The 144,179-nt window shown below is 34.9% G+C and overlaps 1 protein-coding gene across 1 annotated transcript; it reads left to right on the forward strand.

Annotated features, from left to right (window-relative positions):
- Positions 1-46,296: 46,296 nt before the first annotated feature.
- On the forward strand, positions 46,297-105,716 carry TNKS2 (tankyrase 2). Its single transcript, XM_051981631.1, has 27 exons — positions 46,297-46,739; positions 65,417-65,641; positions 66,859-66,954; positions 68,648-68,684; positions 68,808-68,883; positions 69,432-69,526; positions 71,304-71,370; positions 73,146-73,332; positions 74,753-74,874; positions 75,906-75,997; positions 76,075-76,153; positions 77,681-77,852; positions 79,291-79,370; positions 81,289-81,434; positions 81,839-82,004; positions 84,629-84,848; positions 85,531-85,640; positions 86,170-86,358; positions 88,395-88,647; positions 92,068-92,150; positions 94,164-94,284; positions 95,541-95,638; positions 96,511-96,585; positions 99,735-99,840; positions 101,376-101,562; positions 102,841-102,997; positions 103,302-105,716. Exons 1-27 carry the CDS (start codon positions 46,535-46,537, stop codon positions 103,362-103,364), a joined length of 3,507 nt encoding a protein of 1,168 aa, XP_051837591.1. The 5' UTR covers positions 46,297-46,534; the 3' UTR covers positions 103,365-105,716.
- Positions 105,717-144,179: the final 38,463 nt, after the last annotated feature.

Below are 144,179 nucleotides of genomic sequence, written 5' to 3' on the forward strand. Positions count from 1 at the left end.
GGCACCTCTAATAACTGTATGATCTGCACCTGTGTCTACCAATCCTTCCAATGGTAGGCCATTTATATAGATCGTGAGCATAGGTCGGTCAGCTGTCACAGCTGCTGTCCAGTATTCCTCAATTTTGTGGTCTGGAGTCAGAATCTGGGAGACTATCACCAGGTTGCTTATTAGGAATCTGTATGAGTAAACCTGATGCTACTACTCCTCCTGGGTGATAAAGTCACACATTGTCTACCTGTATTAGTGACTGGGATATTATCTACACATTCCCCAGTTTCCCACATCAGTGTGTGGATGGACACTGTTTTGTACATACAAAAAGGAGGTGAAATGGTCAAACCTACTGTGCCTGGAGGCAAGGGATCCATAGGCTGGAGAGGAACAGTGTTTTCTCCAGGGGGTATCTCAGTTGTCCCAGCTGCAAACAGCTCTATTCTCCCCAATTGTAATTCTTTTCTCCCATCAGATTGCTTCCTGGCTGGTTGATTGTGTAATCCCCTTCTCCCATCATATGGTTTTCTGGCTGATTGGTTATGTCTGGGTACTGGACTTGTAGGCACTCTCTGGGTGCACCATTGGCTGCCATCATGCCCCAAGTGTTTTTTGCCTTGGGCCCCTCATCCCATTTCCCTGAATCAGTCTACATTCTGAGGCCCAGTAGAAGCTTCTGTTGCATTTTGGACATGGGGTATTGGGTCTTGTTCTCCCACCCTGTTTTTTTCTCATTCTGTCTCTATACCAACATTGAGCTTTCAGATGCCCTATTTTCCACACTGAAAGCATCTACGAGTCTCTCTGAAAGTCCCTTGCCAAAGGGACCCTGTCTCCCCATGTTTGGATTTTGTGAAGTCTGCATCATAGCCTGGCTATAAAAGGCATTTGTGCCCACTGTGGCACAGCGTCTTATGAGCTCCTCTAAAGGAGCATCCTTGTGCAGTCCTAGTATAATTCTTCTGCAAACCTCATTAGCATTTTCCTTAGCAAGTTGCCTTATCAAAATGTCTGTTACTGCATTTTCACCATTAGTTCGTATGACAGCTGTCTGCAGATGTCCCACAAAATCAGCAAAGGGTTCATTTGGCCCTTGTGTTATTTTTGTGAAGGCTTCACCCTTATTGTTTTTATTGGGGAGAGAAGTTCATGCTTTAATAGCAGCAGCTGTAATTTGCCCATATGCTGCTAAGGGGTAATTAATCTGTACTGAAATTTCTGCATAAGAATCTACATCTGTTAGTTGGTCAAAGGTGATTGGAGGATTAACTCCACTTTGACTATTTCATTGGGCTTGTATCCTACAGAGCTCACTATATTCTGAAAGCCATAACAAGTTTTGTCCAGGTTCTAAGCATGTCCTTACTATAGATTTCCAGTGCCTAGGGGTTAAGACTTCATAAGCCAAATTCTGTAATAAAATCTTAACATAAGCTGATGTAGCCCCATAAAGAGTGCAAGCCTTTTTCAGGTCTTTGAGGATTTCTATATCAAAAGGAGTGTATCTTCTACTTTCTTGATCTAAAGCGTTAAACTGTTGAATCACAGGATACATTTCCAGTTGCAAATCACCTAAATCCTGACCCTCTTCTGTGGCTTTAAATACTGCCTTTTGCAATCTAGGAGGGGGTGATTTCTGGCGGGGAGATGCTGGCAGTGTCACTGCTCCTCCCACTACTCCTCCCCGCTCCATCCCAGAAGGTAAAGTTGATGGAGGCGTGTCACAAACCAGTTCCTGTTTAGGCAGGGTTGAAGCTGCCGTGTGAGAGTGAGAATCACCACGCCCTTCACCACCCCCTTCATCCTCACTTAACTCTCAATGCCCTCTGAAGATATCACTTTTAATCCCTACTTTGTCCTCTTTGTTTTCCTGATACTTCCTCGTCTGGACATTCTGAAAACTTTTCAAAAAACTTGCAGGATTTTTTAAGGCTAATTGTATTATGTTGTGTATATATAGTGTTTCTTTGGAAAGTGACTCGGAACCATTATCATTATAATATTCACATAGTTGATGTCCTACAAGTTTCCAATTATTTAGGCTTATCTCTTCTCCTAAGAATCAAGGAGATGTACATTCTAATGTATCCAGGAATCCATCAATCGTCTCCCAAGTCATAAATAAGTCCTGTCTCTTTATCAGTCTGAGTATGCTTCCTGTAGATCTACTTTGGGGAGGGATTGGGGTTGGGGATGAGGGAGAATCTTTTCCTAATATCTGCCCCATTTCAGCTAGAAAAGGTTACTAGTTTAGCCCTTCACAAAGTAAGCTCTCTGTTTGTCTATTAAAATACTTCCCCTATTTCCTGGTCACGGGAGACTTCTTCAGTGAAGTTAGGGTCTTTGAGTCCAACACGCGGGCACCAAATGTGCCAACTGTGCTAGCACCCAGGATACCTTAGAATCACCTGGAGTCAGGATAAGCAAAAATCCTTGGTCTTTATTCTTGGTTTTTAGGGGTAGAAGGGAAGGAGATCTTCCACAACCTCCTTCTTCCTTGTCCATTGCAAAAGTGACTCTGGCTAGTCTTACTCCACCTCCTAGTCCCTCCTACAATCCTCTGTATACACCAATCATCAGCCAGCATAGGATAGTGGGAAGGGCCATTTTCCAAGCATGTGCCCATAGAGTATTGTCCAATCAGGAGTTAGCCTCAAGTGCTTAGCTGTCCTGACCTCAGTGCATCAACTCAAGGGTTTCAGCCCTCTACAATTTACTATGTAAAAAAGTGGAGCAGTAGTCATGATCTCAGACAAAGTTAAAGCTAAAATAGATTCAATCAAAAAAGAAAAAATAGGGAAACTACACTACATGTCTGCCATATTAATTAATATTGTTTTAGACTATTTAAAATAACTAAACAGTATAAGGTTGGAACATTGCTGTGGTATAAGAAATGATGAATTAATGGAGTTAGAAAAATATGAAAAGACTTGAACTTATGAAGGAAGATATTATTCACCTTCAGAGAAATAAAGGACAACAAACATAGTAGAGTCTTACATAGATGTATATATTCATGTGCGTGATCATAGATATCTATATTTTGTGTATGTTTTTGTGTGTATTGTCTGTATATATATGTGTATACATACAGATAAATGTGTGTACATATTGTACATACATGTTTATGTTATACTTAATTGTAATTTGAGGGAGAATGAAGTGGAAGTAAAAGAACAAAGTAAAAAGTACACAGCAGAGAATAAAAGAAGACATACAAGGGAGCAAAGAAAAGATGGACATTTCTGAATACAATGTGATATATTTATTATATAGACTTTCTTGAAATGGAAATTCATTGCCTTATATTTTAAATCCTCTCATGTTCTGCTGTGAACATGGCAAAGTTTGTTTTTTTTTTCCTTTTCCTATCTTCCATTTAAGTTGAAAATAAATGAATCAATAAATCAGTACAAGAAACATTTAGCTCCTGGACACTTAATGATATTCAGTGAGTTCTCATCTAAAAGGTGAAAATTAGCTCCTTCTGAATGGAAAAAGAAAATTATTGAACTTACATGACTGACATTTTGTTCTGTGTGACTTACTTAATTCCAGTGCTGCCAATATATTGTCTCTGTTACTGGGTAAATTTTCTTAATATGTGGCTAAATGAGTTTCAGAACACACTCTATTAAATGTGACCTTTGCCCATCAGGTTTCAACAAGGCTTTTTACTAATTAAAATAATGCTATATGTGGCATAGTAGAAAGAACACTACTCCTTTCTCTACTGCCATTTGACATAGTTCTGCAAGTAACTATAACAAGAAGACAAAAGAGAGTAATTATAGATGAAATTATCATTAAAAAGAAGACAAAATAAATCCTCTGTGCTTATGAAATGATAATTTATTAGAAAAACTTAGTAAATCAATGAAGAAACTAATCCAGACTGTGAATAATCTCAGTAAAGAAGTGAGATTCAAAAATCAAGCCACAAAGTCAATATTTCTATAGAGACTTAGACCTCGGATAGGGATTCAACTTTTTATTTTGTTGGTAGATGGAACTCTGTACATGAGGAAACTCTCTTTTCCAAAGCAGATCAGCACCTTTTCTACAACTTTGCCAAGGGTCACACAGCCAGTGTGGGTCAGAAATAGTACTTGGAGGCAGTTCTTCCTTCTTCCAATAATACTTCTCCATCCACTATATAATATTGCCTCTAATAATAAATTTTACTTAAAATTACTATAAAATAGATAAAATATTTGAAAGTAAATCATAAAGAGTGATAGAAGAAATACAAATATGTGCATGCAGAGCCATAAAATATTCTTTACAGATAATTGGAGAGAAATTACTTATTAACAACTAAGCCAGGACAATGTAATAAAAATTAATTTTTTGATTTAACACTTCCAATCAAACTAGCAGTGGATTATTTATATAGATAAGCAAAATCACATTAAAAAAATTATTTGGAGATAAGTTTTAGAATCTCAAGGGAAATAAGGTTGTAATACTAAGAATTAAGAGATCTAGAAATATATCTCAAACTATTTAAAAAACCCACAATATTCAAAACTTTTTTGTAGCATACTAAAAAAATGGCATGTTTTGAAAGTGACCAGTGGGTTCATACTTATCAGATTAGCTAAAATGACAGAAAAAGATAATGATAAATGTTGAAGGGGATGTGGAAAAATTGGAACACTAATGTATTGTTGGTAGAGTTGTGAAATAATCTAGCCATTCTGGAAAGCAATCTAGAACTATGCCCAAAGAACTATAAAACAGTACATACTCTTTAATCCAACAATGCCACTTCTGAGTCTATATCCCAAAAAGATCATAAAAGAAAGAAAAGAACTCACATGTGCAAAAATATATGTAGTAGCTCTTTTTGTAATAGCAAGGAATTAGAAATTGAGTGGACGCCCATCGATTAGGGAATGGCCAAATAAGTTGTGGTATGTTGAGGTAATAGAATATTATTCTATTTAAAAAATTATAAGCTGATTTTAGAAAGGTCTGGAAAGACTTACCTGAATTGATATTGAGTGAAGTGAGCAAAACCAGGAAAACATTGTACGTAATAACAGCAAGATTGTATGATGATTAACTTTGATAGACTTAGCTTTTCTCAGCACTACAGTGATCCAAGATAATTCCATTAGACTTGGGATGGAAAATGTCATATGCATCCAAAGAGAGAACAATGGAGAAGCATACTATTTTTACTTTTTGTTTAGTTTTTATTCTTTCTCATGCTTTTTTTCTTTTGTTCTTATTTTTCTTTCACATCACAACTAATATGGAAATATGTTTAAAATGATTATACATTTATAACCTATATCAGATTGTTTGCTATCTTGAGGAAGAGGGAAGTGTGGAAGGTAGAGAGGAAAAGAACTCAAAATTTTCAAAAATGAATGTTGAAAACTATCTTTAGACATAATTAGAAAAAAATTAAATACTATTAAGGGGGGAGGGGGGAATTGATCAATGAGATAGACTAGTGAATCAAGACTTGAAAAGAAATGAGAAGCAGCCCACTATCTAACAAATCTTGAAAGGCAAACTTTTGAAATTTCCTAAACAGAACTGGAAAACTAGAAATCAATTTATCAGAAAGTTAATTTACACAGCATTTTACAATAAATACTACAATAAGCTCCAAATTGATGAGCATATTAAATTTTTAAAATTACATCATGATAAATTTGGGGAAATGGAAAAGATATCTTTTTCCCTATTTTTTTATTATAGCTTTTTATTTACAAGATATATGCATGGGTAATTTTTCAGCAAGTTGCAAATCTTTTTATTCCAACTTTTTCCCTCCCCCCAGATGGCAGGTTGACCAATACATGTTAAATACATTAAAGTATAAGTTAATACAATATATGTATACATGTCCAAACAGTTAGAAAAGATTTCTTTTAAATCTATGTTTTGAGGAGAGAATTCCTAACCAAATGGGGATGGAGAAGTTTATAGAATGCAAATAATAATTTAATATTTAAAATAAAATAAAATTTAAAATTTTTCATAAGAAAAATCAATGCAACTAGATTAAAAAGAAAAATGTCCAGTGGGAAAATGTTTGAATCAAATATATTTGATAAAATTTAATATTCAAAATGTATAAGGAAATGACAAATTATAAAACTGAGCCATTCTATTAATTAGTAAGTAATCTAAGTCATTCTATTAATCACATAAGTGATAAAATGAGAAGAATTTTTGTAAGGAGAAATGCAAACCATTAGCAACTAAATAATAAGTGCTTCTGATCAATAATTATATTAAAGAAATCAAAATAAAAACAATTTTGAAGTTTTACCTAACTCCTATCAAATTGGCAAAGATAGCAAAATACAAAAAGAACCAATTTTGGAAAGGTTCCAGGAAGATAGACATAATAATATTTTATTAATGCAGATATGATTTAAAACATTCTGAAAAAAATAATTTGGAATCTTGTAAAAAATTAATTAAAGTATTTATATTAGACTAATGATTTTACAATGGAGCATGTTCTCTACTAAAGGGGCTTAAACATAGAAATAAAGTTCCAATGTATATCAAAATATTTACAGAAGCAAGTTTTTAATAGCAAAACAAACAAACAAACCTGAAAGCAAAGTAGATGTCCATTAGTTAAGGAATAGCTGGAACAAACTGTGTTATATAGATATGAGAAAATTATTGAACCTACGGAAATATGTATATGAGAGATTTAGAGAAACAGGAGAATTTCCATGAACTGATGCAGAAGGAAAAAGTAGAATCAGAAGAACATTTACAACTACATTAATATAAATGAAAACAATATTAAAAGGTTAACCTGACAAACTGATTTCAATGACTAATCTTGATTCTACAGAAAGAGGGAGAAAACACCTTCCCTTCCTCTTGGTAGAAAGGTGGAGAACTATGGAGAGCGACTTTGTCAAGCAAGTGGTCCTTTTGTCAAACAATTTTGGTTTATTATTTGGTGTCACAGGGGAAGAATCAGGATAGGATATTATATCAAGAAATACCCATAGTATTAAAAACAAAAGCTATCAATAAAATTTAAAAAGAAAAAATATAACTCTAGAATCAGAAGACCCACGGTTGAATGTCATTTCCATTATGGACAAAGCACACTCCGACTTCAATTTCTTTATCTATAAAATGGGGTAATGATATTTATACTATCTACCTCCCAGAATTGTTGAGGGGAAACCACTTTGTATACTGTAAAAAAAAATCTAAATAATTGTAAACTATTTTAATTTTTAACAGTAATTACTATATCTGCTGGGTATGAACAAAGCTATGAAATGAAATAAAATTTTTAAAAAACAAACTAAGTACTTTCATTCTTCAGATTTCAAAGACCATTTAATAAAAGTTTAATTTTCTTCTTCTATTCAACTACTAATATTGGTTGTTGGGTTTTTTAATGGAATATATGAACACTAAATAGCTATTTCAGGCCATTGTGCTAAATCTATTGAGTTTTTTTCATATTGATTCATGCATGAATTGGATTTAAGTAATGCACAGTTACATGAAGTTGTCAGCCTCACTCTCTCTTCCAGAGTCATCACTGTCCAGTGGCAGCACAGAGTTAAGACAATTGGTGATGATTCGAGATGCAATGGATGACTTTGGTATCTTCAATGTCCAATCAAGCTCTAAGTGCTCCACAGCACCTGGTTTCACCTGCATTTATGGCCATTGGAACAAATTGTTCTCAAACACCCATTCCACCAGGGAAAGTTTTTACATGTTTGGGGTAGATATCCCACCAACTCATTGTAGGGTTTGAGACCCTTTATTTACCTTCCATCTAATTTAGCCCATCTGTTGAAATGCTATACTGGAGTATGGCCACTGTGCATGCTTCAGTTTCTTGGAGCTGGGATGTAAGGAATATTCAGGGAAGACTAGTACCTCCAATGTGAGGGCTGCAGAGCCTTTTACAGGGATGCTTTCCACTTTTGGTATCCACCTGATCCACCTATTGAGTCTTAGAATTATGAAGCATTTTTAATTAGCTGGTACCACAACTCTTACTAATTGGGTAAGTTAGTTACATTGCTTCCAGGATAGATGGCTAATGTTGATGGATTTTGTTTTGTTTTCCCCAATTAGTTGTTTTAAGGAGCTTGAGTCTTAAAGATGCCCTTGGAGAATCTGGATTGCATTCAGGTGTTGCCCCCAAAGTTTTTTCTGGCCATACATTTTACTGTTCCAAGAATGGGACATGCAAGGACACAAGAGTATTCCTGCATGCCCCATTCTTAGAACAGTATAATTGGCACTGATGGGTATGTTCTATTATTTATGTACCTTAAAAATTAGAGTTATCCCTCAGAATTCTGTTGGTCTATAGATATCTGAAAAAGAAAGAAGGAACTGAGATTTCTTTCTGTGTCATGTTAGGAAAAATTGAAAATTTTAAGAATGTCCAGTCTTAAAAAAAAAGATTTTATAAGGGACAAGATAACTGGCACTTACTACATAAGAGTGATTCAACTTATCCTATAAAATAAGGGGAAAGAATTAGGACTAATGAGTAAAAACTAAAGGGAAGTAGATTCAAATTTTAAAATATTTCTGATGCAGAAATGCACAAATTAGTGAGCTTTCTATAAATCGAGGAGATTAGATAGATGATTATCTTTGAGATCCTGTCATTGGAAAGTTGGACTAAATGGCCTCTAAGGTTCTATTCACTTCAAAGAGGCCATGATTTAAAGAGTTCTCCTAATTCTAAACAAAGACTTAATTAATAAATCCAAGGTCACTCTAATTATAGCCTCTGTGACTTTAAAGATTCTGTTCAATTTGTTTAAAAAAAGAATTCTGTTTAATTCAGCAAGTGTAATTATTAGTACCACTCATCCCTTCTCAATCAACCTTTTAATAATGAAGGTCCTAGTTCTTTTAGGCTGTCCTCTTATGAAAGCTACCACTACCCATTCCATAATTGCATATTTTAAACATTTCTCTCCATTATTCAACAACCAGAATGGCACACAGCATTTCCAGTACTTTTAGGGAATGAAGGGCACAATGATATAGTGCTTCTATTCAGAAAGGCCTGGGGTTGAAGTCCTGCCTCTAACAAATATTAATTTTTACCTTAGGTAATATATATATATGGTCTCTCAATGTTCTAAGCCTCCATTTCTTAAACTGTGTTTCACAACCCCAAATAGGATCTTGCAACTGAATGTGGGAGTTACAAACTATGATTTATTATCAGTAAATATTTGCTGTATATGTGTATTTTATATGCCTATGTATCTGGGTCATGTAAAAATTCCTCAGATGAAAAGGGTGTGAGTAGAAAAAGTAGAAAAAGACTTATTTTACTGGAAATTGATGTCCATCAGTTGTGGAATGGCTGAATAAATTATGACATAAAAATGTAATGGAATATTATTATTATTATTCTATAAGAAATGATGAGCAGGCTGATTTCAGAAAAGCCTGGAAACACTTACATGAACTGATACTTAGTGAAGTGAGTAGAACCAAGAGAACATCATATACAGTAACAAGATTATGTGATGATCAACTATGATGGACTTGGTTCTTTTCAAGAATGAAGGGATTCAAGACAATTATAATAGACTTGGGATGGAAAGTGCCATCCTCTCTAGAGAGAAAATTATGAAGACTGAATATCGATCAAAGGATAGTATTTTTACCTTTTTGTTGTTTGCTTGATTAATTTTTTCTTTTTTGCATTTTCTTGTTCTTTTGATCTGATTTTTCTTGCATAGCATGACAAATAGAGAAATATGTTTATAAAAATTACACGTTTAACCTATATCAGATTGTTTCCTGTCTCAGGGAGAGAAGAAAAGGAAAGGGAGTGAGAAAAATTTGAAACACAAGATTTTACAAAAGAGAATGTTAAAAACTATCTTTGCGTGTATTTTGAAAAATAAAATACTATTGGGAGGGGAAGAAGCCCTGTTCTTAGCAACTCCCTAAGATTATAAATTGCAAAGGAGATTTATTAGCAGAGGGAGTTTCCTCACCTGTGGAGTAAGGTATATCCGTGAAATCTATATTAGTGAAATCACAAGTCCAACCTCTGTCTATTTCCCCTGAAGAAGCAATGTGGCATAGAGGGTAGATAGTGGCCTTAGAGACAGAAAAACTTCTGTTTATTGATACCCTACAATGCAAAATCTAATCTAAGGGATAAAAAGATAAAGAAAACATGCCCTCTTCTCCCACAGAGGTATAATTCCATCAAAATGTATACTACTTCCAGAGGGGCAGATCAAAATTCATCTTCACCTTCCATTCCTGGGTAATTTCATCTCTGTTCACACAGAAGTCCTTCATGGAAGAATCTACCCAATATGCTAGAAGTCTTCCTCTAAAATTCTTAACTTCACATGAATACTAGTGGAGGATGCAGGCCATCCTAATGGGGATTATACTCCAAGTATTGTTTGGGGCCCACTTATCTTTTCTCTGTATTCTTTCACTTTATGAACAGTTCTCACAGTTCAATTTTCACCTCAATTTAGATGAGTCCTACTCTCTATATAGAATCCTAGTCTCTCTCCTGAGTACCAGTTGCATATCACCAATAGCCTATTGGAAATTTCAAACTTGACATCTCACACTCAATATGTCCATAAGAGAACTCATTGTCTTTCCCTAAAATCAAACCTTCTAACCATGCTTTCTCCATCTTGTATGTGTAAAACTGATTTTTTTGTGCCTAGTATAAGATTTACATGGATCACTGTATTGAATTCCATCTCATTATACTTAGCTCAATGAAAATCCTTAAAATTCACACTCCTTAGAACAACATAAACTCTGCTATGCAGAAAGAACTGCAAAGAGGAGAAAATCACCCAGGAAAAACAGAGATGAATACTTCTTTTAAGTGGGGCAGCTGGATGGCACAAAGGATAGAGAATCAGCCCTGAAATCAGGATGCTAGGAAGATCTGAGTTCAAATCCAACTTCAGACACTTAACATTTAACATTTCACACTTTCTAGAAGTGTAATCCTGGGCAAATTACTTAACCCTAATTGCTTCACACACATACCCCCCAAAAAGAGAAAAGATTTAAAATATTTCCTTGAAGATCCTACAGGTATTGTGTGGAACACACCAGCATGAATATGTTCATTGGTATGCTAGTAAATCCTTAACCACTAGCTCTCCATGGGGGAAAATGCATGCACAACACACTCCTATGTTTGATCCGCATTAACATTTTTGTCCATCACTTTCTTAAATCTAGACAATCAACAAAATAATAAATCAAAACCTAATTTATAACATTTGCCACTTTATGAGCTATAAGTGCTGACATTGAAAATTTGACAATCAGTTTTCTTGTGCAGCAAGAAAATTGTATAAATATGTTTACACATGTTGGATTTAACATATATTTTAACATGTATAACATATATTAGATTGCTTGCCCTCTCAGGGAGGGGGTAGGGGGAAGGAGGAAAAAATCTGAAACACAAAGCTATGCAAGGGTCAATGCTGAAAAATTGTCCATGCATATGTTTTGAAAATAAAAAGCTTTAAAAAAAAAAAAAAGCAAGAAAGAAAGAAAGAAAATTTGACCATCAGCTCTCATGCCTGTTCAAGCAAGCTCCAATCTGACTCTTCAGTTCCTCGTCATAATTGTGATAGAAACAAGCTAGTGACATTAGCACCACCAGGTGGTTAAATTTAACTTAGATCATTTCTAAAGAAACTACCAAATACTCATGAGCAGCTTTTATAAGAACCTTTATCTGTTTGTAAATACAGTAACATAAGAAATAATTACTTAAATTTTTGGAATTACATTATTTTCAACAACCCATTTGACATTTTCTTCCAGATCATTAGGGAAGAATCTGCCTAAGGAGAACAAAGAGAATTTGTTAAAATAGGAGCTCAGCAACCGTTACCTTTGACCCATTGGGAAGACCTTTATTTCACTTTATTTCACACGCTGGGCAATCATCTATCTTTCCTTCATCTAAAATGACTTATTTCTCTGACATTAGTATGGCATATTCAAACAGTATATCTAATCAGTGCAGTAGAGACATGAGAAATAAATTGTGCTTGGAGGAAGGATGCTACATTTGATCTTTGCTCAAGAAAAGAGTAATTAATGACGTTTTCATAGTTCTCAAAGAAATATTCTTATTTCAGACTATCTTTCAAATAAAAAATCTTGCTAATTGTGAAGCATATTAATGAGAAGTAGGCAAAGTTCAAAGTTATATATTATTATGCTTTTATTGTATATACCAAAGTTTTATAAAGATTGTCATAAATAAACAGTTATATCTTATTAAGTATAGCTATATGGAAATACACTTATAAGTGTAAGTCTAAATCTTTGAGTTATAATTTGAGTTTAGTTAAAAAAAAAAAAAGTAATGGTTATTTGTTTTCTGGGACAATCCAAGATGACCAAGAATACTTCTTGGAATTGACAAGCATAACTTCTTTTGAGATTTTAATATTCTTTCCACTTCTAATCTTAACCATAATAAGAAATAGTAAGATGTAAAAAAATTAAGTAAATAAAAATCCCAAAATAATTTTATTTATATTTGAGCCTATGTCCCAAATTCATTCATTTTCCATTCCCACACCCACATATCCATTAAATGGCTGTCTTTATAAGGAACTATAAAAAAAAGAGCTAATCAGCTATTGTCAGACAGCTGGTAATAAAGGGATAAAGAATTATAGAGGCACAAGGGGTAGAGGTTTCACCACCCCATCTAATGAAGAAATCAGCAGAATATAATAGGCTTTAAGGAATTTTCTTATAACTTCAATACAGTATATGGAAATGTTACTAATCAATTTGAAAGGACCTTAAAACTTTTGGCTTTTAAAAGAGGAAAGACACAGATGATATCGAGGAAAAAAATTTGTATTTAATTGAAAAATCCTACTTCTTGGACTACATAGAAAAACAACAATTAGTACAGTGATAATCTCATTTCAGTAGTGGGTAGGTCAAGTAGTAAAGGACTCAATACTCAGTAGTACCTTGAGCAAGTAGACCCTTATACTTGTTGCAAAGAGAAGAGGGAGCCCAGAGAGAGTGTTAAACTTTTCCCATCCCCATCCCCATCCCCACTGACCATGGAAACAATAAATCCAACTGAGAACAGAGACTTCAGGAGGAAACAAAGAAAAAAGTATATCAAAATATAGCTACCTGAGAAAGAAAGTTACTAGTAGTGTTACCTGTCATGACAAAACAAATGAAGCTTATTATTAGTAATAGTAGTTAGTGAAGCACTTCACCTAAAGAGTATTTTATGAAGAGAAAGGAAAGAAGGGTTTTTAGCGTCAGGACTTGTTAGATTCCCCCTTTGTAAGTATAATGTATACTTGTGCTTCCCTACTTTTGTAAGTCATATTTAAGCCTACTCTCCTAATGAGGAGTATACACTCCCTGATTTGAGGAAATGTTTTTATGTCAATAATTCTTACTATTTCACTTTAATAAATGCCCTTTGCTTAAAAAAAAACTGGTAAGATGAAGTACAATAGTAGAAGCTCTTGAATGACATTACTAAAAACCTCAGCCCCTTGGGGTTACCCAGTAGAATTCTGAAAAAGTAGTGGTAGCCATCTTCTGGGGACCCAATCTATTACTATTGTCTAATTAAGGAGTGGCCCAAGAAGGAGTACTATGATTTTAGCCTTTGCATCTTTTTTCCCCATGTTGATAATAATAAAGAGAGAAAAGATATTTTCTTTATTCAAAAATGAATATTTCTTTAGAAAACTAAATTTCCTGGGAGGAAGGATAAGAATAAGACTTTCTTTCAAAGGAATATGCAAAACACATTATAACTCTTAGATCAGACTAATTTTTCCTATTCTTTTATTTTCTTTCTTTCTTTTTTTGAAGTCATCTGTCTGTGTGCATATGTCTATAAGTCACATGCCAAGAGAAAAATATATATTGATATCCAAAATGAAATATCCTCAATATATGAGGAAGGCAATTATATTTCCATTGTTATTATACAGTTGTCCTGCATCTTTCATCCAAAGGAGAAAATTATAAATAGCTTGTTAATATCATTTTTAAATCATGAAATCCAAAATTAGGCACAATATTTCAGATGAGCTCTGATAAAGGTAGAATATAATAAGCTTTTCAACTCCTTTTTACTGGAAGCTATGCTTCGTTTAAAGTAGTCTTGTATCACATGTGACCTCCTCAGATATAAAGAATAATGAAGACAGGTCTCATTACAAGAACATGGACTTCAGGAATATAAATGGTGGTATAATACTTTAGACTTTGCTCATATATAACCCTTCTTGATGATAGTTCAGAAAATTGTATTCCTATACAGAAAACTTTCACAGTTTCCCATCATACATAAGACAAATTTCTTTGATTGATTCTGTTCTTTCTTCCTTCCCCAAAAATTTGCATCCTCAAATATCTCTCTTACTTATTCAGTCTCTCCTTCACTGACTCCTGCTTTACTTATGAACATTTAGGATAATGGAGATTTATTTCTCCTGTTCTTAAAAAACAAAAACTTAAATCATCCTACTCTCCCATCTTAACCAACTCTTCTCTTACCTTCATCAACAAACTTAATGAAAAGATTATTTAACACTCAGTTTCTCCACTTTCTAACCATTTACTCACTCCTCAACTACTTTCATCCTGTTTTCCATTCCCTATTCTAAAACCCCTCTCTTGAAGATTGCTAGTAACCTCATTAAAACTATTAATCTTACGTCTTCCTTTTCCTTGCCCTCTCTATCCTATTTTATACAACTGACAGGTCTTTACAAATTCTGTCATACTTTTGTGGCTCCCTTCCACTCCCAAAATGTGATCATCTTACACAGCTTTATGCTTGTTTACCTGTCTTCTCCCATCTTTTATATATGTGTATGTGTTGTGTGTATATTTATATATATTTACATATATATGTGTATGTGTGTACATTTCCTTGTCTGCAAATTCATGCATAGCTTCAATCTATCAACTTAATGAAAAAATTTTAGCTCTGTCCCATCTCCATCCCAAACCCACATCTACATTTCTAACCACCTGCTACAATCTCTAATTGTGTGTTCTGCCATCATTTGAAATTCAAGGTATCCAAAACAAGAAATCCAAAAAAAAAAGATATCCAAAACACCCACCTCCAAAAGTGTTCCTTCTCATTAAACACTCCTGTTTCTATTAATCACATTATCATTCTCTTACTCACTTGGGCTTGAAATACACATTTGGACTCCTTTCCCCCCCACATTCATTCAACTACTAAATCCTATCAGTTCTGCCTCCACTATATTTTTCAAGTTGATCCCCTATTTTCCATTCCTACTCCCACCATGCTAATTCACATTTGTTGTTGTGGATCAGTAACTTTCAGTTGTGTCCAATCCTTTGTGATTCCATTTTGAAGGCTAGAGGTGGCAAAGATATTGAATAGTTTGACATAACCTTCTTCAGCTCATTTTACAGATGAGGAAACTGATGCAAATCATTAAATGACTTATCCAGAGTCATATAGCCAAATGTCTGAGGCCAGATTTGAAATCAAAGATGTCTTCATGACTCCAGGCATGGTATTCTATCCTAGCTGCCAAATTTGTTCATTTCTTTTTAACTGAATTCACAATAGCCTCCTAATAATTCATCCTTTATCCCCTTTCTTCCCTTATCAGTCTTTTCTACAAAGAGACCAAGAGCCATTCCCAAATAAGGCCATCTATTTAGAGCTGGAAGGGACCTTAAAGTCATGTCATCCAACCATCTCATTTTATAGATAAAGAACTAAAGAAAGTATAGTGAGATGAAGTGAGTTTTCTTATGTTGCACAAATATTGACAAGGTCAGGATTCAAATCCTGATCCTTTGAGTACAAATCCAACACTTTTCCCAGTATACCAGATTAGTCTTTCACATTCACAGCTTTTATCACATCATTCTTCTACTCAAAGCCATCTGTGGCTCTCCTATGCCTATACTATAAAATATAAACTCCCTCACCTGCTATTAAATGGCCTCTACAATATAATTTCACAATGTCTTTGTAGCCTTATTTTTGATTGTTCCCTTTTGTATTTCTTAAGCTTCCTTCATTCTAGATTACTCACTATTTGCTCAATATAGTCCATGTTTTCCTGACTCCAAATCTTTGTTCACCCTATTCCTTATTTTCAGAAAGCTGCCCCTCTAATTATTAAAGTCTATTCATCTTCCAAAACTCAGCACTTAACACAGTTCCAGGCACATAGTAGCACTTAATTGACGTTGATAGACTAAAACGCTACCTTCTCCATGAAATCTTTGCAGTTAGAAGTAATAATTACCTCTAAATTCTCTTGAGCTTTTTGTATCATTCTTATAGCATTTAGAACATTATAATTTGAATTATAGTTAGTTGTATGCATTTCATTCCTCTAATGAACTCCTTTTAAGCTCTTAAAAAGTGAGGTTTATTTTTATAAAAATATATCTAATATGCTTCAATTTAATAAACATTTATTGAATATATACTATTTTTCAGGCATCATACTAAATAATAGGGATTTTATAAAAGTCTCTGCCCTTAAGAATCTTATATTCTACTGCAAGAAAACAATATATAATATAATATGTTAATATTATGTACAAAAACATATGCAATACCCTGAATCTCCTTTATGAAATTAATAAATATTGTCTTAATTGATTATAAGACAAAAGAATAGATCATTACCAAAAAAACTTTTCTTTGAATCTGGTATCTTTAGACTTATGATCAGCAACTAAAGTAATGATAAGTACAATTTCCTCATTTTCCTCAAGAGGGAGCCCTTCAATCATATTTGGTGGAGTCACAACAGATTCAAAGCCCTTTTCATCTTATATAATATAACCCATAACTGATTTTTTTTTGAGGCAATTGGAATTAAGTAACTTACCCAGAGTTACACAGTTAGGAAGGGTTAAGTGTCTGAGACCAAATTTGAACTTAGGTCCTCCTGACTTCAAGTCCAGAGCTCTATTCACTGTACTATTTAGCTGTTCTCACCATTTTCTTTTAAATTCACATGTATTCCAAAGACAGAGTTAGTCCGAGAAAATCTGGGTATTAATACCAAAGAATTGAGGGAACTGGTTTTCCCCATAGTTTCATTTTCCAGAATAAACTATAACCACTACACTCCCTGTTGTATTTGGAATGAAACAAAATAAAATAGCACTTATTAAGAATTTCTTTGTGCCAAGTTCTGTGCTAAGCACTGAGAACACCAAGTTTTTTTTAAATGATAGTCCCTACTCTCAAAGAGTTTAAATTCTAATTAAAAGAGAAAATGCACATAGGAAAGATCAGCTGTAAGAGGAATATAAACATCAGTAGGTCCTTAGGATGGTACAATCAGGCTTATGACAATGTTTGAAAGTCTGGAGGCCTGGTTCTGGGACAATTGTAAAGCCTAGTGGTCCTCTATCTTAACCAAAAGGATTGCAATTAGTGACTCATATTAATTGAAAGAGTGTGAGAAAGGGAGGATCCTGGTGGATATAGGAAGGAAAATATCAGGTTGGTGCCCTTAGGGAAAGGAATCAACTAAATATAACTTAAGTAAATCCAACAATTATTTATTTAGGGTGAACAATTTTCCTTATGTTCTTCAAGAATCTTCCCAAAGACAATGTACAATAGTACATCAAAGTACAATAATAGTTGTAGGTGGTTCATTTCTCTAACTTACTTTCTGGAGAATATTAGATACCCCCAAGATGCGTTTCAACATATTTTGAGACTAATTAATCCAGAGGATAGAATAAGGCAGATTTTTCATTATTTTCCTTTGCCATGGGTATCTAGCAATAAGCCCTGCATCAATCCAACACAGAAAACCATCAGCTGCCTAACAGATAATCCAAAGCATCTTGAACTCTTGATATGATATACTGGTTCACTTTGGTTCTTTTGTTTCTTTAGTTCAAGGTCTGATTATCTACCTACACATATACATTTTATTCTTCTACCAACACTATGGGCAATGCATGTGGATTATTGGACTCTGTGATGCTACCATTTACCAATAGGTTCTTGAGATGTCTTCTAAGGTCACCTCTAAGATCTAAAGTTCATAAGTAAACTTTGTTAAAGAAGGAGGGAGAGTCTATCTATATATCTATATCTATCTATAACATGGAAATGTTATTTTTGGAATCTAACTATTCTATAAACCTGGTGAATTCCACTCCTAAAATTTGGTGGATTCCAATTAAAGTCTCCCCATTTAACTGTAATTTGACTAATTCACTGGATTTCAAGCCCTTGAAAGTTTATTCCAACTTGACCTCATACTCATTTTGATGTCCACATAAAATACAGACAGATCTTTCTCAGAGCAGAAATACAGAAGCCACAAGTGTACAATATATCTTCTTTGAGGGAATTTTCTTTTGAGTTTTACCATCCCCCCAAAAAATTTTTTCAGATTCTTTTAACACAAGTTTACCATATCTGCATTAATAAACAGCTTTGCCATTGAGTCTCTATTGGTCTATTCCTTTTTACTGTGTCAAAATTTTTGCAGTTCTGTTATACAGCTGATGACTGTGTAGTCTAGGCTTTTCATGTTCATTATCCAGCAGTCCTTAGCTCCTGAAAAAGTTCCTAATTTTGGCCATGGCATTACTAACCCTATGGTTACCTTAGAAAAGGCATCTATGCCATGTTGAATGTGTTCCTCCCCTTTTTCATGTCCAAGTAAAATTCCTCCATATAAATCAGGGGCACTGGTCCTACTCTCTTTACCATTTCTTTGAGGTGTTAGTAATCTGCTCCCCACTAATCTAATGAACCAAGATTTGCAAAATTTTACTATTGCTACTCTGCTACATGACCGAGGGGAACTATTCCCACATAAATATGATTGCATAGGTAGAACTTTCCCAGAAGAAATCAAGTATAAAAACACTGTATCACTGGTATAGGAATAGCCTAGTTCTACTTATAAAGATCAGTTGAGTTTTCTGCATATGTAACAGCTCAGATATAGTTCCAAATCTATATATCACATTCTATGATATGTCATCATATTCATTTAATAACTCACAAGTTTATTATATAGCTCTTCTACTTGTGATGGAGGATCATAGATCAATATCTGAGTACTGCCCCCTAGCTACACCTTGGGTGGAATATTATAGCATTTAATTGGGTCTGATAGTGTATCCAGCATATCCTTAGTATTTTTGTGTTCAGTCATTTCAGTCATGACCCATGTGGGGCTTTCTCAGCAAAGATACTGGAGTAGTTTGCCATTTCTTTTTTCCTTAGTATGTAATGCTATTAATATCCTTATACTGGCCCTCCTGAAATCTCTGAACTGTTTAATATGTTTGTAATATCATCATTTTCACACTCATATTCTCATATCAGTAATTCTTATTACTTTTTATTTATTTATTACTATGTGTAAGGAGATAGGAAATTCTAAGCATATGTGAATATTTAACCAATGATCAAAAAACAATTCAAAACATGATAAAAAAGACAATTTGGCCAGTTCAGTGACAATATATGAGCATTACCAGACGCAATGAACAACTAGAGTAGGTCAGCAAAATGGAAGTTATCACAGAGAAAGAATTTTGAAAACCAACTATCAAGTTAACAATAAAAGTCACACAAAAATTCTATACTCCAAAATAGATAAAGGCTAAAGATATCTTTCCCCCCCATTGTTTCCCACTTTTGTCTCCAAAGAGAAAAAATTTCAACATAGGCTCATGGTTAAATCTAGAATGATTTTTATAGGAGTTTCTTTTGTTCATTCTTAGCGCCTATTTACAGAAACACTAACTCAAAATGAAATAAAAATCAATTTATCATTTTCTAGAGATAAAATCCATTGTAAAAAAGAAGAAGAAGAAGAAGAAGAAAAAGAAGAAGAAGAAGAAGAAGAAGAAGAGGAAGAAGAAGAAGAAGAAGAAGAAGAAGAAGAAGAAGAAGAAGAAAAAGAAGAAGAAGAAGGAAGAAGAAGAGAAGAGGAAGAAGAAGAGGAAGAAGAAGAAGAAGAAGAAGAGGAAGAAGAAGAGAAGAAGAAGAAGAAGAAGAAGAAGAGGAAGAAGAGGAAGAAGAAGAAGAAGAAGAAGAAGAAGAAGAGGAAGAAGAGGAAGAAGAGGAAGAGGAAGAGGAAGAAGAAGAAGAAGAAGAAGAAGAAGAAGAAGAAGAAGAAGAAGAAGTAGTAGTAGTAGTAAGGATAAACAATGCCAATCCAATGGGCCGTAATAAGATATAAAACAGGAGTAAGTTAAAATGAATGACTTGCCCAAGCAAGTCATTTCACAAGCAAGTCAATGAGCATGATGAAGCGCCAATAGCTCTTGAATATATTCAATTCATGATCCTTTCCTTTTTTTCTATTACTGTGGACTCAAGTCCACAGCCAGGGCTCTTATTGGCTCTCCACTGAGTTGAAAAATTCTAGGACTTCAGCAACTTTCATCTCCTATGGTCCTTTAGTCCTACTGTCCAGCTTAGAAAAACTACCTTTTAGAAAGCAGAAAACTGGGAAAAATCTTTACATCCAAGGGTTCTCCAAAAATATATTCAAAGGCCTCATTTCTAAACTATATAGAGAATTGACTCAAATTTATAAAAATTCAAGCTACTCTGCCAATTGATAAATGGTCAAAGGAACAGACAATTTTCACTGATTCTGTTCAAGTTCAATAGACTTGTGATGGAAAGAATTATCTGCATTCAGAAAGAGGACTATGGAGACTGATGTGGATCATAATATAGCTTTTTTCCACCTTTTTGTTGTTGTTTGCTTGCTTTTTTCTTCTTTTTCATTTTTTTCTTTTTTGATATGATTTTTCTTGTGCAGCATGATATATGTGGAAATACGTATAGAAAAATTGTACATATTTAACATATTTGATTACTTGCTGCCTAGGGGAGAAGGGTGAGAGAAGGGAAGGAGAAAATTTTTGAACACAAGGTTTTACTAGAGTGAAGGTTGAAAACTATCTTTGCGTAACAGGATACAAAATAAATCCCCATAAATCCTCAGCATTTTTATACATCACCAACAAAATCCAACAGCAAGAGATACAAAGAGAAATTCCATTCAAAATAACTGTTGATAGCATAAAATATTTGGGAATCTATCTACCAAAGGAAAGTCAGGAATTATATGAGCAAAATTACAAAAAACTTTCCACACAAATAAAGTCAGACTTAAATAATTGGAAAAAATATTAAGTGCTCTTGGATAGGCCAAGCAAATATAATAAAAATGACAATACTCCCTAAACTAATCTATTTATTTAGTGCTATACCAATCAGACTTCCAAGAAAATATTTTGATGATCTAGAAAAAATAACAACAAAATTCATATGGAACAATAAAAAGTCGAGAATCTCAAGGGAATTAATGAAAAAAAATCAAATGAAGGTGGCCTAGCTGTACCTGATCTAAAATTATATTATAAAGCAGCAGTCACCAAAACCATTTTGGTATTGGCTAAGAAATAGATTAGTGGATCAGTGGAAAAGGTTAGGACAGAATAGTCAACTATAGCCATCTAGTGTTTGACAAACCCAAAGACCCTAACTTCTGGGATAAGAATTCATTATTTGATAAAAACTGCTGGGATAATTGGAAATTAGTATGGCAGAAATTAGGCATGGACCCACACTTAACACCATATACCAAGATAAGATCAAAATGGATCCATGACCTAGGCATAAAGAACGAGATTATAAATAAATTAGAGGAACATAGGATAGTTTATCTCTCAGATTTGTGGAGGAGAAAGAAATTTGTGACCAAAGATGAACTAGAGACCATTACTGATCACAAAATAGAAAATTTTGATTACATCAAATTAAAAAGCCTTTCTACAAATAAAACTAATGCAAACAAGATTAGAAGGGAAGCAACAAACTGGGAAAACATTTTCACAGGTAAAGGTTCTGATAAAGGCCTCATTTCCAAAATATATAGAGAACTGACTCAAATTTATAAGAAATCAAGCCATTCTCCAATTGATAAATGGTCAAAGGATATGAATAATTTTCAGAGGATGAAATTGAAACTATTACCACTCATATGAAAGAGTGTTCCAAATCACTATTGATCAGAGAAATGCAAATTAAGACAACTCTGAGATACCACTACACACCTGTCAGATTGGCTAAGATGACAGGAAAAAATAATGATGAATGTTGGAGGGGATGCGGGAAAACTGGGACACTAATGCATTGTTAGTGGAGTTGTGAACGAATCCAACCATTCTGGAGAGCAATCTGGAATTATGCCCAAAAAGTTATCAAATTGTGCATACCCTTTGATCCAGCAGTGTTTCTATTGGGCTTATATCCCAAAAAGATACTAAAGAAGGGAAAGGGACCTGTATGTGCCAAAATGTTTGTAGCAGCCCTGTTTGTAGTGGCTAGAAACTGGAAAATGAATGGATGCCCATCAATTGGAGAATGGCTGGGTAAATTGTGGTATATGAATGTTATGGAATATTATTGTTCTGTAAGAAATGACCAGCAGGATGAATACAGAGAGGACTGGTGAGACTTACATGAACTGATGCTAACTGAAACGAGCAGAACCAGGAGATCATTATACACTTCGACAACTATATTGTATGAGGACATATTTTGATGGAAGTGGATTTCTTTGACAAAGAGACCTAACTGAGTTTCAATTGATAAATGACGGACAGAAGCAGCCACACCCAAAGAAAGAACACTGGGAAACGATGTGAACTATCTGCATTTTTGTTTTTCTTCCCGGGTTATTTATACCTTCTGAATCCAATTCTCCCTGTGCAACAAGAGAACTGTTCGGTTCTACAAACATATATTGTATCTAGGATATGCTGCAATATATCTAACATATATAGGACTGCTTGCCATCTAGGGGAGGGGGTAGAGGGAGGGAGGGGAAAAATCGGAACAGAAGCGAGTGCAAGGGATAATGTTGTAAAAAAAATTACCCTGGCATGGATTCTGTCAATATAAAGTTATTATAAAATAAAATAAACTATAAAAAACAGTTTGTGTAATGTTTAAATTAATTGATCTTTGAATGTTCGATAGAATTTGTTTATGAATTCATCTGGTCCAGATTAATTTTCTTTTGAAATTCATTTTTTCTGAGGCTGTTGTTTATTATTTATTCCTTTTTGTTAATCTAAGTATTTTTTTAATAAATAAATATGCATCTTTAAAAAAAAAAGAAAACTATCTTTGCATGTATTTTGGGGGTTTTTTGTTTTTTTTTAATACCTTTTTATTGATAGAACCCATGACAGGGTAATTTTTTACAGCATTATCCCTTGCATTCACTTCTGTTCCGATTTTTCCCCTCCTCCCTCCACCCCCTCCCCCAGATGGCAAACAGTCCTTTACATGTTGAATAAGTTACAGTATATCCTAGATACAATATATGTTTGCAGAACCAAACAGTTTTCTTGTTGCACAGGGAGAATTGAATTCAGAAGGTATAAATAACCCGGGAAGAAAAACAAAAATGCAAGCAGTTTATATTCATTTCCCAGTGTTCTTTCTTTGGGTGTAGCTGCTTCTGTCCATCTTTGATCAATTAAAGCTCTCTTTATCGAAGAGATCCACTTCCATCAGAATACATCCTCAAACAGTATCGTTGTTGAGGTATATAATGATCTCCTGGTTCTGCTCGTTTCAGTTAGCATCAGTTCATGTAAGTCTCACCAGTCCTCTCTGTATTCATCCTGCTGGTCATTCCTTACAGAACAATAATATTCCATAACATTCATATACCACAATTTACTCAACCATTCTCCAATTGATGGGCATCCTTCCATTTTCCAGCTTCTAGCCACTACAAACAGGGCTGCCACAAACATTTTGGCACATACAGGTCTCTTTCCTTTTTTTAGTATCTCTTTGGGGTATAAGCCCAGTAGAAACTGCTGGATCAAAGAGTACTTTGCATGTATTTTGAAAATAAAAAGCTATTATTTAAAAAGAAAGAAAGAAAAACTACCCTTCGTGTCAACCCTTTTGCTGATAAAGTATTACATATAGCATGAATCTACTATACATATGAGGACTCCAGATACTAAGTGATAGACATATAATCAGAAACCTGGAACAAAATGACCAATTGGTAGAGACGCAGACTGAGGCACAAGTACCTGGGCACTAATAGGGAAAGATTAGGACAATATTTGGCTTAATGCTGCCCGAAGTTTCCTTGAGACATTATGCTACCTGAGTAGGTTAAAACTGGAACCAAGGAATGGGACTGAGCCCAAACATGGCAGCCAAGAAAATATAATGAACTTTTTTTTTCAATGGTGGGAGGCAGAGTAAAGCCTGTTCCTAATATCTAGTGTCTTTTGATTGTTGCCCTTTTATACAATGTTTCTTTATCTTAAAAAAAATTAAACTTCTATCCTTTCTTTTCACTATTATCCTATTCTTATTCCTCTGTAGACAAGTTGTTAGAATGAATAGTCTGTACCATACCCGTTGCTTCAATTTCTTTACCACCCACTTTCCCCTAAACCAGTCTGACTTCTATTCCCTATGCCTCCACTGGAACAGCTTTCTCTAAGGTTAACAATTATATCTTTTTAGTCAAATTCAATGGTATTTTTCCAGTATTTATTCTCCTCAAGCTGTTCTATTTGAACATTCTTGATCTCCTCCCTCTCTTCCCTTGTTCTTTTGGCTTCTGTGACATTGTACTGTTACTTCTCCTCCTACCTCTCTAGTTGCTCTCTTTCTGTTTTCCTCACTGGTTCTACTCCCTCCTTCTATTCTCTGATGATAAGTATTTGTTCTGCCTCCTCCAAATCTTGCAGTCAGAGATCATTCTGACCAATGCAACCCAAGAGATTTTATTCTGATGCACAGCATTTTGAAGCCATCATGCATTTCCCTGTATTTAAAAAGCACCAAAGTTATATTCATGTTCTTTTCCTAGATTCTGACCTTTTGATATCCAGATCATTTTGCCAGACACTCTAATCTTTAGTCTCCTTTTTCTCCAGTCTGAGTTCCTGGCATCTTGGACTCAACCTTTACTTTCCTAGACTTAAGATAGACTATCTATTCAAGTGTCTTTGCTGACTCTTCTGAATATCAACTTGTCCTGTCATATTTATATACCTGTCAGACCTCTTCTGTCTTGCCATACTACAACTCCAGATCAGTTCTATCTAGCTGTGACTTGTAGCCATGTATGTCCTAGAACAATATCTCCCATAACTTTATCTTCTACTCCTCAATAAAAAGTCCTTAAAATTTGGTTATAATCTATACTGTCTTTTCTATACTCCATCTAGACAATATTCATTCCCTATTCCTTTTTTCAAATGAGACTAGGAGATAAGGGACTTGCAGGGTCACCCAGATAGTAAATATCAAGTGTCTGGGTTAAACTAGAACTCAGGTTCTCCTGATTCTAAGGCCAATATTCTATTCCAGTGTGCCATTTAGCTGTCCCCATTCCCTATATTTTTGCTCATGTTGTTCCATAACTTTTTAATGCCCTCTTCTTTCTTCTTCACAAATTCAAATTCTATATTTCCCTCAAGGCCTAGTTAATTTATACCCATTATCCATGAAGCCTACCCAAATCACTTTCTCATTTTCCTGAATTACTAGAGTATTTATAACTTGCTCTGAATCTGCATTATTAGCATATATTGGCTTATAAATACCATCTCCCTGAGTTATAGGCTTCTCAAAGATAGAAAAGTGTTTTTACTTCTTTTGTTCTCACCATAGTGTCTGTCTACTGAAGTTCAGGAAATAAAAGAAATACAAATCGACCTGATATTTTAAAACTTGAAATATTCTTCCAAATCACTAAATCAGGAGAGAAATCTTAAAAATCGAATCATGATAATATTAAATAAGAATCTATTTCCTCATCAGATTCCACAGGAACAAAGTGATTTTGCATTCCTTTTTCACATCTATTGGAATCCAAAGGCTCAAAAAGTTTTCACAGCAAGACAGACCAAAGAGAATTTATGAAGTATTTCACCAAAAATGAGAATATCCAAATCTTTTTAGGACAAAGACAAGACAACAAAATCTTTGTTAGTTGTAGAAGTAATAACTTTGCCAGAAAACATCACGAAAAGCCCCATTGTGCAACTGAAAATTCCCCAAATTTCCATAAATTGTAGCAAAATTTTCCCCAAACTTTGATTGGTCCAGGGAACTAAGGCTTGAACATATTGGCATGAATCCCTGGTCTAAGACATAAAGTCCTAGTGAATGTCATTGGGAATACTGAACTTTGGTGAACTTGCTGTGCAAGATAGCAGACCCTCCTGACCTGGTATACTTCCATGAGGAAATGGGAGTGGAGAGAGGAGCTACATCCAACTAAAATGACACTGTATCTTTGGTTGATATCCTTCCTGTGGTATTATTGAGTAAACTTCTTCTGTCAAATGAAAGTATCATTTCATTACAATCTAAAATCTGAACCACCACATTGCTCTGAGGCAGAAATCCTAAATACTTCAACTGCATTCTGGGACAGAATAAAAGGGAAAAAAAACAACTTCACCATCAGGGATTGCTTTCTTCTCTTTCACTGATCTTAGACTCAGACTTATAACCTGAGATATATATATATATATACACAAAAAACTTATGAAAATGAGATGATTGAGAATAGTCATTACCATTGTTTCTCTTATTGCTGCTACTGCAATTGAAGCCAAAGATACAAGTATCTGAGGGAAATACTCCAAGCTGGAACAGATGGGAAGAGTTCCAAGGAGAGATGATACTAACTTGCCAAAACTACAAACTACTCTGAATCTCTGAACTAATGAGTCAGGAAAAGAACTTATTTCTATAACTATCTCCTATTTTTCTTTGTTTATAATCCTAGATCCTAAAATGGAATTTGAATACAACACCTGTCATTATTCTTTTCCACAAGCTATGAGGAAGGGAATTACACAAAATTTTAGCAGATGGACTGCAGGTCTATAACTTTATATTTGAGAATCTGATTTATTTCCTTTCACTTTTTTCTATGCAAAATAAACTATGTGATCATGTTGTGCTAAGTCTTTGAATACACAAATGTAGGTGGTCATCAACTGAGGATGGATGTTTTTTTAAAATTAACTATGTACAGACCAAAGATTTGATATTTTAATATTTTGAGTCATATTCTATTTCATCCCCTAGATTAATTATAGACAGAACTGGCAAATGTTAGCTGAACTAAACTGCTTTGTATCAATAGTATAATCTAGGCATCTACAAACTGAACATCCTCCTCTGGTGGACAGTTCAGATACTGCAGATTTTGAAGAAGGTAATCATATGCATGTAGCTGACAGAAACTGAAATTGCACTCTTTCCTTTCTTAATGAAACTACCACAGCTGTCTTCCTTTAAGAAGACCACACTTGAACCACAAGAATAGATCTGGCTTGTTTGTACAAATAAGAAATTTATATTATTTTCTCTAATGTGCAAGTGAAAAAGTTGAAACTCACATGGAAATTGAAAGGTTAAAAAAAAAAAAAAGAAAGAAAGAAATCATACTTGTTAGCTTCTCCTGTCCTAGTCACTCCCTTCTTAATGGGGAAGGCTTTCAGAATCAAATAAAAAGGTCTCATAAGGTTTGACTCCTTCCTACCTTTCCAGTCTTCTTGCCCTTTATACCCTCTCTGCACTCTATGATTCAAAGACACTGGCCTATTTGTCTTTCTTCTCACAGTACACGATGTCTCCTATGTACCTTTTCAGCAGCTGTTCCCATGCTTGGAATGATATCCCTCCTCACTTCTATTGCTTAGTTTCCTTAGATTGCTTTAAGATTCCATTCAAATCCCACCTTGTTCGGAAGACCTTTTCTGATCCTCCAAATTGCTAACACTGTATTTTCTCCTCTGAGATTAATGTCCATATAGGAGAGGGGGTGGGGACAAGGGGGAGAGAGAGAGGGAAAGAGAGAGAGAGAGAGAAAGAGAGAGAGAGAGAGAGAGAGAGAGAGAGAGAGAGAGAGAGAGAGAGAGAGAGAGACACCATACCTGACTACTTACATATTGTCTCCCCTGTTAAAATGTGATTTCTTTGACACAAGTGTCTGGTTTTGTTGGGGGGGAGGTGGGTTAATATTCCTAGGACTTAGCACAGTACTTGGCATATATTTATATGCTTAATGTTTGTTAACTACTTCAGACATCTCAAATCATTAGGAGTTTTCTCTTTACATAAAAACATAAACTTACAGGTCATAAGTCTGCCACCTGGAGCCAGAGAATTCTAACTCTGCAACATGACAATCTCTGAGCTTCATTTCCTATATTACAGCTTTGTTGTGAGGACCAGATGATATGATGATATATCAACATATGATATGCATTAATATGTATAAAGTTCTTTGCAAAGAAAAAGCAGAGGTTTGCTTGAACCAGTTGGAAATTTTTTTTAATTTTCATATCAAGCCTCAAGTATTGGCAAATATTAGAAACCAGGGTGTGATTTCTTGCTTTGTCAACTATATAGGTTTAAGAAAAAAAGGCAGATTAAACTTAATCTGTTATGGATACATTTTTGGGAGAACTCATTGTTAAACATTTACCAACACACCCATGATAAAAGTACTATATAAGTATAAGCTGTGACTACAAAATTTCCAATATCTCCCAATTATGTCATCCTCAAATTTAATCAACCTATATTTATCCAAGCTACTGAAAAATATTCAGTAAAACTGGGCCAAGGAGAATGACCAGTGGTCTTTCACCAACAATATCCCTCCAGGCTAATATCATCTAGTAATCACTGTTTTCTGTGTGTAGTCATTAAACCAATTCTAAATGCACATAACTATATTAACCTGCCCCTTCTGAAGGAAAATGAAAAAGTTTGTTAAAAGCCTTACTCAGATTGAGGTTTACCATTAAGTTTTATGGTAGAATGTCAGGCCTGGAGTCAATAAGATTCAGATTTCCAAGTTCAAATCCAGCTTCAGACATTTATTAGTTGTCTGACCCTATTTACTTCAGTTTCCTCAGAGAAGGAAATGTCAGAACCCTACAGTATTTTACCAAGAAAACCTTAAATGGATCCCAAAGAGTCATACATGACTGAAATGACAAAACAACAACAAATAAATTGTCTATGTCATTCACTTATCTATTGATTCCATCCAAAAAAATATGATTATCATTATATGATTAATTATATACCATATACCACTATATGATAATGGTAGAAAACTAAAATTGTGTAGGTAGAAAACTATCTTGCGTGGGCTCCCTTTTATTTTTTGGGGGGGAGGGTTCAGTTCTAAACATAGAAAGAAAAAAAAATTCTTTTTGTACTCATTAGAGAAAACTTTACTCCCAGACCTTCTTCTATAATATCTGGGGTTAATTAAAATTTAGCAGAAACATAGATTTACTTAAATGCTTTAATTGGTCTACATCACTTCAGTTATCAGCTATATGTGAGGAGAGGGAAGGAAGAAAAGGGGAATAACAAGCCTGTTGTGATAAAAATAACTGAAATAGAGGAATTTATATTTACTAAGGTACATACATGCCTCCTTCTTCCCATAAAGTCAGCAGCACCCTTTCCTTATTCGCTCTCCTAAGATTATCATAGTAACTTCTCAAATTTTTACCAGAGAGCCTAGGTAAACAATGTCCTTCTCTTGTTTAGTGAGGGAGTCTGCTAGGTTTGAATCTTTGCTTCCCTACCCCCATAGTACGATACTTTTACCCTGATCATCTTACATGAAGTAAGAACTAGCAGCCATTCTTTGGTTTCTACCCAGACATGGATGTCCCACTACTAGCTTATATGTGGCTACTTGAAATACACACAGGTTATGTATGCACAGTATGCTCAGAGCTAAGCCATTTGGCAAGAAGGAATTTATGTTTTTGTAATTCTCCATATGAAAATAAGAATCTCAATTCAATTACCTAATCTCATTTCCAAAATTGTTAGGGTTGATGAAACCAAAGACATGAATTGAATCTTTGATTTCTCAGGTGCTACTATAGGTAAAATATGCCTCTAACAGATTGTATGAATGGCAACCATGTCTCTCCTTATCCAAATGTACTGTCAGTTTCTTACCAAAACTAATTCTTTAATGCCTTCCAAGAAACTCGAAGCTCTTCATGGTTGATTTTTTTAAGCATGCCTGGATGGTAGGTTGTTCAAATTTACTGGCAGAACCAAAATAGGTCAAAAACCCCTGCAATCACTGTAGTTATTTAATAAATGGGAATGGAGGTGTGAATTAGAGAGTCATTCATCTCCATTTGCCTCTATTATCAGATAAACAATTTTGGACACTTATTGGGCTACCTCAAGCCCAAATGTTATTTTTTCATATCTCTAGAGCACACATAGCTTCCTAGATAAGAATGGCATCAGATATTGCACATGAAGAATTACACAAAGTTTCGATATCCTTTTGAGAGATTGAATTTTCTCTGGATGAATTTTAGGGTGTGTGTATACTAATTTATAATTAGAATCAAAATACAGATTTTCTATCTCCAGTAGAGGGAGCACTTTGGATCTTTCCTGAATGGTATAAAACCCTTTATAACCTGACATGTAACTGAGCAAACCTTTTTGAATACTCTTTCTTTGAGTCACTGAGTGATTTCTTCAATTTATAGGAAGAAACTGAACTATCCGTTCCTCATGGGACCAAACTAGAAGCCTCTGGCACCATCTAGAGGTCATATCCCAGGAAACATATCTAGGAAAGGGGAGATTCTTTGTGAGTCCCATGTAAGAGCATGTTCAAGTTGAACCTGGTTCCTGGGGTATCATCCCACTATGGACTGATATTTTACTAATATGTGGCTCAGAGGACTGTTCTGAAGAATGAACTTGATTAGATTTTTATTACTCTTCTGAAGATTATATAGGATGGCCAATATAAACCATCAAAATGAGAACAGATAAAAGATGAAATATTATATATGGAGATCATGGCAGAAGCATAATAATTGTGAAACACATAAGAACTTTTGCACCTCATAATATGTTTCTCATTTGTTTTCATTTGATGACATGATTACCTTATTACTTATTTTTAATAAAAAGTGAGAAAATGTTATAGTCCAAGGTATTAACTTGAAGAAGTAGTAAAATCCAGAAGTAAGAGGGAAAAAAGGACAAGAAAGAGCTTTAGCAGCATATGGTTCAGGTACAAGGATGGGCCACTATAGTTTTAAAATAAATGTGATTGCTGTGGATTATCTTTCATTATCTAGCCTTATTTTATTCAATTATTTCAATAAATGTAGATGGTGATAGAACATAATTCTTAGAGCTAAGACACAAAACAGATTCACTGGAAGGAAATAGACTGCCCCTCAAGAGGCCAAAGAAATTTGAAACCAAAGGAAGTTTGGTCAGCATAATCTTTAAGTTATCTAAGGTACCTAATAAAGAAGTATAGTAAAGGAATTATCAGGATAACAAATGCGTCTGCTCCCAAAATTTTAGATTAGACAAGTGTAATAGTGTGTCACTAATATGACAAAGATAAACAATAGCAGAGTTAAGACATCTTGGATTATTGTGTGATATTTGGAGAAGGATGAGAGAAGCATAACATTTGAGTGATAGGGAGAATAGATAAGAATATGCCCTGGTGATTATTTAATCCTGTATTTGGAATTAGAAGTTGAAATTTTTGTGGCATATGAATGTTATGGAATATTATTGTTCTGGTAAGAAATGATCAACAGAATGATTTTAGAGAGGCTTGGAGAGGCCTTACATGAACTGATGCTAAGTGAAAATTAGTAGAACCAGGAGATCATTATATACTTCAACAACAATACTATGTGATGATCAATTCTGTTGGACATGGCTCTCTTCAACAATGAAAGGATCCAAATCAGTTCCAATTGATCAATAATGAACAGAACCAACTACACCCAGCAAAAGAACTATGGGAAATGAGTGTGGACCCCAGCATAGCATTTCCACTCTCTGTTATTGTCTGCTTGCATTTTTGTTTTCCTTCTCAGATTATTTTTATCTTCTTTCTAAATCAGATAACTGTATGAATATGTAATCACATATTGTATTTAACATATACTTTAGCATAATTAATATATATTGGACTATCTGCCATCTAGGGAAGGGGGGTAAGGAGAAGGAGGGAAAAAATTGGAACAGAAGATTTTGCAAAGGTCAGTGTTGAAAAATTACCCATGCATGTGTTTTGTAAATAAAAAACTATAATAATAGAAATAATTAATTAATTAATTTTTTTTTAAGACATTGGAATTTTAACTCTATTATAACCAGCAGGTATGTTTCTGGAATTGTTTGGGCCAAAAAAGTACTGAGTTCAAGTTTTTTTCTATATTTTTCCCAACCCTAACAATGATAGAGAGACCAGGAACAACAAAAAGAAACAAAGTACTAAACCAAAATCTAAACAGAAGATATCACATTACACCTCGGTGAATCTAATTCATTTAATAATTTTTTTCTATTTCTGCATTCATTTTTAAATAAAATATAGTGGATTAATTAGGAGTTTCAAGTTTCTTGGAAGGCATTAAAGAACTAACCTGGAGCAGGTAGGTGGTACAGTGGATAGAGCCATAGGCCCTGAAGCCAGGAGGACCTAAATTCAAATCTAGCCTCAGACACTTAATACTTCCTAGCTGTGTAATCCTAGGCAAGTCACTTAACCCCAATTGCCTCAGCAAAAAAAAAAAAAAAAAAAAAAGAAAGAAAGAAAGACAAAAAAAAAAGAATTGGTCTTTCTGTAGGAGAAAAAGATATCTATTCAATTGTGGTGATACGTAATAAATACCTTGCATCATAATTGACAATATCACAGCAAAGAAACATGTATTCTTCATATGTATTCAATTGAAAGGTTTTTTTTACTTGCATGACTAATCATATTGATCTGTGTTCTCTCCTTCCCTCTCTCTATCTCTGTCTCTCTTTCTCTCATATTGAGATAAGCATCTACATTTTTCCCATGTATCATTTTGATTGCTTCCCATAAATTTTGATATGTTGTCTGATGTATGATATGTTGTATGATATGTCTCTGATTCTAAGAAGAGAGGATATAAAATGAAATGTTCTGATCATGTTGCAAGGAGCATGGGAGAAAAAATTTATTCCTCTTAAGCTAAAGTGGAAATAGAGAGATGATAGAGACAGAGACAGAGAGACACACACACAGAAAAGTCAAAGAGAGAGAGGGAAGAAAAGAGGAATAAGGCCTAGTAAAAGAATTGCTTAATTGGTAATATTTACTTATATACTTAATATATATTTAATTGAAGTAAATATGGGTAACAGTTGCCTGAGTCTGGATTTATGACTTAACCTGGAAAGATCTTTGTTCCTTCAGAAGTCAAAAGGGCCTTATGATGCTTATTTCAGAAAAGGTTTGCCATATTCAATTTCAGTAGCTACTATCAATTGAATACATATGAAGAATACATGTTAATTTATTGTGATATTGTCAATTATGATACAAGTTATTTATTATGTATCTCCACAATTGAATAGATAACTTTTTCTCCTATAGAAATAATAGCTTTATTAAAGTACTATGTATTAGTTAACTTTGACCACTCCTTATCTAAAGCCATTGTTAATTTCTTAGCCAGGTCAATCTTTTTTTTTTTTTTTTTTCCTGAGGCATTTGGGGTTAAGTGACTTGTCCAAGATCACACAGCTAGGAAGTGTTAAGTGTCTGAGACCAAATTTGAACTCAGGTCCTCTTGACTTCAGGGCCTGTGCTCTAGATGTGCAGGCTGATTTCAGAAAATCCTAGAAAAATTTACATGAATGATGCTTAGTGAAGTGAGCAGAGCCAAGAGAACACTATATATGGTAACAAAAAGATTGTGAGATTGTTAAAGTCTAAGACATCCCAACAATGTTAGCTTCTCTAGGTCAGACAGCAAAATAATTCATATGCTAGTTTGACTCCAAGTTAAGGGGCAAAGATTTATTTACACTACTAACAACAAGCTAAGTTCTAAAAAGTTAGTAAAGAACCAGGAACAAGAAGATAATTTATAGGGAAAAGTAAGAGGGACTAGGAGCTTCATGTCACTGATAGACTAAATTTATGGCTTAGAGGTGGAGTTGAGGAGTAATCTGATTCTGACTTTGTACACAGATACAGTGCCCATAGTTTTCTGGGCAAAGTTGGGGATAAGGGAGAGAAAGAAACCTTCCAAAGGTGTGTTTTTAGGCCTGAAACATCACTAGGTCAAGTGGCAGACATCCAATTTTGTTCTGGTCTGTGTCAACTTTAAACATTTCATTATTGTTATGTATTAGTCTCAAAAACTGTTATCATTGACCAACAGGCTGTTATCTAATAGCCAGCACTATTTGTAGCCTTAGCTTTTTCATCAGATAGAAATATATCATTTTTAACTAGATCACTCCCAAGGTCAAGTAGCCTTGGGATTATTGCTACATTCTCCCTAAAAGCTGTATCACATCATAATGATAAACTGTGATGGGCTTGGCTCTTTTCAACATTGAAGTGATTCAAGGTGATTTCAATAAACTTGTGATGGAAAGAAGCATCTGCAGCCAGAGAGAGAACTATGGAGAGTGAATGTGGATCAAAGCATAATATTTTTTACTTTTTTTTGTTGTTTGTTTGCTTGGGGTTTTTTTCTTATGTTTTTTCCCTTTTTTTCTGATTTTTTTTTTTTTTTTGCAGCATGATGAATATAGAAATATATTTAGAATTGCATGTATTTAACCTGTATTGGATTACTTGCTGTCTTAGGAAGGGAAAAAGAAGGAGAAGATAAAGAAAAATTTGAAAAACAGGGTTTTGCAAGGGTGAATGTTGAAAAGTATTCTTGCATGTATTTGGGAAAATGAAATACTATTTAAAAAAATAAGGCAGGATTTCAGAAAGTTCAAGAATCAAGAAAGGCTGCTATTAGTACAGATACTGAAGCAGCAAATAAGTTCTCAGAGGTCCTGCCAAAAATAATAGATGAAAGTCCCTACATCCTGGATCAAATCTTTTAACATAGAAGAAACTGGCCTATTTCAAAGAATGACATCTTGACCCTATATTTCATTGGAGGAAAAAATCTCTGCTGGAATATAAAATTTTTCAAAAGTAGAGTTACTCTTTGGGTTGGAGATAATGCATCTAGAACTTGCAAGTTAAAATTTATTTTTCTGCATTATTCAGAAAATCCCAGAACATTGATGGGAATCAGAAAGTCAACTAGCTATCTGAACATGAAACTATTAACCCTAAGGCATGGAAAATATTGTTAGGTGTTTGTTTTTTTTAATCTTTGAAGGAACATAAAAAAGATATGAAATTTCACATAATAATAATAATAATATGTCTTTCAAGATTCTAGTGATTTAGGAGGTAGGTAGTTTGTGTAGTAGGTAGAGCACCAGCCCTGAAATCAGGAAGACCTTAGTTCAAATGTGGCCTCAGATACTTAGCCCTTCCTGGCTGTGTGACCGTGGACAAGTCACTTAAACCCAATTGCCTCAGGGAAAAAAAGATTCTACTTATTTTGGATGATTTTAATAAAAATGTAAAAGAAATCCATCTTTCTACTAACACTACTTCATTATTAAAACCTATAGAATGATTTCAAGGCATATTGTTTCCAAATTATATTTGCATAGGCAAATTGCATCTTTGGATCAAATAATGAGACTGGAAGATTTTTGGAAGTCCTATAATATTTATTATGCAATCTGGAATTTTGCTGAGGCATGGGAAAATGTAACATAATCATATATGAAGGAAGTTTGGAACAAAGTATGCCCATAGTTTGTTCCTGATTTTCATGGGTAATACTTTTGAAGAAGTGAGTAACAACATTAGAAAATTTAACACAAGAAATGAAACTAGAAGTGGATGAGAAAGATGTGAAGGAGATCAAGTCTCATAGAAAAGAACTACTTAATGAAGATTAGATTGATCTACTAGCTGCAAAGATTGCAGAAGAAGAAAAGGAAGCTTCAGAATCCAAGGTCAAATAAAAAAGATTCACAGCAAAATAGCTGGCAAAAACATTCTTTCATTTGAGTAATTTTTTTTTCTTGTATTGAAAATCTTCCATGTCCAAATACTTCGCATGACTTTTTAAAGTTCAAAGACTATTTGAGAATAATATTGCTTGATATCATCAAATATACAGGGGGGAAAGCTATTGTCCAAATATGTGTTGATATCTTCATAAAAAATGTTGTACAGTCAACTACCGGTGATAAAAACTAGGTGCAGTGGATGGGGAAGAGGCAACATACTGCATACACATGTTAATTTTACTGTACAGTACTATGCATATTTTATCATCAACTTTACCTCACATTTTACAATTCTGTTTATTATCATGATACAGTATTTAAAATATTTTTATTTTAATATATTGTATGTCTTATATTATTTTGTGTATGTTTTTGTTATATAGGGTAAGTAAAGTGAGTGGGCAGGGGCAAATTCACATAATGTAAAAATTGCTTTTAATAAAGATTTGTGGAAGCATATACTTTCAAGAACTGTTTGTATACCAACATAAGATCAAAATGGATATATGATTTAGAGAAAAAGAGTGATATCATAAGAAAGTTAGAGGTGCATAAAAAATTATCTGTCATAACTATCATAAAGGAAATTTTTGTGACTAAGCAAGAGACAAAGAAGGTTGTGAAAGGTAAAGTGGATAAGTTTGAGTACATGAAATTTTAAGAATGTGTAAAAACAAAATCAATGCAGCCAAAATTGGAAGTGTGGGGATGGAGAGTCAATTTTATATCAAGTTTCTCTTATAAATGCCTCTTTCCTCAAATAAATAGGAAACTAAGTCAAATTTATAAATATAAGAACCATTCCCAAATTGATAAATGGTCAAAAAATAAAACAGGCAGTTTTCAGAAATCAAAACTATCAATAGTCATATGAAAAAAAAATTCTCTAAAGCATTAATAATTAGAGAAGTGTAAAATTAAAACCACTCTGAAATACCATTTCACATCCATCAATGATTGACTATTGTGACCAAAAAGGAAAATGATAAATACTGGAAGGGATGTAGAAAAATAGATAAACTAATGCACTACTAGTAGAGTTGTGAACTGTCCAACCCTATTGGAGAACAATTTGGAACTGTGTAATACCACTACTACGTCTATATCCTAAAATTATCAGAGAAAAAGGAAATGAACCTCTATATTCAAAAATATTTGTATGAGCTCTGTTTGTAGTGGCAAAGTTTGAAAACTGAGAGAATGCCCATCAGTTGGAGAATGAGCAAACAAGTTATTGTAATGGGATACTATTCTACTATAACAAATAACATAAGATACGTTCAGGAAAATCTGGGAATACCTCTATCGTGAAGTGACGTGAGCAAAAAATATTATAACGATGATCAGTTGTGAAAGACACTTCAGTCACTTCAATCACTTCAGTCAATACAATGATTCATAATAATTCCAAAGTGCTCATGATGAACACTGTCCACATCTGAGTGCAGATTAGAACATATTCTTTTCACTTTTTTCTTACCTTTTTTGGTAACTTGGCTAATACAGAAATATATTTTAAATTAAATTAAATTTATCATCTCTAGCCCTATGTACATAAAGGCTGGTGAGCTTCATGTGTAGAGAGAAGTTACATATGGTGAGGGTCTGTCCTTGTATAACCTGAAATAAATTAAATATATTTTAAATTACTTCACATGTATAACAGATATCATATTGTTTGCTTTCTCAATGGGTAGGTGAGGGACTAGAGATAGGAAGAAAATTTGGAACTCAAAAAATGGATGTTAATTTTTAATTTAAAAAAATACTATAAACACTTTAGAACCCACAATATGGCATTAATGCAAAATGTCCTAGAAACTTGGTTTTAAGATCTGGATATTTAAATGATTTATGACCACAGCTGTCTGTAGAGGGCTGGAACTCTGGAGTATACTTAAAACAAGTGTTAACACAATGAAATTGATGAGATGATGGTTCTCTAGTTCACATATATCTAGTATGATATAATGATATAATTACTTTAAGATTGGCATATATTCAGTATACTGTAATGATGTAATTGTAATAGAGTATTTAAGGGCTTAGAGAACTAGGGACAAAGTCAGACTCAGACTGAGACTGGATGAGCCTGGCAGACTGTCAGACTGCTAGACTGATGGAGGAGACTGGGTCAGACTAAGACTAGGTCAGACTATGACAGACACAGAAACAGATTGTGAAGGAGACATCCATCCTCGTGGTGACTATCCTGCTGAGACCAAGGCCCTTCCAGAGGACCTCCAGAAAGCTTGCCCAAACATTACAGCTGTCCCTTAATTTTTCTAAGCCTCAGTTTTCTTTTCCATGAAATGGGGATAATAGCACTTCTATAATCTGCTACATAGACTCATTGTGAAGAAAATACTATGAAAATCTTTAAGAGCTATAGAAATGTTGGATTATTTTAATGTACAAACTTCCAAGTTCCTGGATTCACTCAACATATAATCATAAAACACAATCATGTGCCTGCAAGTATAAAGTCCTTAAATTATAAAGGCAGTATTATAGGGATCTCTCCTTATTAAAGGAGATGAATCCCCTGTCCTGCATGAGAGGCAAGATGGGACTGACAAAACTCAAGAGCTTCAATTTTCAGCCAGTCCCCCTTCAGGATGCTTCCTGGCCAGTTTCCTTTGGGACTCTTAGAGCATTCTTCATGCTGCAAGTTGCTTTAAGTACTTCTGGCTTACCACTTTGAGAGGGAAAATGGAAAAAGCCAATACTACTTCAAGTTGCTGAAGGAAAGATTTTGGGGAAACATGAGAGGAGCTAGGAGTCTCTATCATGTCCCTGTTCCCAGCTTGATACTCTAGAGACTTCAGATAATTTCTCCTTGGGTAAGATCAAGGACATTCTAAATTGATTGAACTGAGTTATCTCACTTCCAGTGGATTCCTTCACTCTCGTACGGTCTTATATTCTTCTATACATGCCCTTATTTGTTTCCTTACCAATTTTTATAAATGGATTTCTTTCCCATTCTCTATGTGGGTTCATTATAGAACTAGTATTAGGTGGGAAAGGTATCAAGCTTTGTATATAGAGCTTGGGGTGCCCATTCCCAAAATAATAAAGCAATGAATGAAGCACAATCATATCCCCTAGATTAATAATATTTAAGGAGTATATATATATACTCATAGCTTAATATATATATATTCATATATAATATATATATATATATTCATAGCTTAAATAATATTTAAGGAGTATATATACATATATGTATATATATATTCATAGCCCAATACTCTTTCTATCTGAGGAGACCAGAGTGGAGTGGTATTGGCTCCATTTTCTTGCTTACTCAGTTGGCAGAAATGAAAACCACCCTTGGAAAAGAATACAGCAGAAAGAGGGTAGAGATGGCTATTCTACTTCTCTTCAAGTTACACGAGGACAGACCCTCACCATATGCAACTTCTCTCTACACATGGGGCTCACCAGCCTTTATGTACATAGGGTTAGAGATGATAAAGACTTTAGACATCATATAGTCATGATTTCATTTTATATATAAGAAAACTAAGGCCAAGAAAAAGTGAGCTAAATTTTGTCCCCTAGGCACAATGGATGTCTGATGGTGTGTCTTCGTTTGTAGACTTCCCCCAGCTTCCCAGTGTCCAATGGCATTTCTTTGTGACCCAAGATTAGGGGAGATTTTGCCTATGAAAGAACAAAGCCAATTGGCTTTTCTTGTGCAACACATAATTAGGCAGCTAAGTAGTGTAGTGGGTAGTACATGGTATTTGTAGTCAGTTCAAATCTGACCTCAGAGCTCTGTGACCCTGGGCAAGTCACTTAACCCTGCTTGCCTCAATTCTTCATCTGAAAAGTGAACTGGAGGAGAAAATAGCAAAATACTTTAGTATCTTTGCCAAGAAAATCCAAAAATGTAATCACAATTAGTTGGACTTAACAATACATCACACATTTCCTTCACAGGCTAATTGTACAATATTTCAGAGTCCGATTTTTTTTGTACAGCAAAATAATGGTTTGGTCATGCATACTTATTGGTCATGTATACTAATTTATATTTTAATATATTTAACATCTATTGGTCATCCTGCCATCTAGGGGAGGGGGTGGGGGGAAGGAGGGGAAAAATCAGAACAAAAGGTTTGGCAATTTAATTCAATTTCAATTGATCAAAGATGGGCAGAAGCAACTACACCCAAAGAAAGAACACTGGGAGATGAATATAAACTGCTTGCATTTTTGTTTTTCTTCCCGGATTATTTATACCTTCTGAATTCAATTCTCCCTGTGCAACAAAAAAACTGTTCGGTTCTGCACACGTATATTGTATCCAGGATATACTGTAAAATTCAATGTAAAGGATTGATTGTCATCTGGGGGAGGGAGTAGAGGGAGGGAGGGGGAAAATTGGAACAGAAGTGAATGCAAGGGATAATGTTGTAAAAAATTACCCTGGCATGAATTCTATCAATAAAAAGTTATTAAAAAAAAAAAAAAAGGTTTGGCAATTGTCAATGCTGTAAAATTACCCATACATATAACTTGTAAATAAAAAGCTATTTTTAAAAAATACACCACACAATTAATATCATGCCCTAAACAACTGACACAGATAATTATACTATATGGACTATGAAGGTATTATTTAATGGCAAGTTGTGATGGTTCCTTTTATAACGATGGCTCTATTAGGGTGAAAGGAGGTTTTTATTTCATAAAATCTCATAAAATATGAGCTTTTAAACATTCTTTTCCTCTAGTATTTACATTTAATATGACAATACATTAAAGAGAGGGAGAGAAGTATTTAACACTCATTCTATATTAAGCAGTGAAAATGCAAATGCAAGCAAGCAAGATAGACCATGCCCTCAAGAAGTTTGCATTCTAACTAAAAAGGGAAGACAATAAAAGGAGACCTAGAAATAGGGTAGGGGCAGAGGGCACACTTTTAGAGGCATGTCAATATAGCAGATTCTGATTGACTCAGATTGAATGTAAATAGCAATCATTTCTGCTTTGGTCAGAAACCTTGAGGGTCTTCCCCTCCCAGATTTATTTATTTAGATTTTTTTTTTGGGGGGGGGGAGGGGAGGGTGGAATAGGTGAAACAGAAGATTCTTTGCTCAATTACTACCTATCCTTAATCAATGAATGGGTACGCCCTCAGTCAAATTGAGACCTATTGAGGACCTTAGGTTAAAAAGGCCAAGGTCTGCCATCCAGTACCCTCTCCAGTCCTCTTGATCTAAATCTTGCCATTGGACTCAGATGACTCGAGGGGAAAGTGAGGCCCCTTCTCACTTAAATCTAATTCACTTGTATGTCATGTATCACCTTCCTGATGTCATGGTCTCTTTGAAAATGAAAAAATAAACAACAACAATAGAAGGCCAATAAGTAGTTTAGGAGACTAGACCCAGCAAAGATAATGGATCCAGGGGTAGAATCTAAATTATCTATGAGGAGGTAGTGGATTTGAAAGTCCAAGTAGAAAAGGCATGACCATGGAGCAGGTCGCTACTTCCAGCAGTCATTTTTTTTTTTATATTAGTAGATAAATTCTAACTAATGCATAATTGTAAATGACTTTGTCTTTCATATTCTTTTCTACTATTCTATTAATCCTCAAAAGTCCTTATGTTTTTTAAACTACTAGGTGGGAACAATTTTTTATTATTCATGGCTAATTATCTCAGCCCACAAATATCTGAGAACAAGCACTGAGGATATGAATTTTTGCTGAATATCAAGGATTCTTTCTCCTTTTCAACAAATATATAAACATATACATATTTAAATAAAAATACAACATTTCTATAAATATGTTTATGGTTTTTTATAAGTCTGAGTATAAATGTACATATATTTGGAAAATCTCATTATTACTGCTGAAGAAAATGACCTGTTAATGAATTCGAGTGTGACTGAATTACAGTAATGAGTAAGGTGACATGATAGCCATCTTCAAGTATTTTTAGATGTTGTCTCATGGAAGAGAGATTAGATTTGTTTTGTTTGGCTTCAGAGGGAAGAACTTGGAGCAACAGGTGGAAGCTGCAAAGGGTTATATTTAGACTTCAAATAAGGAAAATCTTACAATTGGAGCTATCCAAAAGTATTACGGACTACCTAAGAAAGTAATAGATTCCCCTTTGTTGCAAATGAGGCAACTTACCAGTTATGTTGTAGAAGAGTTTCTTATCTGAGTTAATGTTGAACTAGAAGGACTCTGAGATCTCTCCCAAAATCTGACATTCTATGAAATAGCTCATAAAATGATGAGAAATAAAGTGAAAATTTACAAAAGACAGTGAAATGCCAGAAAGGCAGTTATCCTGCCTTTGTAAATTTTCCTTTTTTAAAAAAAATTGTATTGATGTTTATTTTTACAATATTTTCAGATTACTCCCATTTCTCTTGATATAAACAGTAAAATGAATAATATAAGCCTCATTTGAAATATATAAGCCTCATTTTTAAAAAATAGCAGAAATCTATTCTTTTCTGCTCCCACTTTATTGAAAAAATAAACATAAGCAAAACAAATTTTCTAAATGCCTGCAAATAAAAATGCATGTCCTGTTCTGTACTCCAAATCTATCAACTCTCTGTAATAACCTGTTGCTTGCCTCAAGTTTCTCTGAACTCCAATCCACTCTTCATTCAGCCATCAAATCAACTTTCCTAAGGTGCAAGTCTAACCATATTACCCCCCCAACTCAACAAACTCTAGTGGAGCTCATAACCTCTAGGATCAAATACAAAATCTTTTATTTGTAATTCAAAGCCCTATATAACTCAGTCTTCAGCTTTTTTGGTCTTCTAACAACTCCCCAATACATATTCTTTGATCCAGTGAGAATGGCCTTCAGGCTGTTCCTTTAGCAAGATACTACACCTTTATGTAGGCTGCAGGCATTTTTTTCAGCTGTCCCCTGTACCTGGCCTGTTCTCCCTCCTCATCTCTATCTACTGACTCCCCTGGTTTCTTTTAAGTCACAAGCTTATCTTCTTGCAAGTAGCCCTCCTCAGTTTCTCTTAATTCTACTTTCTCCCTTCTTTTACTTCCTATATATCCTGTACATAGCTTTTTGTAAATTTTTGCTTGTGGCCTCAGATTGTGAATTCTTGAGTGCATGAACTTTTTTTTGCCACTTTTTGTATCCCTAGTGCTTAGCCCAGTGCCTGGCATATTAGATACTTTAAAAATGTTTATTGACTGCAATGGATATTATGTTTCATTATCAGTCTCCTGGAATCATGAATGGTTATTGTGCTGAACATTGTTCTTACAACTTTCAAAATATTTTGTTTACAATGGTGTTATTATACAAATTGGTTCTGCTCATTTCATTCTTAAAAGTCCTCAATTTTTTTTATTTTATATGGATGTCAATTATTTTTCAGAAATATAATTACTTCATTCTTTCTAACTTCATATAAATTATATAGATAATAATCCCTAAAATTCTAGCAAGGTACATTTTTCACTAATCTCTGGCTTGACTTCTGATGTCTAAGTCCACTCCTCACCTCCCTCATACTCTTCTCATCAATCTATTCATATTCAGAGTATCAAAGATGAAAAAAAAAAAAAAAGGAGGGTTAGAAGCCAGGAGCACTCCTGGGGGTGAAGGGGGGGAAATACTCACTACAATATGTTGGAAATTTGTTTAGCCTTGACTTGAAGGTCTCCATTTGAACTTCTGTACTTTCTGTATCTCATTTTTTACGTAAATTTTCTAGGCCAGTACTCTAATTTTATCATTTAGCAATCAATCAAAACATTTATGAAGTGTCTACTATGTTCCAAACTCTAGAAATGCAAAAATAAAAATGACAGTCCCCAGTATGAATGTGATAGTTGTCATTACCTTAAAAACTCTTGGAAGATGCTATAATATAGAGAAGTAGCCTAGAGCACTTAGTGCCAGTATGAGCTAAGAGGCTTGAGGCTAGTTCTCTATGCACTGCCAAAAGGAATTCAATAAAAATGCCAGAAGTCAGCGTAGGCTTTATTCAACAAATAAAATTTCATTAGATTCTAATGCATCTTGATCTAGAAACTGAAGTTCAGAGTTCATACAGTTTTCATCTTAAGAACCCAGAGGGTAAAGGAGGAAAGCAGTTCCCAAGACAAATAGCAGTATGTCTTTCCCCACCTACAAAACCTTTTTCAGAACTGAAATATACATTGAGCCTTGAAGGCAAAAAACTGGAAAGTCAGTGTGTGGGGGTGGCTTAGGAAAGGGATTTTATCTTCTAGCAGCAGGCCTTATCATTATGCATGCATTATGTATATAGGCTAAGGGAACCCTGTAGTTTTAAGAGTGGCCCAGAGCACTTACAGACTTCAGTAGGCCTGAAATATCACTTCCCCAAAAATGAGAAAGTAGAATGATTGACTTCTAAAAGCCCAAACAACTCTATTTTGTAAGAATGACCCTCCAGGCCTAGTCCTCTCAGAAGCAAACTGGTTTTTATTAACTCTGCCCTTTTTTTTTTTTTTTATCACATTTACACAAGCTTTAAAGTTTGCAGAGCACTTTGCTAACGATTTATCTATTATGTTCCAAAATTTTCACAATCCCAGTGAGTTTGATGCTATTCCTCTTTTTTAATTAAGGTAGAAGGGCAAGGTTTGTCTCCGGTGAGATTTGAAATACAACGCCCTCATTGTATTCTCCATATTTCTACTATCAATTTAAGAATTTCGAATTAGTCAACAAATATTTGTTAAGTATTCTTTGGGTCAGTCACCATTCTAAGAGCTAGGGATACAAAGACATACATTGCCTCTGTCTTCAAGAAGCTTACATTTAAATAAGGAAGAAAATCTTAGTTTTAAGGAGGAAAGCCTCCTTGTATAATGTGGGATTTTTTAGCTAAGACTTTCTGAAGGAAGTCAGGAAAAAGCAGGAGATAAGAGATGAGCAAAGAGGGAATTCCGGGAATGGGGGACAACCATTTAAAATTGAGTCTGGAGATGGGAGTGTCTTGTTCAAGAAACAAGGAAATCAAAGTGAATGGATCATATGGTATCTGGGAAGGCGTACATTGTGAGAAGACTGGGGAGGTAGGTCAGGTTATAAAGGATTTTGATCTAGTTGAGATTAAATTTTAGAGGGGCTTGAAGAGGGAGTGACGTGGCTATTCCTCCGTTTTAGGAAGATCTCTTTGGCAGAGTAGTAGGAGATTGGCTCTGGGAGAGCCTTGGGGCTGGCCGACTGAGTCTCAGGCTATTACAGTAAGTAGTCCAGATGTGAGGCAATCCAAAATGAAGGCCAGTGTCCGAAAAGAGTGGGGGCGGAGGACTGGGGTCTCGTGCACGAAATGGATAAAGCGAAAGGGAGAAGGGAGGGTCCGGAAAGCCCCTCAGCTATGAGACTCGACTTCCTAGGGAGGATTTATGCATTCATTCATCATCCTTTATTTAACAAGCTTATTCATTCTTGCAACACCTTTTAAATGTTTATTCCTTTAAAAGGTCACCTGCATAATTAATTGCTTGCTCAACCGGACCTTCATGCCTCCCGGGGTTAGGAGGCAAAAACAAAACAGTCCCTGCCCTCGGGATGTTTACATTCGAAAAGGAGCTGGGCGCACGACACACAAAAAGATAAGCAAATCTCGGCAGCTGGCACTTAAATCCAGCTTTTCCCTAGGTGGCTTAAGTGATATCCCCAAAATACACCAAAAGCAAACATAAAGTAATGAGGGGGCGGGCCCTCACGGTGGCGGGAATCAAACTAGGCCCTTTCTAAAAATCGCCTATTGAAAAAAGACAAAATGGGGATATTTCGAGGTGAGCAGGAGGAAAGGTCTACAGGAAACGAAGCAAACAACCGGAAATTTCCCTCCGGAGGGATCTCCAAGATCCCTAGGGTCTCAGAGCCGAGGTCCCAAAGCTCACTGGGCTAGCCAACACGCCCATATATGAACCTCGGTTCAGGGAACATGCGCAAAAGATGTTAGCAGAGACGGTGGGCGGAAAGGGTCCTAGCAGCCAACATGGCAGGCAAGCCCTGAATCTTCTCCGCCTGCGCCTCAACGGCCTCCTTCCTCTGGTCCGGTTCCCAATAGGCCCCTCCCCACTCTGAACTAAACCTGCCCGACGCGTCGTCCCCTCCTGCGCATGCGCGCCGGTGACCGTCCCGTGAGCCTCCCGCACTCCCCAGAGCCAGCCGAAGTGGCCTTTGCAGCCACCGTCGCGGCAACCGCTGAGGAAGCGGGGGGCGGGGCGGGAGGACTTGTGCTGCCTGCGCGGCTGGGCAGCCGAGGGAGATCGAGGCGTCCAGGGCCTGGGCGCGAGGCCGGCGCTTGGATCGCTACGGGAGAGGGGGGTGTCATGGTCCTGGTCCTGCGCCAGGGCCGGTGACGGCGGGGCGGAGCGGAACGGAGCAGCCCGGGACTCTGGGCACGTCTCTTCCCGGGGGCCTCGCCCTCCTCCTCCTGCCGTCGCCGCCGCCACTGGCCGCGATCATGTCCGGCCGCCGTTGCGCCGGCGGGGGAGGACCCGGCGCGGGCGCGGCCTCGGCGGGGGAGGCTGTGGAGCCCGCGGCCCGGGAGTTGTTCGAGGCTTGTCGGAACGGGGACGTGGAGCGCGTCAAAAAGTTGGTGACCCCAGAGAAGGTGAACAGCCGCGACACGGCGGGCAGGAAGTCCACCCCCCTCCACTTCGCCGCAGGTAACTAACTTAGGGGGCCGCGAGCGACCGGAAGTAAAACGCACGCCTCCCCCCTCCCCCGGGCCCGGGGTCCTCGGGAAGGTTGCAGCCTCTCTCCCCGCAGCACCCGGGCCCGGATCAACCTCCTCCATCCCCTGCGAAATCCGGGGTCCTGGTTACTAGAAAAGGGAGAGGGGAGTTCCGGACCCTTAACCCCACCCACCATTTAGGTGGCATTTTATTTGTTTGTTTTTAACCTCTCCAAGTCCTCACCTGAATTTCCTGTCCAGATAACTCGATTTTGGTCCGAAACCCCGGCTACCTTCCTCACTTGGGATGATTTGAAGGGTAGAGAGGCTCTTCCCTCATGCGCTACCGAAATTTCTGCCATTAAATTTTGTGTTGAGGCACTAAAGGCCTGAGTTCTAAGGAAATGCTGATGGAAGGGAGGGAAGAGGGCAAATAGCCATCAGCGTTCGCGTAGTAGCTATGGAAGATAAGATTCGATTCAATTCAACTACATTTGTTACACAAATAAGTCTGGCATAAATTGCGACTTAAAAGGAAAAGAGCCAGTCTGAGCTATTAGAAATTCAAGGACAAAAGTATTTTAGGGAAGAAGAAGGGGTGCCCGGAGGGAGTACAATTAGTTTAGCAGATTTGCTGTCATACTTTTGGCCTTGTCTTATTAGACATTAGAACTGGAAATTTTGATTGAGATTGTCAGGGAGGGGGGGATTAGAAAAAGGCCTAGCTTGATAAGTGGGTGGAACAAAAGGATTCTGGACAAACTGCGGGCCGGTAATACAGCTACTTGGGAATTTTATTTGGTAGTAGGCCTACCCAAACTTTTCGTTAGGAGGGGTATCCCATCTTTTCTAAGAAGTACTAAAGTCTAACATTTGCATATCATTCTACGATTTGTGAAATTCACGTGTGTGTTTGTTTTTCATTTAAAGCTTACATTAAGTTGGGGGGGGTATTTTATTTTTTCAATGAACAAAAAAAATCGTTTCACCCACCCCCACCCTTTAAAAAGAAATCATCTTACTAAAACAGGAAAGAAAGAGCATTATGAGAATGCTAGGTAAAGGCAGGAACCCAAAAATCAAGGAGAGAGATCATTAAAGACTTGCTTTCCCTGTTACAATATAATTTTGTCTAAGGCTTTTTTAATTGATACAGTCTTTGGCATGTTACGCAATTGCTTCCTGACTTGGGGGAATGTAACAAATAATATAATATGAAGATAAGATTCCATTATTCTTTGAGAAAGGCATTTTAGTAAAAAGCCTTTGAAGATCAGTAAAAATATAATCTAGATATCTGTAGTTACTTTGGTTTCTCCTCCTCTCACCTTTGTCCAGAGACCTCATGTTTCCTCAACAATCTCCCTACTCCTAACCTTGCCTCTAATTAGTGATTATAAGAAGTTAAAGGGGAAGAGGAGGAGACAAGAATAGGGGAGAGGCAGAAAGAAAAATTAATGCAAGGTTGGGCTTTTTTTAGTTATACTTTGTAAATTCAGTCCAAATAGTTAATAAGATTACAAGAGAATGGTTCTTAATTTGTAAATGATGAATAGAACTTGTACATTTATTTTGCTTTCCTTTGGAGAGAGTAATTTTGTAATCTTTATAAACTATGTGATGTTACAGTGATATTTTTTGTAAATAGCTATGTTGGAATCTTAATATGGATAGTTCTTTGTAACTATAAGATAGAGATTGGCATATTTGGACAAATTGACTTTACATTTTTCTCTGTTAGTCAATTTTTATGAAGTGCCTACCATGTGCCTAGTACTGCTCTTAGAGATTAAGAAAAACAAAGCAGCTTCTGTCCTCAAGTAGTTTGCATTTTGTAGGAGATTACAATGCTCTATAAGTAAATATAAGGTAACTTGTGGGAGAAGCAGTCATAGTTGGAGAGAATCAGGAAATACCTCTTATAAAAGAAGGGACTTGAACTGATCTTAGGAAAAAAGATTGATGTTCTAAGAGTTGGATGTGAGGAGTGGAGTGCATTTAAGGCATCAAACTATAGAAGTTGAAAGCACAGATACAGTTTTGACTTTTATATACATTATAATACTTAAATGATATGTTAATACTTATAGTATACATTCAAGTCCTAATAAATACCCCCCTTTGATTGTGAGGAATAGTAAATAATCTAATTTGTCAAAACTTTAGAGTTTTGTGTAAAGAGTAATGTGAATTAATTTTAGATAGATGAGCAGAAGTCCTACTGTGAACGTTAATGCTAAACAGAAGAGTGTATGTTTTATCCTAAAGGCAATAAGGAGCTACAGGGACTTTTTTTTTAGCTGGGAAGTGACCTACTACTAAGCCAACTCTTTTGAATAAGATCTAATTTTTGTTTTCTATGTGGAGGATGAAGTAGAGGGAGAGAGACTTGAGTTCAGGATATAAGTTAGAAGTCTATTGTATTCCAGATAGAGATGAAAAGGGTGGTAGCAGTGTGAACAAAGATAAAGGGACAGATTTGAGAGATATACTGAATCAATATTTGAGGGAAGAGAATTCAGGATTGAGCACTCGTGAACCTGGATGAATAGAAGGATAGTAATTCCCCTTAATAGAAATAGGGGAGTTCTGAGGAGAGGTGGGGTTGTAGAGAAAATTAGGGGAAAAGATGAGTTCTCTTTTAGAAATCTAAAGCTATGTGACATCCAGTTGATGGTGTAGGTTTAGTTACAGAAAGAAATTCTGTAGCTGTGTATAAAGATCTGGATATGTAGACTGGTCACATAGAGATGATAGTAAAACCCTTGGAAACTGATGAAAGCACTAAAAGAGACAATGTAGAGAATGAGAGAACTTTGTTTTCCTTGGATTCCTAACCAAATAATTACTGTTTTAAAAAGTCATGGGTTTTCCCCAAAAATGGTCATAATAATATAAGAGCCACTGAGCCATGAGAAGTAGTATATAAGGTAAGGAAAACGTTTAGAAAAATTATAGTTTCAAGAAACTGGGAAGAAATATCAGCAAAGTCTTGTAAAAATTTATTTTTTCTCTAAATTTTCATTTTGTTGACTTAAAAAAAACAGGAAACTCTTTAGTCTTAAAAACTTTTCATTATAGAATTAAATCACTTACTTTCAGTTAGGGATATGTGTTGAGTCCTTATGGGAAAAACATGCCAAATGGAATTGAATTTTCTGATTAGATGTCAGATTTTCATTTTGTACGTGTATTATTTTTCATTGTTTATTCTAAAATATAAATTTTCCCTAGAATACTTGCCAGTGATCAGCTTGATTTAAACTGTCTTTCCTAACAATCTCTAAAGAGTTGAGATAAAATGAGGTATTTGCAAAATGCTTTGCAAACCTAAAAAGAACAAATAAATGGTGGCTGTCTGTTCTTATTATAGATGGAGAGTTCTATATAATTAGCCAGTCTGCCCCCCTCCCAAAAAAAAAGATTGATGGATATGGTGCTTACTGCATTAACTCCCCCCCCCAAAAAAAACAACCCTTTAAATATATATGACCTTTCTTTCTGTAATTGATTTTTCTAGAGGATTATGCCTAGAGTCTTTTAAATCAAGAGAGTCAAGACAACAGATAATTCCATATTAGTTCCCAAAATGTTTTGTTAGTCAAGTGCACCAACCTAATAGTATTCTTATAGGACCATTCCACACATGTTATGTAGAAAGAAGCTATATACAGAATAAACTGGAAATGTGCAACAGAACAAAGACCCTAGCATTAAGAGGAACTCAAGGAAAGCTTCTTGCAGATGGTAGGATTTTAACTGAAATGTGAAGGAAGCCAGAGAAAATAGGAAATGGAGATGAAGAGGAAAGAGTTCTAAAGAAAAGTATTGGGGAAATGAATTGTAAGTGTAAGGGACAGTAAATGAAGATGCCCAAAAGGGAGATAGTGTCAACTTGAAGAAACAGCAAGGAATTAAATGTCACTTGATCGCAAATGGGAATAAAACAAGAGTAAGGAGTAAGCTCTGTCACCCCCCAGCACGTAGAACTTCTCTATTGGAATAAGATTCTTTACTGATTCCCTCACCTTTTGAAAGTTGAAACTGTCATTTAGACATGTCAAGAAGTTAATAAGTGCTCTGCTTTTGGTGGGGATATTGCCCTAGCAAATAACTGAAAATTTGAAATCCCACATCACTTCTGTTTTATGCCTCCATTTCCAGGCTCATGATGTTTCCTAAATTGTTTTGTCTTTTCTGTCCAGTATTTCTAGAATGTTCCAGTGATTATATATAGTCTACATTTCTGTTACTCTTAACATTGACCCTAACCAAGATGCTGAACTTCATGCTCTGTTTCCTAAATTGTCTCATCTGCGTATTTCTTCCTATATCATGCTACCCTTTTACTTAATCTTTTCCTTTTGAATAAGCTATGTATGTTCAGATCCTTTATTCCATTCAGAGACTTTATCCTATCAAGCATCAAGTGTTACCAGTGGAGTCAAATTTGCCTCCTTGTGTTAAGATCTGTAATTCAGCTAGCTTGTTATGTGAACTTGGAGTACTTAAGTATAAATATTTGAAGCCTTAGGTTTTGCCACTGGAGACTTCCTAGGATTTTGCTTTGTGGTAACTTCTGGGTGTCTCGATTGATAGTCTTTATTCATTATAGCTATTCTTTTTATATCTTTCTTGATATTTGTACTTAGGCAGTTTGCTTCCTTCCAAGCATATGTTAGCTTTAAACCTTTGTTTTTATTATTATTAAATTTGCAAGGCTGTCAGGAAGTACATACTTAACAACATTTGTTAGTTATACTCTGTTCTTGGTCAGGAGTCTGGCATCCCTATATCTTATGCCTTGATCTAAAAATTAAAATCCTTTTCTTAGATATTGTATTCTTTCACTCTTCTTGTCCCTTCAGACTTTTTTGTAACCTGTAATGAATTAGAGGAATATGTATCAGGGCCAGATACATTTAGTTCCCCTTTCATAATAAAATATTGATTAATAATAATACGCCATGGTTTTCTTTTGGAGTTATTTAATTAGGTAGAATAAGGGAACCTATCTTCTGATCTTTGCATGTCCACAATAGTTCCAAACCTGAAATTAAGAAAGAAAGAAAAATACAGAACCTTTTTCAAAATATCTAAAGAACTGGAGAAACTAATATGCTGTGTGATTCCTTAGTTTTCTGACCATTAGCCCCTTTAGATTGCAAGCTTTTTGAGGGCTGGACTTTCTTTTACCTCTTTTTGTATCTCCAGCACTTAGCACAGTGTCTGGCACATAGTGGGCAATTAATAAATGTTTGCTAGTTAATTGAGTAAAAAGGAAAAGGCTCCAATTCAAGGGCTGGTCTTTTCAAGTAATCCTGGAGTCGACAGAAATAGAAAAGACAAGAAAGAAGTACAAACAGAAGGAAAAGGAAAAGTGAATGAAAGAGCCTTATTATGTGTAAAGTATTGGTGATATAAATAGAAGAGCAAGACAGTCTACCTTCTAATGGGGAAGACAACTACCAGGAGTCTTTGCTGAAAGGCCCACTAGTTCTTAAGGCTCATTTTTCTTTCACTGTCCCTTTTAAGTTGAACAATTTGAAAGCATCAAGGACTTTGGTGATGAAAACTTTCTTAGATGAGTCTTCAGTAACTGTTGCTGGTGGGGGAAGAGTGGAACAAGTCATATCACCATAAGAGTTATTACCTTGAGTGGTGACAGTGGCTGCTGGACAGGATGTTGGGGGCAGAGGAATGATGTTATTTTCCCAGCTTTTAGGCATAGCTCTTGAATCTTCTCCATTGAGTCTCAGGGTAGATGGTGACAGTGGTTTGATTTACCTGGCATGTGATGTTCCTATTTCTCACTCAAGAAACCTAACCGTTCTTTTTCTAAATTCAGTGAGTAATGGACTATACCACCAGGTACTAATATAGATAAGGAAGTCTCCAAAGATGAAAGATTTTGTTATTTCTTATAAAAGGAGAAAATAGAGTTTTTTCTCATGTAACTTTGATGCCTCACTTGCCCTGCAGAGCACCATATTCCACTGAGTGGATTCATTATCTAGATAAATGCTGGGCTCTCAAGAGTGAAGACATAGCAGTCATAGAGCTCTGAAGATTACAAACAAAAGGAGAAAGAGATTACAAAAAATGGGAAAGATGAAATGAGTGGTAGATACAAAGTCCTGTAAGAAGAAATAAATACTCAGCCTACATGGTGAAATAAAGGCAAGGACTTTTGCAAGCTCTCCCCCTAAACTTCTCCAAATACCTTTAAATAATGACTCTAAACAAACTTTAGAGTATTAGAACCAACAAAAAGATTGAGTCAAACAATTTTCCAGCCAAAGACAATTTAGAGGGTCAGCAGGAAACATCTGTTGCACTGGGGTGGGAGAGCAGCACAGTCCTGGCACAGGCCCCTCCAGCACCAGCAAACCAGCAGCAGGCTTTGAGGCCTCTGAATCAGTGGCGGCACTGATAGTTTCCAGACCTCTCAGCCCCCAGACACCAAAGACAATTTGAAGGTCAGCAGAAAAGTTTTATTTCACTAGGATGAGAGGGCCTTGGGAAACCAGCAAACCAGGAACAAGCCCTGGGATCCACTAAATTGGCAGTAATAGCAGTGACATCTTCCAGAGGTCTCAGTCCCTAATAAGGGGGTCGAAAAACTAAAGGGAGGTCTCTTTACTAATATTGAGGCAGGACTCTGTTGCTTTGCCCATACTGAGATCTAAGATATAGTCCTGGCTCAACAGTCCCAGGGCAAGAAGGAGCACTAGCACACTAGAATTTTCAGTCAGAACCTCCTCACAGTTCCAGAGCAGAAAAGAGTGCTTGTGGTCACTCACAGACCAGAGCATAGGCCAGGAAAGTAGTAAACACGCTTCTCCTTGTATCATACCACCTTGGAAGAACTGAAAAGTTATGGATCCCTGAAAACTGCTGCACAAAAATTCCTGAAGCTTGAGACATTGCATTGCATCCTCTATCCTAGAAACAGAAATTATACTTTAAACAAAGAATAAAAATCCGAGTAATAGACTGGGGAAATAAGCAAATAGAAAAAGATTCTGACCATGGAAAATTACTTTGGTGACAAGGAAGAGCCAAACACACACCCGCAGAAGAAGTTAACAAAGTCAAAGTTCCTAAATCCAAATCCCAGAAGAATTAAGAGTTGGTTTCAGACCATGGAAGAGTTCAAAAGGAATTTTGAAAATTAAGAGAGGTAGAGGAAAAATTGGGAAGAAAAATGAGTGATGCAAAAGTAAGTACAAAAAGCTAATAAGGAGAATGCCTTAAAAAACAAAATGGAAAAGGAGGTACAAAAATTCACTGAGGAAAATAACTTCTTAAAAGTAAGATTTGAGCAAATGGAAGCTAATGAGTATGAAAAATCAAAAGAAAACACTGAAACAGTTAAATTTCTGAACTTAAGAGCAAAAATGTTATTGAACCCAGAGCCTAGCCATTAGAAATTTGGGGAAAGGGAGCACCACCTGTTTTACCAGCTTTATTACAAGCTAATCTTCATGGCTTTCTACATATGTAGCACTCCATTTACCAGCTCCATTTTTTGTGATGAAGGGATTTGCCCAATGCCACATGAGAAGGGAATGATAGACCCCAACCCTGAACCTAGTAGTCTGATCTCAAATCTAGTACACGTTCTACTACACCTAATTTTTTTTTTTTTCTGGAGATTTTGCATGTAGGAACTTTGACTTATCATCTTTTGCGTGTGTGTTTGGATCTTCCTTGTCATCAAAGTAATTTTCTATGATCAGAATCTTTTTCTGTTTGCGTATTTCCCCAGCCTATTACTTGGCTTTTAACTCTTTGACTTATTAGTTTACTTTTTTATTAGTTAGTTGCTTGTTAGTTGCTTTTTTACTGACTTATAAAATTTGTAGCCATTTAAAAATCTTTACAATTTGACCCCAGCTCACATTTCCAACTCTATTACACATTACTCCTTCTGAGATCCAGCCTTTCTTGTTCACATAGAATACTGCCTCTTGTCTGTACATTTTCACTGGCTATCACCCACTTTTAGAATTCACACAAGTCCATGTCATAGAATTCTTAGGGCCTTCAAGACTGAGGTCTTAGCAGCCACCTTTTACATTTTACCTTTCCTGATTGCACCAGTTATTAGTGTTTTTCTCCCAAACGAACTAGTCCATAATAACTCAAGGGCTGGGACTGTTTAACTCTTGTCTTTGCATCCATGATGCTTAGCCCAATGTCAGGTACTTAATGTGCTCTTAGTAAATGTTTCTTGTCAAAGCAGCACCATTCTCTTCCTCTTCTACTTTCCTTCTGAATCAGTTTGATAGTTAATTCCATGCTTTACTAACTTTTGAGTTTTTTCTCAGTTAACTAATTTCATATCCATGAAAAAAAGAAAGCAATTAAAAGGATATAGAAATTTTTAAGCTAATGGTGAACTTCATATAGATCTTCTTCCTTACATAAGCTTTCAAAGGCCTATTTTCTTTCATTGTCTTTCATTCATTGACTTGGGAGCGCTATCAGTCAACAGATAAAAATTCAGCCAACCAGAGTCAACCTTGCTTAGCATGACTAATTACTCTGCCTTTTAGGCTTTAGTCACAATTCACTATATTTTTCCTCTTCTCTGCTTTTCAAAATCCTTTCTTAATTTTCTTACTTTTGTATTACTTGGAATTGTTTATCTATCTCCCAGCCCAAAATAAAAACTCAGCTTCTTAAGGGCCAAAACTGTTTGGCGTTTTTTTGTTTTGTTTTGTTTTTTGCGCAGCTGTATTTTTATATTAACTAAAGAGTAAATTTAGTAGACATAAACACCTCTCCACTGGGCCCCATATTATGTGTAAGGTCTAAATGTTTCTAAATTTGTGCTTTAATAAAGTTCATCAATGACAAAACTGCCACCTTTTTTTTCTATGTTTTACTTTGTTTTATACTTGTGGTTTTCAAAGATAAATGAAAATTTTTAGTAATCATATTTCCCAAAAATTAAATGATCTTTTATCTATTGGGTCAAATGAAGCTTTAGATATATTTTCTTTTTTTTTTTTAATAGTATTTTGTTTTTCTAATTACATGTAAAAATAGCTTTCAACCTTCATTTTTGTAAGATTTTGAGTTACAAATTTTTTTCTTTCTTATTCCTGCCTCTCTGTCTCTAGGACAGCAAACAATAAGTTGTACGTGCACTATCATTTTAACATGTTTTCAGATTATGTTGGGAAAGAAAAACCAGAGCAAAAATGAAAAATCACAAGGAAAAAAAAAAACAAAACAAAAAGGTGAAAATAGGATGCTTTGATCTGAATTCAGTCTCCATAGTTTTTTCTATAAATGAGGATTAGTTAATAAATTTTCTTACAGATTTTTAGTTTCATGCCTAGATGGCTATCAAACTGCACATTCTTTGATCCATCAGTATCTCTACGGGGTCTTTATCCAAAACAAATCATAAAAAAAGAAAAAAGGACCCACATGTGCAAAAATGTTTGTAGCAGTCCTTTTTGTAGTAGCAAGTAACTGGAAACTGAATGGATTTCCATCAGTTAGGGACTGGCTGAATAAATTATGGTATATGAATGTTATGGAATATTATTGCTCTATAGGAAATGATGAGCAGGGTAATTTCAGAAAAGCCTGGACTTACATGAATTGATGTTGATTGAAGTGAGTAGAACTAAGAGAGAACATTGTGCACAGCAACAATAAGATTATGTGATGATCATTCTGATGGATGTGTCTCTCTTCAACAATGAGATGAACCAAATCAGTTCCACTTGTTCAATAATGAATAGAACCAACTACACCCACCAAAAGAACTCTGGGAAATGAGTGTGAACCACTATGTAGCATTTCCAATCCCTTTGTTTTTGTCCGCTTGCATTTTTTATTTCCTCCTCAGGTTAATTTTACATTATTTCAAAGTCCCATTCTTCTTGTGCAGTAAAATAACTGTGTGGATACGTATACATATATTGTATTTAACATATATTTTAACATATTCAACATGTATTGGTCTACCTGCCATTTGGGGGAGGAGGTGAGGGGAAAAGTTGGAACAGAGAGTTTTGCAAGGGTCAGTGCTGAAAAATTGCCCATGCATATATCTTGTAAATAAAAAGCTATAATAAAAAAAAAAAGATTATGTGATGATCAACTGTGATGGACTTGACTCATTTCAACAATGGGATGATTCAAGGCCATTCCAATAAATGTGATAGAAAGAGCCATCTACATCCAGAAAGAGGACTATGGAGAGTGAATGTAGATCACAACATAATATTTTTACCTTTGTTGTTGCTGCTGCTTGCTTGTTTACTTTTATCTTTCTCTCTTTTTTTTTTTTTTACCCTTTTGATCTAATAAATGTGGAAATATGTTTAGAAGAATTGCATATGTTTAACCTATATTGGATTACTTGCTGTCTAGGGAAGAGGGGGAGGAAGAAAAATTTGAAACACAAGATTTTGCAAGAATGAATGTTGAAAACTATCTTTACATATATTTTGAAAAATAAAGTTATTATAATTTTTTTTTTTAGTTTTACTATTTCTGAAGGTCAGAATTTAAATTTGTCATTATATACCAGTAACTACACAGGGGGATATTGTCATAAATGATGTCATTGAAATAACTTTTAATGAAACAAAATTAATCAGTTTTTCGTTAGCCTTCTTTCTATATCTAAAATCAATCACTGATATTAATGTTAAAATAACTGATACTGTGAATGTTGTGAAATATTATTATTCTATAAGAAATGATCAGCCGGATGATTTCTGGGAGGCCTTGGAGAAACTTACAGGAACTTATGCTAAGTGAAAAGAGCAGAACCAAGAAATTATTGTACACAGCAACAGCAAGATTATATGATGATCAATTCTCATGGATGTGGCTCTTCTCAACAATGAGAGAGAGATGTTCAGGCGTATATCCAATGATTTTCTAATGATGAGAGCCATCTACACCCAAAAAAAGGACTGTGGGAACTGAGTGTAGATCACAGCATAACATCTTTTGTTGTTGTTTGCTTGAATTTTATTTTCTCATTTTTCTTCTTTTTTGATCAGATTTTTCTTGCGCATCAAGATAATTGTATAAATATGTATGCCTATATTTGATTTACATATATTGGATTACTTGCCATCTGGGGCGGGAATTGGAACACGAAGTTTTGCAAGGATCAGTGTTGAAAAATTATCATTGCATATGTTTTGAAAACAAAAAGCTTCAATAAAAAAAAAACTGATATTTATATCCTGATTTATTGGGTAACAATTTTAGCAGGGCAGGTGAAGATGTTACCCCAGTTTTACAAATGAGGCTCTGGAAAAACTCAATGATTTGTCCAAGTTTACAGAGATAACCTTACAGGATTCTTTCAAGGATCAAAGGAGCAGTTTTTCAACAAGCCTATCTATCAAGTCCCTGTGGCTACACCTTACTGTATCTTTGTCTCCCCCATCAGAAAATGAGTTCCTCAAAAATAGGAATTGTCCTAGTTTTCTATTTCTAAAGCCCAGTGCTTTGCATGTTAGCAAGTGCTTAATAAATGCTATTTTTTACTCATATAGTATGAAAGGTGCTATGCTAGTATTCATATGCACCTATATTATCCCCCACATGTGTATGGCTATACACACACACACACACACACACACACACACACACACACACACACTAATTTGGAGAGAGAGAGAGAGAAAGAAAGAGAATATTACAAATGGGGACTTCAAAAAGGATGTGTATCAGATCCCTAGTTTAAAAAAAAAAATGAAAGGCTGGGTTCAAAGATTACCTAGTAATTCAATTTGGTAAAAGAAAATTCTAAAGCAAAACTAAAAAGGCAGGTTGGAACAAAATTGTGTAGGGCTATAAATGTCAGGCTGAAATTTTATACTAGAAGCCATAGGGAGTCGTGAAAGTAACATGATCATAAATATGCTGTAGCTTATTTTGCTGTTATGATAGCTTTAATTAACCTCTGCTTATGTTGCTTTCTTTCCAATAGATAAGAGACTGATTAATATTTGGTTCTGTATCTAGAATTTCTAACACAGGGTGGGGACTTGTAAAATTGAATCAAGGCAGGAGGTGAGAAGGCCCTGGTGTAATGTATGACTACATCATGTACATATGAATGGAAAAAAATGAGCATATACCAGAGTTATTTTGAAGACAAACAAGATTTATCAAATTATTAAGATCATTAAAATGAGAGAATTAATCTATGCATGATAGGGTATCAACTGGGGTGAATGGGGAGATAGTGCCATTAACAGAAATAGGGAAGGTAAGTAAAGGGAGAAATTAAATGTCTCTCCTTTTGGATATTTCATTCTGGGTGTTATATAGGTATCTTAAACTCGACATATCTAAAATAGAACTCTTATCCATCTACCAAGCCCCTTCTCCCTTTTAAACTTTTCTATCTTTTCATTACCCAGAGTTACAACTTCTGTCATCCTTGTTCTTCATTCTTAACCCCATATATTCTGTCCTTACCAGATCTTGACATTTATATCTCATTTAAACATATCTCTACTCATATAGCCACCACCCTAGTACAATGCCTTATCACTGCTCACCTGGACTAATTCAACAGTCTTTTCATTAGTCTACCTGTACCGAGATTTTCTACCCCAAACCATCTGTCAGAGTGATTTTCATAAAGCACAGGTTTGTCTAAACAAAACAAAAAACATTCTTATTAAATTCCAGTGACTCCCTATCTTTTTGAAGATCAAATTGAAAGTCTTTTTTGACCTTTAAATCTCGTCACAACTTGATCTTTCCTACTTTTTCAATATTTTATTCACTTCCACATACTCTATGATCCATCCACATTGGCTCACTTAATGTTCCTCAATGCTTTGTTCCTCACTTATGATTCCTGTTTTGCATCTTTACAGTGGCCAGCCATCCCTTGTACCTGGAATGGTCATCTTCCTCACTTCTACTTTTTAATTTTTCTTGCTTCCTTCAAGACTCAGCCTAAATTCTACATTGTACAAAAGGCTTTTTCATGTTCTACAAACTGTTACTTCTTTCTAGATTCACTTCCTTCTACTCTTAGCAGAACGATCAGTTAAATGGCAGTTTGGTGCCACTATTGAAGAATTCTCTCCAGGTTTACTTCTCAAGTTGCTTCAAATCTATCATATTCCTCTCATTTACTCCACATTTCTCCATCTTATTATTTAGTCTACATTGTTTCTGTCTTATCCACAGTAACATTTCTTTTTCATATAAAGCCATACTGAAATTCTGGCATTGTGTGCAGAAATATGGTCAGAGAATTTGGCTTTGAATAACCTTAATGCTAGTGACTTCCTTCTGTTGATTATTGTGTGTGTGTATATATGTGTGTGTGTGTGTGTCTATAATCTTGTGTGTGTGTAATTCTTTGCATGTTGTCCCAGAAAGAACAAGGATTGTCTTTTCTTATATCAGTAATGCTTGTCACAGTTCCTGGCATGTAGTTGATAACTTAAATATTTATTGACTGATTAACTAAGCTTAGAACTTAAAGATTTGAAAGCACTTTACAAATGTTATCATATTTTATCCTATCAAGCCTAGAAAAAAAGTACTATTATTATGTCCATTTTACAGATGGGTTTTTAAGGCAAACAGAGGTCAATTGACTTAATTAGGGTTACTCATGTAATGTCTGAGGCTAGAATTGAACTCAGGTCTTCCTGATTCCATGTCCTTCACTCTATTTGCTGCTCCACCTAGCAGCTTAATAAATGCTTGTTGATTGAACGGTTTTAAGTTGCAGTTTTGTACCAGATATCATGCTAGGTGTTGGAGAGACAAATATGAACATCCTTATTCTTAATGATCTTATTTTCTACTGGTAGAACAAACCATGTCTTCAGATTTAAAAAAATAGGAAAAAGAGTAAATTTGATTTTGACTTGTTGAAGTTGAAAGTGGAATATCCAGGTGGAAATAATTATCACATCATGAATAGTATAGAAATGGAATTTAGGAGAAAACTGGTTGTGTGTATTTGGGAACCCCCCCTTATGGAGAGAATTTAATCTATTGGAATTAGATAATATCAGAGATACAGCATGATATAACAAATAAAGTGCTGAATTTCTAGTCTAGAAGACCTAGATTCAAATACTATGTTGGATTTTAGCATGCTATGGTCAATTCCCTTAACCTCTGAAAAATCAGTTTCCTCATCTTTAAAATAGTGAAAATAGAAGTAGTCTATGTAGAATATTTTGCAAACCTTGAAGCACTGTGAAATGCCGGCTGTTCTTTTCACCAAGACAAAGAATGTAGAGATAGAAAATAGAAGATGTATCAAATACTATAATATGAGTTGTTTTCCTCCAGTATCTGTAATTAGCATTAGTATTGACAATTTAGAATAAATATTGACAGTTTTTCCTGATAACATGTACATTGAACTCATTCTATAACCTTTGTACATTAAAAGACAGGATTTTGTAATGAGTGATAGAAGCTGTTTTTAAGTAAAATATGTTAATAAAAATAATGTTTTCTTATGAATAAGAAGGGAATTATTTTGTTTTAAATGTGTAAGAGGAAGTGACTGTTCTGCTTGTCTCTAAAAGCAAATAAGAGCAATGGATAGAATTTGTAGAAAGGCAAATCTAAACTCAGTATAAGAATAAAACTCTCAAAGAATTAAAGCAGTCCAAAAATGAAATAGACTACTTCTGTAAGAAGGAAAATCACTTAACAGGATATATCATAAAGCAGATTTATTCAGGTATGGATTAGACTAGATGTACTTGGAGATAAAATGTTCTTCCTGCTAGGTCTAGATTGAAGCTTCTGATACTCATTAGTCACACAAAGGATCTTTTAACAAAGTGACCAATTGCCCCCTGATTCCAGATGTTCTTCGAGCTAGAGAAGGATAGAAACTAGTCACCCATATACATACTCAGTATTATGGATCATTTGTTCATGAAGTGGCAGCATGACAACCACAGGGACTTCAAAGGACATAATCTAATTTATGATGAAAGATGCAAAAGTAAATATTTCTCTTTAAGTTTCTCTTTACAATATTTCTGTCCTTGTATAAATTTTTCCACTGATTATTCTCACTTCACTTTGTTAGCTCATACTACTACCCAAGATTCTTTGTATTTACCTCATTTCTTATTGCGCGATTATAGTCTATTATGTTCACATGCCACAGTTCTTCTGCCATTCCCCAGTTGTTTTAAGATAATAGTTCTTTGCTCACTCTTCCCCTCTTCCCTTCCCTTCCCTTTAAGATCAAGAAGCCTGCATTTTCTTCCCTAGTAAAAGCATTCCTCCTCCCTCCCTTGCTTGTTTTCCAGCTGAGTTTTGATGTATTTCTATTTCAAACTTTTGCATGTGTCTTTCACCTTCATCTGCCTATTTCAGGTAAGTGAAGTTCATCTGATGCCCCTCCTCTATGTTTGTATACACTTCTCATGCATCCTAATTACATTAATAGCAAGATCCACTCCCTCTTTCCCCCTTTGTACTCTTGTATTCTCTTTGCCTTAACTTTTTCTTTTCATCTTTCAAATCCTCAGAATAGAACCAATCCCTTTTTCAAGAATACTGTTTTTCATTTAACTCCTTTAGTACCTTTCAAAGACATTAATATTCTAATAGGACCACTTTTGTTCTCTCCTTTTTTAGAATTTAGCACTACATTATCATAATTCCTTCCAGTTGCTCAAATAAATTTATCTTCAAGTTCTTGAGTTTTATATTTCAGAGTTCCTATATACCTTTGGTGTTTTAATCAGAAATTTAAAAGTCTTGGATTTCCAGAGATCATTTTTCCTCTCCTGGAGGAGTAAGCTTATCTTTCTGTTTAAATCATTCTTGGTTCTAAAACTTTTACCTTTTGTCTTTTGAAATATTGTATACCAATATCTTCTCTCATTGTTAGTAGTAGCTTTCAGATCTTATGTGATCCCGACCAGTCTTTTGGAACTTCAACTGCTTTTATTCTAAATATTTGGGTCTTGTTTTGTTGTGTTCTTGTTTTTCTTTCTTTTATCCAGAGCTCTATATTTTGACTGACATTTCTGGGACTTATTCTTTTTTGGATCCTGTCCCTCTCCCTTACTTAGTGACTAACAAATTTTTTCTATTTTCACTTTTGCCCTCTGCTTCCAATAAATCTAAGCAGTTTTCATTTATGATTTCTTAAAATATAGCATCCATGCTCTTTTCTTTTTTTCCAAAATTTATTTTCTGTTGACCTGTGTACAGGATCAATTGTTTTGGTTTCAAATGTCTTTTTTTTTTCAGTTTTGATTTTAATATTTCTTATTGTCTCATGGAGTCAATGGTTTCTGTTTGGCTTTTCTAGTTTTCAGGGATTCCTTTATTTCAATAATATTTGTCACATTCTTTGCCACTATCTCCAGCCATCTCCCATAATGAATTGGCTTTCATCCATGCCAAGGCAAATCCCTCTACATGGACAAATGATCTTTTTGGGGAGGAGTTCCATTTTTTTCTATCACATTGCCTCCTCTCTTATCACCACTTTTTAAATTTATCTTCTATCTTTCCCTATCTTCTGGATGTTTTCTTACTGCCTACAAATATGCCTTCATCTTCCTTAGTCTCAAAAAAAAAAAAAAAAAAGCCTCACTTGATCCATCTGTTCCCCACTAGTTATTATTCTATATCTTCTCTTTTTTTGTGTTCAAACTCCCTGAAAATGCCATCTACAATAAGTGCCTCCCCTTCCTTTTCTTACTCTGTTCTCTATGTAGTCTGGTTTCCTATGTCATTCTTTGACTGAAACTGCTTTCTCCAAAATTACTAATGTCTTAATCTTCAAATCTAATTTCTCAATCTTCTTCATTCTTGATCTTTCTCTAATCTCTAGGCACTCTAGATTTTTATGACACTATTCTCTCCTGGATCTCTTTCTGCCTGACCTGCTCCTTCCCTGTCTCCTTTGCAAGATCTTTATCTAGGTCGAGTCCAATAATTGTGGGTGTCTTACTGGGCTTTGTCCTAGACTAGACTCTCTTCTCTTCTCCTTTATACTATCTATTATCATTGAGGGCACCATCTTCTTCCCAGTCTCTCAAGCTCAAACCCAGGTGTCATTCTATACTCTTATTGTCTCTTGCATCTCCTATTCAGTCTATTGCCAAAGCCTGTCACCTTTACCTCAATAACATCTATCATGTGTTCTTTCTGCCCTCTGATATTATCCTGATGTCATTACCTCATACTTGGACTATTGCAATAGCCTGCTGCTTTGTCTCCCTTCTATAAGCTTCTCTATTTCATTTTTAGTTCAACTGTCAAACACAGCTCTGACTGTTACTTTTCTACTCTGTCAATTCCTAATAAATCCTATCATCATCTATCCATGATCAAATATAAAATCCTTTGATTGGCCTTTTTATTTCATAACTTTCCAGTTTTTTTATACTTCCCTCCCTCTTCCCAACCCACAATGTGCTTTGCAGTATAGTGGCACTGAATTTGCTGTTTGTTCCTCTAATAAGACATTCCATATTCTGACTCCATGAGTTTTCATTGGCTGTGCCCTATTTCTGCAATATTCTTCTTCATCTTTTTCTACTAACTAAAATTTCATCATCTATAGAAAACCTTTCCTTATCTCCCTTAATACTATCCACCTTCCCTCTGGTGTTTTATCTTCAGTTTATCCTATATATATCTTGTTTGTGCATAGCCATTTGCACGTTATCTCTTTTTAGCCTGAGCTCTTCGAGAGCAGAAACTGTTTTCATTTTTTCTTTGTAATTCCAGTGCATAGTACAGTGCCTAGCTCATAGTAGATATTAAATAAATATAGATTGATTGACTTTCTCTTCTTATGTACTTATTCTCCATTTTTTAAAGCTACTTGAGGTTGTTATGGAATTGGGAGCTATCTAGATTTGAATTAATTTTTTATAATGTTTTCTGATTTATTTATCTCCCAACTTTAATTCCTAAATTGTGGCTTTTTGAAAGGTCCAAGCTCCACTTCTTACTGACTTTTTAGATGGAGTATCAGCTAGAGCTTGATCTTGTTCTGTGTTCTTGAGCTGACCCTCACATCTTGGAAGTTTGGGCTTCCTGCATCTTTGAGTTTCAAAGTGTCATGTCTGCAGGCCCTTGTCTGGCAACTCAGGATGCCTTGGGCTTGGAGTATACTAGTATGAACCTATTCTGCAATAAGACTCTTTAAACGTTTCTATCACAAGAGTTGGTTTTTTATTATTATTATTATTATCCTAAGCTTTCTGCTCTTGCTGCCTGTAGGGAGGGAGCCTTGCAGGCTCCAATTACATGTCCCTGGTTGTCTTTGGTCCATGCTTTAAGGTTGGACTAATGCTAGCTTTTGGAGGAGGAAAAGGGGAAAGAGAATTAGGGCTGTCTCTTTCCTGTGATCTGTTAGGCAGTTCAGGAGCAGGGGAAGTTACTTACTATATTTTTTTCATTCAATTTCTTGATCATTACTCTGTTTGGAAGGAGTTTTAGGGTTTTGCTAAAAAGTAGGTCTGTGAGAACTGGGCAGTCTGCCTCTCATTCAAGCAGCTGTCTTGGCAAGAAGTCAAAAGTGGATATTTTTAAAAGTATATTGACATAAGTGTTAAAAATAAGTTTTCAAATAAGTCAGCATTTTGAGAATTGTATTTTGGATATAGCATTTGAAGATTTATCCATGTGCTTTTCTCCTAGGTTTTGGTCGGAAAGATGTAGTTGAATATTTGTTACAAAATGGCGCTAATGTACAAGCTCGTGATGATGGGGGTCTTATTCCTCTCCATAATGCCTGCTCCTTTGGTCATGCTGAAGTTGTGAATCTCCTCTTGCGACATGGTGCAGATCCAAATGCTCGGGATAACTGGAATTATACTCCCTTGCATGAAGCTGCAATTAAGGGAAAGATTGATGTTTGCATAGGTAATTCTTTCCTTTTCTTTTGTAATCCTTTACTTCTTTTAAGAATCCTCATTTGGAATTTGTTTGTTATGTTTAAATTTTGCTAGACTGAATTTTAGTGAAAGCAATAAAAGATGCTAAAAGCCTAAGTAAGGGTTCTGGAAATGGAAAAAAGAAAGAAAGAAAGCCAATCTACAAGCATTTATTAAATGCTTTCTATGTGCCAGGCTCTATGGAGATACAAAGACCAAAAGTGAAAGAGATAAGATATTTCAAAAGAATGAATAGCAAGACTGTGTAGGTGTATTGTTGGTAAGTAATGGGAACTTCTTTTTGTGAGTGGTCTCTCTGTTGCTGTTGTTCTCTATTTGAGAGTTTCCCTCACTTTGCTTTTTGTTTCACTGAACCTGTCTGAACTAAGTGACTGGTGACAAGAGGGAGATACCAGGAAACTGGACCTAGAAGGAAATGTTCCATTTATACAAATGACTGAAACTTTTAGGGGTAGAAGATAAAACCAGCTTGTTGAGATCAAGCACCCAAGCTACAGTTAAAGAATAACTGAAAAACATTCCATATCATTATATTTTATGAACATTATGTCCTGAGGACATCAGACTAGTTTACATAAGATAATTTAGAAAGTATCATGAAGCCCTTCAGTTCGTTTATAAGGGCTGTTAGGGGGATTGGGTTAACTGGGCTTATCTTTCCTTTTCTACATTAACTGTACCACTCTGAATATCTTAAAGAATTTTCAACAACATAACAGATTTTCAGTTAATGAAAGGTATAAATACTATATAACAAGTAAGAGTCTTATGTATAAGGCCAATTTTTTTCTGGCAAAATACAATTGTATTATGAAATTAGGATCAATTAGAGAAATTTAATTTATAGGCAGATTTTGCTTGATGTATCTGGTTTGTTAGATGAGAGAGAATTTTATATAGTAATATTTGGATTTTAGATAATAATCACTTTTTGAGTGCTTGCCTTTTTATATGATTGTAATTTATTAGATTACTTAATAGGTAAATAGACTTCATGTCTGTTCATAGATATTTAATATATCAAGCATAATAAACAAGTGTGGTGTTTATAATGATGTCATTAAGGTAAAGAACCTTTGAGTATCTGCAGAGCTTTGCCTGGTCCAGATCTTTTGAAAATACTAATTTCCGAATACAAAATCATTAAGTTCTTCTCATTAGAAAAACATATCTGCTACTTTGCAGTCCTCTTGCAGCATGGAGCTGAACCAACCATCCGTAATACAGATGGAAGGACAGCATTGGATTTGGCAGACCCATCTGCAAAAGCAGTATTGACTGGTAAGGCATTGGTCTATTCTGATATTTCAAATGAACAAAAAGAACAAAGTCTTCACTAGTTTTTCTCCCCCTTAACACTACCTTACACATGAATGTATTGTAAAGAAGCACCCTATATTATCTCATTTTAACAATAGCCCTAGGAGATATATAAAGCAAGTATTGTTAACCACATTGTTTAAATCAAAGCTGCTTAAATGTTGGGTAGTATCCCCCATATAAGAATGCATAACTGAATGTGGTGGGGATCATGAAAAATTTGGCAGCAGTAAAAAGCATAATGTTCTGCCAAGATTTAATACTTTATGTAAAAATAAACAAGCAAATTATTTCTTTAGTATACAAATTTGCTTTCATTTTTAATAAATAGTAAAATTACATGTATATGAAAGAATTGTTTTAAAATAAATTTATGATTTATTATCAGTAAATGGATGATTATATCCTATATATCTGGGATTACATAAACATTTTTTATGAGTGAAGAAAATTAAGAAAATGAAGAAACTTAAGATTTAATGAAGTTAAGCATCCAAAATGGCCAAGCTAATGTGGGACCAGAGCTAGAACCCATGTCTTCTGACTTCCAAGCCCAGTCAATGCTTTTCCATAATGCTGAGTGGGTATGTCCTTGGTCCTCACCCTACCTCCAAAAAAATTAATGAGCTTATCTATACTTTTAATATAATGTAATACCTATACAGTCTTAAACTATATTATATTATACTGATGGTTGTAATGTATAATTCTTTTCTGAAAGAGGCAATAACATCTTTTTCTTTTAAATTAGTTATGGTTATATCCTTGCCACCTCATGCAAAAAAAAAGTTTATGTGTGTACACACACACACACACACACACACACACACACACACACACACACATTTTCCAAGTATTACTCTTACTTAAGGTATTTTCTTATTACAAGAAAATTCTCATTTTTGGTAACACAGTCAGGAAATAAGCTGTTCCAATTAAGTTACTCTTTCCAAAAACTGAAACTTATTCTTTTAAGGACTTTAAAAAAATGTATTTTAATGGAATTCTTTCTAAAATGTGTTATATATTGAACAGGTTCTAAGAATGTGGTCATAGAGGGGGTCGTGTAGGCAGGAAGATAACTTATGGGCCCTTTCTAGTGAATATGTTACTTTTTCTACTTATTATAATCTAATGATTTCCTTAGGCACTTGGGAGACATATAATGTTATTTATCTTTCTGTAGAATAATCTTAAATTACCATGCTTTGGGGATCTGCTTATTATCACTTTCATTTCTTACATAGCTATTGGCTGTCTCTTCTTGTTATGTGTCATTCCCTATTAGTAACTTTTTATCCTATCCTCATTTTCTTGTGATAATAAAGCTTATTGAAACTTATTAAATTAAGATTAAATAGACTATCTAAACCTAGAAGAGAACCTCTTTAAATAAGATTTCTACTTTGTGATATATATCCTTGGATAACTAAGTTTCTTAGTGCTTGCTTCTTAGAGGGGGCATTAAGTCGCTAAGACTGCTGGATAGGTGACATAGGTAAATGAGGAAATGTTGCCATCAAGACTACAATTAGTTTTTTTTTTGTTTATTTGTTTTTTGGGTTTTGTTTTTTTGTTTTTTGTTTTTTTTGCTGTTCAATAACTATCTCAAAAAGCTTCTGCAAGAAAATTAGTAACGTCTTCATTTTTGCAGGTGAATATAAGAAGGATGAACTTTTGGAAAGTGCTAGGTAAGATAAAGTAAATATATGTGATTTAACATTTTTAGAATTTTTTAAAAATGCAACTTTGAAAAAAATAGATTTATAACATGTCATTAAGTATATAAATTAGTAAAGTATCTTCTGTTATAGGAGTGGCAATGAGGAAAAAATGATGGCCCTTCTTACACCATTAAATGTCAATTGTCATGCAAGTGATGGCAGAAAGGTATTTCCATATACAAATTATTTATTTTTTCATTTGCAATAAAATAAGGTTTTTTTGGCAAATGTGTTCATCTTATGGTTAAAATTTTTAACCAGTTTTAGCAGAGTAGAGATTTGTGTTTAAACAAAATACCATGCATAAAATTCTAACAAAATTGGTGACACTGCCAGTATTTGGTATTCATTTGTCTACTTTAACAAAAAAGTTAATGGAAAAGTTCATTAGTGCATATAGTATTTCTAACAGACTTTTGAAAACCTAATTTGTAAAACTAGTTTGTAAAACAGCTATTTACTTGATTGGACTTTTCAAGTATTATATACCTTTTACCCTGTATTTTAACTTATAGCTTTGGTATATCTTATTTAACTTAAGTACAATTGTGAAAACTCTTCTAACTTTGTCTTTGTTGATAATTAATAATATTGGGTAAATCAAACAAACAAGAGTAAAATATAAGAAACTTAAATTTTACTCTTATTTGTTTGATTTACCCAATATTATTGTTTTGCTAGATTAATAATAATTAATCCAATTTACTATTTCAGTCAACTCCATTACATTTAGCAGCAGGATACAACAGAGTTAAGATTGTGCAGCTGTTATTACAACATGGAGCTGATGTACATGCTAAAGACAAAGGGTAAGTTTTAATTTTTTATAAGAATAAAAATATGTTTAAGTATTTTATATAGGGAATTATTTTTTAAATAAAATAAAAATAAATAAATTAAATTAAATAAGGAAATGCAATTATTTGTACTTTTAAAAATGAAATTCCAATATCTTGATATTCATAATGCTTTTTTAGTTTTCCCTCTTCTTGAGCCTTACATTGCCTGTTATGTGTATGTTCTTCCACACTGTAAGGTTATATTCTTTTTCTTGGAACAAGGATATGCATACCAATCTTCTGGTTAAGCTTTCTTCATTATATTATAATGTTTTGTGTCTTAATTCTTAATTACATTATACTATTTCATCATATTGAACATTAAATTCAGCTATACTAGGTTGTTTATAGTTTTTCAGGGTGTGATTTAAATATTAAATTTCTTAAAATTGAAAGCTAGTTGCAGTTTATTTTGTTTTTTGAGCTTGCTCCATGAATGAAAAGTTTCATAAATGTATTTTTTAGGGTTTATAACTGTTATTAAAATTTTTCTTAATATGAAGAATTGTTTACTATCTACAAGATATTGTGGTAAATATATGGTGAAATAAAATAAGAAACACCTTGAATCTACTTCAGGAACTAATCGATATAAGTTAAAAGGTATATAATCAATATAAGGTAGCATATGATTAGTGCCAAGTGAGTATAGTATAATCAGAAGTGCTATAGTCCAAATCAGTCAGTAGTTACTAAAAACTAACAGCTGAATTTTGAGTTTGATGTTGAGTAAGGATAGGTCTTAGAGCAGCAACAAGAGGAAGGTGACAGTATTTCTTGTGAGGAAAAATAATAATTGAGCAATGATTCAGAGCCAGAAATGTTTGGCGAATTATGAGCTTTATATCTTGGTTGAAACAGAATTATCATGGGAGTGGTGCAATATAAAACATGAAAGAACAAGGATTTATACAAAGCCTTGAGTGTTGGTGTTACGACCTTTTGGGTATGTTTATATTAGGAAATGATTTTTTTTTAATAGCTTTTTATTTACAAGTTATATTCTCTTATATATTTCACAAAAGCCTATTATTATTAGCATTAGCATTTATATAATGCTCTTTGGTTTATAAAGTTCTTTTACACATAGTAACTTATTTTGGATAAATGGGCTAGAATTTCATAATCTATTTTTCTAGGCTCTGCTTGTAGCCTTCTATGTATTTTCTGTGAGTCTTCTTATATTTCTATTGTTAATTGATATGTCCTGTAGCAGTTAGGTTTCTTTTCACCTAATAGAATTGCACATAAGTTTGATGGGTCCAATGTTTGAAACTTACTTTTTTAATAATACGTATGAAATTTTATTAACTCATATCAAGAAACAGTAGGTGAGGGCCTATCACTAAAGCCAAGTAGACCCTGCCCAAGCAGAGAGGATCACTTGGAGTCATTCAGAATCATTAGGACCATTAATTAATTATGATTTAAGCTAATCAGAAGGATACTCTTATCAAGAGAGTTTTTTTTTAGGCCATCAAAATAAAACCTGAGTGACTTCTAAATATTTTTATAAGATTATTCTTCAAATTATGCTATTTAACTTAAGTAGATTTAGCACTTATTTTATGTAGACCCTCTTTCAAAATGAGTTGGTTTTTGAATGTCTCTAGTCATTCAAGAATAATCTTCTGCAATTTTCCTCTTATGTTACTTAGGATAAACTATACTGTAGAAATATATGAGATTAACATAAATGTATGAAACAGGATGTATGTAACAACAGATATTTCTTTAAAATCTTAAGAGATCTGGTGCCGCTACACAATGCCTGTTCCTATGGTCATTATGAAGTAACAGAACTTCTGGTGAAGGTTAGTTCCTTTGTTTGTCTCTCAAACTCATTTTTGTATTTTGTATGCCTAGTTTGTGTGTTGCTTGCCTGAGTCACTGAAAGGTTAAGTGATTCACAGACAGTATATCAGAGGCAGGACTTAAACCCAGATTTTTCTGTCTTTCAGTGTATCCTCTTGTCCTGTAGTCCTGTTGTCCTATAATCATAATTTATAAAATTTTTAATTTAAGATGGTAACTTGATGGGGGATAGAAAATAGCTATTCAAATTCGTTCCTAAAAAAGTAATTAGTTGGGATACACAACTGACTATATTTGAGTTTTCAAGTTATAATTTAATACACACACAAATACATGTATATATACACATATATGTTACATATAAAATTCATGATTTAAGTCAAAGGAGGAAATGCGATCAACAATTTGTGATCAACAAATTAAATGGTTTTATAATTTATGACAGTAGTTCAAGTTTCAGAACTTCTAAAACATGATATTTAAAAAACTTTCCTTATTGAAATCTGTAATCATTAAGAAAAATCAGTGATTGTGCTTTTAAAAATTATGGATAAATTTTATTTGATATTTTCAAAGATGAACTTTGGGGTTTTATTCATTTAATTATACAGATTATTGTGAAGTAAAAATAGTCCATGACTTACAACTATCCTGTATGTAGAGTATCTATGAAAAAAATTGACTAAACTATTGATTGAGAGTCAAGATCTAGATTCAAATTTTGGCTCTTCTGTGGTCTCAGGGAAGTTAGATCACTTCTTTGGCCATCAGTTTCATCTGTAAATTCAAGGAGTTAAATAAGATGACCACTAAGAATTTTTCCAGTTTTAAAATCCTTTGATTGCATTGCTAGAGGTTGTAGAATCCATGGTGGACATCTGAATAACTGTTCTCGTCTTTTGAAGATTAAAGGACTAGTTTCACAGTTTCCATATATTTCTTCCCTGTCCTGATTTGTACATATCCCTTCATCCTACTTAATTACTTCCCTTATTTCATCAGCCATATTTTAAGATGTCACATTTATTTAAGTGACATATTGGCACCTATCAAAAGAAGGGGCACACAGATGATACGATGAATGGTTAAAGATATGGATATTATGGAGTGTATATAACCTGAAGAAGAGAAGATTTAAAGGAGACATGTTCTTCATAATCAAAATACTTTCAAGGATGCTCATACTGAAGAAGAAGTATGACTGATCTTTTGGTCTTTGAGAACAAAAGAAACAATGACTGGAAATATAAAAAGATGCAGATTTAGCTTAATATGTGTAACTTTCTTATAACTAGAGCTATCCAACAACAATATAACCTCATGGAAATATGCAAACAGAATATCAAGTCAGTCAATTAGAATTGTTTTATGTAGAAATGTTGTGGATAAGAATATTACATTAGATAGAGGGTTGGATTGGATGACTTCTTAAGGTCTTTTTCAGCTTTTGAGATTTGCTGATTTTAAATCTCTGTCTCTCTGTCTCTTTCTCTGTTTCTTTCTCTCTTTCTCATACACACACACACACACACACACACACACACACGCGCGCGCATGCTATTTTCTCAGTTAAGTAAGCATTTTTGGATTAATGGGATCTTTATGGTAATGTAATTTTATAGAAAAGTGTTTTCAATTCCAAGTAATCAACTTAAAAGTTCTTTAAAATGGCCTATTTAAAATTTTTAACTATCTGCATATAAAAATATTTTATAGTACTGATAACCATAACTTCCATTTAAAACTAAATGTTAAATATATGCTTTATTTGTAGCATGGTGCTTGTGTGAATGCAATGGATTTGTGGCAGTTTACACCTTTACATGAAGCAGCATCTAAGAATAGAGTTGAAGTGTGTTCTCTTCTGCTAAGTTATGGTGCAGATCCCACCCTGCTAAATTGTCACAATAAAAGTGCCATTGATTTGGCTCCCACACCTCAGCTAAAAGAAAGATTAGCTTGTGAGTATATATTGATGAATCTTAAAACAAGATGTTTGTGATTTTGATAAAATTGTTCACTCCTAATATATTTTAACATATAGGCATCTAGGATTTTTCCTTTAGAATAATCTGTTAAAACTCAGGAACATCTCCTTTAAGCAAAAAATTAAAATATTTTGAAGGAAAGCTACTTCTCCTAATCAATTTATGAAAATATTTAAATATATTCCCTTTCTTTTCAAAAGAGCTTTTTGAATCATGGATCTATGTTGATGATGAGATTTTTATGATTAAAACAATTTCCTCAATTTGTTTTAAATCACACTTGTAAGTTATTTTATTCTGAATATAAAATTGAAGTCAGAGGCTTTAGGTTTGAATCCTAACTCTGCTTCTTCATATCTTTGTGACTTTTGGCAAATTCACCTAAACTTTCACCTATAAAACAAGGGAATTGGACAACATTGCTAAAGTCCCTTCTAAGTCCAAATGATGGTTATTCTGTGAACTATTTTTATAATTTTGTTTAGCATTTCTATAATTATAAAAATAGTTCTGAAGTCTTTATTTGCCATTCCTCATCACTGAAGTTTAGTTCACCTTTAAGTGCAGTATAGGTTGATAAATCAAATGGTTTATACATTTGGAATGCTTACATATACCCTAAAGCTCTGGGAATAATAGAAGACAGTGATTTCAAAAGTCTCCATTTACTAATTTGAAATTTTACAATATTGAATTTGAATTATGATGAACCTTGAGAAAGTGCTACTTTTTTTTTTTAATCATCTGGTGGTTTCTGGGAGAAACTCACCTTGTCAAAGTCCCTGTTCTTTGCTTCCCATAGGAATTGACAAAACTGACAGGTATTAGTAGGTCATGCTCTTTTCACCTATCAGTGAATACTAAAAAGTTGAGTACTTCACCTGTTAGTGAAAGATCAAGACTTACGTACTCACTGTCAGTTCCTGTGGTAGCACAAAAACAGGAGCCTGGACAAGTTGATTGGTTCATGCAAAGTCACCTGTTGATTAAAAGGTACAAAAGTATTTTTTCATTTTTCTACATTTCTTGGTAAAGAGGCCAAATATTATTGATATATTCTCTTTCTTTAACCAAAAATGCTTTAGAGAATTTCATCAGGATTCTTTGAACGAACATGTTTTGAACTTATCCAAGCCTGGTAAAAGGAGAAAGCTTTTCATAGAGCTAGATTGGAACTAAACTGACTTCTGAAAAAAAAAAAAGTATTCATGTGATAGATAATTATTGATCTTCTCAGAACTTTGGATTTGGGGCATTTTTACAGCCATTTCTCAAGTGTTTGTTATAGCATAAAAAGTAATTTTAAGGAAAATAATAAATATCTACTTTCACTAAAAATAAAGAGAGAGAGAGTTTAATAGTTTTCTTTCAAACTCTTATGATTTTCTTGTAGATGAATTCAAAGGCCATTCATTGCTGCAGGCTGCAAGAGAAGCTGATGTTGCTCGAATCAAAAAACATCTCTCTCTGGAGATAGTGAATTTCAAGCATCCCCAAACTCATGAAACAGCATTGGTAATAATTCAGATATATGGTTTGTTTTGTTTTTAAGAACAGTGATTCAAAATACTGAACTAAGCATAATACAGTATAGCTTTCATTGGCTCTAACCCCAAACCTTTGAAGCTTTATACATTAAACATTGGTTATTTTGTCATTTATGTTTGATGTATTGTGATTTTATTAGAAATTTCCTCCTTGGCCATGTTTTATAAGCATTCTAAATCATTTGTCAAGTTCTTTTTGTTTTTTTTTTGTTTGTTTGTTTGTTTGGAGTTAGCTATTAACTTTACTAGAATCCCATGAAATGACTTTTTTCTAAGCTTTTAGATCAATGTGAGGACCATATATTTCAGGATACAGTGATGCCCACTGTATAAATTGACTTTAAATTTCTCATTCCAAAAACTTGGGGTTTTATAGCTTTATAACCTTTAACTGACAGAAAACTTATACTCACATAACCCCTCTCTTTCTTTCTGGCTTCAGACCCTAAAGGACAGGCTATTTCTAGCACCATCTAGGATGTGACTAGCCAGGCACCTGTTCTGAGATTCCCAGTGTGCATCCACTGTTAGAGCCAGGAATATAAGTTCTATAAAACTTAACCTCCTAGAAAAGCAGTTATGATGTCTAGCATATAGGTCATCCCAAACTTGGGAGAAATTTTTTTTTTGTTTATTATATTTTTATATCCAATATATCATAACAATCTGAAAAAGAATGTTGGTCATAGCCATAGCTATATGTGGTAGTAATCTCTGTCATGATAATTCTCCCCAGATATGAAGGAAATAGGAAAAACAGGCCAGAATATCAAGTAGCTAGAGTTAGCCTAGTGTAATTTTAAGGTTTTTTTTTTTTTTTTTTAATCCTTATTCATTTCTACCAAATAGAATGTTGAAAGTAAAATTTTGGGCAGTTTTAAATCAAATACTGAATACAGTGACAAATCAAAGAACTCCTTTAACATTGATTAAAAACAAGTTTAAATGATAATGTAGTTAATTTTTATCTTTGCTTATGTTCCAATTTTAATTATTTAGCACTGTGCTGCTGCATCTCCCTATCCCAAAAGAAAACAAGTCTGTGAACTATTACTAAGAAAAGGAGCAAACATCAATGAAAAAACAAAAGAGTAAGTCTATTTTCAGAAATAAATCAGATGGGGTTTTCTGGCAAGTGTATTCACTGACTTTTTTTTTTCCTTTAAAGATTCTTGACTCCTCTGCATGTGGCATCTGAAAAAGCTCATAATGATGTTGTTGAAGTAGTGGTGAAGCATGAAGCAAAGGTATCTATTTCAATCAAATTAATTTTAAGAAACATTTTTAAGGGACTTTCCAAATGCAAGGAGTCATACCCTTTGCTGAAAATACATGGAAACTATGAGTTCTTACCTTTAAGAAGCTTATATTTATACATGTACATGGATAAATTAACACAATATCATTTCAGGGGTGGAAGGAGAGTTCCAACATCAAGGACATCAAGCAAGGCCTCATAGAGGAGGGGGCAGCTGAGTTGAAGCCAGTCTTAAAAGAAGCCATTAAAAGGCTAGCTGTGGGATTTTGACTAGCCCCGCCTTTCCAATTCCAGTGGGAGGATTTTTTTTCACTATCCCACAGTGCTGCTTAAGATTATTCAGATAATATTATCCAAGCTATTTCCTACAGAGACAAAAAGGCAAAAATAGCTATTACAGTAGTCTAAGAAGGGAGGTTTGGAGGCCTAATTATATGAGAAGATATGAAGGTGGTTGTAGTCGGAATATTATCACTAAAAGATTAACTATCCGTTTCAGGGAAATTTTGTTTTGATAGACATGTGGTGTGCTAATAGTTTTGTTCTTGTCCTTTTAAGACCTAAAATAATTTTAATGTCCCATAACCTTTTAAAATAATAATAATAAATTGTTGTACTGTTTACAGATCATTACTTCACATTAGAAGGGATAACAGACCACCATCTAGAACTTAGCTCTGTTGACAAACGAGGTTGTATTGAAATCTTCCCCCCAAATCTGCCTGCTCTAATATTAAAATATTCCCAAAGAAATAAGTACTGTAGAAATGTCCCACAATTTTTTTATGAAAGTACTTACTAATGCCTAACTAATCTGTTTTTTCTGTAATTAACTAAATGAAGATAATATCTATTTCATCTTGTCCTATATTTTTGGTGATCACTTTTAAAGTAGTTGCCTGACTAAAATCTCAATATATTTGATTAAAATTTATTGAAGACAGAATGAAAGAATATCAAACTCAAATTTTCATTTGGGAATGATTATTATTATTGTATTTTATACTGTGTATTGTGTACTATGTTGTAGTCTCGTTTGAAGATCTTTGAAATATACTTGTGACCAGCAACCAATTGACCTTGTATTACATAAAGTAGTTGACTGATTTCTCAGAATATCCTAGTGACCTGAGCTCATTCATAGTCTTTAATTATTTGTTTCTTTTACATAATTATCTCCCCATTCTTCCACAAAATACAAATCATATAATTAATAGTGTTACCAACATAATTAAATAGAACAACCTGGGACAAGTCAATACAAAGTGTAAAGTGTTTTTGTTTTAAAAAAAAAATGCTAAGTAGAGAATTATTTCTATTTCTATAGTTCAGATTTGGGCATCGGTAAAATCTTGCTACAAATTGATTTTTTTTAATTTGTTGTTACTAAAGGTAATATAAGACTTCTTAATAAAGAAGCAGCTTAGAATTAATTTTGAATAAATAAATTAGCTTTTCTTTCTTGGTTTTTAATGTCATTCTACAATCTCAGTAAAATCTTTTTTGCTTTTTTAAGGTTAATGCTTTAGATAATCTTGGTCAGACTTCTCTCCATAGAGCTGCACACTGTGGTCATTTGCAGACATGCCGACTTCTCTTAAGCTATGGATGTGATCCTTCAATTGTATCTCTTCAAGGCTTCACAGCTTTACAGATGGGAAATGAAAATGTGCAACAACTTCTTCAGGGTATGAAATAAAAGTATATCATATGACCTTTAAAAAGAAAGTATATCTAGTTTTTTAAATGAGTCCATGTTGTCTTAGTTGTTAAATGTAGTAGTAGACAAAGAAGACAATTCCTGAGTTTGTTTTCTATTATCTAACTAGATCAGTATATTTAATGGCCATATCTTCTTAGGTGCTAAGTTGGTTGCTTAGGTGAATAATCAGTTTTTAATTCTTAAAGCTTATTAGGATTGAGTGGAGCTGCAATTTTGATAAATATTGTCTTAATCTAAACAATGGCAGGTCTTTCTTTACTCTGTTTTGTATCTGTAGCATATAACAATAATTCATAGCATATATGAAAGAGTATAGCACCCAGCACAATGCCTTGCCATTTACTAAACTGTATGTAAATATTTGACTAACAAATAGATTTGTATTAACTTATTTAAATAATAAGATCAGGTATCTACCTAAAATATATGACAGAAAAGTAGTCAAGGCAAGATTACTTCTCATTGCCATGAATTTCAAAAGGATTTCCTAAGGGTATTTAAGATAAAGTATTGCTTTCCACATGTTTAGGCTTCACTTACAAGAAACAAATAATAGTTGTTTTGGTTTAGTTCCCATGGGATGCAGTTTAGAGTGAGTCTCTTATCCTTTTAGAAACACATTGTACTACTCCTGAGTCGTTGTTACTGGTAGGGAGCTTTGCCAGGATCTTAGTTACACCACCCCCCGTTGTTTATTTGAAACAACTTAAAAGAGGGTATTCTTTTCAGTCACATCATGCTCTGGTATACCATGGGCCAATTGGTATATATATATGGTATATACCTTAAAAATGTAGTTATCTGGATTCCAGATCTTTTCATCATCAGTATGAAAAGAACAAGTGGTCTGTCCTTCATCTAATTACCCTTGCATAATATCTAAATAAATGTGGGGAGGTTGCATAATACATAATTGTGGCTTAACTGATTGTTATGAGACTGACCCATTTGATTTAACTATATATCATATATGAAACTTACTCAAATGCCAGAGTTTCAGGAAAGTAACACAATATTGTTCATAGAGAAAAAGGAAAGAAGTCATACTTGATAATACTAGTCCCACTTTTTAATGAAATTTCAAATTATTAGTAATGATAATTTATATTATCCTAGCCAGGTTATAAAATAGGCCTCCATTTACCATATAATCTGATTATTTGACGTCCAAATTACACACAATCACTTTTTTATCACATAATCATATAATACTTAGGTATGTAGGGAATTTAAATTAATACTGTTGAAGTTGTCATTTAGCATAGTCCTTTTTAAACCTTACCTGCTGGAAGAAAGGCCAAAAAAAAAAAAGAAAGAAAGAAAGAAAAAAGGACGTAAGTAGAGACAATGATCAATAATACTTACGTTCCATATAGAAATTAAGTATTTTTTCTTTTTTTTAGAGGGACTCCCATTGAGTAATTCAGATGCAGATAGACAGTTGCTGGAAGCTGCAAAGGCTGGAGATGTAGAAACTGTCAAAGTAAGATATAAACTTGTTCTTTTTAAAACTAGTTTTTAACATTTGAATATCTGTATTTTCCTCCCAGAGAATATGATTTGTCATATTAGTTCAAAAAAGAAAACTAATTTCTTATATCTCTCTCTCTTTAAGTCTCCTATTCCTTACTATCATATGGCTGTTCTCATTTCTCCTACAAATAAAGATTTTTGAGTAACATAAGAAAAAAATTTAAGTTCAGGCTGGTTTATAAAAATAAATGCCAGTATACTTAAACAGATTCTTAAAGTTTTAATAAATAATTCCCCCCAACAAAGTCCAACTAGATCCCATATTTTCTATTCCTTCTTACTTTGACTATCACTATTAATTAATGTATAACAAACGGGAGGTTTTTAACTAAATTATTGATTTATCTAAAGAGGTATTTGGGGATTCACCAGCATGGTTTGAGTATATTGAGTCAGTCTTCTGGAGAATTTTTATAGAATCTATTGGAAAAGATCTTTGATTCTCTAAACCAGCCTGAACTTAAATAGGTATCCTGTCTACAACATCCTTAACTGTGATTATTTTCATTTGGAAATACTTTCATTAATGGGAAATCCACTTACTCCCAAGGTACCTACTTTGGGAACAGCTTTTTTTTTTTTTTTTTATTGAGAAGGTTTTTGGGTTTTTTTCCTCCATATATTAAGCCTAAATCTTTCTCTCCTACAAATCCCATTAGAATATAAAGTCAACTATCATAGTTCCTCAGATTTTTCTCTTCAGAGTAAATTTGCCCCAGTTCTTTCATTTGGTCTTCATGTGAAGTGGTCTTCAGCTTCCCTGAACTAGTTCCTCTTTGTTCATACTTTAGAGTATCAATGAGAGGTCTCATTTAATTTTATGATCCCTCCCATGTGTTCCAGTTCTAGCCTGTGCACATCTTCCACATATGCTACAGGATTCTATTCCATGTTCTCACACCAACTTCCCCATAGAGCGGCTATTCAGTTTTCCAGAGGAGTTTGTTTAGGTCTTAAAACGATTATCCAGCTTCTAGACATCTCCTAATACAACCAGCCCAGTTTTTGTTGTTGTTTTTGTTGATAATGCATTTCCTGCATGTTATCTTTTATACAGGGTCTAACCTAGAGGATTTGAGGAGCACTTTTACAAATTACCAAATGCAGTTGAGCCTGTCATACTCCTTTTTAATTCTGGGCCCATTCTGTTGTTCATATGGAATACTAATTCAGTAATCATTTAATGTGTTTACTATGTTCTGGACACTGAGGATATAACTACAAGTAATCCCTATTCACAAAAATTTTATTTTTAAATAAGAGGAACAATATAAAAAATAGAAACAATAACAAATAAATCTATAGAGTGTTGTATATATTGTTAGGGTTAAAGATTGGATCTTTGATTTAATTGGTATAGAAAGCATCTACTTAGAAGAGGTGGGGGACAGCTTCCTCTCCTTATATAAGGGAGCACTTTCTCTTCAGCTGAGTCATATTTGGAATTACCTGAAGACATAGCAATGTTAAATAATCTGCCCAAAACCTTACAGTCTGTTTCTGGGACAGGACTTGAACTGAGGTTTTCTGACTCCAAGGTCAATTCTCTATCCACTACACTGGCATGCCACATATTTAAAACACCTTTAAAAAAAAATAAAATGTAAAAATTTTTGAACTATGGGAAATGTCATATATCTCCATTAGATTGCTTACATAAAATAGTACTTATGTAAGGTATGAGCTTTAATAAGGATTTTGATAAAAGTTCTTCTGGTGTTGAAGGGGAAATAATGACAAAAATAAGAACATGGCAGAGTCATCAGAAACTTAGTTGAATGTTTAGCAAATCAGTAAAGCAGCAAGGAAAATCACTGCTTATTTTCCTTAGAAAATATGCTAACTAACATCCTTGGTACATCCTACAGAAATTGTGCACTGCCCAAAGTGTGAACTGCCGAGACATTGAAGGGCGGCAGTCTACACCACTTCATTTTGCAGCAGGATATAACAGAGTATCTGTGGTCGAATACCTGCTACAGCATGGAGCTGATGTGCATGCTAAAGATAAAGGGTAAAGAGCATTTAGCATGACTTGATTTTCCTTTTTGTCCCCTCAATTTAGTAGAAATTGTTTCATGTCTGGCTTTTTTATCTTCTAAGAATTGTGTCTCTTGGTATTGATAAACAATTCACATTTCAATTGGACTGCTTCCAGTTTTATAAAGGTTCATTTGCAGAGTGTTTATAGTGTTTTGGAAAAGTAAAAGAGGGCAATATAGCTAACGTTGCTTTATTTCAGATTTGAGTTAAGGATAAACATCTGATCATCTGTTTTAATACTTATCATTGAATTAAGATTGCTGTGATATTTAGTGCTATACATAACTTAGTCAGTAATTTTCTAAACATATTACTTGGGATAAAACCTTAAAAACCTACCATTTGTTATCCTAATTGTTGACATTTTTTCCCCAGTGGCCTTGTGCCTTTGCACAATGCGTGTTCTTATGGACATTATGAAGTTGCAGAATTACTTGTTAAACATGGAGCAGTGGTTAATGTAGCTGATTTGTGGAAATTCACACCTTTACATGAAGCTGCAGCAAAAGGAAAATATGAGATTTGTAAACTTCTTCTACAGGTATAGTCAAGTATTTAAATCGTATATAATGCTTGTAACTTATGGACTGTGTTTAATGATATATTATGACTTTGGACAAGACACTTCACTACTCTGGGCCCTTTTTTTCCTCATCTGTCAAGCGAAAAGGATTAGAGTTCACAGAGTTCCTGTGGCAAGGTGATTAGAAAGCTGACTTTAGAAGCAAGGAGACTTTAAGTTCAAACTTGACCTCATACTTAGTAGTGACTCTGGGCAAATTACTTAACCATTGAATGTCTCAGTGCAAAATGGAGATAATATTAGCACCTATTTCCCAGGATTGTTGTGAGGATTAAATGAGATAATATTTGTAATAGTGTTTAGCACAGATTATTAAGTATAATAGACTTGGTTCTTCTTAGCAGTTTAGTTCAAAGCAATTCTAATAAACTATGAAAAGAAAATGTCATCCACATCCAGACAGAGAATTATGGAATCTGAATGTGAATCAATGAATACTATTTTCATCTCCCCCCCCCCCCACTTCCTTTTTTTTTTTTCTTGGAGTTTTCCCTTCCAACATGACTCATATGGAAATATGTAAAAAATTACTGAACATTTATAATCTAAAAAAAAAAAAAAAAAGTGGGGAGAGAAGTGTTTAACACAGAGCCTGCCACATAGTAGGCACTATATAAATGCTTTTTTCCCTTCCCCCTTTTCTTCATGATTCTATTAATGGTGATATTTCCAATAGCAGTGATAAACTTAAACTGCCTAAGAATAGCCATCTTCTTTATCTAATTCTGTCTAGGGAGGCATACTATTTCAAATATTCCATATTACATTCAAATGCATCTACTATCCCTTACTTAATTTCTCAGGCTCAATTTAATTTTCTATAAAATGGGAATTATACTTTAACCTTTTCACACAGTTTTTATGGGAGAAAAGCTTTACGAGCCTTGAAATAATATAGAATTATGAGTTACTAGTATCAGCCCCATCACCACCAAAGGTCCCAATTTCCTAGTCTTTCAAAGCAAATTGTATAATCAATTAGTGAAATCACTTGACTTTTTTTTTTTTAAACAAATGTTCATAGTCAAAATGTAGGGAATCATTGGACTAAATTATCTCTAATGCCTCTAAATCCTAAATTTCTATAAGGAATTTTTCTTTTTCTTTGTCTTTTTTTTTTTTTTTTTTTTTTGAGAGGCAATTGGGGTTAAGTGACTTGCCCAAGGTCACATAGCTAGTAAGTGTAAAGTGTTTGAAGTCAGATTTGAACTCAGTTCTTCCTGACTCCAGGGCTAGAGTTCTATCCACTTTGCCATCCATATACTGCCCCCTTCTTTAAGAAAGTTTTACTTCCTTTGAATCATTAATTATGAAATCATGCAATATAGAGTCATCCATTGAAGTACTCATAAGATTCAGAGTCAAAATGGAGCATTAAAGAGAAGTCTTTTCATCTTATAAATGAAGAAAGTGAAGACCAGAGTAGCAGTAAGGAAAACTTCTAGTCAAGTGTATTTTCCTCTTTATTTTCTGGAGTGAATTCTCTGGTTATCATTTTTAAGAAGCTAATGTCATCCTAAATCAGTCTATCCATATTTCTCCCTCAACCTCAGACTAATGAGTCACTTTTTCTAACTTAATTAATTTCTAATTTAATGTTATTTATACATACGTAGTTAGTGGCTCAATATAGTTATTTAAATTTTCTTCTTGAGGATTTTAGCTTTGGAATTGTCTACAAGTACTTTTTGAGGGACAAGGAAATTGGGATTAAAGGACTTGTCCACTGTCATACAACTAGTAATTGTTAAGTATCTGAAGCTGAATTTGAACTTAGGTCTTCCTGATTTTAGGGCAGGTGCTCTATCCACTGGTACTATCTAACTGCCCCTAGAAATACCTTTAACTTATTTATATATTTAGTTACTTCATAGATCTGCAGTGTTCTTAGTGTGAAGCATACCTTCTCTTGATTTAGGTCTCAATTGCTCTATCAGTGGCATTAAACTTGCATCCAAAATATAGCATCCAACACCCAAAGAAAGAACACTGGGAAATGAATATAAACTGCTTGCATTTTTGTTTTTCTTCCCGGGTTATTTATACCTTCTGAATTAAGTTCTCCCTGTGCAACAAGAAAACTGTTCGGTTCTTCACACATATATTGTATCTAGGATATACTGTAACCTATTCAACATGTAAAGGACTGCTTGCCATCTGGGGGAGGGGGTGGAGGGAGGGAGGGGAAAAATCAGAACAGAACAGAAGCAAGGGATAATGCTGTAAAAAGTTACCCTGGCATGCATTCTATCAATAAAAAGTTATTTAAAAAAAAAAAAATATATATATATATATATATATGTAGCATCAAGTTTATACCTAATTCCTAATGAACAGTGAATGGTTGGTTGCAGGGTATATTTACAAATATTAATCATTGTCTTCAAAAACAATCTGCAGATTTGATTTGGTTTCTTATTCTTAATTTTCCACGTAAATTAAACAATTAAGATAAAAGGAACCTTAAAAGTAAATATTCAGAGGACAAGCAAGATGCTTTTTTTTTTGGGGGGGGGCATAATTTCATTGATTTTTCTGACAAAATCACAGCTTTCATACCTTTCTGATTTTCATATACTTAGCATGGAGCAGATCCTACAAAGAAAAACCGAGATGGAAATACTCCCTTGGACCTTGTTAAAGATGGAGATACAGATATTCAAGATCTGCTTAGGGGAGACGCAGCTTTGCTAGATGCAGCCAAAAAGGGCTGTTTAGCCAGAGTAAAGAAGTTATCATCACCTGATAATGTAAATTGTCGGGATACTCAGGGCCGACATTCAACTCCATTACATTTAGCAGGTAAGTGAATGAGATTTCTCAGATTCATTATGGTGACAGATAGGGATCTTTGGGGATAAATTAGAAAGTAGAAACTATCAGTTCTTGTGAAAGTAGATAATTCATGTTTTTCTTCCCTATGTTCCTGCCAAGAGCAGGTGGAAGGAACCTAAGTCTCACAGAAGATATATTAATCCATTTAAAGCTTATATATTCCAAATCTCTCTTTTTTTAATTGCATATCTTTACTGTATACTACATACATTATATATTTTCATTATAGCTTTGCCAGCAGAGTTGTGCAGTAGATTAAGGGTCATAGCCAGAATGATCATATGCAAATCCCTTAGCATCTTTGGATCTGTGCTCTCATCTCTAAAATGAGAGTGTTGGAGTCTATGACTTCTGAGGCCCTTTCCCTCTATAAATCTGTGGTAAAGAGGTCTGAAAGGTACAGCTAATGGAGCATTATAAAGAAGTTTGGGGAGTTTGTTTTGGTTTGGCTTTTATGCTCACTATGAAATAATGTTTTCTCTTTTCTCAAATATTTTTAGCTGTCAGCTATTTCTGACACCATACAGAATAGTATTTTCAGTATGAAATATCTTTACACATAAATTTTCATTAGGTATCCATTTTATAAATTGAATTATAAGTACATTTGACATTTTATGTAACTTTCCACCCTTTTTTTCTATCTTAGCTGGTTACAACAATTTAGAAGTTGCAGAATATCTGTTACAACATGGAGCTGATGTCAATGCCCAGGACAAAGGTGGTCTAATTCCATTACATAATGCAGCATCATATGGGGTAAGCTGTTCTTTTGACACCTAAAAAAATCTGTGGGAACAACCTGCTGGTAAACTTTTTTTCCCAGATCTACCTTGGCATCATCCTTTTTTTTTTTTTAAAAAAAAAAAAAAAAAAAACCTTGTTGCAGTAGCCCAGAGAATCTTTAGAGATCACGAAGACCTGGCTATAATAGAATACTGATCTGTACAACTCTTGAGTTCTTAAATTGAAATTATAATGACCTCCTTCAGTAGAATAATATGAATACTTAGGTGCAACTGATATCTCTAATATTCCATAGCTTTCCTTGCATAAAATTAGAAAATGATAAAGCAGTATAATTCTTCTAGCTGATTTCCTCAGGTTACCAATATTTTTGATAATCATGTTAACTGACATTAAATGCTTAATTATAGTGTTAATAAAGAATATATCCCTTTTAAAAGTTTTAAGAAATAAAGAAGCTACCACTGTAACTTCTTCCTTTAAAAATTAGTGTTATGGAAGAAACTGATATCTCAAATATCACATATATTTCCATTCACAGCATGTTGATGTAGCAGCATTACTTATCAAATATAATGCTTGTGTAAATGCCACGGATAAATGGGCTTTCACTCCTCTGCATGAAGCAGCCCAGAAAGGAAGAACCCAACTTTGTGCCTTGTTGTTGGCGCATGGAGCTGACCCTACACTGAAAAACCAGGAAGGACAAACCCCATTGGACTTAGTTACTGTAAGTCATGGATTCTTTTATTCCTGACTTCAGCTGGATTTCTAAGAACACCTTATGTTTACAGAATGCTTTGAGGGTTAGAAAACATTTCTCTGCAGCAAACCTGAGGGAGCTAATACAGTCATAGTATATCTTTTGAAACTGAGCCTTAGAGATACTAAATGACTTTCACACACTTAGTGAATATTATAACAAGGGCTTTAAGAAAGATCTTACTCCTAACTCAGGATTCTGCCTTAAAATGACAAGGGCTAAATCTCTAGAGGATCAGTTCAGTGTTAAGTTTTTATTTTTTTGATGTTAAAAAATAATTGATTAAAAGTTAATATGTATGACTGAAACATATTATTTTTCACTTGTTTAAAAATTTGCATCTTTTTATACAAAATGACAAATATGGAAAAAAATGTATGATTGTACATGTACAATCAGTATCAGATTACTGATAGTATCAGATTACTGATACAGAGAATGAAAGAGAGAGGATAGCATTTGGAATTCATTCATTTTTTAAAATTTTATTAAAAACTTTTTATATGTCATTGGGAAAAAGGTTTTAAAAAATTAATGATTGGGGGAGGGAAACCTAATAGGTATATTCAGTCAAGTAGATTTTTACATAATAAGTACTCTGTGCCAGGGATATGCCAGATTCTTTTTTAAGCTACAATATAAGTGTGATCCCTACTCTCAAGGAGCTCACAGTTTACTAAAGATTTGGAAAAACAAGACAAAATACACATAAAATGAATATCACTCATTTCTCTTCCAAATTCTTGGCTATAAGTTTTCCAGGTGAATTTTCTTTCTATCTTTTCTTTCCTTTCCCATCCTTTCACTGCCACCACAATTGTCAGGAATTTCCTGTTCCTTTTCCTGGTCTCCTTCTTTCCTAGTAATTCAGCTTCTGTCTTCTATTTCAAAAAAAGCTCTCACCAAAATTCATGTTATTTGCCCTTCTTCCCACCTCCCAATACTCTGATGAAATCCCTTCCCCATTTAGGGCAAGGATTAAGAAAATCTAACTGGTACTTAGCATCCATTTTCCTCTTAAAATAATGAAAACTGTATGTAGTAATTTTAATGTTTAGCTAATTTAGGGATTCAGTAAATTTGTGTGGATCACTGAAGATCTATGAATGCTTCTGTAGAAAATGAGTTCTACATAAGTGATTGCAAGGGATAATGTCGTGTAAAAATTATCCTGGCATGGATTCTGTCAATACAAAGTTATTATTAAATAAAATTAAATTAAAAAAAAAAAAGAAAAAAAAGAAAATGAGTTCTAAATTCCAAATAAGCTACTTTCAAATGCTATTTGGAAGTTTTTATAAGTCAGTATGTTTTTTTTTTTTTTTTAAGTCAGAAATTACTGCCTGATAAATTGTATGGCATAGGAACTCAGAAGAGAAAAATGAATAGCAGTGGCAACATAATCAGTAATAAATAGATTGTAAATCTCTTTATCTGACAAGACATAATGATTAGCAACTTAATGTTTTAATTGAATTTTGGAAAAGGAAATAAGAATTTTTTTAAATTTTAAATTATTATATTTCTGTATTAGAGGACATTTGGCCAATCAGATAAACTTTCTCTATAAATGAATGTTCTTTACCAAAAAATTTCATTGCTTCTGGGAACAAATATAATATTGAACATTTTCCTGAAAATGTTATATTCATTATTCATTTTGTTAAAACTAAGTATAGGTTGAGGTTTCATTGGTGTGATACCAATACAATTAAATCTCTCAGCCTCCTCTTGATCTTTTTTTGTGCCATTCTTCATACACTTCAGTAATACTAGAATTGAAGATTTTATTCATGGTCAACTACTTTAGACAAATTTATCTTGATTTTTCCAGAGCATATTTTGTTTTCCTTGAATGTTGATTTGTTTGCCTTCATTTTTAAGAATGTTATGAGCTAATTTTTAAAAAAATGTTTATTTCTGGTGTATTTTAGTGACTTCATATTTCAAAAGGAAATGATGATTGTCCATTGTGGCTATAATTTTTCTGTTTTGACCCTTAGGCAGATGATGTCAGTGCTCTTTTGACAGCAGCCATGCCACCTTCTGCCTTGCCATGTTGTTATAAACCACAGGTTATAAATGGGCTAAGAAGCACAGGAACTACATCAGATGCTCTGTCGTCAGTTCCCTCCAGCCCATCCACTCTCTCCGCTGCCAGCAGTCTTGACAATTTATCTGGTAGTTTCTCTGAACTGTCTTCAGTTGTTAATTCAAGTGGAACAGAGGGTGCGTCAGGTCTGGAAAAAAAGGAAGGTGAGAGAATTTTCCAGCGAAAATTAGTGTTTCACATTATTATTTTGCATGAGTGCTAGGAAAAAATGTCAAACTAGAAGTGCAGAAATTAATACCTAATTGAACTATCAGAACATTGCTTTTTTTTAGTTAAGATGAATATAATTACTAGTGATTATCTTATTACATATCCTTTTTCCAAGTAAGAATCAATGAGCTAGACACCACCATTTCAGTAATGTTTTCCAAGTGTATTGTTTTGAAAGTTAATAATCTTGTTAAGAAATAGTTTTGCCAATTAGTTAGATTGCCATCTTCCATACACTGTTACAAAAGTATAAAAGCTTTCTCATTTTTTTTCCTTTTTGATCTGATTTTCTTGTTCAGCATGATAATTGTGGAAACGTGTATAGAAGAATTACACATATTTAACATGTATGTTATATATGTCTTCTAGGGGAGGGGGGGTAAGGGGAAAGGAGAGAAAAATTTGGAATACAAGCTTTTACAAGGGTGAATGTTGAAATAATTCATGCATATGTTTTGAAAATTGAAAACTTTAAGGGGAAAAAAAGAATAAATATAAAAGCTTTTCATTATTGTTGTCTCCACTGAAAAAAGAGTATTAATTTTTCTACTTTTGGCTCCAGTTCTAAATATAGTCTTTAGTCTATATATAGTCTTTATAGTCTATAATTTTATTTAACCTTTTTTTGAATATTTTTAGACATATTTGAAAATATGAGCTACTTAAAGTAATTCAGTATAGAAGCTAGAATAAATTCCGGATTGTACAATCTCCTGAACCACCACCATCACCAAGATAATTTTGACTTTAAGAAAAACCAAGCTTGTGAACCAAAAATGTCTGGACGCCCTATCTCTCCCAATTTAGAAGACAGATACTTTTTACTCCATTCATTCTCTACCCCTATTATACTTAGAGCATCTATGATTAATCATAATAATAGCTAGCAATTGTATAGTATTTTAAGATTTGAAAAGCATTTAGTATATAATTCAAATTATCCCCAAATTGATCCTGTAAGTTCTATTATCCCCACTTTACAGGGGAGGAAACTGAGGACTAAGAGAAATTAAGTAATTTATCCAAGATTACACATTCTCTTAAATATCTGAGTTAGAATTTGAATTTATTTTTCCTGACACCAAATCTACCACTCTCTAGATGAGCAAGGATAGTGTATTCTACCTATATTAGCACACCCCAATCTAGATGTAAATGAAAGGGTTATGGGGACAACTGTTAAAAATCCACTATAATTGTAAGCTTCCACAAGTCACTTGGAAATTGTTAACTAGTTAAATCGTGTCATTGAAAGCTTGGTGTGATATTTTTAGTTCAGAATTTTCAAAAATGTGTAATAATATTCAAAAGAATAGTTTGTACATGATGTGACTAGATGAAACTTAAGAATACATTTAGAATTTAGTGCAGAAAACATAAACAAAGCAAAAGTGCTCTTTTTATAGCCTCTCTTTTTTTTCTGTTACCACAAAGCTTTCATTACAACTTATTTTTAAGTATATCTTAGCCTTTTTTGCCATTAAGAAGCAATGCACATCAGTATCATACACCTAAGACTACTAAGAATTTTTTTTTATCATTATTATATCTTTTTATTTACAAAACATGCATGGGTAATTTTTTCAACGGTGACCTTGCAAAACCTTCTGTTCCAAATTTTCCCCTCTTCCCCCACCCCCCCTCCTCTAGAAGTAATTCAATACATGTTTAAATATGTTAAATTATATGTTAAATCTAATATATGTATTTATACAATTATCTTGATGCACAAGAACAATCTGATCTAGAAAACAAAAATGCAAGCAAATAATTAACAGAAAGAATGAAAATGCTATGTTGGGAACCACACTCAGTTCCCATAGTCCTCTCTCTGTATGTAGATGGTTCTCTTCATAATTGAGTAATTGGAACTGGTTTGAATCAACTCATTGTTGAAGAGAGCCACCTCCATCAGAATTGATCATCCTATAGTCTTGTTGCCATGTATAATAATTTCCTGATTCTGCTCATTATTACTTAGCATCATTTTCATGTAAATCTCTCCAGGCGTCTCTAAAATCATCCTCCTGATCATTTCTTATACAATAATAATATTCCATAACATTCATATAGCATAACTTATTCAGCCATTCTCAAATCGATGGGCATCCACTCAGTTTCCAGTTTCTTGACACTATAAAAAGGGCTGCCACAAACTTCTTGCACATGTGGGTCCCTTTCCCTCCTTTAAGATCTCTTTGGGATATAAGCCCAATAGTAACATTGCTGGATCAAAGAATATGTATAGTTTGATAACTTTTTGAACATAGTTCCAAATGGCTCTCCAGAATGGTTGGATTTGTTCACAACTCCACCAACAATGCATCAGTGTCCCAGTTTTCTCACACACACCCCCCAACATTCGTCATTATCTTTTCCTGTCATCTTAGCCAATCTGAGAAGTGTGTAGTGGTATCTCAGAGTTGTCTTAATTTGCATCTTTCTGATCAGTAATAATTTGGAACACCTTTTCATATGACTAGAAATAGTTTCAATTTCATCTGAAAATTGTCTGTTCATATCCTTTGACCATTTATCAATTGGAGAATGGCTTGATTTCTTATAGATTTGAATCAGTTCTCTATATATTTTGGAAATGAGGTCTTTATCAGAACCTTTAAATGTAAAATGTTTTCCTAGTTTATTGCTTCCCTCCTAATCTTGTCTGCATTAGTTTTGTTTGTACAAAAACTTTGTAACTTGATATAATCAAAATTTTCTATTTTGTAATCAATAATCTCTAGTTTTTCTTTGGTCACAAATTCCTTCCTCCTTCACAGCCTAAGAGATAAACTATCCTATGTTCTTCTAATTTATTTATTATATCATTTTTTATGCCTAGATCATGAACTCATTGTGACCTTATCTTGGTATACAGTATTAAGTGTGGGTCAATGCCTAGTTTCTGCCATACTAGTTATCAGTTTTCCCAGCAGTTTTTGTCAAACAGTGACTTCTTATCCCAAAAGCTGGGGTCTTTGGGTTTGTCAAATGCTAGATTATTAAAGTTATTGAGTATTTTGTCCTGTGAACCTAACCTACTCCACTGATCAACTAGTCTATTTTTTAGCCAGTACCAAATGGTTTTGATGATTGCTGTTTTATAATATAGTTTTAGATCTGGTACAGCTAGGCAACTTTCATTTGATTTTTTTTTCATTAGTTCCCTTGAAATTTTTGACCTTGTGTTCTTCCAGATGAATTTTGTTATTTTTTCTAGGTTAGTAAGTATTTTTCTCAATGTTTAATGCTACATTGATCTTGTGAAATTAAATATTGTGAAATCAAAAATATGCAAATTGCAAAATTCTGCTTTACATAAGATTTAGTGTATTTTTTTTTTCCTTTTTCAGCTCCAGGAGTAGATTTTAGTATAAATCAATTTGTAAGAAATCTTGGACTTGAACATTTAATCGATGTATTTGAGAGAGAACAGGTAAGTAGTTAGTTATATATTACAGCTAGGTGTTGCATTTTTGTTCCTACTTTTTTTTTCCTGTAAGTTATTTTGTCACTTGAATCATTTTTGAGACAAAATATTTAATCTGCTTTGAGAAAGAAATAGCACATTTGTTCCTGATTTTTTTTTTGTTTTTTTCAATTTCATAGGCAATACTCACAGTTTCTACTTTCTTTGATTTGATTTTTAAGGTTTGCATCCATTCTGTTGGAGAATTAATTATTTCCTTAATGTTATTTTACATGTGTTAAAATTGAATATAACATCTCTTATGGAACGTTAATTTCATTTTAAAATATATTCTTGGATTTGCCATTTGTTCATTTTTGTTGTAACCAGTTAGCAAGTATTTATTGAGCATCTGCTATCTGCTCTGTGCTTAATTCTGCTGAATGCTGAGAAGGATATGAGAGAAGTACATAACAAAGTCCCTGCCTTAGGGAGATAGGACTATCACATTAACAAGTAGTAAAGAATAAGTATGTGAGTGTACAATTATATTACAGAAATTTAGAGAAGGAAAAGGTCACTTTAGTCTGTGGTACTCAGGGTAAACTCCTTGGAAGAGGCAAATCTTGAATTGAGTTTCACAGCCTGGATATTTGTTGAGGAAAGAAAAAGTATTTCTTATCAAAGGATCCTCAGAAGACAAGAGGTGAGAATTAGTGTGGAAAGGAGCGAGTTAGAGGAATGTTATTTCCTCAGTGAATTTGGAGCTGGAAGGAGCCCCTTATCTATTTGATAGATTAAATTCAGAGAGACGCTGTTACCTATTCAATGGAATAAACATAGAGCTGGATTTCAAATCAAAGTCCTCAAACCTAATGTTCATTCCACTGGCCCACATTGCCATATCACAAAAGCCAAGCAGAGGGATTTAGACAAGGATAAGTAAAGGGCAGTAAGAGAGGTACTTTTAGTAGGGGAAGTGATGTAGTAGCAGCATTGTGTTAAAATCATTTAAATATCTGAATTTAATAAGGGTGATATGAAAGAAACAGTAGACTGGGGACAAAACCACTTGGATCCCACCTGCAGTTCTCCTAAAAGAACAAGGGTACTTCCAGCTACTATGTGAAGTATTTCACAGATGTTTGTCAGGAACAAATCTAGAATAGAAACTGGGACCTAAAGCAGATCTATACCCTCCTCTTTCTGATTCCTTTCTCCCTTCTTCACCAAATTCTGCATCCTTCTGGCCCAAATCTTTACAGCCTTAAAGAAGTTTCAGAAAATAATGACTAAATGGGGTAAATAATACTTTTGGTGAGGGGAGTATTCTCTTTCTCCTGAAGCTGGATTTAAAGTCAGACAGCCTAAGTTCATATCTCAGTTCTTCCATTTCCTGTCTGAATTATCTCAACCATATCATGTCATTTTTCCAAGTTTTTATTAAATTATCTTTAAAATTGAGATGTTGGATTAAATGATTTATAAGGTCTCTTTGAATTCTAAAATTCTGGTCCCATGATCAGTGTTTGTTTTTGAAAATGACTCTTGACATTACTATGAAGAGACTAGAATAAGAAAGACCAAATGGGCTTTGGGTTTAAGGTCTGAAACTAAAGTTTGAGATGCTTTTAAGAATGGTGAAATGGAAAGGAAGTAGTCAAATTCAAAAACTATCAAATATAAACAGTAGAGTTGGAATTTCTAGCCTTCCAAGTTTTAGTCTTTGATAAACTAGTGTACTTAATTCTATTTACAATGGGTTGAAAACATATTTTTGTTTTGCCATTTGATTCTAATGTAAGTTCTTCTATTTAACTTAATTTTAGATTTTAGAAATTTTTTCCTCAGTTGTTTAATTAGTTTTAACTCTTTATAGTCAATACTATATATGAAAATTTGCATTTGTATTTCTGAGGTATTGAAAATATTTGAGAATAACTGTATAAGTATCTAAATATCCTTCATAATGATAATATACCATCAAATGTGTTTCCATTCTTAACTAAATGTCATGCTTTTTTTTTTTTTTTAAACAAGATCACATTGGATATCTTGGTTGAAATGGGGCATAAGGAGTTAAAAGAGATTGGGATCAATGCTTATGGGCATAGGCATAAAATCATTAAAGGAGTTGAAAGACTTATCTCCGGACAACAAGGTACCATTTATTTTTTAAAAATCATTCTCATCCTTTTGTTATGTAATTACAGACATTTCCCAGTTTCAAAAATATTTGTTTCAAAAATTTGTTCTCTGGAAAGGCAACATGTCATTATGTCAAAAGCCCAGTTCCTAGAAATTGAGGTCTGGGAATGTTTACCCTGAAGAAGACATACCTTAAGGGGGATCCTGATGGCTAAATCTTCAGAGATTCGAAAGGCCCCTCTGTAAAAAAGAGATCCCACTTATTCACTTGGTCGCAGAAGACTGTGAACAATGGGTAGAAGATACCGAAAGAGAGATTTAGGTTTAATATATGAATTAACTTTGTAAATAGAGTAGAGAGCTGGACAACAATTGGTCATAAGTACCATAGAGTAAATTCTTAGTTAACTTCGGTTTTGACTAGATAGTTGATACTCTCAACATCCTGTGAGGTAGTTACTATTATTTTATATATAAACAATTGTCTCTTTTTCTTCTAAACAATAACAATAAAGCAATGTTTTTCGGGCTCTGTAAGATTGACAAAACACTTTACATTACATTCTCATTTGATCCTCATAACAATCTTGTGAGGGAGACACCATTTTACAGATGAAGAAATAGTCTGTGAGAGATTGACTCACCCAGAGTCACTTGAGCGAGGCAGCATTAAACTCAGGTCTTCCTGCTTCCAAACCCAATATTTTTTCTTACTGTGCCACCTACCTGTCTTTAAGATCTTGAAATCTCCAGGATGTTGGTGATCTTAGACTCATCTGTTCCATTATTTTATTACTCTGATATCAAAAAGCTCTCTGCTCAAATAAAAATATCTCCTACTATAAGCATATTTCTTATTGTGCCATTCTTAGTGGACTTTATTGAACACCTTCAAAACAAATATCAAGACATCCATCAATCATTTCTGGACTTGTGTGATCTCTTCTTTACTAAAGAGATCTACTTTTGCAGCTCTTTAATATTTGTCTCTCAATTTCTTTTTTTAAGTGTAGTAAACAAAATTGATCATAATGTAAATTGTACAGTTGAAGCAGAATGTAAAAGGAAGTCATTTTTTTCTTAGTTTCACATGCCACGCTTTTACTATATCCCATGTTACTTCTGATTTTTTTTTAGCAACAGCAGTGAACTAATACTTAGTTTATAGCTACCAACAAAGATCAATTAAATTTGTTTTTATGTTGGTTCCATCATATAAGTTATTATTTTTGAAAAGTGTTTTAGAATAATTTTAAAATGTGTTTTTAGGTCTCAACCCATACTTGACTCTGAATACTTCTGGTAGTGGAACAATTCTCATAGATCTATCTCCTGAGGATAAAGAATTTCAGTCTGTGGAAGAAGAGGTACGATTTTACATACCTTGATTGCTTTAAGAGGATGGACACACCACATTCAAAGCTATCTTTCACTCTGTATGTGTGTGGTGTGTGTGTGTGTGTGTGTGTGTGTGTGTGTGTGTGTGTGTGTGTGCGTGTGTGTGTAATAAATATTATATGTACATGTAAATCAGCATTTCAGATAGTTATGATTCATTCCTTCATTTTATTAACATGGATTAGTGCTAGAGCGAAAATAAAATCAGTGTGGAATTCTGTTAAAGATTAGATTGTCTGGTAGAGGTGGTAAGATGAAAGAAGAGGGGAACTGCAAAACCTACTGTCCAAGAAAAGTTTATTCAGCAGCACTGCCTTCCAGTAGCTGTGACTAGACAATGGCCTAAAAATATCTTTCTAGATCTTAATTAACTAGAATCTTTGATTAACCTCCTTATTAAAATAGAATTAATTAGAGCAAAGAAGTCATTTGCTTCTGCTTTGGTTTATGTCACAAATGATACTGTTATTAAATTAAATCCACCTTTTACATCCTTATTCTAAGCCAAAAAACAGACCATCTTGAGAATATATCTAAAAGAAGTTTTCATGAAATTTTATATTCCAAAGACAAATAAAAAGGATTCATGCATTGTATTTGTAAAAGTCAGAAGTGATTTTTTTTTTTTAAATATCTTGCTAAATTTTTTAACTATGAGGAAATCTGTTAACTCCCTGATGGGCTGAGGGTTTTTTTTTTTCTGATTTGTAAAACAGGAATAATATAACATATACTACTTACTTCACAGAATAGTATAAGAGTACCATTTTATAAATTTATAAAGCACTAGAAGAATAATTTTTAATAATTTACATTAATCTTGAAATTCTGTTTTCTTTAGATGCAGAGTACAGTCCGAGAACACAGGGATGGAGGTCATGCTGGTGGAATCTTTAACAGATATAATATTCTTAAGGTATTTTTTTTATTAACTATGATGGTTAAAAGTTTCAGAGGTCTCCAAAATGAAAGCTTTGCTGTAATTCCATGATCTATTATCAGTCCTTAAGGTGAATCATACCCTTAACTCCCCCACAATAGTTAAGCATCGCTATACTACTTCTTTCACTCATCACTACTCATCGGTCCCCTACTCTCCCCCTTCCCTCTAGCTGTACCTGAAAATAAGCCCTGGGACTTTGAAGTGACTCAGGCACCTGCAGCATTTGTGCAGGTAAAATTCCAATCCTCTTCACTTCCTCTCCCCTCACACTCCTAAATCCTGGCCCTTTTTCCCCCTCCACCCTTCCCCCCTCCCATCGCTCATATCTTTGGTCAGTCCTGGCCTCCAGGATAGTGACTAGTGAGAGCCCCACTTCATCACAACAACCCACTTGTAATTTTTAGTGGAACAGAATAAGCAGGTATGAGTAGCTGGTAATCTCTGTCAGATCTCATCGCATTAACTTTCCCAAAAATTACTACATCCTTATGGTTATACAAAATCCTCATCTCCTCACTTTTCTTAACCTTGCTTATCCCGTCAGTTGCAAGAACTTGTCTTTTCAGTCTTCATGACATTACCTACTAATGTCCTCTTCATTCTGTTAGCACTCACCATCCCAGTTCAGGTCTTTACCTTCATCACATCTTTTCTCCCTTGGACTATTAATAGTGACTTCTTAATTAGGCTCCATGCCTCAAGTCATTCCCTCTCCAGTCCATCTTCACATAGCTGTTACTGATTTTCTTCAAGCATTGAACATGTTCTAACAGATCTATAATGATTAGAATATTAATTCTTTTATATAATTATAAATATGTGTACATATTTGGGAGGGGTAGTCAAATTTTTACTGTTGGAATTTAAGATTTAAAAAATTGGGGTTACCACTGGCTTGGTAGATGAGAGCTAACCAAACCTGAATTCAAATATCATCTGATACTTACTAGCTGGGTGGACTAGAAAAGGTACCTAACATCTCTGAGGCTGTTTATTCTTCTTTAAATTATATAGGGCCTACTTCACAACGTTGTTATGAAATATATATAAAGAACTTTGTAAATGTTAAAGCACTGTAGAATTATCCATTAATATTCTTCTACCCTCTTGGCTGTAATCAGCTTTCTCTTAAGAATATAAATTATATGCTTGGAGCAAACTAATAGGCTAATCAGCTCAACATTTTTATGCAGGGATAAAACCTCATAAGCTTTGAAATGGACTGCAAGCATTCTATCTTAACAACTCATTAATTTATCTAGAAACTTGTAATCAAATTGTTGGACTTTTTTGCCTCTACTTTTTCTTGAAGTAATGAGTCACTTTGCTTACTACTTCCCATCTAATGTCTCATATGCCATGTCTGTAAAGAAGTGAGATAGAATTCTAAAATGCCTCTCAAGTCAAATGGTCTATAATTTTCTTAAACATTGTCACTTGTGAAAATCAGTCATTGTTAACAGTCAATATTAACAGTCAATACTTTATCACTATGTCCTGATATATAGGACTCCTTTTACTGCACAGTAAGGGCAAGAGATCTTGGACTATTTATATTTTATTGCCTTTCTTTAAAATTTTTGGGATAGCAGGGTGGTCTAGTGTAAAGAACAATGGACTTGGACTTAAGAACAGGGGACTGTGTTGGACTGTACCTCAATTAGTATTTCTCAGGTACTAGTAGTCAGGGATATAGGCCTAAAGAATGAAGCAATCTACTGGAAAGAACTTTACAGACTAATGAAGAGAAGTGCATATATAACTATGTAACATAAATATGAAATTAATAAATACAAACATGTATTGAGTAATATAAAATAGTTTGGGAAGGAGAATATTAGAAGTTGCCAATAAATTGTACAAAATAAATAAGAAATAATTAACAGAAAGCACTGGAATTAAGACAAGTTGAGTATGATAAAATTTGAAAATATTCCTCAAAGTATGTGTAAGGAAAGTTCACTATAAAACAAAGCTTTCTATACATGCAAGTTTGTTGGAGTAGTGTTTGTGCATAGCATGGTCACTACATAGTCACTACAAATAATAAAAGTATTTGAATTAATATTTTCAGTTATTTATGGTCCTTCAAAAAATCATTCTTAAGCTTTATTTATCTTCATGCCCATGTTTTGTGCTCTTTGAAGTCCCTTGTGGCTTTTTGAGTAGTTTAATTAAAATAATCTATTCACACCAACTTTCATTTCACATTACCCCCTTGGCTTTTGAATTCCACCCAGCACCTGAAGACCAGCAGGGGGCTATAGCAGACTCAGAAAAGCAGTGAGGAAAACATCTTGCTTCTAGAAGTACTAAATCTTGAGAACACAGCTGGTAATATTCCCACTGGTTCCTTTCAACTACTTAGCCAGAAAGAAGAATGATAAAAAATATATTGATGGGATGGATAGTCCTTCCTTTTTAAGTGATAATTTTAAGTAATTCTAAAATGAAACTTTTAAGATATTTTTGATAAAAGTCCCAGAGATGCTTTTAGTTTCATAAAAAGGTAAAAATACCAGGCACTTTTAAGAGTGCTTTTATATATTACATATACATAAATGTTGGACTTTAAAGTATTTTGATGATATTTCTAACTCAGTGGGGAGGCAGGGGCTGTAAACTAGATCAGTTTGTCTTGTGAGTGTAATAGTCAAACTGACTCAAAATTTGTGTATTTATAATGGGGAAAGTGCTGAACTTTGAATTCAAAAGATCTGGAGTCATATCCCACTTCTGCTACTTAACTTGGTGGTCATGGGCAAGAGGCTCTGGGTCATTTTTCTCACATATAGTAAAGCAGTGCAAAGAATTGTGAGGATTAAAGTATTTAAATTATTTTGCAAAATGAAAGTATTCTATAAATGTCAATTATTATTAATATTTTTACTTCTTGACTAAGGTTTGGACTTTAGTTTTAAAATTCCTTACTTTCACTTACCATATTTAAGTAACACTGTTTTATTGTATATGTAATTTCTGTGACTTGAAATATTTTTAACTCAACTCTGGAGAAAATCACATTTGCCTTCCTTCTAATTAAAAAACATGTAAATGTCTGACAAAGATGAATAAGACTACCAGACAAACTAGAAACTTGAATTCTGGTTTAATTTTTGCAGATTCAAAAAGTTTGTAACAAAAAACTCTGGGAAAGATATACTCACCGAAGGAAAGAAGTTTCTGAAGAAAATCATAACCATGCAAATGAAAGAATGTTATTTCATGGTAAGATTCCTTGCTTTTCATTCTGAGAAAATTACTAGCTAGATAAGCCAAATGTTTTTAAAGATAATTTTATTTCCTTCTATTCTTAATGTAAATTCAATTTTAGCATCATTAATGTAAAAGTTGCATTTATTTTCATGTTCTTTGATTGTAGAATTTGTTTCTCAAGGATGCAAATGGTTTCTAATATTAACTTTGAATCATTTTCATTCTGATAAATAATTACATGGGTCTTATTCAGATGTGCACTTTGTAATGGTTATACCAAGGATGAATTCCAAAGTAGAATAAATGCAGTTGATGAAAATCTAGGCTGTTTTGTGTTTGTTTTGTTTTGGTTTGTTTTGGTTTGTTTTTGTTTTTGTTTTTTTTGGGGGGGGGTTAGTACAATATATTTTGTTTATTAGAATCTTTTGGGAAATGACAATATAATTCTCTTAATTGTGCTGACTCAGATAAAAGAAGAAATAGGAAAGTACCAAATCATCTTCAAGTTCAAATTCAAAAGTTCAGAACTAAGTGTAAGGGTTTAATAAGTAAGGGGAGACTCTCTACAGTTATCTTTCTTTAAATTAATGGCACAAGCCCAATTAACTCACATATGCATTACTTGTCCTTTCAATCTTAAATCAAAGGTGTCAAGTCCATATAAATGTAGTAGTCTGTGCAATCTTAGAGGTCTGCCTTAGAACTTGGATAGAGAAGAGAGGAAGGAGATTCACTGGTTTTCTTAAATTGGTCGGGAATAATTTCAGGAGATTGTAAGATTTTTCAATTCCTATACAAAACACAGTTTTTAAGTTATATTGCCCTAAACATAGAAGAAACATAAATCTAGAACTCAAAATGTTGCAGAGAGTTCTATAAATGAGCAAAGAAACCGAAAATCCAAATGGCATTTGATTCTCAAAACCTGGAGTCCTGAGTTTTCTACTACTAGATGTAATACCTAATAGAGAACTCAGGCAGAATAAATATTTATTGATTTGCTTTACTGATTATAATGAGTGATAGTTAAATGTAAAAATGTACACAAAGTCTTGGTTTTGCCTTATTAATACAAAGAAATGGCTAATTCTCTTCATCAGAAATTCTGCAAAGTAAAATCTACAGCATTTTCCTTGTCTCTCCATATGAACAGACACAGTTTGTTGATGAATCAATTAGCTGTGCAGCTGCTGTAGTCCTTCTGCCCACCCTATCACCCCACTCCTTGGCCCTGATCCAAGACTTATTACCTACTTCCCTTTGTCTCAGGACTTACATATATTGACCCTATGAAGCACATGAGAAAAATGCAGGAATAAGAAGGTAAAGAAATTGTCCCACATTTATAGTTAGACTTTGGATCTAGGATGGAAAGATGGAACAGAAAAAGAGAAACAATAAAAAAAAAAATTACGGCCTAAGAGAAAATATATATGTTACTTATTTTGCCATGGAGTCACAGAAAAGATTGATTGGATTCAGTAATACTAGAAAAATTAATTAGACTTGTGACTATGCCTTATTCATATCTAACAACTTTATTTTAGGTTCTCCATTTGTGAATGCAATTATTCATAAAGGTTTTGATGAACGACATGCCTATATAGGTGGAATGTTTGGAGCTGGAATTTACTTTGCTGAGAACTCTTCCAAAAGCAATCAGTATGTATATGGAATTGGAGGTGGTACCGGGTGTCCAGTTCACAAAGATAGATCTTGTTATATTTGCCACAGGTGAGTCATTTATTTATACCCATCTGCTTGGTTCTGTTTTAGAAGGCTATCCCAAAGAATAGTATTATGTAGTTTCTAGTATTAGAAAAAGTTTTCCAAGTTGAGTGTCTTGAATAACATTTATGTGGTTGACTTAATTAGAAATGGTGGAAGGGAGAATAATATTTAGATAACCATAAGAAAGACATTTGAGAATTCATCCCCTCTTCTTTTCCCTTCCTTCCCCCCATTGACTTAGACTAGTTAGAAGATATTTTCCTCTTTAAAAAAAAAAAGATTATTATATTAGCTATTTTAATGGGAGAAAAAATTCAAGCAATCTATTAGCATACAGAAAAATAACTGAGAACTTTTACTTAGCAAAATAAAAGTCAAAACAGTCCCAGAAGGAAAAAAAAAGAAACTTCATTAATAGAATTGTGGATTTTTTATTTTTTTGCTGAGGCAATTGGGGTTAAGTGTAATCACACAGCTAGGAATAGTTAAATGTCTGAGGCCAGATTTAAACTCAGGTCCTCCTGACTTCAGGGCTAGTGCTCTATCCACTGCGCTACCTAGCTGCCCCCAGAATCATAGAATTTAAAGCTTGAAAAAGGACCTTAGTGATCATCTAATTGTAAACCATTTATTTTAAAAATGAAGAAATTGTGAGGTTTAAAGTAAGCAGATCACCCAAGATCATATACATATCAGTCAGGACCTCTGACCCCAAATCTACTATTCTTTCTACTATACTAACAACCATTCTGTTTTGTGTGACTCAAATGATTAACATGTGCTTTCAGAACGTACTACTTCATGGAGTAGCAGAATGCATGTGATTCTTCAAGTAGAATTTATAAAGCATTAGTTGTAGGTAGGCTCCCAAGTGGAAAGCCTAATCTCTGAAAGCTATAACTGAAGTCAGAGGATCTGTAGTTTATACTAATGAAGGAGAAGAGAGAAGTTCATTGTGTAAAGAGAAAATAACTCTCTTATAGTCTTGTTCTATAAATTGGGCTTTTGCAGGTGGTGACAGGAATTTCATCTCTGAAAATTATTAAATTGTCTTCACTAATGCAAATAGAGCTAGGAAAAGTGACATTATTTGGGGGGAGGGTTTCTGTTTGCCATTTATGTTTGGAAGGTTGTCATTAATGCCTTACCTACCTCATGGAAATTGTCTTGACACTAAAATTAAATATAAGACATTCTTTAACAAGCACAAAATGTAATAAAAGTAGAAGGTACAAGACTTGTTCTTCTGAATTTTTTTTCTTTTCTTCCTTTCCAACATAGGCAGTTGCTATTTTGCCGAGTAACATTGGGGAAGTCTTTCCTGCAGTTCAGTGCCATGAAGATGGCTCATTCTCCACCCGGACACCATTCAGTCACAGGTCGGCCTAGTGTTAATGGCCTGGCATTAGCAGAATATGTCATTTATAGAGGAGAACAGGTAATATTTCTATATCATCTCTTCAGAAAGTAATTGATAAGTGGATTTTTTTATAGTTTATTATTAATAAGTCTTATTGAGAAGTCATGTTTTCTTAAGAATGTGATATTCTCTAAACTCTAATAAAATTGATTATAGCTATATTTAGTGAACTCATTTCATCATAGCAAAGTATGATTTTATGCTGTCTAATCCCTGTGACAGTGATGTCTCCAATAGGGTCAAAAATTTTGGTAAATATAATCTTGATATGTATAGAAGAAGAAATATGTTTTACTGCTAAATTGTTCTCTTTCTCTTTTAGGCTTATCCAGAGTATTTGATTACTTACCAGATTGTGAAGCCTGAAGCCATAGCTGAGGGATAGATAAATGAAGGGCTGTTTTGGTTTGGTTTTTATGAAGACAACTATGCTGAGCATAAATACGTCTGAGCAGCTGGTGACCTCTCAGTTTTACTCTTTGCTGAAAAATTCTGTTGGCCACAAATGTGGTATTTAAAAAAATGTGAATGACATTTAACATTCTGACTTGATAAAGCTTTAATAATGTACAGTGTTTTCTAAATACTTCCTGTTTTTCAGCACTTTAACAGATGCCATTCCAGGTAAAACTGGTTTATCTGTACTAAATTATAAACAGGTAACTTGAACCTTTTTACATTATGCATTGAATTTAGCAAAAACTGTGTAATATCCTCAACAGGAACTTGTCTTTCTAATACTGTGTTCTTTCAAACACAACATTTACACTGAATACAGTTCATTTGTAAAACTGTAAATAAGAGCTTTTGTACTAGCCTTGTATTTATTTACATTGCTTTGTAATATAAATCTACTGTTTCAGAATTGCAACCTTGTACAAAGTGTTTTTCAAATGTATTTCTCATCTGTATTTGATCTTGTACAATAGAGAGACTTTTTGCTCAATTCCAGAAGCTTTGTTGGCAAGATAAATGAGTTTATTAATAGTAATTTCAGTCAGATGGGGATGGTTTATTTGCCAGATTGTTTTTTTAATTATGGAAGTATCCAGAGAGGTTTTTGTTTATTGGTTACTTTGTGTATATCAAATACATATTCCAAAGAGCCATGGCTATGATAGGTACCAGTTTGCTAATGGGGTTTTTACCTTGGTTTCATGGTAGAATTTTTTTTACATCATTATGTGGAAATCAAGAGCAACTTGCTCATAATTTTTAGTGACTAAAATCTATCTATATAGTTACAGATTTTTTCTTTGATTGTAAATAGTGAGTTTCTGGAGGAATTTTTCCCTTGGGTGAATCCCAAAATTTTCTATGTACCTTGAGTCCGTTGGAAACCCCTTATTCATTTAGCAACTGTCTATTAAGTGCCTACTCTGTGCAGAATACTTTATTAGGCACCAGGAGAGATACAAAGCTAAGTAAGACTTTGTCTCTGTATGCATAGACCTTACAGTCTAGCAGGGTTCAATAAACATACAGTGTGATGGTATAGCAAATGACCACAAAATATATCTTAAGTGGTCATTAGAGTTTTAGTTTTGATATTTTGTTTGTTCTGTGTTTTTTAATTATCCTTTTTTTATCTGCCTCTCCATTATAATCATGGCAATCTATATGCAAACATGCATAACAAGTAAATTCTTTACAGGCCCCACAGTAGTCCCAGTTCTCTGCTATCATTTCTGTCATAAATGCAGTGAAACTGGAACTTCTGCTTCCCATACAACTCTACTGGGAAGAGCAGCTGCCTGATTGGAACCAAACTTAAGCAGAGTAAAGCCCAGGTTAACGTGGTCTTCCTTCATGTTGGCAGCTACCGAAGAGAATAATGGATCATCTAGCTATTGAAGCATGCTCAATAATCTTGGTACAGAAGTGTTGCATTTCATTGTGTGCCCATCTTCAGTCATTTTAAAAATCTTTCTCTTCCTCAGATAGCAAAGAAGAAAGTTTGCCCATTAAAGGTGTTTGCTTCTGGAGGGCACTTCTGATTAGGTTTTGTTTTTTTTTTATCCTCTATACCAGTTTACCTTGGTTCTATATTAATTTCTGAATTCATTGTTTGCTGTGAATTATTGTAAATAGTTATAGAAAATCATGGTAGCTGTCCTGAGAAAAATGGAGTCCAGGGGTGTTTTTTAATTGCTAGATATTATTGGCTTTATTTAAGAAGGCAACTTGTGATTTTGAAGTATTTTTAGATGGCACTCTAATAATTGCAGATATAATCCTAAAATTACTCTTTTGAATATCAGTAAGTGTGCCAATTTTGTATAGTCTTTCAAGATCAGAAAGAGATGTTGCTACCAATCCCTCCCAATTTTCTGATTAGATATATTGAGATGAGTTAAAGAGGCTTATATTTAGGTACTTTTTCTGCCAACATTTGTCCCATATTACTCACCCTGAGTGATTCTGGAATTGATTGTCATGCCAGGTTTACAATAATGTTGTATTACTTAATTCTGATATGTCATTTCCCATGAATAATTGTATCTTGTTCAGTATTTTAGCATGGAAACATTTTTTCAAATAGTTTTTATTTTAGATTTATGCATGACATGCCTTATGTTCTGAAAGTGGAATTTTATCATTGTTGGGTGACTCTTTTTGAGGTGAATTTGAACCTCTTGTGCAGTTAGTGCTACCTAACTCATCCTAAGGTGTTTTACATGTACTGTCTCACATTCCGTACCCCATTTAACATGAAATAAACAATTTTGTTCACTGATTGGTTGGTTGATTTATTTGAGTAATTGTCAGAATGATATAAATGTATCAAATTGTGTTCTTAAAAATAGATGATGATTAAAATAAATTATACTTTCAGAGTAATATAGCATAGTTCTAAATATATCAGAAAGGGAATGAAACATCCCAAAATTTTGGGAGGACCTGTAGGGAGTTGGAAGGAAACTTGGAGACCATTGAGTCTTCATTTTGCAGACAAAGAAATTGAACCCAAGAGAGGTTCATTAATTTGACTAAAACATACAGCAGTTAGCAAGGCCAATATTTGAATCTCTTTCCTACCACTATAAATCCAGGACTCTTTCTTACAAGCTAAAATGATAGAATGTTAAATATTTTAATCACACCAATTCAGTTACACTCAGGAAAATAGTATAAATAGGAGGCCTACGCTCAAATCCTTCTTCTGTATATTAGTTGTTTTCTCTTGGGAGCTAAACCTCTGCATCACAATTTCTTCATCTGCAAAAAACATTCTACCCCCTACATCACAAAATTGGTGTGAAGAAAAAGATTTTCACACTTAAGTACTGGACAGATTTGAAACAGATCAAGCAACACAACAGTAAATCTCAGAATTTATATGTAGAAGCTAAATAAAACCCCATCCTTATACAGTTATATTGTTGTATTTCGTGTCAAAATAAAAAAAAAAATCTTTATTCTTGGTGCAAACAATTGATCATACACACACACATATATATGACTAAATTAATTGCCAAGCAAAAATCATAATTGGCATTGTTTCATTTTTCCTTAATAAGGCTTGTCAGATAATCTTTCTAATTGTTTCAAAGACTTTCATAAATGACTATATTCAAAATAATATTGATAAAGATCTGTACCTTCTAACCACACTTGTAATGTTCAGATTAGCTTTCTGGAAGTCCTCTGGATGGGCCTTGTTCTCAACAAGATAGTCACCAGGAGAATGGACAGGAATAGAGTCCAAAGTCTTTATTCTTGAGTCTCAAATCTGAGATTGAGTTGGAGCACACTTGCTTTCACACTCTCCTTCACTCAGTCTCTTCTCCACAGTCTGGCTGACTCTAGTTGACTCACTCTTGATCTTAGTGGAGGAGTGCAGGAGGCAGGAGAGCCACCAGGATCGTCAAAGATAGAATGTCCCATTTCTAGTCCTTCTCAGCCCTTATATGCCCTATTACAATTACATCATTATAGCATACTGATTATGTGTGAACTAGAGAACCATCATCTCATCAATTCCACTGATTTAACACCCTGTTGTAAATATCCTTGTTTCAAGTATACTTCTCCAAAGTTCCGGCCCTCTACACACACATCTTTATAACAGGAGAATACCAAGTAGTTTTCTAAATATAGACAAATCTGCTGGTATAAAACCTGAATGTAGCTTTTAATAAGTGCTTTTTTCATTTTTATATTTTATGGTGAAATTTATAACTGGAGATTGGATCCCAAAAGTAGTTCTTTATGGATGTAGGTCACCTAGATCTTCAGTGGACTATACAAAGACTACCGTTTGACGTCCAACTTTTCTATCAGGACTTGGATGAAAGCATAGATAGCATGATTCTTAAAATTATAACAAAAATTTTGTATGTAAAGCAGATGACTGGTTAGAATCCACGGCCTAATATAATGATAAACATTTAACAAGGACTAAATATAAAGCCCTACAATTAGGTCCAAAGTATCACCTGCACAAGTACAATATGGGAGATAGCCAAACACAAAGAAAAATAACTTAGTCTTTATGACTAAAAGTTTAGTATGAGTTAATGATGTAATAGTGAAAAAAATACTATCTTAGATACTTTAAGAGAGGTGATAACTTCATTATGCTCTACTTCTTATTAGACCCCACCTAATTCTTGTGTTCAGTTTAGGATGCCATGTTTTTATGTCCACAAAAGAGTTGGAATGTTAGATACCAATTGATAGATGAATTGGATAGATGGATTTATTAGTTGAAGATGAGACATAAGAGCTGTCTTCAAGCAAAGAGTTATGGGGAAGTTTGTACTGCTTTACCTCCAGAGGGCAGTTAGGGAATTTTAAGGGCAAATTAAAGCTTGATGGAAGCAAACTTTATAACAAAATAGCTTTTTCAAAATGGAATAAATTGTCTTGAAATATAGCAAGCTACCATTTTCTATAAAAAGGTCCTCAAGCAGAAGCCATCAAGCATGTTGTAGAAGAGATTCCTGTGAAGGTACAAGTTCAATTCCAGTTTCTCAAAGTTGAAAGAAACTTTGGAAATAATCTAAGCTAACCCATACCTTTATCAGATCCAAGAAATAGTCACCTTTAAGTACTCACCCAGTTCTTCCAATAAGCCCCTATATGGCCTGGCCTCCAGGACCCTCACCCACTTGGTCATCCTTTGTATAGACTAGGTAACTGAGCTGCCAAACATTCAAACTCTACTGCAGAAAATGCAGTATTGATGTCTGGCCACATTCAAATGCCAAAAAGACTGCCTTACACAGAACTCATACAAGGAACTCACATGGCGGTCAGAAAAAGCAATACGGGGATACTCTCAAAGTCTCTGAAGAACTCTGGAACTGATTAGTAGATGCTGACACAAGATCATCCAACGTGGTGTGCCCATCAAAGAAGCTGCTGACTCATATGTGCAAAGCAGAATTGAAGTAGGTCAAAAGAAACATGATATATTTAGAACTGTACTATTAACTGCAGTGTCCTGCAAAATCTCTTGTTGTTCAGGTTCCAACACCAAGCCTTCACCCAATTTGCATCATGAATACCTGAAAATGAGTTAGAAAATGTAGACAAATCTCAATCAAGCAAGTCTGGATTTTCAAATTTACCCTAAGTAAAACTAGCTGCTTCTAAAACAAGTTGAAAAGTTTAAATTTTTTTTAAAATGGTGAAATAAAAAGAAATAGCTAGGGAGGCAAAGGAACCAAATCTTTGTTCTTACTGCATACTGATAGAGCAAGTCACTTACCTCCTGGCCCTTCTGTGAAATGGAGAGGAATGGGGAAAAGGGGTTAAACTGAGGGTCTTTAAGGTCTTTTCCAACGTTTATGTTCTAGAATTAAGTTTGTAGAAAATGATTTGTTGGTTTGTTTTTTGGACCTCTGATCTTATCCATGTAAAGAATCCCAGTGGGGAATCTTCATCCTATACAAGCTTAAATTCCTTCAAGAATCTCTCCTAACCTTTCCTCCCCTAATCTGTCTTCATCTTACCCCAAAGAAGCTAAGAACTTGGGGGAGTAGGGAGGAGAGTTCCAAAATCACTTAAGCAACTACTTTTTCCAGACTCCCCCCTCCTGGATTTTATGTGTGATGGTGTTTGTATTTAAAATTTATAATCAGAATGCATTTCAAATACATTTTAAAGACTCAACTTCTAGACTAGGCTATAATCAGAAGTTGAGGCTGTGCCATTATTATTTCAACCCATGTACATATGAGAGAGGCCAATGTAAATCACTCATGGCAAATGAAAAAGCTTGACTAACTAGTAAAGAAAGTGTTTACGCTCTTCCCCTGGAAGGAAGTCAGAATTCATCTGGGCAGAAATAATATAGCTGAAGTTCACTAGATTTTAATATAAAAAGGCTAGCTCTGTCATCCAAAAAGAACTATGCTCAAATTTGTATTTATAGGCAGGGACTCAATAAACTAATCCTTCAGGAGTCGGGGTGGGTGGGGTGATTGTTTCGAAGCAAGATCGGTCCATCAGCATGGGAAGACCGGCAAATGAATGTGAAATCCATCGCTCAGCCTACAGAATGCAGCCCAGGGGAGACCACCAGTTCAGATAATTCAGACATTCCCATTGCCCACTGTTTTGTTCTATTGTATCCAAATGTGAGAAGCCTCTCTGGAGCCCCACAGTACAAAGCTCTTTATTAGTCTTTACTGAGGCATAAGCCAAGGTTCCTAGACTGGGACTGCCAGCCTGACAGAGGGCCGGCTTCGTGGCATCTGGCAGCCTGGCTGTGGAGAGGGTAGATTTATGAGCTGTGAAAGATGGTCAAATTAACATCCTCTGCATTCTTGATAGGATTAGGGCTTTGGAGCCATGCAGGCATTTGCATATTGCCCTGACTTACCACATTTGTATTGTAGCTTCACAGCTCTTGTTGCCTTACTGGGGACTGGGGGGAGAGGAGCGAAGATTGTCCATTTTTTTTTCCATATTGGTGGCAAAAATAATAAAGTGTCATTATTCTCTCACCAATAATGTCATCTTCCATTTTATGATTTCTAATGAAAATTTTGCGTCTAAAGGACAGCAGTGAAGGCTTAGATGAGGCTCCCTTCAGTAGAAGGCATCCTACAATAGCCCCAGAAAAGAATCTAGCAGGGAGGGAAGAGCTGTTGTATTTAGACAAATCTTAATTGTGGGACATATTAATGAACCTTTTTTTTTTTTCAGGGAAATAAAAAATCCTCAGTTGAGAATAAGCAAAAAGATTTCTGGGCCAGAGAGGCTCCATAAACAAGGAATTCTTGTTTCATTCAAAAATGATTGAATGAATGGTTGAGGTAGGCAAGCAAATGAAATGCCTCAGGAGATGCAAAGTTGATAAAGATGCTGTGACATCTTGCTCTAAAAGAATTAAAACTTGGTGGGGTGAAAAGAAACCTAATAAACTAATAAATAAATAAACCCTCCTGAATTCTAAGCACAAAGGATGTTTATAATTAAAATCTCTAGTCAGACTGCCTTCAAGGAGTTCATAGTTTAGAACCACAAAAACAAGCTGAAAAGGGGTGAGGGAAGCAGAAGAGTCCCAAGTGCAAGGGACATGATAAATTCCATAGGAGTGCATAGGTACATAGAAAATCTGAAATGAGTTCTGGGAGGAGGTTTGTTGTGAGACTCAAATGAGATAATGCATATTCAGTGCTTCAAAAACTTAAAGCACTATGTAAATGCTAGATATTATCATTAGCTATTATAGTCCCAGATCTACCATTAATTTATCTATGACTTTGATCAGGGCCTTTCATTTCTATGGCTTTCATCACTGTCCAGTTCTTGGAAAACAAACAAACCATCACCAGGTCCAAACTGAAGCCTTTCCAAGCTCACCTTCATGCAATGACAACACTTCAAAGGAGGCCGTTAGTGGAACCAAACTCAAAAATTCCAAATCCTCAAATCCCCTTTCTCACCACTACCCTATTCTTCCAATCATGAGCCTGCGAGTGCACTTGCTAATATCATTGGTTTAACAAATATGAAATGACTCCTTTGTGTTTTTGTGAGTCCAACACAGCACAGAAGTTCATTTTCTATTTCTGTATAATTGAGACCCAAAAATAATTTATTATCCTTTAGTAGGCTTTGAGATATATATTAGTCTACAATTAAATCCTACTTTTTATGTCAGAAGTGAGAATCAAAATGTTCACACATTTAAAATTCTAATTAATAGGAATTCTTAATTTGGAGTCTATGAATTTTTTTAATATTTTTATAACTATTTTAATGTACAAGTTATCCCTTCTACATCTCAACTTTCCATCACAATTTTAACATTCATAAGATGCAAGAAATTAAGTAGGAATTTTTGGGAAGTTTTATGAAAGCCACATGTAATACTCAAAAGCCAGCAAAGGATATAGAGCCTATGACTTAACCCAAATTGTATAATAAGTTATTTTAAATATCTATTTTTCTCTGGTACTAAGGCAAGGCCAAAAAACTTTATGACAATTATAATTTGTTTGCTTTGTAATCTTATGTATTTTTATGCATTTAAAAACTTTATTTTAAGAAGGTGATCTATAGGCATCATCAGACTGATGAAAAGGTCCATAATACAAAAAAAGTTTAAGAACCTCTTTTCTAGAAGTTTTAGACATTTCCCCTATTCATTGGGGAAAAAATTGGATATTTTCATTTTCAAATTTCAAAATGAAAGTTTATTTTGCAATGAAATATTAATGATTTTGCATTTGGGATTTATATTTTTCAAATGTACTTTGGCATCTGAGAACTATCTCTGTATTGTCTGAAAGGCCCTTTTCCCACTGCTAAATTGACAGGTTTCCCTACCTTTGTTCTTTGAAAAAGCAGAACTATCTCATATTACAATGCCTAAAGGTTGTCCTTAGACCCATTATTGATTTCATTATTATGAGCACATTTTTGTCAAATCAAATCCAGGGGCAACTGCTTTGTTCTGAAAGGCATTCAGAGCAAGAGGTTAGACAGGATTATCCCCAAACATTGGAGCTCAAAAAGGTCAGTCAAATTGAAGTAATACCTTATTATATGAGTTTCAACCTACTTGGACACCCTGTCTCTTGAACTCTTACCTGAATTTAGACGGTATTTTCCTGTTTTTTCCCTTTAATAAAGCTACCTCTGCCACATTGCTGAGAAACATTTTTAGAGTTTAGATTTCTATCTCTGAGCCCTGATTTCTGGCTTTCCTCTCTTTATTAGCTGCTCTTACAATGGACCCAATTGTCTCAATCAACTCACCTCTTGTTTCTGGATCTTCACTATTTGGGATTTTACTACTATAGATTGCCCTACCCAAAGTAGGATGACCTTGAAGCTGCGCCATGTTCCAAGCTCAACTGCTTCTTTTGGGGTCCAAAAAACAGTCCTAGCCCATGATAGAATTGGAAAATGAGGTGACTGGAAGAAAGGGAAAATCTACATTTGGGGTGTCATATAAATGAAATCAATTTCAGTAAAAGGTCTACATTACAAACCAGTTCAGGAGACTTTTGTTTTTGTTTTTTCAAATGAATTCATAGAATTATAGATTATCCAAGCTAGAAGGCACCTTGGAGATCATTTGGTTCAAACTCATTTTACAAATAAGAAAACTAATTGAGTCTACCATACATTGTCGAAATTGTTAATAATCACAAATATTATTTTAACCATTTATTTTTCAATAAAATAGCTTTGGAGTTTAATAAAATTTCTTTCAAGTCAAATTGCCTAAAGACTTAGCATATATAGTGTATTCTATATTGTAATTCCACTCAGTTTGACACACATATATTAAGTGCCTACTAAATCAAAGTCTTTACTTATGGTATCAGGATTACATCAATACAATAAAGATCAAGCTCTGATCTCCAGAAAATTATATTCTAATAACTATGATATTATGTCATGTGAATTATAGATGGTATGTGTATTAAAGAGAGAGCTTACTTCAAAGCCTGGAAAACTTGGTTTCAAATCCTATCTACCCCACTCCCACGCCAACCTATCCTAATTAATGCTACCAAAGTAATTTTCTTTTTTTAATACTACTTTTATTAGTAATTTTCCTAAAACACTGATTCTCCTATTTAGCCAACTTCAACAATTTCCTATTGCCTGAAGGATAAAATAGTTCTGTGTAGCTTTTAAAGCTATATTATATTCTATACAACCTGAGATATCTGAGATATCTGAGGCCTATCTATCTTCCCAGGCTTATTGTCTCCTCAAATCCAACCAAATTGACTTTTTTTGCTCCTCACATATAACACTCTATTTCTCCTCTGTTCCTTTGCACTGGTCCTATCATATGCCTAGAAGATTCTTTCAGCTCTCCTTCTGCCTCCTAGAGTCCCTTTCTCTTTAAGATGAAACTTAAGTACCCTTTAGTATCAAGCCATTCCTAATCTCCTCAGCTGCTAATGTCCTCCTGCACAAAACTACCTTTTAATTAACATTCCTTATTCATATGCTTTTATTAACTTTATATTCACACTGAGTATATTTTTATATGGAATCTATTTCCTCTTTAGAATGTTCCTTGCAAAGAAGAGGTTATTTAATTCTTTGTACTTTCATCCTCAGTGTCTGGCACCTAATAAGCATTTCATAAATACTTGCTGATTGATTGACAAGAACCAAGTAGTCTAAATGAGAATAGAGAGGAGGAACAGGATGGGATCTTTCAAGTGATTGTATATGAGAAATTGGAGAGGAAGAACAAAAATGACTTAGAAGTTTCAGGCTGCCCTAGGTGATAAGTGCAATCAAAAGAAATAATGAAGCTCAGATAGGGATAAGTTTTCGGTAGAGAGAGAGGAAGGAGAAAACTTTATTATTTTGATTATGCAAAATGTTGAATTTTAGGTATCACAGGGACATCCAAACAGTGAGGTCCAATATATAGCATATATATATTCCCTCACAGGAATTTTATAAATAAGAAAATGTTGAGAATCTCAAATAGCTGTCATTAGGATTTCCGATTTTAAAATTGTGTATTTACTCAGATATATAAATAAGAAGGTATAGTCTTTCTATATACTGCAGCTTAGGACAAACTTTAAAAGAAAATGATAAGTATCTAATGGTAGAACTTTAGGAGCAGAGACATAACTAGCAATTGTGACACTTGGAGAAAGTACCACAAATCGTTTCAAGATCTGAGTGTTGAAGACAGGAGTAGGGAAGAAAATGCAAAACCCTACCCCATTGAGAAACCCTCAGGACCCTAGCATAAGGTCACTGCTGGAGAAGCCACCAAATTAGGGGAGAAGGAGAGCTAAGCAGAAAAGGAACACACTCCTGATAATTTCTAGTTATAACTCATTATTAATTAGATGTTAAGCTTTATTGTTTCCACATTGCTAAATGATTACAGGTACAGTCCATATCTTCCAAATTCAACATTCTAGGACAAAACCTTGGTTCTCTCTCTCCCACCCCATTATGACAGCGATCAGAAAACTGACCACCTCCTAATCAGATAAGGTAGGAAGATTAGATAGATGACATCAGGAAACTAGACTTGTGAATAATAGGTTGTTTTATAGTCTCAGTCCAGCATGAACTAGCTGCATGATCATAAATCAATAACAGTTAACAAGCATTTATTAAGTACTTACTATATGCAGGACATTGTGCTAAATACTAGGGTTACGAAGAAAAGCAAAATTGTTGGTGGAATTGTGAACTGATCTAACCATTCTGGAAAGTAATTGAAAACTATGTCCAGAGAGCTATAAAGCTGTTCATATCCTTTGATCCAGCAATAATGCCACTGCTAGATCTGTATCCCAAGAGATTTTTAAAAAGAGAGGGAGGAGAAGGGTCTATTGGTGGACAAGTTGTGGAATATAAATGTAACTAAGAAATGATGAGTAGAAAAACCTGAAAAGATTAAAATGAGCTGATGCTGAGTGAAGTGAACAGAACAATTGTCTTGGACAATTCCAAGGGACTCATAAAATACTATCCACATCCAAAGAAAGAACTATGGAGGGAATGCAGCTCAAAGCATACTATTTTCACAGGATTTTGTTTTTCTTTTTCTTTCTCATGGTTTTCCTCTTTTGTTCTGAGTCTTTTGTCACAACATGACTAATGTGGAAATATGTTTAACACGGCTGTACATGTGTAATCTATATCAGATTGCTTGCTGTCTTGGGGGAGGAGAGAAGGAAGGAAGGGAGGGAGAAAAATTTGGACCTCAAAATCTTACAAAGATGAATGTGTTGAAAACTATTTTTGCAATGTAATTTTAAAAATTCAATTAAGTAAAAAGAAAAACCAAAGAAATAAAAAATATCAGTTCATGCCCTCAAGTAACTCACATCCTAATAGAGGACACATGCAAATGACTATATATACAAGATATATGCTGTGAAAATAGTAAATAATCCCAAAGTTGAGGGAGGACAGAGGTAAGAAAGCTGGGAAAAGTCTCTTACAGAAGATAAAATTAGAGGTGGATCTTGATGGAAGTCAGTTAACTAGCATTTGTTAATCACCAACTATGTGCCAGTCATTAATGCTAAGCACTGGATATACCAAACAATCAAAAAAGACGAAATATAATATAATATGATATTATATATGTAATATTATTATATTATATTTATTTAATAATATAAAATTTATTATAATTATATTAATATATAATAATATAATCCTTGCTCTCAAGAAGAGGTGAGAAAGAGCACTCCAGGGATGGAAATGAGCCACTAAATAAATAAATAAAGTAACTGAATTGGGAGACAGTGTCCCACAGCTAGAGAAAGGCTGTGTTCCTGAACAAAGACCATATAAAGAGGAAATAAATGTAGAATTGGAATGATGGTGGTTGTGAAAGATTTTAAATACCAGAGGATCTCATATTCATTTCTAAAAGAAATAGGAAATCATAGAAATTTATTGAGTAGTGGAGTCATACTAACAGGTTCAGAAAGGCATTTTGGCAGTTGAATTGAGGAGTGACTGAGCGGGTGTGGCACCCCCATGGAGCTGGAGATCCACCACGGCCCCTTAAGGAATGTACAGATGCTTAGACTCCAGTAACAAGGGTTATGCTGAAGAAGAGTTGAGAGCTGAGATTCAGGATGCTCTTGCTAAAAGAAATTATCCTCTATTTTGTCTATAAAATAATGAGCAATGGAATCATTCTTTTTTTTTTTTTCCTTCTTGCCTAGATATTTCTTTCTGGTGTTTTCCCTCTCTTAGATTTCAAACAACGAGCTGGGAATGGGGGAAGGAGGAAGGACGGAAAAAGAGGCTCCTCAAGACCTATCTCCCCGAAGCTTCTGATCATGTGCTTTACTAGCAAGTTCCTTTCCCTTTGTGGAGAGGTTGGGGATTAGGTGGAGAATGGGGTTTCATAATTTGCAAAGTCAAGGCTAAACTTACCTATAAAATGAATGCATATGTGAATAATGTCCATTGTACCACTTTCACAGTTTATACATTTCTTTCTCACTACATTGTTTTTTCAGATCCTGGCTAAAACCCTGTAGAATAGCAGATTTTCTATCTCGGTCTCTATAAATAAGTAAACTGAAGCGCAGAGAGATTAACCCCATTGTAACATTCCTAATAAGTATTAGCCTTGAGACCTAAGTGCACTGATACCAAGTCGAAAGTTCTTTTTTTCTTTTCAAAAAAAAAATTGTTCTAATGTTTTTCTTTTGTATAACAGTCTTCTCCCTCTATATAACCCCACAATTGAATCCTGCCTTGTAACAAAGCAGCACAGCTACCTCCAACAGTGTATAAAACATTCCTCATTCATAGTTCCCTGACTGCCAAAAGAAAAGAAATGTGTTTTGTCATCAAGACAGATCATTGAAATTAACCCCAGTTCAAAAGTCCAGTATTCAATTTCATTTTACTATGCTGTGGACCCTTTTGAATTGTATATGTGTACGTATATATATATATATATATAGAGAGAGAGAGAGAGAGAGAGAGAGAGAGAGAGAGAGAGAGAGAGAGAGAGAGAAACAGAGAGAGAGAGAGAGAGAGACAGAGAGAGAGAGAGAGTGAGAGTTGAAGTTCTTTTTCTTGGGGTGGGGGTGGGGGGGTTGAGATATTGTGGGAACATTGATTAAGTAGAACTTTCATGGTACATAGATAGCATTCCTTAAAAAAAATATTCCCCAGACATTTACTTCTCCAGTGTAAGGCTGGCCCTAAACCCAAGAATAATGAGATGATGTAAATTTTAAAAAAACAACAACAACAACAAAAAAAAAACACCTGTATTTTTAAAATGAACTTTTGCAATTGTGGGGTGTGTGTGTGTGTGTGTGTGTGTGTGTGTGTGTGTGTGTGTGTGAAACTATTCCAAAGAAGGAAGATATGGAGGACAGATTAATTCATTCTCAAGAGACCCTTTTAAGGCAGAGCACAAAATAGCTCCAGGTTGCTTACAATGTCTACACAAGAGGCTTCCCGCTGCTCTATTGTAGTCTTTTTCTCAAACACATTTTACCCGCTTTCCAAGCGCTCATCCGAGAGCTGATTTCTGATCCACTTTACCTTGTTTCGGCAATTCAGGTTTTCCCCGATTTTTTTTAAATGTATGCCTCATAAAATGACCTCTTCCCACAAAATTCAACCAATCAGCTTCCCGCTCCTCCCAAAGCCCCGGGATTTAGGGGAGCCTTCGGAGACAAGAGTCTGAAAGGGAGCACGTCGTCCCTGTTAATCACTGCGGACCCGCGGCCTTGGTGTCCAACGGACCAGAAGGCCCCAGCCTGGCCAGGCCCAGGGTAGATTTAGCAGAATAAAGGCATTCAGCTTTGCTTCCCGCTCTCTCCCCGAGAGATTGAGAGGTGCCTAAAAGTGGTTAAACGGAAGACCACGTGTACTTTTCTTGTGCTCTTCGTCTGGGGTAGCGTCCTCACCAGCTCCTCCATGGGTGGCGTCACATCACGTTCCCCCATTTACGCAGCTCTGCAGTGTGTCTAAAGGGGCGCTCGGGCCTGTCAGAGAATAGCCCTAGCCGGGGGAGGGAGGAGCCGGGGAAGGAGCCGGGGAGGGGGGAGGAAGGAGCCGGGGAGGGCAGTTCACATTATATGGTCTCTGGTCCTATGGAAACACAGCCTGCTTCATCCAAGGTTACAAGAGATTCTCCCACCCACCCCCCTTCCCCTTCAGAGTGCCTGGAGTCTTAGTGCTACTATTTAAAAAGAGAGATGAATTGCTGGAGACCATTTCATGCCAAGGTACATATGAACAAGAGGCATCTCAAAGAGCTATTAACCCTTAGTTAGAGCCTTGAGTGGAAGTCCTTGGAACTTCCTAAAAGCATGCATATATATTAAATATTGTTTGTCCCTGGATAGAGGTAAAGGATTAATTTTAAATTTTCCCAAATCTTTCTCTCTCCCTGCCTCTCTCTATGTGTCTCTTTCTCTGTCTCTGTCTTTGCATCTCTCTGTCTCTGTATATCTATCTGTCTGTGTATCTGTTTCTGCCTGTCTCTCCCTTTTTCTCTTTCCTTTTCTCCTTCCCTCCTCTCCTCTCTCCCTTCCCCCTTCTCTCCCTCTCCCTCCCTTTCTCTCCTTCTCATTTGCACTCGCTCTTTCTCTCTCTCTCTCTCTCACTCTGTGTGTGTGTGTCTGTCTCTCTGTGTCTGTCTTCTCCATATCTGTATCACTCTATCTCTGTCTCTCTATGTCTGCCTGCCTCTGCCTCTCTTTGTGTCTCTCTCTCTGCTTCTCTTTTTGTTTCTCTCTGTCTCTCTGTCTCTGTCTTTTTCTGCCTCTCTCTGTCTCTGTCTTTTTATCTGTCCTCTGTCTTTTTCTCTGTCTCTGTCTCTGTCTGTCTTTCTGTCTGTATGCATCTTTCTGTTTCCCCTCCTCCCCCTCCTCTCTGTCTCTCTCTTTCTCCACTCCACCCCCAGTATGAAGGAACATCCCCTGTGTGGCCTTCTTGGTATGCTCCCCCTAACCACTTGTGATAAAAACATCCATAATTTTAACATCGGCTTTGCCCACAAGATAAAGAAAGAAGAGCCTGTGGTTAGAAACTATTTTCTTTTGACCACTTAATTATAACTACAGCATTCTTTTGAAGCAAATGAGTGTGAATTTGGGATTTGAGAGGTGGAAAGAGGTTTCACCCTGTCAAGGATGACTAGACTTGGAACCCTGAAAGACCTTGGAACTCCGGCCCTGACAAACTTTTAAGTTATATGATTATCGCCAACTGACTTCTTAAGTTACATCCTCTATAAAATGGGTGTGATAATACTTCCTTTTTCACAAGGTTATTGTAAGCAAATTGAATCACAAAATTTAAAGTTCTGAATAAATGTGAGCTAGTCTTACATTTCTTCCTCCCTTCCTCAAAAAAAAAAAATCTTACAAATTTTTACAGATAAGGAAACTGAGGCCCAGAAAGGAAAATCATTTGTTCTGAGCAGAAGTAGGAGTAAAATCTATCTAGGGTTCTTTTCTCTTCTGTTTCTTTAAGGAAACTTCTTAATTTCATCTCCCCTCCCCAATTTTCAATCTGATATTTTAAGTCTTTTTATGCTACCTCCCTATTGTGCTGCATGCTAGAGTAAATTTTTAACCTTTAATATTGGATATTCCCATCATCTTTCAGAATGATTTTCAGCTAGTCATTGGAAAAACATAAAACAATCTAAAGCCAAATAGCTTTTGGTTTGAAAATATGTGAAGGGTTTGTTTCCTTTTCCCTCTACTGAGCTCAAAAATCCAAGTTTGCTGATCTAAGCCCAACTGTGGCTTTCTATTTGGATATTCACATACATTTATTAAGAATATAGTTAGCTATCAAAGTGGTGTGGTTAATCTTCATCAGCAATTGCTGCATTATTTGGGGAGGGTGGAGATGGAGAACTTAATAGCTAGTTGTTTTTTTTTTTTTTTTTAAGTTAAAGCTTTTTATTTTTCAAAACATATGTATGGATAATTCTTCAACATTAACTCTTGCAAAACCTTGTGTTCCAATTTCCCCTCCTTCCCTCACCCCCTGCCTTAGATGTTAAGTAGTGCAATATATGTTAAACATAGTAGAAAATGTATGTTAAATCTAATAGATGCATACATATCTATACAATTATCTTGCTGCACAAGGAAACTAAAAAAAAAAAAAATGAGAATAAAATCCAAGCAAACAACAACAAAAAGAGTGAAAATGCTATGTTGTGATTACATCTAGTTTTTAAAATAAAATTTTGGCCAGAGTTCATTGAACACAATGGTCAATTAATTCTTAGCCTATGTTTAAGTCTGAAGAGGTCTATTTAAGCCTGTGAAGACATGTATTATTCATTTAGGGTTCTCTTGATTTCAAATTGAGGGATTCAGTAATCTTGTCTATTTTCTACAATTTGGCCTCATGCAGAAAGAAGGAGGCAAATGGGCAAGACCGACCTCACTTGGCAGAGACAACCAGCTCTTTCTGAAATGGAGGTGGAAACACCCGTTCCTCTCTGGAAATGTGTTTTGCTGCACTTTTCAGAACAGAAAGAGCTTCCCAAATAAGGACCTCACTCGAGGAGTCAGCCCCCAAGACTACATCCCAGAGGCTGTGAAACCCAAGCTGCCCTTCCACAAAGCCCAACCCACTTTCTGTAGATTTGATGACCACAGAATTCTTAATGTCTCCCTTTGTGAGGCTCCAAACCCGAGTGAATGGAGTGGAATGTAAGTGACTGCAAAGCACATGGCGGGTTCCCTGAGAAGGGGGCGGGACCAGTTCGGTGGGAAGGTTGCATCTTGTTGAGTAAAATCACCCCATAGCAATCAGGCCACTTCCTCTATTCAGAAAACAGGAATGTGGGCCGAGTTAAGGATATGCAGACTTCCCTCACACGCCCCTTCAGCCCACCCTCGGACTTGCCTCCCTCTTTCCCTCTTTTTCCTTCCCTATCCCCCTCCACAAGCAAATGAAGGGCCATGCATCATTAACCATCTGAATGCTCAATGCAAAAGGACAAAATATTTGCCTTGTAATGAGAGTAACTTTAAGGATAACTCTTTAAGAGCCAAACTTCATCAATCACTTCTGAAAAATGTGAATCTATCCAGCTGACTTATTGGTTACTCACTTTAAGATTGTTTTAAATTTTTTTTTAAGTAAAGAGCAATTGTAAAATTGCTAAGGAGGGAGAAAGCTCATTACTTCAGAAATCTCAACCATTTATGAAATATTGTAGGAGAGAGCTTGGAATGTCAACAGAACGAAAGTGTCTTTGATTGCTAGAAATATATTGCCTAAGAGTCCAATGACAATCCTAAATTAGAAGGAAGTCGATCTAGTTGCCACATAAAAGACCAAATATTAATCTTCTCTAGAGGAAAGGACACCTGCCCATTAGCCAATCTAATCCCCAAGTAAAAGATGGAGTGTTAATCTTCTCTAGAGGAAAAGACACCTGCCAATTAGTCAATCTAGTCCCCATGTAAAAGATGGAGTGTTAATCTTCTCTAGAGGAAAGGACACCTGCCAATTGAAGTGGACCTGAATCAATTCTCAGGGGATTATGGAAATCGGTGGGGGAGGGGGCTGGGATTTTTAAGGCCTAGGTGATGGGGGGATGGGGAGGTGCAGAATAAAAATAGAGCTTAAAGGATCAAGCAGAACTATGCCTGAAAGTTAGAAAAAAATATTTAATACAAGGGGCAGCTAGATGGCATGGTGAACAGAACACTGACCTTGGAATCAGGAGGACCTGAGTTCAAATCCAACTTCAGACACTTAACATTTCCTAGCTGTGTGACCCTAGGCAAGTCACTTAACCCCAACTGACTCCCAAAAGAAAAAAATGTTATTCGATACAAAGATGACACTTCAGATTTGAGTCATAGAAAATTTGCATAAATCTTTTCAGCTCCTATTAAGCTGGCATTTTCCAAAGTGATGTTACATATTATGTGAATGAATGTTTAACTCTTCCTGACCCCATTTGGAGTCATTGGAAATTTCTTGGCAAAGATAATGGAGGGGTTTGCCATTTCCTTCTCCTTTTTTCTTTTTACAGATAAGTAAACTGAGGCAAACAAGGATTAAGTGATTTGTCCATGATGGGGGAACCCCAATACTGTCCTTACTTGGGGAGACCATGAGGTAAACACTTGAGAAACTCCTTGAAGGGGAGAAATTCTCCTTCAACCCTCAGAGAAGCTCTCCCCTGAGAAAGACCGGCCCATAAGTAGACGGTTTCATTATGTTATCCTGGAGGAGACCGGCACAGCCCCAAATGATAACACTCACTACTGATTGCAACTTCTATTGAGTTGAAGAGTAGTCCAGGGACACTCATTCAATTGGAAATCTTCTATTCAATTGGAAGATGTTGGTCTGATTTCAACTCAAACTGCCCCTAGCTCCCAACCAAGATAAAATAGATTTCTGCTTACTCAATTCTTTGCATATTGCAATCTTTGCAATTCTTGGCATAGCTGCCTGCAAGGACCCCCTCCCTGCTGAGAAGACACCCTTTTTTCAGTGTTAGCCCTCTTTATCTCTCTGCCAGGATTTCTCTGCTAGACTTTACTTCTCTTTCAGGATCTTACCACTGAGGAAGTTAGCTTCCTAGCAAAAGCTGACTTCTCAGTGCCAATAAACTTCTTTTTGCCAGCCTAACTTTTCAGGTTCATAAATTCTTTTACGAAGAACCTGTGCTGAGCAGAAGGGGTTCCCACAACTCTCTGCCCTGCACCAAATCTCATTATTTGGTTCCCTGACCGGAATCCAGAGGATCCAAACTTCATCAACCAGGATCATTCAGCTAATAAGGGTCTGAGGATAAGTTTGAATCCAGGAAAGTGAGTATTTCTAGCTTAAGGCCAGACACTCTATCCACTGTGGCAACTATCTGCTCTAGGTTATATATTCTAGCCATCTTCAAAAGAATCATCTCTCCTTACTACACTCTAAGTTGTTTAATTGTAAGGTATTGAGAATAAAGTTTCCATAAAACCCAATTTAAGCCCAGTCCTAGGATTCATTAAATATTATGGCCATCTGCAAAGACATCATATCTTCCTACTATATTGTAAGCTCCCTCAGGGCTGAGATTGGGTCTTATGGAAACTTTATCTCTCCTCAATACCTAACATACATAGTAGTTGCTTAATTAATTGTTATTGATAGGTAATTCCACAAATCTCTTATATTTGTACCAGACACATAGTATATTTATGAAGTAGAGTTTAATTTTCTTTCTCCTTGGCTCCCTATCTCCAAACTCTGTCACTTCCCCATAGTTAACCAGATTGTTCCACATTCTCACCAAAGTCTATAATATATATATACCCTTTCTACAGGGTAATATACATTTGTCATAGTTATACAGAAACAATTTTGCCCCTTCTTTGCCATTAGAAAGTAATTCACTTTTCCAAAAATTTACCCCTTGGCATTCCAAACCCTTTCTGGGAAAGAGTTGTTTGAACCATATGAGAGGAAAGGAGACCTTCCCATTGAAAGGTACCTGGATCATTTCCCATAAGCTAATGGACATTGTGAGAGTAATAAACATCTTAAGGACAAGATGACTCAATGGAGGACAAAATAATGAAAGGACAGAGAGAATCAACTAGAACTACGTCCAAAAGCACTTTGTCATTATTGGATAAGTCTTTCTTGGAAGCAAGATACAAGGAATTACCAGTCATGACATGTGTATGGCATGTTTTGTCAGAAACATGATGATAAACTTCCAAGGTTGTACCATCAAGAAGATCATAGCAGCAGTCTATGCTCCAAGTAGCACAAGGAATCCCACTGGGCAGAATTATATGTCTTCCTGTTAGAGAGATATGATCCCACATCTACACTACCAATGTGATATTGATAAGGTTTAGAGTGGTCTAGATTCCTGGTGGTCTAGAGGTTAGTGGCTATAAGAGAGTTATTAAGAATCCCCTTTAAATCGGCCCCAGGTTTTAGGAGTGAAAGAATTCATTCATTCCTGAATATTAGTTGCAAAATGAAAGTTTATTGTTGGATAGAAATCAGTTTGTCTAGAGACTGACTTCTATAGTGGCAGATCTATGGAAAATGGAGTTTTGCACTGAGAATGCAGTTCTCAATGGACAGAAAGTCTTGGCAGCTGAATGAGCTGCCAAAGTCCATCTGCAAAGACTTTGATGGAAACTCATTATATTGGGTATCTTAGTGAGGGTTGGGAAGCCCAAGCAGATCAGAACCAAGGGGGGCTGGGAGAGCCTAATTTGGCTCAGATCCAGTGGGGGCTGGGACAAGCCCGGATCTCCTATTGGAATTCAAAGGGATGCTTTTTGACCAGGATTTGTGAATCAAAGGCACTGGCATCCAGGAAAGACAACTTGTCTGGGGAGGATATACTTTAACCAGGAGGGGCTGGGAATCTGAAAGGAATCACAGATCACTAGGAAATACAGTTTTTTAAAGGGACCCCAACCCACTTCATTATCAAAGTGCCCATTTCCAAATTGCAAAGGGACCAATTCCTTGACCTATGCTGCTCCTATAAGGCCTTCACCTTGGATGTTTAGCTGAACACAGGATAAATGATATCTCTGATGAATGTTGACATATCCCACACACAAAAAAAAAAAAAATTATATACAGTATATGCAAGGTCAAAATTCCTCCAATGGTCAAAACCCCAAAGATCTTTAACTGTCCAATCCTGTTTGCTTTAGACCCCAAGGTATTTAGCTAGAGGTATGGTTATTGTCCAGTAATCAATGTTCATAAGGATTTTATGCACCTGATTCTTCAAACTTTCTTACCACTCAGCCTATTGGGAGGACTTGCCAGCTCCTCCATCCCTCATGTTACTCATCATTACCTGGTTGACAAATATCAGCGTTTGTGAAGCTGAGCTATCTCCCTGGAGGCCTCAGAATCAGCCAGAGTCAGGATAAGTAAAAGTCTTTGATCTTTAGTGGGAGAAGTGAAGGAGATCGACAAAACTGCCACGCGCTCTCCACCGACCTCCCTTCTCCTCGTTCTGCTGCAAAGTGAGTCTGGTTTGTCTCACACCACCCTCTAAACCCTCCTACGATTATCTGTATACATCAAAAGATCGAGCCAGTATGGAATAGTGAGAAGGGTCATTTTTATAATAATCATTGTCCAATAGGTAATTAGCCTTAAGTGCTGGGTTGTCTGTTTCAAGCACACCTTTTAAGAGTTTCAACCCTTTACAAGGGTTCAATTTTACTTGTCTCTCTTGCAACAGACAGACATGTTAGTTAACCAGCTAGAATAGTTATCCTCAGGATCCAGGTCCCCACCATCAGAGACTATTGGATTAACAGGGAGGATATTGGGGTTGATGCCAGAAGCCTGATACTCCAGCAGAGTCATAATCAATTCATAAATACTGGTAGCAACCCAACTCACAGCCAGTCCTGATAACACACCCACATTGTTGGATCCTGGTGATGCTGGTGGTGATAATTAGTGATGGTGAGCAGTACTAGCTGTACTAGTTAATGTGGGGGATCATCTAGGTTCTCACCATTCATTATATTCCCCAAACTTGACTGAGCGTAGTGGACTGTATTTTCTTGTTGCTAACCTCTTACCTCCTGTCCCTCACATAAGCCTCTGTCTGCCTAGCTACCTCTGGGCTGGTCAATATTTTATCATCAGTACAGTAGGAAGCAACAATGTTCTCAAAAAATGAGGACTCTTGGTTTCTACTCACCAGATTAGCAATCAGAGGGAGAGAATTCAAATGCCAATCAAGAAGAATGAAGCTTAAGAAATGATCATTGGATTAAGAAAACGTTGGAAAAACCACTTTTGCTAAGTGATGGAATCGGAACAAATTGTAAAGATTTGAGGAGTGGAATTCAGACGATAAGAGCTTTTTCCAGGAATTCTAGGATTATGAAAGAAAAGAGAGATATAGAACCATAGCCTGAGAGGGCAGTAGAGTCATGAAAAGTTTATTTAAAACCTCACTGGAGTCAGGAAAACTTGGACATTTTTGCAGGCAACAGGAAGTGAGCTAATTGAAAGGAAGGGATTGAAATTGGAGAAAGGCCATGACTGTAGAGTTAATTTGCTGGAGGTGACTAGAGAGAATAGGATTAGGAACTCTAATAAAAGGATTGGCCTTGGTGCAAAGGGCCACTTCTTCATCAGAGATTTCAGTGAGAGAGAAAATAGTGGGGGACAATAGCATGGATTATTGAAATATAATGTAGAAAAAAGGAGAAGGAACTCTAGTCTGTCTTTTCTCAACACTGTGAGGAAAAATTCATTGGTTGCAATTTGTTTCATTTGCTAGCAGGTCTATACCCTAAAGAGATCAAAGAAAGAGCAAAAAAAAAAAAAAAAAAAATAGCCTACATACACAACAATATAGTAGCTGCTTTTGTAATAGTAAAGAACTGAAATCTAAGAGGGAGTGGCTATAAATTATCTTAAATAAAAGTAATGGAATATCAATGTATCAAGAGCTTATGAAACCTTGGAAAACTAATGTGAGTGGAATACAAAGTAAAGCCAGAAGAGCCAGGAAACAATGTATATAATAATAACAATGTAGCAAAACCAAACAATTTTCGAATAATGCAATAATCCACCATCATCCTAAATTCCTTAATAATAATAATAATGAAGAATGCTACCTAAGTCCTGCCCAAGAGGTAATGGACTCAAGATGCAGAAAGAGAACTCAAGTTTTATGTGGCCAATATGGGGATTTGTTTTGCTTTGCTGTGAATTTATTCTATGCATTGTGTGCTATATTTCTTACAAGGGTTTTTTTTTTCTTTCTTTTTTTTTTTTAATGAAGTGATGATGGGAAGAGATGAGGAGAGAAAATAAAAGTTCATTCAGTGAAAATAATAAAATTGAATAAATACGACTTTGCTGCACCTTTGTTTACAAATCATTGTTATTTTGCAAGAACCAAAAAACTTGTTTCATTTTTGCTTTAAGAAATCTGACTCTCTTTACTCATGTAGCCACCTTAATCAAGGCCACCATCATCTCTCACCTAGATAATGACATCAGCCTCCTACTTGGTCTCCCTGACTAATTTCTCACTATACCTGTTCATCGTAAATAACACTACCAAAGCAATTTTCCTTAGGCAAACAGGTCTTATTGTGTCAGTCTCCACTTAATAAAGTCCAAAGGCCCCTTATCGATTTTAAAGTCAAATGCAAAGTCTTTGGAAAGCTTTCAGGCAAGTCACAGCATTACCTACCAGATGTCGGGGTCCTCTTCAAGAATGAAGGACAAACAACAACAACAAAGTCCTTCACAATATTGTTGCAATTTATCTTTCTGACCTCACTGGACATTATACCCCTTCCCACACTTCCTGATCCAGTCAAGTTGTTCTTCACACAAAACACTCCACTGCCTGCCTCAGATCCTTGCTCTGGATCCTAACATTCTTTCCATCCATTTCATAGAATCTCTCTCTTTCTTGAAGAGGCAACACAAACGTCACCTTCTAAATTAGTTTTTTTCCTTCCATTGTTATATGCCCTCTTTCTCAAACTACTTTGCATTTAGCTATGTTGTCTATTTATCCACTTTATATTTATATTATATTTTATATTGTCCTTTTCTCTTCCATTAAAATATAATCTGCTTTTGAATAGAAATTAACCCATTCATTGTACTTCTATCCCCAGGGCCTGCCACAGGTTGGCACTAAATCTATACATAATAAATACGTTTATTGATTAATTGACAGTATACACCTTATAATGTCAGAATTTATAGAAGTAAATCCAAATTGGAGATTAAAATGACCAATTTGTGTCACCTCTTCTTTGTATCTTCATTTTTAAAATCTATAAAATGAGCAGATTGGATTAGTCCATCTCTAAAATCCCTTTTAGTGCTAAATCCTACCTTTTTTGATCCAAGGGACCATTTGGGATTTGATATTGGAATTAGGTTGTGAATATCTGATTAATACTCAGAGTCTTGACTATTATTAACACAATTGTCCACTGATCTGTTTCAGCTTTTACCATTTTACTCAACTGTCCATAAGGATTACTGGCACACAAAAAAGATATTCTCGGTAAAAGCAATTTTAAAAATAAAATATATGGAGATATTTTTATTTATTGCACATTGAAAGTCAATAGATTGTGCATTATTGTACATTAGGCTTAACTGGTGACTAATTTTGGACCAATGAAAGTCAATGTTCTAGTTACAAACTGTTTTTATTAATTCCTGGTGGTTCCCATTTTGATTTAACATTATTAAATGCTTTCTACATAGAATATCCTGTGCTAGGTGCTGTGCTAACTCTACCAATCTAAAGAGACTAATACTCTAATAGGGTGGCTGTACCATGTACAAAATAAACTTGAAATAGAATGATAGGAGCAATAGAAAGATCCTGACAAAGTACATTTGAAAAGTAAGGGGAAATAGATCACTTTGAGCTGAGGTAGAAGAAGAGGACCAATGGAGAGAAGTGGAAAAAGGTTAAACAAGAATTTCTGAAAAGGTAGAATTGAGATTGAGCTTTTAATAGAACCGAACTATTTCAGCAGATAGAGATAAGGAGGAAGCCTGTTGAGCAGGACCAAAAAGTAGCCTATGTGATTTCAGAGGAATGAGAGTACAGACTGAATTGACTAGAACAAAGAATGTGTTAAATAAAACAAACTGTGAAATAAGACTGAAAAGGTTAAGTGGAAGGATATCATACAGAGTCTTAAAAGCCAGGCTGAAGGATTCTTACTTAATATTAAAGAGTTAAGAGGGAACCAGCAAAGTTGTGAGCAGGCAAATGACTGGTCAGAACTGGAAGCTTCTGTTGACCATTTTGTATAGGATAAGCTGAAAAAGAGAAAACTTGGGAGTGAAAGGAGAGACTCTTATAATATTCCAGCCATGAGATGATGAAGTCCTGAATTAGGGTTATAAAACTAGGAGCATAAAAGAAGGAATAGCCAGGAGATACTATAATAGGATTTGGGAAAGCTCAGGGAAAAGTAAACCAAGATGATTCAAAGGCTTTGAGCCTGGGTGACAGAGGGAATAATGGCACCATCAAAAGTGAGAGAAAAGTCAGATAGAAAGACATGCTAATGGGAACAGAGTGATTTCTGCTTGTCACAAAGAGAGGTGTCCAACAGGCAGTTGGAGAGGCCCAAAGTGCACATTGTGCCTGATTGACACAACACACAGATAGGTTTCTTTGTCCACAATAACATCCATCCACAGAACACAGTTTGTTTATTTCAAAAGAATAATCCTAATGGTTATTGTTTATGGCATGATGTTGGACTAGCAGGGGACACGTTGGGGGCTAAGTGGAATCCTCTGGAATATCTCAAATCACAGAAGCCAATTCTGCCTATAGGTAGTCTACATGTAGAATCACAGAGAGGCTTTTTTTTTTTTTAGGCTTAATGTAAGGAAGAACAAAAAGTGAAACAGAATGGCTACCTTGGAAATAATTACAATTCACATTTGTAGCTTTATATTTTAAGCTCTGTAAATCCTTTAATAATCAAACTTTAAGCTTTACCAAGTACTTCCTTCACAATAATCATGTGCGTACCCTCTAAAAGTAGTTATTTTTGGTACAGGGTAAAAGGCTCAATCTAGAACAGGAAGACAAATTCAAATTTAACCTCAGATACTTAATAGTTGTGTAATGCTGGGCAAATCACTTAATCTCTGTCTGCCTTAGTTTCCTCATCCAGAAAATGGGAACAATAATAACACTTCCCTCCCAGACTTCTGTCTGTTTCAGTTTTGTCATTTGCAAAATAGAATAATTGCATCTACCTCTAAGATCACTGTCTGCCTCAGTTTCCTCATCTATAAAGTGAGGATAAAAATTGCACTTACCTACTAGAATTGTTGTGAGGAAAAATTAGATAATATCTGTAAAGTATTTTGCACACTTTTTTTTTTTTATTATTGTTTAGTTGTTTTCAGTTGTATCCAACTCTTTATGACTTTATTTGGGGTTTTCTTGGTATGGACACTGAAGTGGTTTGCTCTTTCCTTTCCCAACTCATTTTACAGATGAGAAAACTGAAGCAAACAGGTTAAGTGACTTGTCCAGGAGCACAGAGCTCTTTGAGGAGTATGACACTTTTTCCTAAAAGGGGGATTTCTAGCATTCTGAATCTGACCAAAAATATTACTTCTTCACATAAAAAATATATGTCCCCTCTGTCCCATTCTATTGAAGGTGAAAGGAGGAGGTGACAGGAAATGGAGAAAAAATGTGTTTATAGCCATGGAATTAAGGAGCCCATTATAGGAGAATATAGAACATTCTTCAAAAGCATGAGAGGTTGTATTAGTAATACAGGGCAATTTTTTACATTCCTAATTTCTCCATAAGAAACTGACATACCAACAATAATAACATATTTATGCATTATTTTTCATGTTCCTAAAAATAACAGCTGAAAAAAAAATCTTACATAACTTTTATCACATGAGTCTTTTAACAACCCTATAGGTAGATACTATAAGCATTATCCCCACTTAACAGGTGAGGGAGCTGTAGCTTGACTAGGTTAAATTTGCTCATGGTCACACAGTTTGTAGGTTTCAGAGGCAGAATTCCAGTGTAGTTCTTCCTGACTCTGTAGCCAACATTCAACTACATCATATTGTCTCAAGACAACAATAGAGAATTATTCAGCTTTGGAAAATCTAGTATAATTGTTTCACATTCCCCATATCAACCAGTTTACACTCTCTGGTGAGCTAGAGTATAAATGCCAAGAGAATATAGTCTTTATGATGGACAGAAATACCAGCCCTCTGGGAAAGGGCTACTGAGATTTCATGAAGGTAAACCTATAAGAGAAGCATCATCCAGAAAGGAGATCATCTATTAAGGAGAATATTTATTGGAACCAAAAGCAAAGGTAATAAAGTTCTAGAATCATTTTGTTCTCATCTAAATGAGTGAGGAGAATCCAGTGAAATAAGATTGTTTTTCCAGAGAAAAATAACAAGAATTTCACAATAATATAAAGTAAATTCACACACATTTTAAAAAGAGTCAAATTTCAAATTCTAAGATACTATTTTAGAGCTCCTATCCTTCCTAAACTATTGACAATATTTTTTTAAAAGCCTTGACATGTATCTAATGCTTTCAAATTGCGAATTGCTTTATCTATGTTTTCTCTTTTGAGTCTCACAACAATCCAAAGATAGGCCCTATGGGTACTGCTACTCCTAAAAGCTAAAAGCTAAAGCTCCATGGCCCTCCATGGCCACACAGGTAGGCAACTTTAGGGCCAGGACTGCCAACCTTGGCCTAGCCATCAGTTCTATGAGCTGAGATTTGTATAGCCATTATCTCATTTGTTTCCCATCATAATCCAATGAATCTGGCCCAAGAGAAATTATTATCCTTAATTAACATATCAGAAAACTGAGGTTCAATGAAGCTATTGACTTGCATAAGGTCACATGGCTAGGGAACCCAAATTCCCATCTTCTAGTTCTTTCCAAAAATTAAACTCTTCTTTCACCACACCTTTAGTGCCTGAAATTTACTTTTAGCTCCAAGTTGCAAATCTATTTTCTCTTGTGCAGAATATTCTGGGTAAGAAATATCAGCAACAGAAAGAGATAGAGGGAAAGTAGGCTGGAGATGTCTTCCGAAGCACTCACAGAAAACTTTTCGTCCCTGAGACCCACCACAAGAAGATTTTTAGATTGTTAACCAAAAACAGTGGCTTCTTGCCCAAGCATCCTGCATTCCTCCCTCCTCTCCTCACTTCTGTTCCCCACCCCCCATCTCCAACACTGGATATGTTCAATACATGAGTGCCCTATCCAGAGCACGACTGAAGGAAGAATCATTCCCATTGTAATCATTGTACACAGGAACAAAAGGACATATTGATCAAAGATTTGGGTCCTACAGTCCAAACACTGTCACATGACTCCCCGTCTCAATAGTTGCAACTGTTCTACTACAAGCTGGTCTGGTGCTCCTTCCCTATTCATGGGAAGCCCCAGTTACCTAGTAACAGATGCCTGAAGACATTTACATTGTTTTACATTTCATGGCCACTGACATTCCTTGGGACTTTTAGCAGTTTGCCTATCACCCAGTTCTCTTTTCCACTGATGGTTTTTGGATCTTTCATCTTTCTCTTCTAATAGCCATTTGTTTTTATTTGTTACAATTGTCTTTTACTCTTTAAAAAGTTACATCATCACCAGCATCAATGTTACCATTATTATAAATAATGTAGCATGAGGAAGGCAAAAACTATGGTCTTCGGTCTATTTTATTGCTGCTTTTTAAATTGAAATGGGGAAACGTCTTTGAATGCTCCAAGAGGTCAAAAGAGGGACAAAACTTTGGATGAGTTCACCAAAGCTCAGCAGCTGTAAGTATGGGTCAAGAACTAAGAGGAGCTATTCTTTGAAGTTTAAGGAAATCAGGATCTCGAAGTTCCTGGAATCCATAGAGGATGTCTAGTTAATCCTCTCCCCATCTTGTTTTCAGACAGTATCACATATAAACCATCCCAGGCAGATGTTCTCTCCCCTGTTTAATGTCTCTAGGGGAAAAGATTTCATAATCTCTCAGGCAAATAGATCACTTCCTTATTAGGAATTTTTTTTTTCTGATCCTGCTATTCATCAAAACTATATCTCTATATTTATCTATATCTTTTGTACTATATATTCATTCACTCAATCATTTGATAAGCATGTATTGAAGACCTACTACATCCCAGACACTGCCTCAGATAATGAAAGGTGAGAAGAGTAAAGGGGAAGAGAGTGTGAAATATAAAGTTATCAAAGAGTGTACATTCTAATATGAGAGATAACATACACAAAAAAAGAAAATGCAAAATATATTCAGCACAATCCTTAGTTAAGATGGAGAACTGCTGGTTACCATTCTATTTCTTCATTTAATTTTGAACTTAAGACACCCAAAATAAAATAAGCACTTTCATATACAAAGTGAAATAGAAAAAGATGGTTGTACATGAATGCACCATTCCATATGATGAGATTAAAACATGCTCTAACAAACTGACTAATCTCATTCCTTTAAGCCTTTTCTAACAGATTTTTTGCTCTAGTTTTTAATCATCTTTGCAGCTCTCCTTTGGACCCTATTTAAATTTCTGGGCACTAAATCCTGGATTCCAAAATTTAGCATAATTGGCTAATCGATATTCTAGATATCTAATCTAGAACTAATAGATAACTCTAAAATAAAAATTGGGCTATCCTGAATCTGTAACAAAAAATGGGCAGCTAGATGAGACAGTGGATAGAGTGCCAGGCCTGGAGTCAAGAAAACTAATCTTCCTGAGTTCAAATCTGGCCTTGGACACTTAATATTTGTGTGACTTTAGGCAAATCACTTAACCCTGTTTGCCTCAGTTTTCTCATCTGTAAAATGAATTGGAAAAAGAAATGGCAAGTCAATCTATTATCTTTGCCAAGAAAACCCCAAATGGGGTCATGAAGAGTCAGCCATGACTGAAATGACTGAACAACCAGAAAATAATCTTCTCTGAAGTTCTTACAGATTATTGGGTTTAATGAGAGGTAGAAATAAGGGTATATCTAGTGGTTCAAGCCTCAATTCCAAATAAACTAGGAAGTTCTAGTCATCTGAACTTTATCTGTGTAGGAAAGATCCAAGCTTTCAGTAACTCCTATTAGTTCAAGATGATGGCCAAAAGAAAAACTAATGTTTAGCAAAGGCCATTGCTTTCTTTTTCTATCTGAAGCTGATCAAGGCATTCCCATCCAGGAACCAGAGCTGTAGGATGATAGGCTGTTTTGGGTCTATTTCCTGCACCAGAAGCTCATGACTTTCCTCTTTGCCCACACGTCTCAAGAATAAACTAACAATACTGAGCTCTTCAGTGAGGTCATTACCAATTGACTGGCAAGACTTTCCTCTTTCTTTTCAATTTTCTGTTCCAATATCAGATCGCACATATCTTGACAAAATTCCCCTGCATCCAAGTACATATGTTATGGGATTTCAGTCCAGCGGATCCTAATCAGGCTTCATAATAACTACATACAATATACAAAATATAAAGATCATGTGGAAATATATAAAACAATCTCATCTTCTGGAGTGCAATCCATCAGTGAACATCATCTAGCAACACACATAATTTCCCCTTTCCCCATTACCCCAGGAATATTATTTCTCAGCCTGATATCTGGATGAATAGTTCAAATAGTAAACACTTAATAAACGCTTTTTTGTTCCTGGTATTTCTGTATGTTACATTCATTGTGGGCATGGGGATGTTGTCATCCCAGTGGCCTGAAGTATCATTTCTGACCTTATGGTTGGTTTATAATCTCTAACCCCCAATGAGTCAATCCTGGATTTTCTCTGCACTTGAATCCATCTACTAGGAGAAAGGTTCCAATTTTCTTCACTGGGATGGTTGTTGGAGTCAGCATTTCTTTTGTTCTCCATGACTCATATCTGAGAAGATGTCTTGGAGTCACATAGGACCCAGTTTTATTCCTCCTGCTCTCTCTGTATATCACTGCCATCTTTAATATAATGAATGAGGCCATACTTGATGATTCAATATGGTCTCTGGCTTTTCATGTTTAATATTGGAATGAAATGAGATACACAAAGACCATCTAAGACTTAACCGAAAGTTTGCTTAACCATAGCAGGGAAAGGATACTCAGAAGGTAACCAAATTAATTTAGCTGACATTGTTTTTGTTGGCCATGCTGACAAGTCAGTCAAGCCTTGTAAAGACTGCATATTTAAAATCAGCCGGAGTCAGGAATTCAGGTTAAGGGGAAAATCTTCAATATTTATTGAAGTGAAGAGGTGAATAAAGATTGCAATAGCAAATATAGGCAAGAAAGATTGCGATAGCAAATATAGGCAGTTGCAACAGGAAGCCAGCTAAGAGAGAGAGAGACGCAAGCCGAGCCAACCGTGGCAATGGCTATCCCAAAAGTCTCTCCTCCCCTTCCTTTTCCACTCCCCTGCCTCCACCCACCAAAATCGTCATTTCCTATACAACACATCAGGACTTGCACAAAGAGTGGGTGAGGGCCATTCTTTCTCCAAGCTTATATATTAATAGAGTATGGTCCAATTACTATTTAGCCTCATGTGCTTGGGACCTCAGTGCATCAACTCAAGCCTCAGCCCATTACAAAGCCTGATAGAGTAACTCTTGACTTTTCATGAACTGGCTTTTGTGTTTAGACCTCTAGGAGACTACATCAGTGACATGACCTTAGTCCCATGAATCAATTAAGTTCTAAGGACCATTTCAGTACTTTTAAAAGAAAAGCTAATTTTGCTTATGTGATAGATGTTTTACTCCTACTATGACCCAACCCTGGTGGTTAAGTCCAAAAGGTATTTTAGAAGAGTCCTTTCTACCATTTTTATCCACTTAAATAGGTTTATGGCTATTATCAAACAATCCTAATCTCAGAGTCTGGCATAGTCAGCTCTGGAGGGAAAAAAAGAAAAGCTAAAACAAAACAATAAAAAACAATGCAATAGCACCTTGAAGGGGTAGCAGGATATGGAGGAGAATGAAGACTAGAAATTCAAACTTTTCCTTTTCTATTTCTTCTTCTTCTTCTTTTTATTCATGTTGAGACAATCGGGATTAAGTGACTTGCCCAGGATCAAACAGCTAGTAAGTGTCAGGCATCCGAGACCAGTTTTGAATTCAGAACCTCCTGACTCAAGGGCTGATGCTCTATTCACTGCACTACCTTGCTACCCTCTCCTTTCTGAAGGACTAAGTCCTGGATCTTAAGGACCTAATCCATGTGTGAGCAAAGCCAAATCTTTGCAAGGCACTATGGGGCTAATTAAATGAGAGACAATAACTAGGAGCAGCATCGGGAATATTAGCACTACAACATAGATGATTATGCCTCTGACACAATTAATAGTCCTCATCCCAGGTCAGTACCACTGCCAAGGACCAATCACTGGGAACCACCACTCATTCCAATATTCCCCAAACTGCCTATTAGTACCTTCTTCCTCCCAGATCCCTGGGGAGGAAATACCAAATTTTGGAACTTTTAGGAAACTCTGTTGAGGCACTGTTCCCATTTTTCCAAAAAGGGCTTAGCTGATAGTTTTACTACCCCCTGTCACCAGAGAGCAAGTGACCTTCCAACCATCCTTTTATCTACTGATACTTCCTTGGGAAGGAATTGTCCAATGATCACCAGATACTATACTAGCAGCAATGTAGAGGGTATCTATTCATTCAGGATTAGAATAATTAAATGTCTACACAGAGCCTGCCTTTGCTAATGCCCATGGCATTACCCAGACTAAGTTGGCCTGTAGAGTTTCATCCCTGATGACTCTGATATCCTCTACTTAGTTCTCTCTTGAAACTCTCTAGTGGATGTATGTCCCCTCACTGTGCCTAAGTTTAGCACCAAGCCCTCAAGTCCAAGACAAGAGCCCTGCCACAGATGCTGCTACTGCTGGGACCCAAACTCTGCCCTATAGAGCTTGACCTGAACGTTGCCTCCTTCCTCCTTCCAGCTGAAGCCTACAGTCCTTCATCCATCTCTCACTGGAAGTCCCAAAAAAGAATTGGAATACATAGAAACAAGATCATAAGCTGTGCCTCCTTTAACACTTTTAAAAATAATGCTGCAGCAGCCCACTCCCACTCCTCATTTCAATCCAACAAATTCTCTAGGGTATATTTGTTCATATCCTCAGTCCCAATAAATCTCTGGGTTAGGTATTGCCTTTTTAAAAGCCTCCACCAATGTGTCACACCGAAAAGTTAGAGCAAAGTACTCGTAGCAGTTCCCAATGGCTTCCTAAATGCTGTATCAAATATCTCAGGTATTTCCTTCAGCACAATTCCAGTCTTTAGGGAGGACCTCAGTTTACCATAGCTGATGGGTCTGCAGATTACTTTCACCACACTGTCAAAAATTATGAAGATTCAACAGCTTCAGGGGATGTTTCTAAAAGACAAAGCACATTGACATCTCTCTCTAATTCCTACTTGTCTACATACAATTTACTCTCTACATGTAGAAAAATAAAGACTATCTCACATTTTCTGGGATTAACCAAATGAAATGAGACATTCACAGACCATTTAACAATATAACAGAACAAAGGATATTCAGGGAAAATATATAGCATTGATTTCAGTTGTGCATGAATTCTCTACTGTTATATTGGCAGCAGACAAGCTTAAGAAAGATGAATTCCTTTCTGCTCCTTGGCTGGCCTCTGTATGTAGGCCACTGGAAAGCTTACAAGAATGATCTGAATCAATTAAATGCTGACAATCATCTTAATCTCTGATAAACAAAAACTAGCCTTGACTACAAGGCAGAAATTGTTGAGGTTCAGAAGGTAGTAATAAGTGGTAGAGCTGGGACTAGAAACTAGGTCTCATTATTTTTAGTACAGTGCTTTTCCCACCATTGAATAGAAATTTTCCACTTTAGAAATAGAAATAGAATGAAGGAAATGTGGTAAGGCAGGAAAGGTAGCTCCCATAGATAATACAGGCTTTGTGTTATAAAGTTCTATATCAGCCACATAAGAACAGAATAGTTGACAAAATAAAGAAAAGCAGAAATAGTTTCAAGTAGTTAATTAGCCATAGAAAACAACAGAAGATGGGTTTGAGAACCAAGAAGTCTTAGAAAATTGGGAAGAATGTAAAAGGATAAACTAAAAAACAAAGACACATTGAACACAAATGCTCCTTTTGTGGCCCTTGTTCCCTTCCTTTTCTTGTTATTTTTTAAAAATACAATCTTGTGACAATTTCTGTATATGTACTTATGTGCATGGGTAGGTAACATTTCAAAATCACTGGGCTTTGTTCAAATTTCATAAAAGGCTAATTGGTACATAGAAAATTTTAGAAAGGAATAAATCCTTCCCAAGGATGTGGATTTAGTTGGAATGGTGATAAGGGAATGAGGAAGTTCTCTGTGAAGACTACTCCTATCTGCTGTGTTTTTTGTGCTGTGGGAATCTAAATAAATATTCTGACCACTTTTTGGTATTAATAAAAATTCTTGAGTTCCTAATTAAACATGGAGAACCATGAAGGTTATAACTGTGATGCTTCATTCATAAAAATCCCCAGTAACGCAGGACTTTTCAGTAGCCTTCAAATACATACACACTATATTTATAGGAAGCAAACCCCTTACAAAATATGAAAATAAGTCATGTTTTTTTTGTTTTTTTTTTTTGTTTGTTTTGTTTTTTTTACATCCAGAGAGGTTCACCTTTCCAAGATTTTTCTGGGCAAGTAATGATATGTTTTCTAATTTAACTTTGGAAAGTACCAAAAATGTGATTACTGACACTCATAAAGTAAGAAGTTGATCAAAGAAAATCTTTGTCCATAATCAAATAACCCCAAGGGATATTTGAGCAAATGCCCAAAAGGATTAAAGGAAGTCTTATTTTTCTGAGAAAAGGAAACAGAATCAGTGAATGCCAAATGTCAAAGACACTTGTGAAGGATGCAGAAGTAAAGGGATCAACTTGGCTTGATGATAGAACTCAACAGAGGACAATTGGGTGGCTTAAACAGTATTTGGTGTGTTCTATGAAATATTAATGCAGATACCCTTTGATCCAGCAGTGTCACTACCGGGCCTGTATCCCAAAGAGACCATAAAAAAGGAAGAAGAACCTACATGTGCAAAAATGTTTGTGACAGCCGTTTTTGTAGTGACAAAGAACTGGAAACCAAGTAGGAAAATGGCTGAATAAGTTATGGTATATGAATGTTTTGGAATATTATTGTTCTATAAGAAACAATTAGCAGTATGATTTCAAAGAAGCCTGGAGAGACTTACATGAACTGATACTAAGTAAAGTAAGTAAATGTAGTGTTTGAGTAAATGTAGTGTTCTTAGTTAGTTTTCTGGAGGTCTCTGGACCCAGTCTTTTTTTCAGCAGAGTAATCAGACAGTCCTTGGTCTCAGAGGGGGAAGTGCAGGAGGCCAGCCTAAGCTCTAAGCTCTAAATCCCAACTATGATAATGTAACCGAATCTGGCAGTATATCTGATATTTCTCATCTGTAGTAATCTGCCTCTGCAGTGAAAGTATATTTTTTAACCCTTTTCTGAGGCCAGGTATGGTCATTAAAATTATATAGCATTCACTGTTGGTGGAATTGTGAACTGATCCAACCATTCTCTAGAGCAATTTTGAACTATGCTCAAAGAGCTACAAAAACCATGCCTTTTGACCACAACTAGGTCTGCATACCCAAAGAGATATTTTTTTTAAAAGAAGAAAAGGAAAAGGACCTATATGTAAAAAATATGTGTGTATATATATATATATATATATATATATATATATATATATATATATATATGTATGTATGTATAGCAACTTTTCTCTGAAGGAAAGAATTGGAAATTGGTGCTATGTTCATCAATTGGGGAATGACTGGATAAATTGTGGTATATGATTATGATGGAATACGATTGTTCCATAAGAAATGCTCTCAGAAAAACTATCAAGACTTCCATGAGCTGATGCAAAGGGAGAGGAAGGAAGGGAGAAAATCTGGAACTCAAAGTTTGGGGGGGGGGGAGGGATTGGAACTCAAAGTTTTAAAAACAAATGTTTAAAATGGTTTTTATATGTAACTAATTGAGGAAAAATAAAATACTAAATAAATTAAAAATAATTTTTAAAAAGTATAAAGCAATCAATTTTATTTTGTTGTTCTTTCTATGTAAATTGTAGTTGGTTTGTACTTTGTTTTCCTGCTTCTATTGACTTTCTTTTTCATTATTTCATATGTCTTCACTTATTTCTCTGAAATGTTCATATTCCTTATTCCCTTAAGATATAATAATATTATATTACTATATTTTACCATAATTTTTGAAGCTATTCCCTAATCAATAGTTACTTAACATAGTGCTTTACACATGGTAGACACTTAATAAATACTTGTAGAATTGAAATTGAATCTTCATTGATAGAAAAAGCATTTAATAGAAAATTAATAGGCTTTCAAAATAGCAGGATTGTTTGCATGTTTGTGCACAAGGTATACAAAAACATATTTTGACTTTTCTTTTCCAGAAAGGGGAAAAGAAACAAAAAAAAAATTCAAAAAGCAATAGAGGAAAGGACAGGAGAAGAAAATGCTTTCACAAAAAATACCTTCATGTATATTTTGGTATGTATAGGATCTTTATTTCTGTCTATGACCTCCTTTGTTTATATGTGGAACAGTACCTCTGGTTAAAAGCTGTGAACATTTTAGGCAATCTTTTATCAAAATCTAAATATGGATTTCAGAATGCTTGGACTAATTTAGAATGCTGCTAACAGTTCAGTACAATCTACCTGTCTTCCACAGCCTCTTCAACACAGATTATTCCAATCTGTTTAATTTACTTAATTTTAAGGGAGTTATTTGAGATATCAGACCAGTTTTTAATCGTATTTAATAATGGATTGCTAGTCATTCCTCAGGAGAGGCTTACTTCCCCCAGGGACTGGCTTCTATACTTTCACTTGCAGAAGTTTTGGCTAAGGAACTAATATTCTATTAGGAGGAATACAACACTAAAAGGAGGCAGTCAGAAGTATATGGTATAAAATTTTGGTAGAAGAAAGTTTTTTTTTTAATAAATTACTTTCTCAGCAATTATCATCAAATAAAGAGTTTGTGCCAGTATTTATCAGATACTGTTGCTGTGTTTGACTGTTTCTAATTTTTCCTTATCTGCATTGTTCCACTGATGTCCCTAAAGAGTTTTGAGGAAAAACTATGTACAACCACTATTCACAGTTAGCAAATCTGCCACTTCAACTGCAATTACTATGACACAAAGCAAACATCTCCCACCAATTGAATTGAATTTAAAAATAGAATGGAAATATCTGTATGAAAAGTAAATGAAATTGTGAATATAAATAAAAGTTGAGTCTTATCTTCTGGAGAGGATAGGATCTTAAATGGTTAGAATCCGAACTATTTTTCATAAAAGGCAATTGGAAGACTTTTGGGGAGTTGTCATAAGAGCTTAGATTTAGAGGTATAAAGGACCACAGGGCTTATCTAATATGACCCCTTACTTTCTACTAATAGAGAACACCAACCTTACACTTAGCTTACACTACAAGAATTAAAATTGGCTTTGTTAATTCAGGGACGTTTAAGTTGCAAAGTACAAATTTTAGTTTAATGTAAGATTAATTTTGTTTTTAATATAAAACTAACAAATCTAGGAACAATTAACTTTACCATGTATAAAATAGGCCATGTAGAAGATTTCAGGTATAATCTTTATGTAACCCATGACACAGAACTGAAGATCTGGCTGTAATCTTAGGGGCTTTCCTCAACAATGTTTTTTGGCTCTGACCCTCACCCCAACTTTCCCACATAACATCAGCATTTGGCTTATATCTAGATCTCCACCCCACCCCTACCCACCCCATCCCATCCTACATAAAAGGCAAAAGAGCAGGAAGTTTTCCTGACTCTAGCTCTGGTACTCTGTCTGGGCCACTTGAACAGAATCTTCCTGAGTTCAAATCTGGCCCCAAACACTACCTCTATGACCTGGGCTAGGCACTTAACTCAATTTGCCTCAATTTCTTCAAGTGTAGAGAAGGAAATAGTAAATGACTCCATTATCTTTGCCAAGAAAAACCCACAACTGAAAAGACTGAACAATATCCTTCCCTTTCCTTTTCCAAAGGAGAAAACAAAGACCTAAAGGAGATCATTTGACTATGGTCACAAATTTTCTTAGGACTAGAACCAAGACCAAAATCCAATTCTCTTGATTCCCAGACCAGCCCCGGGCAAGGCTACTCTAGTTAGAACTGAGTCCCATGTTTCTTATTATCTTGCTTTCGTTTTTCCAGGATCTCTGAATGGTTCCTTAGTATTATCTTCCAATACCATATTTCCTATTCTTTTGCAACCCCTGGTCAACAAACAAACAAACAAGAAACCAACAAATGGTTGTACTATATTACATTGCATTCTGTTTTAGAAGACGATACATAGACTTCCTTTTTCAAAAGAAATGAGTTGCATTCACCTTACTTAGGCAATACAAGGAGAATTTAGAAATCACCTTTTACTGACAGAAAGCTACATTATCCCTCCCTCCTTCCCTTCCTTTCCTTCCTTCTTTTCTTTCCTTTCTTTATTCTCCTTCCCTTTCCTCCTTCCCTTCCTTTCTTTCCTTTCTCCCTTTCTTCCTCTCTTTTTCTATCTTGCTTCCTTTCTTCCTTCCTCTCCCTTCCTTCCTTCCTTTTTTTCCTTCCTTTCTTCTTTTTTTCTCGATATTTAGATGTATCTCTGCCTTTATGTCTTTCCTTCCCCCCAGCCCTTTTCTAACCTGCTAAATAGTTCTACCATTTACTACGAGAATTTAATATGGCACCCAATGATTCCTGTGGGAATTTTCCCTAAGACTACACTGGAACATAGTGTTCCAGTCATGTCTCTGAGTTTTAAGTGATACAGTAAAGGTTTCTTTAAATTGTGATAGAAATCTCCAACAAGGCCTTGTTCCTCAAATATTATAAAAAGAAATCTAACTGTCCAGAGCCACAAAACTATTCTTCATGCCTCTCACCAATCTCACCAATCTTAAAAATGTGGAGTTCAGGGAACTCAATGAGGAGCCTCCACAATCTCCTATGTTGGAGGAAAACTAATATTTTGCCCTTGTAAGGTATCTTTTCTTCCTGGAATCTTAAAAAACACTTAATAAGCAAGAAGTTAGCATATTCTTCTGGCTTTCTCTTCTGAAGCTTGTTCAGTCATTTTCAATTGTGCCTGACTCTTTATGAGTCCATTTGGGGTTTTCTTGACAAAGATACTAGAATAGTTTGCTCATTCCTTTTCTAGATCATTTTACAGATGAGAAAACTGAGGCAAATAGAATTAAATGACTTGACTAAGATTACACAGCCTATGAGTGTCTGAGGCCAGATATGCACTCAGGAAGATGAGTATTCCTGCCTCCACATCCATTGCACCACTAAAAACACTAAACTAAAGAAATTGGAGCATAGAGATAACCCCATCCATCAAGTTCTCAATGAAAAGGTCAGAGTTGGGGGTAGAAATCTTCCTAGCCTTTGATTATAAACTGTAAATGTACAGTATTTGCTTTGCACCCAGATAGCTATCAATTAGAGGTAGTCCTCCATCTAAGCACATCAACCTTACTAAGGACTAATCCATAGAACTGAGCAGTTGCCTAAATCTGCTGTCATTAAAGGTTTCCACAAGAAATGATTCACTGGATCCCCATTTACCCCACTCCCTTTCACTGAGCTCAAGGGGCATCAATATGTTGAATTTTCAGCATTCAAAGGAGTTCAATAGACCTAGGGCTTAGGCCCCACAGAAGCTTAAGACACAGCACCATAATTAGTACTAAAATTCAACGGTTTTATAGATTAAGTAAATTTTTAATGCCCTGGTCTATGAATTTAATTTACATCTGTAACAGTGTATCTACCTGGAAACAATATTCTCCAAGTTTCAAACACCTGATTTACAGCCAAACTTTGAAAAGCAATCGTAGTAAATTGGGAGTCATTCTATTCATTTTGAATGACTTTTTTGCTTAATATTTTATTTTTCCTGATTACATGTTAAAAACAATTTTTAACATTAGTTTTTTTTTTAATTTTGAGTTCCAAATCCTCTCCTTCCTCTCCTCCCCACCCATCTCTTCCTTGAGAAGGAAAGCAATTTGATGTAGGTTATGCTTGCAGTCATACAAAATACATTTCCATATTGTGAAAGAAAACAGACCAAGGGAAAAAAAAAGAAACAAGAAAAATAAAGTTTGGAAAAGTGCACTTTGAGACTCCATCACTTCTTTCTCTTAAAAGGAATAGAATTTTCATCATAAAGTCTTTAGGATTGTTTTGGATCTTTGTATTGCTGAGAATAGCTAAGTCATTCACAGCTGACAATTATATAATATTGCCATTACTATGTACAATCTTCCCCTGGTTCTGCTCATTTCATTTTGCCTCAGTTAATGTCTTTCCTTTTTTTTCTGAGAGCATCCTGTTCTTCATTTTTTATATTCTATCACAATCATACCACAACTTGTTCAGCTATTCCCCAATCATGAACATTCTCTCATTTTCAAATTCTTTGCCACCACAAAAAGAGTTACTATAAATATTTTTGTACATATAGATTCTTTTCCTTTTTTGTTTTTCAGCTCCTTAAGATTCAGATCTAGTAGTGGTATTGTATA

Source organism: Antechinus flavipes, chromosome 2 (genome assembly GCF_016432865.1).
Source record: "Antechinus flavipes isolate AdamAnt ecotype Samford, QLD, Australia chromosome 2, AdamAnt_v2, whole genome shotgun sequence".
Lineage (NCBI taxonomy): Eukaryota > Metazoa > Chordata > Mammalia > Dasyuromorphia > Dasyuridae > Antechinus > Antechinus flavipes.

Excerpts from the sequence above, each read along its gene's own strand:
- TNKS2 (XM_051981631.1), top strand. The coding sequence starts at position 46,535 with ATGTCCGGCCGCCGTTGCGCCGGCGGGGGAGGACCCGGCGCGGGCGCG. Across the intron at positions 68,685-68,807 it reads GAACTTTTGGAAAGTGCTAG|GAGTGGCAATGAGGAAAAAA; the intron begins GTAAGATAAAGT and ends CTTCTGTTATAG. Across the intron at positions 76,154-77,680 it reads TGGTGAAGCATGAAGCAAAG|GTTAATGCTTTAGATAATCT; the intron begins GTATCTATTTCA and ends TGCTTTTTTAAG.